We start from the raw sequence: 109,967 nt of genomic DNA on the forward strand, positions 1-109,967 counted from the left end.
TCGTACTCTGTGTGTTAAGTAGTTGAATAGTGTGAATTATTGTCATATACTATTTTGTGTTGCATCGAGAGATAGCGGTATACGACAGTTAGGTTAGTCTATAATATACCCACTTGCCTACCTTTTTAAATTTGGTATACCTACACTGGCTACACTATACCTACATATTTGCATACATTACCTTTATGCCTAATACTTTGTCTTGTACATACAACGATCCAAAAAATGGCTAATTATTTTAATCACGGTTCATAAGAAGGTTTAGTCATAGGTAGATACTACAGAGCTGAGTAAGTTGTGTTTTTTAAAACAATTTTGATATTGAAGCCACCTCATGATTAAGGAAGGTAGATAGGTGTGTAAAATAATATTTAGTTCATTTTTATTTATTTGTTCTTTAGCAACATATAATTAAACATACCCAGTTGTAGGCCTCAACGAGTGGAATTAAATTCTTCCAGGAATAAGTCTCGTTTTTTGCTTATAATGTTATGAGTTTATGACACTTAGTTTACGTTAAACAAGTTTGGCTGAAGGCCAGACAAATATTTCTAAATTTAAATACTAGATACCACTATACCAGACGAACCCGAGCGATATTGGTTTCAAGTAAGTACATATTTTTTGTTCCGACCGTAGGTATAACATGTTTGTTTCGTACGCTTTTGTTGTGATCATTTTCTTATGCCATGTCGCGGGACAAGAAAACGACAACATACCACTTTCCATTGGTAGGTATTTAGCAAATTAATATTATGTGTACCATAATACTAGGGTATATTATGTTTGAAAAACAATGTTAAACTCATTTCTATCATTTATACACAGTGGGATTCTTTGACAAAGAAAACACCATTGAACAACAGATGTTCGAATTGTCTATCCAAAAAGTGAACATTGACCCAAAATTTGCGAACGTCTATTTAAAAGCCGAAATTAAAATAATCGATTCTACAGATACTTATATGACTGGCCTGAAAGGTAAGTACATGGAAAATATATGGCTATTCTAAAATCTTAGTTTTAATTAAGGTAATTTGCACCAAAATTAACCCAAAATACATACACATTAATTAATGTCTTAATAATTTGCACCAAAATTAAAAATTATTTTTCTTTCGATAGAACGTAAGTACATATTTCGATAGTTGAGTATAACTGCAGTGTTGGGAAAAGATAACCAAAAAATTATCTGGATAAGATAACAGATAATTCATTGCATATCTACGAAATAATCGAATACATGGATGATAGATAAATGGTGTAAATTACAAACAATATTTTCGGCTATCAGTGGTGGTGAAAATTGCATATCTTTATTTTGGTCTTAAATTACAAACTCCAAACTTATCATGTGGTTACTGGTTTTTGCCTTTATGTAAAAAATAATAATACATTTTCATGTTAGGTACCTATAGGTATTACATCAGAAAAGTATTATAAATAATTGTATTACCGAAATGATGTGTAAACTTTTCATTGTATAAACTTTAAGTACAACATACAAATAATATAAACAAGCCTATAACCTTACTTACCTATAGGTTATTGTAGGTACCTACTTAACACGTGTAACAGTTGACAGAACGGTCTTGGATTATAATCAATATATTATGTGCCATGTGTAAAGTTTGGCCTTAGGGATTCCGGATTTTAGGTCTTATTATTGAGACCACATAATGTTTTCGTCTGGACATAACTGCCTCTATAACTTTTCATTTAAATTAGGTAAAAAAAATCAAAGCCCTGGCCTAGATTTAATACGAATTTTTGAAAATATATATGTAATTATACTATCAACATAATTAATAACTCAGTACTTAACTATGTAGGTAGCTAATTATACCTCTTGATAGTATAGGTACCTAGTGATATCAAAGATAATACAATATTTGAAAATATATATACCTACCCTATGAGGCTATGTCCTATTGTTATAAATTATACTATAAATGTATAAACGTGCACTGGTCACTATATTATACTGAATTTTAAACATTTAAAATAATAGTACTACCTATGTAATTTGTGTACTGGGTGACAGGAAGTTAAAGGCAATAGTTTCCACATCCAGTCTTATTTAGTAATATATTATGTTAAGTGTTTTGACTTCATCGTTACAAAAATTATTCCAGGCCATACATGTATGTATATGGAAGCTGGAAGCTAAGGTTAAATAACTATTAGCTTGTGCATGCCTACCCAAATTGTCCAAAAGATATCACCACACATAAAATTACTGGCTTGTGTCATAAATCGTTATAAATAACGTTTTAAAATTGGCACATTTGAATTTCCAATGTCATCAAAATTTGAATTTCAATCGCCTATAAAACATATATGTGACTTATTGACGTTAAACATTTGTTACATTTTCAGTACCTACTTAATAAAACTTAGGAGGAATCTTGTATTACATTTTTAAGTCAAAGTACAAACTAAATCCAATTTGTTACCAGAAAACTCCCTACATCTCTGAAAAATGTCAAGTACCTACTTTCACCGCTCCACTCAGAATTTAAAATTGAAAAATATTCGTAAATGGATTTTTACCTTTGTTTTACATAATTATATAACTATTATAGGTAATTATTTTAATTTTCAGTATGTGAAACTATGGAATCTGGAATCGGCGCGGTTTTTGGACCGTCCCATCTTGAATCATCAAACATAGTGCAATCACTTTGCGAAACTATGGAAGTTCCACGAATAGAAACCAGTTGGGAAAATACACCTGTTGAAAATTTCAATTTTTATTTCAATCCTCACCCTGAACCAACATTGCTAGCAAAAGTAAAGCAACAACATAAACAAATTTAAATTACATAATATGCTATTAAATACGATTTTGAAAAAAATTAACCAATTTTTATCATTAAAGGGTTATACGGCTATAGTTCATGATATGGACTGGAAGTCATTTACGTTACTCTATCAGCGACCAGAATGTCTTCAGAGATTACAAGATTTGATCCAAGATTACTCAGGAAGAACAAAACCTAATGATAAACAGGCAGCAGCTATCTCTATTATACAATTACCCGAAGGCAATAATTTTAGGTGAGTTTTCATATAACATAAGCATTAGAACGCTTAAGATTTTCTAATGTTAATTACTTGAATGTTATAGACCGATTTTAAAAGACATTAAGAAGTCTTTAGAAGGTCACATTGTACTTGACTGTGATGCAGACTTAATTTTAACTGTATTAAAACAAGCAAAAGAAGTTAACTTGTTGGATGACTATCATAGTTTTATCATTACCTCGTTGGTGAGGAATAATCTTATATGTTTCATTAGTGTAATTAATTTACTGCAAAACTATAAGATGATTTTTGGTTGTAGGATGCACATACGGTAGATTTTAGTGGTATTGTCCAGAACTTGCGTACAAATATAACAACTGTCCGGTTGATTGATCCATTAAGCCCATTTGTGGAGAATATCGTGAGGGATTTGAATTTTGTGCAACAAAGAATGAACTTAAATATGGAACCTTTGAAAGCTGATAAGCTTACAGTTAATGCCATACTCATATATGACGCAGTAAATGTGTATGCTAAAGCATTAAAAGGCCTAGGTATGACAAATAAAATCATCACTGAACCACTACAATGTACGAACTCGCCATTTATTCCCTGGTCCAATGGATTTAAGCTTATAAATTTCATGAGAGTAGTACGTGCAATTTCTCTCATATTCAGTAGGTAGTCATTGTATAACGTGTTGATGCTGTTTCAGATTGAAACAGAAGGCCTGACTGGTCGGTTACGTTTTGACAACAAAACTGGTCATCGATCATACTTTACACTAGAAATGGTAGAATTGGTCGATACTGGTTTCAAAAAAATTGGCTTGTGGGATCCAGAGAGAGGCATGACTTATACAAGAACCAGCCTTGAAATGCTTCGTGATTTATACGCTGGTAGTAAGAACAAAACATTTATTGTTTCAACAAAAATTGTAAGTAAAAACGATTAGGTAGGTATATATTATATTGTATACATTGTCAACATATTAAATATTATGTTTAGATGAATATGTTTTTGTTCATACTATTAGTTTTATTATAATAAATTACAGAGTTTTCATATATTTACATTGATAGACAGAGCCGTATTTGATGTTAAAAGAAGGCCACGGTAGACTAGAAGGTAATGACAAATATGAAGGATACGTGGTGGATCTTATACAAATGATTGCTAAGGAAATCAACATAACTTATGAATTTCGTTTAAGAAGTGATGGAAATGGAAAACGTGACAAAAAGACTAACAAATGGAATGGGATTATCGGCGAAGTACAAGAAATGGTAACACATTTTTTCTATAGGATATTCTACATTATTTCTTTTTATTCGCTACATTATATTATATTATAATAAATTTATAATTATTATACAAATATATAATAGCACTAAGAAATTTAATATTTTACAATGATGTATTATTCTGTAATCTGTCTGTCTGCTTTCCTTATTTTGTATTAAATACCCAATAACAGTTGGGTATCATACTAACTTGCTATAACATTGCTTTATTAAAATAGTACCAATATTTTTAGTAAAATTAATTTTAAAATACACGGTTTTAAACTTTAATGATAGTTAGACCCCAAGCTTGATAGTGATCTAACGTTTAACGTATTCACAGAGAGCTGACTTAGGAGTCTGTGATTTAACAATTACTCACGAAAGAAGGTCTGCTGTGGATTTTACCATGCCTTTTATGAACTTGGGTAAGTTGAATACTTTTAAGTTTAAACTATCCTGTAGAAATGCTTATATATTTCATGTAGGTATCAGCATATTGTTCAGTAAACCAGAAGAACCGCAAACCAATCTTTTTTCATTCACCCAGCCACTTTCCTTTCAAGTATGGATATTTACCGCAACCGCTTATTTAGGCCTGTCTCTGGTACTATTTTTTTTGGCCAGGTAACTCAAAATTCTATGTTATATTTACTCAAATATAATAGTTACATTATTTAATTGTTTATAGGATTACACCTAACGAATGGCAGAACCCTCACCCGTGCAATCCTCATCCAGTAGAATTAGAAAACTCCCTATCATTGCTTAACTGCTTATGGTTTTCAATGGGTTCCATTCTCTGTCAAGGTAGCGATATTCTGCCTAGGTAAATCTTACTTGCGATTTAAAAACAGTATTCATAAAAATAATAAATTGGTGTCACTTGTAAAATTTCAGAGCCTTTCCAACCAGACTATGTGCTGCTATGTGGTGGTTCTTTGCTCTTATTATGACTCAGTCTTACACTGCCAACTGGACAGCATTTTTAACATCTAATCGAATGGAAACCACTATAAAGAATGTAGATGATCTAGACAAAAAGGGAGGCACCGATGGCATCAAGTATGGATGTGTAACTGATCAATCTACAGCCAGTTTCTTTCAAGTAGGTGCAAGATGCTGTTTTATGACAATGTCCGTAAACAACTCAAAAAGGGTCAAATTATTTTCAAAATTTTATCGTGTATAGAAAATGCTAATACAAACATTCAGTGAAATTTTAAGTATCTACAGTCATACGTTTTTTTTAATTACAACAAAATAAGAAAATCGTTACATGAGATATCGAGTGAATATCAAATGTTGTAAAAATATAAATTTCAGACGCTCATAAAAATTTGATTTAAGTTTCTTGTAGACATTTTTTTTTTTGATAATGGTAGAAAAACTTATGAGTAATCTTATATTACATGTTCAAATCTTAGATTTAAAAAGAAAAAATTGTATGAATTCTCAACTCAAAATAATTTGCTAATTTTCGTGATTTTTCCGTATTTTGTCAAGATTTGAACTTTAAATGCTTATAAATAAAAACTGTGACTAAGGATTTTTAATTTTTTTTTATCTGCCTTTGAAACAATAACCTAGGAGCCTTCTATTAAATTTTCAAGCTTTTTTACTAAACAGATAAAATTTTATTGATATTTATGGAAAAAAAAACTAAAAAAAATGGAAATTTACAATGTCCGTAAACAGCTCAAAATAAGTCAAAATATTTGGAAAATGTTATGGTGTATAGGAAATGCAATTATAAACATTCAGTCAAAATTTCATGTCCCTACGGTCATTTGTTTTAGAGTTACACAAAAACCAAAATCGATTTTCTCAAAAACAGATTTTGCGTAAAAATTCCCGTTTTCCCTTAATTTTCCTTTTGTTTTTGGGGAAATTTTTACTTTTGACCCCTCCCCCCCCCCCCCCAAAGTACTAACTAGATTCACTTTCCTATCATAAACGTTACTATTGAAGAAAATCCAAGCACTTTTACTGTCCTAAAAGGTGATGACAGACACAAAAAATAAATAAATTAAAAATAAAATTAAAAAAAAAAAAAAAAAAAAACACACACATCATTGTAAAATCAATACATTTATCGCTTCGCTCAGAATCTAAAAGTTTGTCGTAAATCCAGAATAATTTTTATGAGGGTCTGAAGTCAAAATGTTGACAAAATTCATCTATAACACGAAAATTGGCAAATTATTTTGAGCTAGAAATCATAAAAAAATGTCTATTAATATCTATGATTTGAAATATCCATACAAGATACCCTTTAAATTTTTCCACATTTAACAAAAACAAAAAGTTTACCAGAAAGTCAAAACAATTTTTGACGAGCATTTGAAATTAAACCTTCGATATTCACCAGTAAATTAACAAATTCTCACACAACAATTTTCTTATTTTATTGTTAATCAAAAACTATTTTCTGTAGGTACTTAAATATTCTTAAAATGTTTATATTATCTTTTTCCCTACACAGTAAAATTTTCAAGATATTTTGACTCGTTTTGAGTTATTCATAGACATTTTTAATTTTTAGTTTTTTTATTCTATAAATGCCAATAAAATTGTATTTGTTATGTAAAAAAGCTTGAAAATTTAATACAAAGTTCTTCATAGGTTGATATAATAGCATTTGAAATATATTAAAGATCCATATGCATTTTGTTTTATGCATCATATTGTGTTTAAAGTTTACATTTTTACAAAATTCATCAAATTTAATTCAAAATGTATAAAATGTTCAACCTTTATAGCTAAGGGTTGAAAATTTAAAACAACGATTCTCATAATTAATATTTTATACAGTAAACAAAAAAATCTAAAAATATGTAAACACAGTTATATTTACAGACATTATAAGCTCAAATTTGGACGAAATTACATATTAAAACGAACAATAACAATTTTAGCTATTTAGTTGTAATTTAAAAATATTATTCGTGGCCCGTGGGTATATCATAAGTAAGTACTATATTGTGTAATTTTTTTGGCAAAAATGAATTTAATTTACTTTTGTACTAATGCCTAATATTAAAATAAATTACTTTAATCACAATACTTAATACTTATTAATACTTAATATCATAGACTGACAGACCGTTTTCTCTCAGAATCGTTTTTCGTATACAATGATTTTATACCATTAAAATTTAGATTTAACACCGTCCATTACAGTGACTCACTTGTAACCAACTGTACAGCAGACTGAGCAGTACGACACCCACATATCGCTTTTTTTTATTTTTTTAATACTGAAAATCAAAAATCATAAATTGTATTAAATATTTTTTGAAAAGTTTCAAAATACCCAATGTGTAAATCTAATTTAAAAAAAAATCTCATGTTAAAAACGTTTAGGTATTTAAGTCAAGTATATTTTTTATAGTTTTTTAAAATATAAATATTATTTATACTAAATTAATTTGAATCTTGATAAGTTTTTTCTAAATATTATTTTTTGGAATTTTCAGACATATCTAAGTAAATATTAAATCATTCATCCATATAATTTTCGTAATTTTTTTTCTTACGTAGGTATAATTTTTACCAATAATTGTAATTGGCGTCATGAACGGAGCGAAAGAATATATTGTATTTTTAATGATGTTTTTTTTTCTGTCTGTCATCAACATTCATTTGGGGTAGTAATAAAAAAATACTCTGATTTTCGAGATCAGCGTTTTTCTTGACAAGTAATTTAAGTAATTTTATAGTACATAATTTTATTTTAGCTTATATTTTCTATAAAGTTATGTCAAAATATGTTTTGGAATACAATTTTTTTAAATCTCAATAGGCAACATAATATCTTTTAAGCGTTTAAAAAAAATATAGACTGCAGTCTCCAATTATTATTGTTAAAATTATGATCCGTCATTATTATTTATTAATCCAGATAATCAGATATAATAAATCGTTAATATTCTATTTACTTCGGTTATTATCGAGTAGGTACTGATTATTTGAAACTTTTTAATTTGTTAATAGTTTGATTGCATATTTAAAAATAAATGCATAATATGTAATAAATCATTATAATATTTTTAAAAGCATATTTTGAAGGTCTTTTCATTTTAATGACATTCCTTAATCCTTATTAATGACGTTATTTTATTTTAGAACTCTGATGTAAATTTATACCAAAAGATGTGGAGTGTTATGGAACTAAATGGCGATTCTGTGATGGTATCTGATAACAAACAGGGGGTGGATCGTGTGAAGAAGGAGAGAAATCATTATGCTTTCTTTATGGAATCGAGTTCTATTGAGTACGAAGTGCAAAGAAATTGTGATCTTACTGAAGTGGGTTATTGGCTGGATAACAAGGCCTATGGTATTGCGATGCCATTCAGTTGAGTATATGAATCACTTTTATGTCATTGATATCAAATATAATTTTTTAATTTATTATAGACGCACCTCACAGAACACTCGTAAACATGGCTGTGTTAAAGCTTTCAGAGTCAGGAGCGTTGATGAACCTTAAAAATAGATGGTGGTCAGTATCAGACGATAAAAGGTGTAAGGTTGGTACAACATTTTTAACTACGATAATGTACATAATCAAATATATTGTTTTAATGTTTTACCTATATAATTTGACTTTGTAAATTTTTTGCATCTTACATTTTTTAAACAAATATGTATGGTGGGGGGGGAGTGGGGGGAGCTGAAGCTTTACTATAATAATACTGAATACGCTTAAAAAAAATTTAGGAAAAGTTTGGGGAGCAATTGCCAGCTTTGTCCCTAAAGCCCCCCCCCCCCTATCTGCGCCTATAGTCCCGTCTTATATGTACCTACCACTAAACATCTCATGACCTTAGATTGGAATACGGTTTGATGTGTAAGCTAGGTGGAGTACATATTAGTACACATTTTGATCAAATATCAGTTTTTTAATACATTTGGTTTGAAAATATGCGCTATATCACATTATCGCTTATATTTTTTTAAACAGCAACCCTTATGTTTGGTATCAGATATGGACAGTTGTTTTTTTCCAAGTCATTTTGATCCATTGACCGTGTTCCTAAGCCTAAAATTGACCGAAATACAGGCTTACAGGTTTTTGAAATTTGAAAATAATTCGATTTTTCTGAAAACCTGACACATTTAAACATTTATATTCAGTGATTTTTTTTATATGGATTTGAACATTTGTATTAGGAAATAAAATGTAAATTACTTTCTAACATATCATTTTTATGTAACGTAATTTTTTTTATCTTATAAAATGTTCAGGGTTTCTGAAATTTGGCAGCCACGCATACGGATAATAATTTGTCGAATGGTGGTGTGTTTAGAAAATAATGAGGGAAATTATGAACATTTTATAATATGAAAAATAAACGTACTTAAAAATAATATATTACAAAGTAATTTTCATTTTAATATTTTATAATCAACATTTTTAAATCCATGTATAAAATTCCTGATTACAATTGTGCCATGTTTTAAAAATAATAAAAAAAATTGAATTCTCTGCAAATTTAAAAAAATCTGTAAGCCTCTATTTAAGTCAGTTTTAGGTTTAGAAAGATGGTCAGTGGATTAAAAAAACTAAGAAAAAAATTATCTTTCCATATTTTTAGTAACAAGAAAAAAGGATGCTGTTCAAAAACACTCAAGTAGTATATTGCGCATGCTTAACAAAAGGACTTAAAATTGAATTTTTTTCAAAATGTGGACTAATGGATCTATAGCTATCAAACTATCACACCAAATCATATTTCAATCTAAGGTCGTTGGGTTCAGATATTTAGTGATACGCATAGACGTGATACAAGATGGGACATATACTAGCTGTGTAGGTATTTCAGTATTTGTATATTAATAATAATAAATAGCAATACATAATTGTATTGTTATTGAAACTGAATGGATTCATTTTAATATTTTAGGATTTAAAAAAAGACTCAGCTGAACTTGATGTCAATGAAGTTGGTGGTATGTTCGTAATTTTAATACTTGGCTGTCTGATAGCATTTTTATTCTCTATACTCGAATTTTTATGGAATATAAGAAAAGTGGCCGTTGAAGAAAAGGTAAATTAAATATACTTAATAATTATATAACACGAGTTATTATAGTTATGGGAACTGTAATATGTTTTATTACAAATATTTTATAACTTGTTAAAAATATTAAGATAAATTGGAACATATACAAATTACAAATGTTTATTATTATGATATAACACCTAGATAGTATACAACATTTAATTTCATGATCCATCATACACGTTTATGAACCGTGAAATTATAATAAAGTTAATTCAAGTTGGATTATACAAATTGTGTTTTCAAATGATGTATTGTACATAGTAATAATATAATATTAATTAAATCATACATAATATTCAGTAGGTAGTAACGCATTACAATACAAGGATAGCTGTGTAAAATATTTAAATATGTACCTAGGTATATAATATTATATTTAACGGTCATTAACTCTTGATTAAACATATTCAGTCAGTATTCAGTGTGTTTTCTTTTTTAAATCTATTTTTATATTTTAACAACCATTAAGTAAATTTAATATAAAACGAAAAAGAGATTTTAACAATGCAATTGTGATAATAATACCTATTGTTAATATTATATTACAAATTTTCAACCAAAATATTTTACCTATCTATATGAATCTATTCAAATATAGTTGAATAATCAATTCCTACTTAAATAGTTAATTTTAATTGTAGTTAACACTATGGGAAGCATTCATGGTGGAGTTGAAATTCGTGCTCAAGTGTCACGGAACATCCAAACCAGTGAGACATGTAGAAGACAGTTCATCGGATATAACTACTAAATAATTACTATAATATATAATATAATATTATTGTATTATTATAATTTATTTATTTATATTATTATACCTAGTTATTCTCTTTCGTTAATCGAATCGATTTTTTTTTGCTTTAGGCAATCTACCTTACCTACCTTTACCTACCTATAATATGATAATACTCTATTTGTATTTTTACATTATGGTTGCGTGCGGTATTATAGTCATAGGAAATAGTTAGTTACTTAGTTATAGGTACATAGCCGGCAGAATCGGTTCTGCCGCATTTAAAATTGGATCGTTATTTTGGTATACCTCCGAAGACCGACCATTATGTAAACAACGACGCGTGTTAAATTCGACGACAGTTAGGAAAAAAAAATAAAAAACTTTCATCTCGACACTGCCGATGCGACGATGGTCATTATAATATTTGTTTGGCCCGACTTCCAAAGACAACAATATAAAGGTCGTGCTCGCGTGCTAAATAAGCCGCACAGTCGCCGTCGCCGTCGTCGCGTTTATTATTATTTTCCAGACGCGCGTATAACCTTTAACCCGGCTGCCAAAGATCGGTATCGTGTCTACAACACACACGATAGGTGGTGGGAAAAAAATAATAATAATATATACGTCGTGGCGTGCAATAAATACGCGCTGCTGCGGATTGCCTCCTCAATAATCGTAGATAGGTCATTGCGGTTGTTTCGAATCGGGATAGACACTGGCTGGCAGCCCATTACGATTTGCGTGCGCAATCTAAATATAGGTTTTCAGCGGTTTAGCGAGTGTCTCGTGAAAACGTACTATATAATATAATGTACGGAATTAATAATCCCGTATAATATCATTATGTACCTACTACATGTGAGAGCAGCCGCTATTATATCCGTTCATTAATTCCACGCGCGACATGCAATCCGCAGCTACTGCAGTGGTCCTGTTCCTGTTGTCCGGTTTCGCGGTCTGTGCGGCGGAAGATGTGGGACGCATCACCATCGGTCAGTCATCGATTGAGTATATGTACCTATAATCAAATTATTTTAGTTGTATTATTTTTTTTTTTTTATCGTACTAGCTATTCAAGTATTACCTATACTATATTATATAATTATTGTATCGTTACCCGTAATGTCGTTTTAAAAAAACGTGTCCGTGTCATCATTATTATTGTGTGCTCCAGTGGGTCTGTTTCCGTCCGAAGATTCGGTAGAACAAATGGCCTTTGAACTGGCCATACATAAAGTCAACTTGGATCCGACACTTTCGAACGACGTCAAACTCGAAGGCCGAGTAGAAATCGTCGACATCAACGACGGTTATCAGACTAGCAAAATAGGTAAGCGACCATTCCGACCGCAGAGATAATAATACAACTTAATATGACACATATTATAAGGTAGAATCTTGCACGTCGCATATAATAATATATTGTGTTGGGTTAGGTGTACCATTGACGTCCAGAAAAAAAAATTATAATTTGTTCAGTATTTTATCGATGTACTGTCTTGCAACCTATAGGGATCTTTACCTTTGTTAATTGTAGATAATATCATAATGTAAGTATCGATTCTTTTATGTTTTCGTTATACGTCGCATTATCATCATCACTGCACAGTATGCGAATCTCTCGAGTCTGGCGTTGGAGCTATTTTCGGTCCCGCAGGCTACGAGTCATCGGTCATAGTCCAATCGATATGCGATTCTATGGAAATCCCTCACATCGAAACCCATTGGAAAATGAACCCTAGACAACAACCAAACTATTACATAAACGTTTATCCGGATCCGGTGGTCCTCAGTCGTGGGTATACGGCCATCGTCCGCGACATGGATTGGACATCCTTTACTTTGCTATACCAGCGAGATGAAGGACTGTTAAGGTTGCAGCATTTAATCCAAGATTATTCTGGACTGACCAAATTATCGGATACTGAATTATCGGCTATTACTATTATAAAGTTATCAGAAAATAACGATTATCGGTAGGCAATCAGAAAAATTCATTAACGCATCATTTGGCGTTTGAATTAATTTCTGGACAAAACGATTTTTCAGACCTATGCTCAAAGAGGTCAAAAAATCTCTGGAGAGTCATATTGTCTTGGATTGTGATGCAGATATCATATTAACTGTATTGGGGCAAGCTGAAGATGTAGGCCTAATGGACGATTACCACAGTTTTATTATTACTTCTCTGGTTAGTTGAAAAAAAATTTGATGTTGTTGCATTTAAAAGCTTATTAACCATTATTTTACTTGAATAATTTATAGAAGTTTATGATATTTTAATAGTTTGATTTAGTTTGTTTTAGAAACATAATTTGTAATTTTTTATAAGTACTTAATATTTACTAAATTTGTTACTTAATAACAGTGTACATTGTTTTTAAAATATACGTTTTAAAATTTAAATTAGGTATACATATTTAACTATTTTAGATTTATTTTGTTTGCATAATATATAGGTAGTTTTATATTTATTTTACTGTATACGTTAGTGCATAATATTAGCTAGTCCTAGTTCATATACGATATAAATATTAGTTGGTTATGTATATAATATATACTATAGATTATTTTTTTTGAAGTAGGGTCATTGGACCCCCCTTCTATCATGCCGTCCCGTCTTGTATACTTGTACCCCCATATTACCTATTGTATACATTTTTACAGATTGTATATATTCTTGTCTTCTAATAAAAAAAAATAAAATTATTTTACCAAGTTATATATTCAAAATACATTTAACTTAACTTTGGAGGATAGATAACTTTTTTATCACTTTTCTGATAAATATAATTTTTTTTTTCAAATATGTATTTCATATTTATGAATTATGATGCGTTATTTCTTATTTATACATCGTCTTCAGGATGCACACACTATAGATTATGGTCACTTACAATTTAAACGTACCAATATCACTGCAGTGAAATTAATAGATCCGTCAAGTCCAACAGTGACTAGTATAATGGCAGATCTTGAATTCGTTCAACAGAGAATGAATTTGAATATGGAAGTATTTCGAGCAGAGACAATTACAGTAATATACTATTATTATTTATGGTTAAACAAATTATAACAAAATTTGTTTATCCCTTCGTATTTCTAAACACAATCAGGTTAACGCGTTATTGATGTTTGATGCGGTCAATGTGTACGCTAAAGCGTTGCGTGGTATTGGTGGCACAAAGGCTATCAAGGCCGAACCGAACAGTTGTGAAAATCGATCGATTACTGGATGGTCCAGTGGATTTAGTCTTATCAACTTCATGAGAGTCGTAAGTCACTATTAGATATCACAAAAATTGCATGTCCGATACGATAAATTTGATCAGGAAAAAACAATTTTAAATTCTTAACGATGTGATGAATGTATTGGTTTACTATGATTTTGAAGCAATAAAAATACTTCAATAATCAATTTTAATGGTGGCTTCTGATAGAAAATTGGATCTAATTGGTACTTTGGGAGATTAAAAGTAAAATATTTCCAGTCTTTATCAAATCAGTCAAGAAAAACCATAAACAACTGCAGAGACTTAAAACTTTCAAAATATTTTTTTGCACTTTTGAAATTTTTAATTTTTTTCGATTAAATATGATTCAATTTTTGTTTGTAAGTTAAAAAGCTTGGAAATTGAATACAATGTTTCTCATGAGTTGTTCTTACAGTACCTATTCGAAAAATATCAAAAATACATAGATTTTTTATAGGTATTTAAATTTATAACTTAGACTGAATTGGATATTCTAACAAATAATAACGATGTTAGTAGTAGAATACAAATTATATTTGTTGTAATTCAAAAAATATTAATCAAAGAAACTTGAAACTCTTTACCATTAAGTTTATTATTATTTTCTATACACAATGAAATTTCAAAAATATTTAGACTAATTTTATAATACCTATTCATAAAATATTATACTAAGTACCTTTTCACTCAGTTCTAGGGTACGCGGTATTAACAATGATATAATATTATGATGTATACTATTATAATAATTAATAGGTAGGTATAACTAATAAATAATAAAATGTAAAATATTGTACATGCGATTTTCTTGTACAAAAATAGTTCATAACAACATTCTATTAATAGAAAAAAAAATTACTAATTTTAATTTAAATACTAAATAAAAATGTTTCTATAAAAATAGTCTGACCCAGTACACACCTTCTTCGTTCAGAATCGTTTTTTTATGGAATGATTTATCATTGAATTCAAATTTAACACATCTTTTACAGTGATTTACTCAATGACCTATAGTACCTAGTACACACTCAAAAACCCCGATTCTATTCTATACAGTAGAGCGACCTTCCGAGACTTTTTATTGTATTTGTATACATCATTTTTTTTAAATCTAAAAAAAAACATTTTAAGTTAACTTTATTATATTTTGGAGCATACATATTTATGATATCGAAGTGGTACAGGGAGTAATATATCCACTGCATAATATATTGTTTAGGTTCGATACAGTTCAGCCGCTTTTATCTATAAGTTACAAAATAAAATTATTTTAACAAATTGTAATATTTGTATTTACTATATTTTGGTACAGTTAATATGAAAAAAAACAATTGATAAACGGTACGACTGTACGAGATTGGATTTGTTACTAATATTTTATTATTATGATGACGGATATGTATTAGATGTTACAAAACATACCTACTACCTAGTCATTGCAACAACTAGATAAAATTCGGTGTTTAGGTAGAAACCGATGGTCTCACAGGCAAATTACGATTCGACCAAGATTCTGGGTATAGGAGTTATTTCACATTGGAAATGGTTGAGTTGACAAATACGGGGTTCAAGAAGATCGGTGTTTGGGATCCGCAAAAAGAAATGTCGTACACGAGAACTAGGAATCAAATGCTGGACGATCTGGTGAACGCAAACATGAACAAAACTTTCATTGTCGCATCAAAAATTGTTAGTTACGGGTATTATACCGGTAGTCGTACGGGAATGAAATATTTAATTGATAACGTTGTATTTACATAGACGGAGCCGTACATGATGTTGAAAGAAGATCATAAAAATCGCGTTGGCAATGACAAGTACGAGGGATACGTGGTTGATTTAATACATATGATTTCGGAAGAGATCAACATCACGTACGAGTTCAAATTGCGGAACGATGGTAACGGAAAAAAAGACAAGAAAACTGGTAAATGGGACGGACTTATCGGAGAAGTTCATGAACTGGTAATTATTATGATGTATAATGTAAAATTATATACATCAGTACTAATGTTACTTGAGTATTTAAGTAAATGTATATACAGTGTGTTCGCCAATTTAGGGAACACTAAATTTCTCGGCCGGATTATTTTGGAATAAATCGATTTTTTTTTACAAGCTGGTGGGTATATAAATACACATTTATAGATACATTTCAAAATTTTTATAATTTTGGTCTGCGCATGCGTAGTAAAAACTTATTTTTTTTAATAGCAACACCTATTTTGAACACCATATTTGGATAGGCCTACTTTTTTAAAGTAATTTTGATGAATCAACTATGGTTCTAAATTCAAAATTGACTGAATAAGAGCTATGCCAATTTTAATAAATTATACATTTTTTTTATTATTTTAAAAAAATTATAAAATCATTTATAATTAATTCTTATTGGTTATTTTTGAATATTTGTACGTATTTTTTTGACTAACAGTACAAAATGATTTATTAAAAATCAATTAGGTACAAGTTAACAACAGTTGTTTTATAATTACACAATTAATTAAATAAATTATTCAAAGTTTGCTCCGTGACTGTCGACGCATAATTGAAAACGTTGTAGACATCCTCTATTGGTTGCTGACATTATTTGATTTTCAGTAAGATTATTACACGTAACCACGATTTTATTTTTTAAATCTGCTAGATTTACTGGTGGATCTGCATAGACCATTGTTTTAAAATGTCCCCATAAAAAAAATCAAGTGGAGTCATATCTGGAGATCTTGCTGGCCATTCAATGGGGCCATGAGTGCCAAACCACTTTCCCTCATATACCCGATTTAAATGATCTCGAACAATATGAGCATTATGAGCAGGAGCTCCGTCGTGCTGAAAATAGATGGTTTGACGTGTAGCTAATGGTAAATTTTCTAACATCAATGGTAAAACATTTGTTAAAAATGCTAAATATCACCTTGCGTTTAAGTTTTCTTCGTAGAAATACGGACCTAATAACTTTCCATCAATAAGTCCACACCAAACATTTGTACCCCACACAGTTTGGTGATGACTATCCACTACCCAATGGGGATTGACATCTGACCATAAACGATTGTTTTGCTTATTAATAACTCTATTGTTCGTGAATATAGATTCATCAGTCCATAATATCTGATTTAAAAATAACGGTTGTGTATCGATTTGAACTAGTAACCAAGCAATAAAATTTAACCTTCTTTCTGGATCTGCAGATCGTAAATGTTGAACTAATTCAGGTTTGTAAGGATGAAATCGTGTTTTTTTTAAATTGTATGCACAAGGCCGAACGAGATTCCAACTTCTCTACCAACATGCCTAACCGAAGATCGTGGATTCAATCTAATGTATGCTAAAACTTGAAGTTCCACATCTTCATTAATATTATTTCATCTAATTTGTTGGTAACGGACTACTTTTACAGAAAATGCTTCATGGGTAATCAATAATTTTTCTATTTTAATAAACAATGTGTGTGGTGGATGGTACCGACCTGGGTATTGTTCCGCATACATTTTTTCTGACTGACGAGAATTTCTATTGCATCTACCATAAATTAAAAGCATTTGCACTTTTTCTTGGTTGTTCATTTTAACCTAACTACTCGCACTATGACAACCGAAACAAAAATGATTCACTTAATCTACATTTTAGAGTATAAAATTAATAATCAAAACGGTTAATCTAACTATAAATAATTACGAATTAATAGGTAGGTATAATTTATGACTTATCGATATTATATATCTAATAATAGTGCATATTCATGTGCAATAAATGCATATTATTATTGTTATGACTTATGATTATCTAGTATTAAATTATCTGAATAACCATGCTAATTAACATTATCTTATTATTTCAAACCTCGATAACTTTATATTTTATAAAATAACTGTTGTCCACTAGGTAGTAGGTAGTACCTAATCGTTTCTTTATAAATAATTTTGTACCCGTATTATGTTGGTCTTGTTTATAACACTTATATAAAAAAAATACGTACAAATATTCAAAAAATAACCAATAAGAATTAATTATAAATGATTTTATAATTTTTTTAAAAATAAAAAAAATGTATAATTTATTAAAATTGGCATGGCTCTTATTCAGTAAATTTTGAATTTAGAACCATAGTTGATTCATCAAAATTACTTTAAAAAAGTAGGCCTATCCGAATATGGTGATCAAAATAGGTGTTGCTATTAAAAAAAATAAGTTTTTACTGCGTATGCGCAGACCAAAATGATAAAAATGTTGAAATGTATCTATAAATGTGTATACCCACCAGCTTGTAAAAAAAAAAAATCGATTTATTCCAAAATAATCCAGCCGAGAAATTTAGTGTTCCTTAAATTGGTGAACATGTAAATACGTTTATTATAGGCAAGTAATATATTATATGACATGAATACATAATATGTATAATGTATAATATAACATATTATGTAAGTAGGTATGTATATTTATTCATATTTATTGGTTGTACGGAAATGGGTCCTATAACATAATTACTAGTGAATAGTGATGGGTTGAACTGTTTGAATTTCGAACCGAACCAAATAACATTTATATATATTTAACAAAATAATATAATATAACAAAAGTAATTGCCGTGTACGCCAAAGGCGTATTTACGATTTAGGCACCCTAGGTACACACATTTTGGCACTCCTTTTTTTCTCAGTTTCCTATTACTCATTGTCACAAAAATCTTTTAAAAATAAAAACCTGTGTACAAAAATCGAAACCGAAACCGAAATTTTTTCAATCGGTTTCAAGCCCTGTAAAAGTGATAACCCAAAATGTATATTTTCCCCTTATTGCATATATGCTTCCACTAATTTAGGGAACACTTTTATTTTACCAATACCACTCCATTTATTCCTAATAAAAAAGTCAACCATTATAATCAAATAAAACAAATTATAATTTTAGATTTTAGCCTTGTTTTATGATAATATAATAAAATACATTATTTATAGAAATATATATAGAAATGTAAAAGATATTATAAGAAAGATACAGGTTATCACTTATTAGTTATCACTAATATAATTTCTCAACAAATCCAATAAAATAAAATAATAAATAATTTTATATAACCTCTAGCGACAGCGCCCCTTCGAGGACTCAGAATTTGGCGCCCCGGGACAATTGCCTCCCCCCCCCCCTAAATACGCCACGTAAAGGTTTGGCGTTTATAATTAACAGATATATTTCGGTTTCCTATTCCCAAACCGTCAAACGAGTAGATTATTGATACCGGCTGTAAAAGCTTATTTAAATTCTCCTTTGGTGACCACAATAACGAGTACTGCACAAAAAGATAATTAAACAAGTTCCAACAGAATTAACACTATACAATTCTAAGGTTACTTAACTCTCGAACGACTGACCGCGATAACGAGTACTGGATGTTCAAGGGTGAGATATCTTTAACCTATAGACAACGTTTTACTATTTCTCAACTGACCACGATAACGAGTACTGCCAGTACTGGATGAGAAAGTAAGTATATAACGGGGTCTTGACTACTTTAAAAGTGTTTTTCCGCCACAAACGTCTCTGTACGCACACGTGAGATAGAATACTCTAAACCTAACCATACAGGAGTAAAAAAAAACAAGTAACTCTTTGTTAAAAATAAACTAAAATATAATAAAAAGATATTCCAAAAAAACCAACAATTAAAAAAGTAAAAAGACCGGTCGTTAGCTACGATACCTTAAGAAAAATCGAACAGCCCCGCTCCCGTCGTAGACGTCACCTTATGTAGTCGTTGACATTTTTTTGACCAGCATTCATTGACGTCTGCTTCGTATGTAATCATAATTTGTTATTTTAATACTTTATATTAAATGTTTTTTTTTTTTAAGTCATGTATATATAAGCAACATAATTCAAATATAATGTAATTGTAAAATATATTTGATTCCCTACTATGTAATGCATTCACCAAAAAAATATTCAGTGTGTATTTTAAATATAATGTATTTGAGATTTAAGTGGCATTTTAAGTAAATATGCTAATGTTTTTTTGTTTCAAGAGAGCCGACTTAGCTGTTTGCGATCTGACCATCACACACGACAGGAGGACGGCAGTTGATTTTACGACTCCTTTCATGAATTTGGGTAAAGCTATATAATTATTATATTATTATATATTTATTGCATATTAATATATATTATATGAAATGTTCGCTTAGCTAATAAATAATTTTAAATTGTACCAACCATTGCGATTTTCGTGTTGCAACCAATAATGATGATTATTGAATAATGTAATCGACTTGAAATAATAGGAATCAGCATCTTGTTCAGTAAACCAAAAGAACCAGAAACAAATTTGTTTTCTTTCACTCAACCCTTATCGTTTCATGTGTGGATATATACTGCGACTGCATACTTGGGTCTATCAATTATTCTCTATATATTAGCTAGGTTAGTATGTACACACATATTATGAAAACATTTTTATTGTTCAAAACTTTGTGTAAAAACTATTATTATTATTTTTTTTTTTAGGATTACTCCTAACGAGTGGCAAAATCCTCATCCGTGTGCATCGGAGCCTGAAGAACTCGAGAACTCGTTGTCTTTAATAAATTGTTTATGGTTTTCTTTGGGGTCTATATTATGCCAGGGGAGTGAAGTATTGCCAAGGTAAATAATATTATGTAAATATCCAAGGAACACATTATATGTACACAATATGGACTCCCGGCGATCTCCCTTGCATAATTATTATATAGTACCTACTATATTTTACCAACATATAGGCAATGCTTGAATTGAGAAAAAATTAGAAGGGGGATGCAAAGCGTACCTGAATATTGAAATATCTTATTCATTTGGATATAGTTATAAGGGGTACGCATAAATATTTTCTACTAAGAAATGGGACTACGACCTCCAACGTCACCCCCTCAATTCAAGCACTGCATAATATAGGTAATAAATAATAATTAAAATCTACCATAATATTTAAATGTGTACAAGCTATAAAATATAATCTTAAAAAAAATACAATCTTTTGGAAATAAATGTATTGATTAGACCTCCCTGCCTCCTCCAAACAAAAAAGTCTAGGTTGCGCTATTGAATTACTCATAAAGGTTTATAATATTTTCTTGTATAATATAATAAAACTAGATATGAATTTTTCCTTTTTTTTTTCTAGCGCAGGCTCTATCATTGGCTCCAATATAATTTCCCCGTATCTCATGATCATAATACAATATTCTAATACATTTCCAAAAGTAAAATTTCAACCACACGGCGTTTTAGATAGGCAATTTAACTACATCATCATTAAAACAATTTGGAAAATATTCAAACCCTTTTTCGCCGATGAATAATCATATACAATTTTAATTCTGTGTTACAAATGTGACTATATGGCTGCAATAATAATGTTCTAGAGCTTTTTCAACAAGAGTGTGCGCGTCGATGTGGTGGTTTTTTGCATTAATCGTAACGCAGTCATACACTGCTAATTGGACCGCATTTTTAACATCGAGTCGAAAGGAGTCTGCGATCAAAAGAGTTGAGGATTTAGACAAACAGTCGACCATAAAATATGGATGCGTTAGAGGGCAATCGACTGCCGGGTTTTTTGAGGTTATATCAAATTTGTTATACATTTACTAGTTACTATTCATTTCTTTAGATTTTGTATTAATGTTTTTGATTTAGAACTCTGACGTGAACCTTTATCAGAAAATGTATAGCGTAATGGAAACATACGGTGACACGGTTATGATGTATGACAATAAACAGGGTGTAGACCGAGTGAAAAAAGAAAGAGAAGCCTACGCTTTTTTTATGGAGTCCAGTACAATTGAGTATGAAGTCCAGAGAAATTGTGATTTGACAGAAGTAGGAACCTGGTTGGATAACAAAGCATATGGAATCGCAATGCCTTTTAGTGAGTTTCTACCCAATTAATTTTAAACTGAAGTAAGCTTAAAACTATTTTTGTTATAAAATAATAATCATCATAATTGAACCAAATATCTGTTGCTTTAATTATTAACTCCCTAACTTTTCATTGCATAAATGTTACTACTTAAATATGTGACCATTACACCATACTTTGATTTATCGTTTATATAAACTTATTATAGTAATATAGTGACACATTGTTTTAATTAAAATATGTAATAGCCTGACGTTGAATTAAATCTTAATTTAAAAAATGAATTACAGTAAATATTATACTTTTTGATTTAGTGATGCCATTTATCTATGATTATACAATATACATTTTCAGATGCTCCACATAGAACGGCAGTCAGTATGGCGTTATTAAAACTTTCCGAATCTGGGAAGCTAATGGAACTAAAAGACAAATGGTGGTCGGTATCTGAAGACAAAATGTGTCCAGTAATACTTTTTATTAAATTAATTATAATGTTGAAAAATATTAATATAAATTGGTAATGTTTCAGATACCTAAAAAAGATTCTGCAGAGCTAGACGTAAATGAAGTGGGAGGGATGTTTGTCATTCTTATTTTGGGTTGTATGTTAGGATTTCTATTCTCACTATTGGAATTCTTATGGAACATTCGAAAAGTGGCAGTCGCAGAAAAAGTAATATCAATAACATTATTTTTATAATAGTTAAACGTGTTCATTTCTTTTATTTATCATTTAAAATTGAAATTTTTATAAATTTTTTTTTTTCATAATAATATTTTTGTTGAATTTTCTTATATAGACAATTTGTAATTTTTGAGATCAATAATTAACATTTTAATAGATACCTACCTAGTACCTACATAGTTTTATAGATATTGATCATGTGCAACTATTATAACTATTGTTGTTAACACTGTATTGCTAATAACTCCATAAAAATAGTCATACTTGTATAAGCGCTTCCGTGGTGTCATTTAACTGTTTATAATGGGGAGGGGAGGGTCAAAAGTTTTGAAAACTGATAAAATCCACTCACGAGGTAATTTCCAATTATCTCAACACAGTTGCTATTTTATATGTATTGTCATAGTCCCAAATAAAATAATATATTATATAGTGCCAGCATCAATTTTGACATTTTAAATTTTTAACTTAGCCAAACAAATTAAATTACAATAATACTTTGTTGTTAAATTATAAATGTTTACATTTATACTGTTTATACCTAATATTCGTTTAATTTTTTCTGTATTTGATATTTTAATATGATCGTCGTCATATCTGTCGTCTGTGATACAGGGCGAGGCGAGTACATTTTAATCATTACTATTTGATGGACTTAGGTTCAGGGGTTCTCAATGATAACAAAATTATATTAAAATATATTATTATTTATTATAATAATCTTTTTGCAGTTATCGCCTTGGGACGCATTCAAGCTGGAGCTGAAATTTGTGCTTAAATGCCACCATTCGACTAAACCAGTCAGACACACTACATATTCGGATGAACCGTCTTCAGAAGACTAAATTTCTAAATTTCATATTTATATATATATATTATATTATAATATGTCAATATCATAATAATATATAAAGAGTAGTTATAATAAAAATAATATTATTAATTGTTTAATTGTTTAATGTATAAATTAATGATATTTTTATTTTTATTATCAAAAAAATTATACTTTATGCGTGCAAACAATTTTTTGTGAACCTATAAACTATTTTTGTTGACTATATATACATTCAATATTATTTCCTATTCTGTTTATTTGCAAAATTATTTAGTACAACTGTTGAATTTTAAATATAGGTATATTTAACGTAAATATGCATCAACTTATTCTATATTTCTATGCCCCTATCGCATTTTGTTTTCTAACTTAGAAAAATAGTCAGTGATTAGTACTAATTCATACGATGTTGAATTAACAAGTTTGACCGTAATTGGATATTCGTGCGTAAAATAACGATATTAGTTATTTTTATTGCAACCCAAATTTTCATTTTCTATACTCAATACATTTTCCAAAATATTTAGACTGAATTTCAGCTGTTTATAGTCATTAAAAAAAAAATCTTGAAAATGTAATAAAATAATACCAAAAAAAAAAAATACCAAATAATAATTGTTCTTGTACCAATTAAAAATATTAAAAATACATAAGTAAGATATTTCTTATAGACAAGTTAAAATGTTTACGAAATTGAATATAAATATATATAATAAAAATAATAAAATGTAGGTATTCTATTCTTATTACATCCATGAATATTGGCTGACGGCAGACCGTATCCGCTCAGAATTGTTTTTCGGATGTAATTATTTGTAATTGAATTCAAATTTAACACTTCCATTACAGTTACCTATAGACAATTGCAAACAAGGTACATTGTAGGACATCCAATACTTCAGGACATAGTCAATTACTTCATCTGGGGTATTTTTGATATTCCGACTAGAAATTATAAAGAAATAAATACGTAACTCGCCGCCACCGAGTGTCCACAAACTACCGTTTTAGACTTTAGCGCGACGACTGCAGTGCGCATGACGGTTGGCCCGATGCCCGAAAATCGTCGAAAACTTGTGTCTAATGAATAGGAGTAAATAGCTGATGAGCGTGTGTATGCGGTAGCGGCTAAAATCGTCTAAAATTATCGCCTCGTGTGTCCCTGGCTCTTTCGCTGGAGGAGTGTAGGAGGAAATAAATATCTTTCGTTTTTGTTCAGTGTGCAGTGTGCTTCCGAGTTCCGACCCACATGGTATAGAAATGTGTGCGTTCGTCGTCACGCTGTGTTCGTCGTTCGTGGTGTTACTACTTCTCGTGGGAGCTTCCGAAGACGACATTATTAAGCCGTCGGCAAGCAACAAGGTCGTAAAAATCGGTTAGTCTTATTCTGTATAGTAATATTATATCGTTTCCGTATTACAGTTGGATATTGACGTATTGTAATAGGTGCACCTATTGCGTATTGTTTGATAATCGACGATTTTTCGTTTCGGTATTGCGTGTTTGTCTTCGAAAACTGTATACCTATATATTTAGTTAATACTTAAACTATATATTATAGCCATATAGGTAAAACGTTTTGTTTTTTGTTATAGTTGCGTTGTTCAACGAGAACGATGATTCCGCCAATCAGTTGGCGTACAACGTGAGCGCAAAAATCGTTAACATTATGGACACGGTGTTGCCTAAAAACAAAATCGTCCCAAGATCCGAGTACGTCGTGAACGACATGTATAACGTGACACGTGTTGGTAAGATAATAGATAAATAAATAAAATGACAACTCCGTTATTTATGTTAATATATATAATGTATATACAGTGAGTTGATTCCCGAGATTTGCCTTACCTATGCATAAATATATTCCCGAGTAGGGGTGTAAATTGGGGAAGGGGTTGGCAGGTGTGCGACAGCATCTTTTAACTCTTAAACTTAACTTATAGATATTTATAATTGGACTTCCATTAATGCACCGATACACTGTCATAATTAATTTATATAATAATATTATAGATTCTCATATTATAGTTATATATTACATGAATATATTAACTACTTAATAGTTTTATGTTTTTTGTTGTTTTAATCAATCATAATAACAAGTCATATAATATTATCTGACCTGCAGCTGTTGTGGTTTATTGTTTATACCTACTAATATCTAGTGCAATTACCTAGATTGCCTAATAATTACCATTTCTTATTATTTTATTGGTAGTTCCGCACACAGAACGATAACTTAAAAATGAAATTAACGAATTTAAGTGTATTTTTTAAAACTATTTGCTTTCTTTTCTAAATAATAGTGAAATCGTTTTATCTGGAGGTTGATTAAGTTGCTTATATATGTATGATATAATATAAGGAACTTAAGTTATTTAAACTAACTTTTAATTTATTATACTGCCATGATAATACAAAAAAAAAGGTTTTACTTTTTTGATTTAGTTATTGATTTAGTTAATGTTGTCCCTCATAAATACTTTTTTCCTTGGTTTCCGGTGTTTTATAACACAATGGAAATCAATTATTATATAAGTACCTCTTAATTGCCCCGGAATCAATTTACCTGTTTCGATTTTGGTAAACAAGTACCCGGGAATTAATGGTATGCAGCCAATATATAATAGTATATACCTACTGTTAATGTACTACAATAAATAATATATACATTAAATACCAATATATGGAAATATAATGTATTATAAATAAAGTCTTGATCGCTTAAATCTATTATAAACGATCACATTTTCCAAAAAAGGATAAATAAAATACTTTTAATTAAAACTGTTTAATACAAATATCTATTTAATAATTAAAAATGGAACGAAATCAAAATGTATCCCACAAATTCAATTTTCATTTTGTTTGTTTGTTTTCTTGATTATATGTGCTATGAATAAACACGTGGATTTTTATGGTATCTACCTATAAAAGTATGTGACTCGTTGAAACTTGGAATCGCAGCGTTTATTGACGGAACAGACGACGAAGACATTGCAAATGTGGTCAGATCCATTAGCACCCGAACACAAATACCATTCATCGAAACGCATTGGAAAACATTCAACCGACCCCCTGATCCTTACGCCATCAATATTTATCCCGATCCGTCTCTCTTGGCGAAGGCAAGTATATATGTTATACATCCGAAATCGATAATTATAATTATTATACACATATTATATACAGATATGATACACATACGAATGTACGATCAGTGTTGGTCATCAACCCTCAAAGCTGTCAACGGCTGGATCGCATCCTTCTCGTGTTCCTTTTTTTAACCCTGAAGGAAAAAAATGATTATCATAATATATTGTCTGCAGAATTTCTAGACATGCCTATAAGAATAGGAGTGAAATCACACCCCTCCTTCATGGCTTCATGATTTAATTTTTTTATTTATTTATTTACTAAGGTAAACGCCAAAGATGGCTTCAGTAAGAACTATAATATACATATGTAATAACATAACAGAATACAATAACATATGACATTCATTCTACAGTATTAAATAATAATAAGATTAGTTAAAATTCAATTAAAACTTTTAATAGGTATATAAGAATTTTGAAAACAGTTAGTTCATAAAATATGGTGGATACTTACAAATGAAAAAAATCAAGTCCGGATTCATTTCCCATCCTCAAAATTTTTTCTAAGGGGTTATTACCCATAGGCCATAATTAGTATTTTATATTTGTATAAGACCACCGATACTAACGATTCTAAATATGTTTAAAGGCTATACGAGATATAATATTGGACATGGATTGGGACTCTTTCACTGCTATCTATGAAAGTCCAGAAAGTTTGATTAGACTCAAAGCCCTGTTAATGCATTTCGATTACGGGCACAAGGCTCCGGGAAAATCTATTAAAATCGTTCAAATTCCACCTACAGACGATTTTCGGTAATCCTTTAGATTTAGGCATGATGGTCTCATAATATCTCATTTATGCATCAATGATGTATTTACAAATATCGATAATAATAATAATAATAATAATAATACATTACAGGCCGTTGTTCAAGGAATTGAAGTTGTCTGGTGAAAAACACATTATATTGGACTATGAAGTAGAACACATCATGCACATACTGGGACAAGCCGAGGAAGTGCACTTCATGGGAGATTACCAGAGCTTTGTTATCACAAATTTAGTGAGCGAGATTGATATGTTACAATAAATAACGCAACTTTTATTACATATATTATTATTATTACTCGCTGTCGTGGCACATCATCGGTTCATGCCTCATAAGTCATAATAATAATAATATAATTGTACTCGTTTCAGGACGCGCACACGTTAAGTTTCAGCGAGTTTCATAAATCGATGGCCAACATTACGTTGATCCGGTTAATCAACCCGGAAAGTCAGCACGTCAAAAACGCTGTCGAGGAAATCGTGTTCAACGAACAGAAAAGCGGACGGATCAGTGTTTTATCGCCGAATACGATGAAAGTAAGCATGCATGCGTATAATTGATTAGTACAACCTGCCGATAGTTTTTTAAACATGTTAAGTATACTATTTCTAAGTTTAAACATCAAAATACTTTTATTATCAAATATTTAAACAAGTCAACATTTTTTGAACATTTTATGAAGTATAGGAAATGATAAAATAAACATTTTGTGTAAATTTAAAGTATCTACAGTTATTAATTTTTGAATAACAATAAAATAAGCAAATCGTTACCTGAGAATTTGTTAATTTACAATATCTAACTTCAAACGCTCGTCAAAATTAAATTTAACTTTCCAGTAAACTTTTTTTTATGTTAAATATTGGAAAACTTAAGGGTAGTCTTTTAATAAATTTCAAAATCTTAGATATTTATTAAAAATATTGTGTGCATTTCTAACTCAAAATAAAGTAATTTTCGTGATTTAGTCAAAATGGTAACTTTAGCCACTCATGACAAATTATTGTGAATTTACCGTCAACTTTTTTACTAACTTCCACTTATAAAAGCTTATGATGAATTTGTACTAAAGTTTCAAGTTCTTTCGACTCAGCGAAAAATGTTAAACAAAATCAGTTTAAAAAATCAAAACTTTCTTATGCCTATAAAAAGCTCAAGAAGGAATCGAAATATTTTTAAAATGTTGTGGTGTATAGAAAATGCTAATATAAACATTCGGTAAAAATATGGTCATGTACTACGGTTATATTTTTAGAGTTACATCAAAAACCAAAATCAATTTTGTCAAAAACTGGTTTTGCGTAGAAATTTTAATTTTGTTTTTTTTTTTATGGTTTTGAAACTACAGGGAATTTTCAATTTTTATCTCTCAAAAGAATCAACTAGACTCACTTTCCTCCAGAAATGATACTGAAGTAGAAAATCGAAACATTATTTCGACTATACTTATCGTTTTATAATCGCTCCTTTAAAAATCTAAATTTTTTTATCTGGTAATTATTATTATTAGTTTGTAGTGTTTATACATTTATGAGGTATTACAATAATAATTTAAAATAAATTAAACATTTTGTAATTAGGTATCTAGGTACTTAATGAACAAAAAATCATTTTTTTTGTTAAATCTTTGAACAAAGTAGGTATGTATTTTTTTTTATTATACCATCTCAATTAGTTATCTTATCTTTATTTAAATTACGATTTAGTTTACTATTTAGTTTATTTAGGTTTACTCAACATCTTAAAGAATTTGTTACAAACATAAATAAAACATAATAATTATTCGTAATTTTATAAAACTTACTGGAAAACTCTGAAAAATGAATAAACACTGTTATAGTGGTTTTCTATATCCATACAGAATTACTGCATGCATGCATTATCTACTATTTATCTAACTAAAATTTCCGCTTAAAATTTAAAATATGTGAACAGAATTATAATAATAATATTATAACTAATTTCTGAATCAATACAAAAATCATAATAACCGGTAGGTACTCAAGAGTCAAGATGGACATTGAAAATACACAAATTAAATTTTCTAATTTTTTACACAAAATATACCTATATTATATATCATATTATAAATCTAGACATAGACATGCATATACTTTATACTAATAGCAATAAATTATTGTTTTATTTTTCATAAACAGACAAAAACCGCGTTGATGTACGATGCGGTGAACTTTTTCGCAACATCGCTCCATGGTTTGGTGGCAACCCAAACGATGGGGCCCATGAGAATTGCCTGCGGCGACATAAAACCGTGGGTGCACGGATACAGTCTAATCAACTACATGCGAGTGGTAAGATAAGATTGTATTCAGAGGTGGGTCCAGGGTTAGGGTAGCATTACACACAGGCACAGGCTAAGATATAATGGACTGGAAACGAGCAGCTTATCAGTAGCCTCGAAAGTATGTATAAGAGGCAAATGCGGGAGGTCGCAATCATAATTGACAGTTTACAGCGCCATATGTATAAAACACGAACTGAGATATAAAATGTGACACTAAATAAAACCACTGGTAGTGCTGAAAACATTCAATTATGAGTTTTGATGATAACAGAGGAACCTTTTGCGGGCCGTCCCCCGTCACCCGCCCACCATGTCGTTACCAGTCCATTATATCTTAGTCCGTGCACACAGGTAATATGTTTATTTACGAAACTGTCGAAACTATCATCTAAGAACACAGGCCATTATGTATAAAATATATTCAGGTATTATATAGCTACAATTTGTTTGTAGAAAAAATAAATATTATAAATCAAAAATTAAATTAATTTTCTATTGAATAATAAAGATAACCGATAGGTACTCTATTATTTTAGAGACCTTAAAAGAGGCCAATTTCATCAAGAAATATTAACTGATGATCTCCTGAAGATACCCCTTCCCCCTAAAACCGCCACTGCAGAATGTATTATTTGATCGAAATACTCTCGTGGATGTTAATGCTGTATTATAATTTATAATATATTAATGGATATATATTGTGATGATTGGTTCTTCTGCAGATGGAGGTAAACGGATTGACCGGAAAAATGAGATTCGACGCAGAAACAGGAAACAGGAATTACTTTAAATTAGACGTGGTCCGAGTGCAAGAGAGCAAGAAGCACCGTTTGGGATCTTGGGATCCGGAGCTGAATATGACGCTGACGAGATCGGTGTCGGAAATCAACTCAGAATTCGCACAGTCGATTACGAACAAGACGTTCATCGTCGTCGGAAAATTAGTGAGTATATCAAACGTACTATACCTATACCTAGTTTGTGCACTAAGTATATATTAGTGTACATAAGTATACATATACTATATAACAATGTTATGTAAGTACGGTCCCCTAGCCAAAAATTCTGAACAAAAAATAATCGTTTCTAAATAAAATTAGGTTCAACCATATCTTATGAGATGCAACGCCACGGAAAAAGGAATGGACAAAGACGAAGAATGTTTCGAAGGATTTGCGTACGACTTGGTCGAGGAGATGGCCAAATACAATGGATTTAAATTTAAGTTTACTACCAACCAAGATTACGGCATTATGAATCACAAGACCGGCAAGTGGAATGGTATGATCGGAGAGTTGCAGTCCATGGTGAGCTATATAAACATAATATTATATGCTATTATGTAATACGTTGCATGTCTAACATGTACATATTGTACCCACAATTGACAAACACGAATATAAAATAATGCCGATATACGATATTTACGATATAATAGCTGGTGTAACTATAGTGGTTTTAGAGGTAAATATTCTCACGAATTTTTTTTAGTTTTTAACAAAAAGTGATAACATTGGGAACCTTTCTGTTATCAGTGAACTAAAGTAGATACTTATTTATGGTGTTCTCATTTTTAATTTAAATAAATGTATTACATACTTTTCACAAATCATGAGTTTTGTTTAATAAAAACGTATAAAATTAAGATTTGTGAGAGGTCCCATAGTTAGTACCTAGGTAGGTATTACAATTAATTATTGGTTAATAAGAAATAACAGTTATTTAGAATTCGATGACTTACACTTATAAAGTGTATATGACTCAATATAACTAAACAATAATTATCAAGGCTAAATTAATGGTGAGCGTTAAACTGATTGTACTTTTAAAACCCTCTTAACTATGAAGAAAAAAAAATTTAACTACCGAATATTCTCGCAAAAGATTATTACTGTAATTTAAATATATACTATGTTCGGAGGTGCTAAAGTTTAAAATGTGGTCGAGCAATTTAAAACGTATGTAGAGATACCCTAATATACTTTTAATCATAAACATGGCTTAAATATATTCATGCTCATAACAAAGTTATGATGTAAATAAAATGTGGCCTATTGGCCGCATTTTTCAAAAAAGTGGTCAAGCCATGGCCCGACATTAACATGGAGATCGGCTCTACTGACTAGGTGGGTAACCTATACTTAGTTATACTTAGGTCCATTCAAATATAATTACCATCGATCATGTATACATTTTCCATAAACAAGAAAAAATTAGAAATCTTTACGTAGCCTATAAGATAATATTTTTTTTATACTTGAAAAACACTTCAAAATAATTCTAATTACAATCTAGATTCTATAGGTAACTCCACTTCGAGGATTCATGTCTGATTATGGTGACACTTGCCTAAACGCATATAAAGTGCAAGGGCCTACGAGGTGGCCATGTTTACCACCCCCATACTATATACAATATACTACATAATATTATATATAGGTGTGAGCAGGGACGGATCCGTGTGGGAGGCTAGGGGCCCAGGCCCCCAGACATATTTTTTTATAAATATAAAAATATTATTTATTAAATAACAAATAAACAAAATCTTAACTTCTTTTCACATTGTCGCTTTATATATTAAATTATCAATAATTTATTTATCACATTGATTACCTATACCTACCTACTATTATGACAACATTTTTAAATTAAGAGTAAAGTATAATATTTTATTATAATTGTATTTGTGTTGTAACAAAATTATCTTTGCTCTGGATCCGTGCCTGGGTGTGATCAATCTAACGTAAGACACTCATTATTTCAACAAAAAAACAAAAGTTTTTGAAAATATTATTCTCACATAATTTTAAGTCGTTAAAAACAAAATTTTCCTAAAAAAAGACATATCAACTAAAAATATAAATGTTTTCCAAAAAGTTATTTTAAACGACTTAAAATAATGTAAAATAAACATTTTCAAAAACGATTGTGTTTATTGAAATAATGAGTTTCTTTCGTTAAATCTTAAATGGATCACCCCATATATAAAGGGTGATTCACCAAACATGCTCACACCTTTGACCTTTATGTTCTTTAATAATGAAACTGTTCAAAATTGGATTTTTAGAATTTTTAAATATATGAAGGCCATAATTTCACTACTTAAAGAGTGTCCTGTGGAGATACAAACTTCGGTTTTTCATATAAAAACCATACAGTGGATAATTTTTCCGAAAAATTAGACATACCAGAATCAAAATTTGTACGAGTAGTTTTTGAGTTAACTTTGTGTTTAAGGGATAAAAGGCTATGGTAATGAGTTTATAGGATATGGTGGCTTTAATGATTTGAACATTTAGTCATTAATATTAATCTATCAACATTAATATTTTGTAAAAACGGACCAAATAGTATAATAAATACTAGTTCCAATATTACGTCTATTTTATATTTTTGTAAAATCATTTTTAAGGACTATTATCTTTAGTATAAACATTTTAATAACTAAAAAATTACTCATTCAAATTTTAAACTAGGTACATCAAAATAGTATAAAAAAAAATTATTCACTTATTATTTTACAGTAAAAAAGAAGGGTTCTTATTTGAAAAAGTTAGTATCGCCACAGGACACTCCTTGAGTAATACAAAACTTATACAAGAATTTAAAAATAATGTCGTTGAGTAAATTTAAAAACTCCAAAAATCATTACTTGAATAAATTAATTATTGAAGAAAAAAATGGGGGTGAGCTTTCTTGGTGAATCACCCTGTATATATATTTATATATAGCGAATGGCTATTTTCGATTTTTCACAATTTTCGTTGGTTATATGGGACGTTGCAGCGGGCGGATCTAGGGATCTGCGACCTTACGATCACTTTTGATCGGCGGAACGCGGTAGACTTCACGACGCCGTTCATGACGCTGGGCATAAGCATACTGTACGCGAAACCGGAGAAGAAGAAACCGCAGCTATTCTGGTTCCTGAACCCGTTGTCTTTCAGCGTCTGGATGTACACCGCGACCGCGTACCTGGGCGTGTCTTTGTTCTTGTTCATGTTGGCCAGGTAAGTGAGGAACAAAAATAGAGTTGTACTTAACAGTTGCAGGCGGAAACCGCGCCGCTGGCCTTAACGAGTCATAAACGGTCATAGTCCGCCATCGTGTAACCCGTCCGCCACTGACGTATATCGCGACACAGTGTGTACAAAACCCATATTATGTACCCTTGTATATACATATATATATATAATGTATTATGTATATAATAGAATGTAACGTAATAAATAATATGCCGGATTAAAAAATAATACCCAATAATTGTATATTCATAGGCGAAAATTGTTTAATATTTCATCTCGGTGGAAGGGGGGAGAGGAATATTTTACGTTCAAACCTCAAAAGCGATAAATCAAAGTGATGTAACCTGAAGGATAAAACATGCAGCCTTTGCATTGGGTGTTACTTGTTTTGTAGGCAAAAAGTGGTTTAAATAGTTTTAATTTAGTGTTTGGGTTAGTTGATTCTAGAGACTTACTTTATGCATTACTTAATTGATTCCAAAGTCCATTTGGGGGACGTATGAATTTATTCCCAGCACACATATAGTTGATTCCCAAATTTCAGCATATGAGCGTTACTTGAGAAACATCTCAGAGAGGTTGGCTGACAAGTCTCCAAAATTTTTTTTTGTTATTAAATGTTGTCATATTATTATAATTTGTTTAAAAGTAGGTAAGTTAAACTTTTTTGATTTAGTTATTAAATGTTGTCAATCTTCTTCATAGTTGGCTTTTTTTCATGTACTAGGGGACTATTCAGTGGAGGATAAAAATTTAAAAGTATAGTTTTTCAAAAATTAGTATCTGCCAATTAGGGTTAGACAATGCTTACGAGTTCGAAATATCGCGTAGTATAAATGTATAATTAAGTTGTATGACTAAACAGGAACCCTTATTTCATTCGAAATTCAAATAGGTAGGTTATATTTTTCATTAAGCTGGTCTAAACCGCTCTGGCTCGGCGGGGATGTTTCGATTTAAATTTTACCTTTTTCATAAGTGTGTCCTAGGTCCGCAGCCAAAAATTTTAAGAAACAGAACCAGCGATCGACTATTATATAGTAGTATAGTTCAAATGTTCAATTACATAAGTAATTTTTATTTTTTACAAAAATGACTGTGCAGGCAATGGTAGGGAAATCGCATTTTATTTTAACTTGGATAATATCTAAGCACGACTACAACGCATTTACGGACAAAAGTGTGAATAGTAAACTGATGCACAATTTAGTTCCATAAAAGATCAGTATTTAACACGTAAATACTAGAAATTAGAAAAATTAGAACACTCAACAAAACTTAAAATGTGTACAAATGGGGGTGCCTATACCTAAGCCAAGTTAATAAAATAAATAATTGAATAACCAAATATTTTTGGGGTGTAATCCAGTTCACTTCATCTTGGTGCATGCAGAGTAACTCAGAGGAACTGGAACTCATTCAGGATACGTTAAAAATATGAAACTTTTTCTAGGGACGCATACAGGACATTAAATAATCGTTATTTTGGGACACACTCAGGAAACTGCCTACTCGGTGGCTGCTACTAAGCAATTAGTCATCAAACCCCTTCTTACTTTCGCGGGGTGCAAAATACCAATATCCGACCCGATTTTCGTCTATGAATATAATAATATTAAATAAATATAGTTATTATTATTTCGCTTGATAGTCATCGATTTAGGCGGATTGAGTTGAGTTTTTTTTTTTCCATAACACCGCCGAACACAATAGTATTTTCTGTAGATGACTAACATCCCGTGTAAATATATATATATATACCTGTAATAATATATTATATGCGAGGTCCGGGAAAATATATATATGCCTATTATAATGATTGCGGGGGACGCCGTGGAATACTATACCGTGGGTATATAGGCTCGTATATAGGTACCTACCACAGTTGGCCCAGACCGTTGTGGAACTGTTTTCAGAATGACACCGTTCGAATGGGAACTCCCGCACCCGGTCAAGCCCGGAGACGACACGATGGAGAATTCGATGACGCTGCTCAACTGCCTGTGGTTTTCCATCGGTTCCGTGCTGTGTGCCGGATGCGAAGTCCTACCCAAGTGAGCGCAAACCTAAATTTTCCGACGACTGCACGTGTGATATACTGCACTATAATATACATAATTATTAATTATATACACACACATATATATATATATATATTATATTTCACAATTTGTTTAACATATTATTAAGTCTTGAATATTTGTATAATATAGGTATATAATGTATTATACAGAGTGGCAGGTCGTGATTCCTCGATTTCCGTAGTGAAATTATAGAAAACACGATTGTCCACCAAGCTGTATACAATGTGTTGGTTGGTTAGGAAGTCAGTGTCCCAGTGTATTTAAAAATCATAAAACATTTAAGACATATTTTTATAAATCATGATTAAAGGGTGGCCATTAGAGAATATCACATTAAAATATTCACAATACATCATGAACTAATAGTAGTCTTTCCAATCACCTAATTAACATACTGCATATATATATATATATATATAATTGTGCGCTTTTGCAGTGTTTGTCAGTTTGTGTGTGTACTTTTGCGCTTAGAGTTTTCATCGTTTTTATCACCCGCTGCTACATCAGTGGTATATTTATAAAATATAAGACTTTCCTCTTTAATAGCGGAATAGATACCTATAATATAATATTATACACTACAGTCACATAATATGATATGTAGCTATAGTTAGGTTCTGTTTTATTTAGAAATATAAATTATTTCCATAAATAATAAACAACACTTTGAAGTAGATACTTATATATAATATGACAATATAAAATTAAAGTTAATTTGTAATTTCAGTTAAATATAAAAATAATATTTCATTGAACATTAAAATATAGTTGTTTGGGTCCTTTCGGCCAGACGGTCGAATAGACACGAAAAACATAAGCCTGATATATAGTATACTCGTACATTATATATAAGACATCGGTACCTATTACCCATAATACAAATATGATAATAAAACTATCAGAGATGATATTATGATTATAAAAAAATATTCTGTCGAGTGTCGGCGTAATAAACTAATAAGTAATAGGTACACATCATGATGATCATACATAATTTATAGTACTCTGTCTGCTGTATAACATGTCATTTTCGCCCCACCCCACTCCATATAAATAAATATGCCACTGACCGAGCTATACGTTAATATGCTATATTTAAATTCGTAGTGTTACCTTAGAATCTATACGCATAATAATATACATAATACATACTTTTGGCGTATTGTGCAAAAACGCGCAGTGCGCAACCCTATACCTGTTCATAATATGTAGGTACCTAATAGGTACTTATATAATATTATATAATATTACGGCGACTATGGTCTATTATATGATACGGCGCTGAGGCTGCAGCAGTGTGTGCCCGCACACGAAAACCAGCGGCGCACCCGTTTGAATGACGTAGTTATCTATCCCCGTTGATTGTTTGCAGAATCACACCCAACGAATGGAACGATCCACAGCCGTGGAAAGACGGTAACAACGACCTTGAGACTAGGCTTAATGTGGCTAATCTGATATGGTTCAGTTGCGGCACCATGTTGCAACAGGGTTCCGATGTATCACCTCAGTAAGGCAACAACACGCGAACCTAACGCAGTGTTTATATATATGTACCTATACAGTGCGAGGCTGGGCATTAACGAGTTAAAAAGTAGAAGTTAACTTATAAAGTTAATTTTATATTGACTTTTTAGCTTAACTAGGTAGTTACTTTTGGGTTACCCGTAATTTAACTGCTAACTTGATTGCTTTTAAGTTATCGTGAAATCAATGAATTCATTTTTCATTTTAATAGAAGTTAATAAAATGTATTTTGTTTCTATATTCATTTTATTTATTACATTTCAATCGATTTCATTTTCATGTCAACAAATATTTTATGTACTGTTTGGTGTGAAATGTGAATTGTTTTATTTAAGTGACGAAAAACTTAAATTAAGTACTATATAAAAATACTGTATAAACACTATGTATACTTATAATTTTAAGTTGCTAAAAGAACAAAGTTGGCTAGTTATATAAAAAAAATTCAGTAAACCTTTTTTTTTTCAATATGTATATTAACTTTTAAATTTTTCTTATTAATTATTAATTAATGCATATTAACCTAACTTAACTGAATTGAAAAAAATCATTAACTTGCCCAGCTTTGACCGACATACATGTCGAACGTCAATATCTAGAATTTTTCATTATTATCTCGAACTAAATTGAAATCCCCTAGAAACTACCATTACACTAAAATAGCATTACTGCAATGAGACTAAATATAAATAATACTAATATCCCCCACTTATTTCTGTTCCCTTTAAGATTCGACATGATGAGAGTTTATTTTATTCATATTATTATATTTTATATCATCTATGTAGAATATACAAATATACTAATATTATATTAGTATTATATTAGTAACATTATATACGTTTATATATAGTAATATATAGCTATGTATGATACAACAATAATTTCATAATAAAATTACAAAACAAATCACCCTGTATAGTTGTGACGCAAAAGCTAAAAGCGTGCCTAACTATCATCTTTTAACATATTTTAACATTTTAATCCACACATGCAGTTCGCATGGAGTAGGTTTAGGTTTAGCAAATTCAGAAAGTTTTAATGGTTTTACATATTCTTATAAGACAAGTCGATAGTAATAATAATATTATGTACCTACATCGTATAATGATATTATATTATTTTCCAATATCATTAAGTACGGGTTTCACTTTATTTAATCTTTATAAAACGGGATGTATAAATCAGTGTGAAAAAAAAGTGAGCATGTGGATACCACGCTGTACAGTAGTCAGTAGGTGTCGAGTGGGTTGCTGTAATGGATATGTTAAATTTTAAAACATGATTCCTAGTGAAGAATTTGAAGAATACAGAGAATTTTCAATTTTGACCTCTCACAAGTACCAACTAGATCCAATGTTTTATCAGAAACTACCACCAAAGTTGAAAATCGAAGCATTTGTTCTACTGATTTCTATGTACACAAAGAAAAAAATGACCATAGTAAAATCAATACATTCATTGCTCCGCTCAGAATCTAAATGTTAGTTATAATACCTATAACTCTTGGCTAAATGTCTTAAATTATACGCAACTCACCATCTTCGCGTCATATGCATATACCTATATATTATTATTTTTATGTCGGCGAAATGTTTTTTCTCAACAATGTTAATAATATTGTCGTTTGTATTTTATACGATGATATTATTATCGGGTTATTATAAACTATCTATAATAAGTAATAACTTTATAACCTATATAAGGTGATCCATTTAACGTAAAATACTCATTATTTCAAAAATGACTAACTTTTTGAAAATATTTGTTTACTTAATATCAAGTAAGTCATTAAAAAACAACATTCTTCTAAAAAACAATTGTTATCACTAACATTTTTTAATGACAACATACATTTTTAAATCTATATCCCTCAGCAGACTATTTGTTTGAGTCAAGTTAAAAATCGAATTTTGTACGTGTAGTTTATGTTTTATAAGTTATAAGTATTTTAAGTCTAGATGAGAGGAGTGGACTGTTACAGGAGTACCCTTCAAAATGTTGGTCCCAGTAGTGTGGTTGTATAGACACAAATTTTCATTATAGGGGGATATATTTTAATTATATCTATAAGAGAAATAGCTGGGTATTTACTGGTATTTATTTATTTATTTTTTATTGGGGTGCCGTGCTAATATTATATACAAAAAAAAAGTTCACGGAGGGGATCCATCCTCCATATCCCCCACCCCGTGTAATATGCCCATGGTTGGTTCACTACTTTACTCATCAAAACTTCAAACATAATAGCCACATAGGTATCTACTTAATAGTTATAACTGATAACTACGTACTAATTTCTGAAATTTAACTTTGATAGATCAAAATACTACAAATAATATTCTGCTTAGGAAAACGAAATTAAAAATATAAGTTATCATTTCAAAAGTGAAAAAACTTAAAAAATTACAGCGATGAAAAATAGTAAAACATACATTTTTCAAAAATTTTGTTTTATAATGACTTAAAATTATATGCAAGAAATGTTTTTAAAAACGTTAGTGTTATCTGAAATGATGACCGGTGAGTGTCTTCCGTTTAACAGATCACCCCGTGTAATATTAAAATTATTATTATTATTTAACAATTAGTAATTAGTATACTCTAATTACCTATACTGCAACCTGCATGTAGCAGTACAATATAACACCATGAAATGTTTCGTAAGTCGTAACCACTGTGCTGTGTATAGGGCAGTGTCCACGCGTTTAGTGGCAGGGATGTGGTGGTTTTTCGCGCTGATCATGACATCGTCGTACACCGCCAACCTGACCGCGTCTATTACCAGCGGACGTCTGGACACTCCAATCAAGAACGTCGATGACTTGTCGAAAGACTCGAACATCGAGTACGGCTGTTACAAAGAAGGATCGACGGCCAGTTTTTTCCAGGTCTGCCGCAGTGATCTATAATATTATGTGCTCATGCCGCATAAATGTATTATTGTTATAATTGTAATAACTAAGAACTGCCTAATAAAAATGTATTTTACTTAGCGTACCTAATCTATAAAAGTGTAGGTTATTACCAAGTACTAGGTAGGTACTTTTAGCCATAACCACAATTAATTATATACCTACCTACTCAATTTTTATCACATTACTTACTCGTTACTAAGTACTCAGCTACTTACATACTCTTGTTAGTTGTTACTTACTTACTTGTTTACCTTATTACTTACTTACTTATTATTAATGTACGATGTACTTACTCCTTTATTGCTCCATTATTTACTACTTTACTTACTTACTCGATAGGTACATGCATTATTACTTACCTACTCGATCAATTACATAGGTATCTACTTAACTAACATACAGTGCGTTTTATTAGCTATAGGTACGCTTCTCCCAGTTCTAACCTATATTGGTAGCCGTCTGTATTTAGTATCTACTATTACATATTATTACCTATTTAGTCCACATTCGGCTTCAACACATTCTACGGCTTCAATATTTTTGTTTAATCAGAACCAAATGATAGAATCATAAATTAGTTTTTGATTATTTTAAGAAAATATTTATAGTATTTACTTCCAGTTGATAGTAAAATGCTCTAATATTGTTATTATTAAACAAATAATTAACTACAGAATAGATCTAACCACATCAACTAATATAAACAAAATTATATGGATATCACATGAAAATTGTAAAATAAAAAATTATTCGGATTTCGGGTTAACCAGAATGTTTTATTTGGGTTTTGGTTAATTTGGGTGTTTTGAAAATATACACTATTCCCCGTAAGTTTACCCACTTTTTGTTTTTTGAGCACGCAGAGTATGGTGAAAACGTTGTCATAATACAGTACACTATAGTTTTACAGTTTCAAGTCGCAAAACACTACGATGTATACCTAGTGAACTGTATTGTATCAAAACAACGTTTTCACCATACTCTGCGTGCTTAAAAATAAAAGTGGGTAATAAATAAATAAAAGTGGGAATAGACTAATAGAGTATAGAATCATTCGAGTTGTATGGGTTTTGGGTGTTTGATTTTTAAATGGTTTTTAAGGGTGTTACGGGTTCTGGTTAATTCGGGTGTAAAAACCTTAATATAAAACAAGTAGGTACTTAATAAAAAACAATTACTGTATTATTATTTATTACTCTACTATGTACATCAAACTAATTTTCAAACTAATCAAAAACATTGAGTTACTTGTTTATAATTGAATAATAATTTCAGTTTGAATAAGTTTAAAAAAAATCTAAAATTTATTTGATGAGCGTGCGGATAGTGGTGGGCGGTGGTAGGTATAGACAATTTCTAGGTCTCACCCAAAACAAATGTTCTATACACGCCACCATCTATTCATAATAATAAAGCGGCTATTGTAATGACAACGTGCTATATATTGTGCAGAAATCGAACTTGAGTTTGTACCAGAGGATGTGGAGCGTAATGGAAGCGTCTAACCCGACCGTGTTCACGAAGAGCAATCAGGAGGGCGTTGACCGGGTACTCAAGGGTAAAGGCCGGTACGCGTTCCTCATGGAATCGTCGAGCATCGAATACCAGACGGAACGCAACTGCAACCTGATGGAAATCGGCAACACACTCGACTCCAAAGGGTACGGCATAGCAATGCCGATGAGTGAGTAGCATATTATAGCCTTTAAAAAAATGTTATAGCGTTCTATAGGTGCAGTAAATACAGGAGCACAGGTGCACGCCCCGTCCTCCATACAGTTCCCCTACGCTCCGTAGTACCTATGTACATACATCATTTTATATTCATATCACACCCAGGGACAGATTGGGCTATCGGGAAATTGGAAAATTCCTACGGGCTGCGTACTCATGACTAACGAGTTAGTTATACTGATGACTAACGGTGTCGCGGCTAAAGTCTGATGTGGCAACGTCTACTTTTAGACCGTTTTTATCTCATAGGTTTTAAAACCTAATACTGTTATTGTGAATATAATGTAGTAATTATTATCATGCGCAAGAAAACAATGATCTCAATCAGGTAACTTACTAATATAATAAGTATTATAATAATTATTATTATTCCGTTCGAAATCCCAATTCGTCCCAGCATACCTATCTATATAGGTTTATTTTCTGTAACCAATGTCCAATGACAACCCTACGTAATATGTATATATACAAACCAACAAATATTCGATTTTCGTGAGCCAAAAGTGCCCAAAAAAAAGCCAACATTTAGGGGTTGAATTCCGGAATAAAAGTAGCCCATATAACCATGATAGGATTGTAAGGGACACAGCAAAAAATTAGATCAAAATTAGACCGGCACAAAAATTTCATTCATATGATGTATACTTAGGGAATAATGTAGTATAAGATATAGATCAAAGTTATAAACTATATAGCCCGATATAGGCAGTAGCCAGTAAGTAGGTATATTTCAATAAGTAGGTCTACGTATACGACAATATTGGATTAATTTAATAAACAATAGTATGAAACAATGAAGTATATATGGATATATTATATATGTACCTATAACGTAATCAGTTATTTTTCTTTTAAGATTCCCCGTATCGTACGCTGATTAGCGAATCGGTGTTGAGATTACAAGAATCCGGATTCATGCGAGAGCTCAAAGACAAATGGTGGAAAGTCCAAGGAGACAATAAATGCGAGGTGAGTATTTGTATAGCAAACGACGAAGATTGAAAAACGTATTGTGTTGTCTACTTGTCTCTATTTTAGATTATGAGTGAAGAATGTATGTTTGGTTTTACCAAGATGAGTTTTTTATATTTGTGTCTGTCATCACTTTTTGGTACAGTGAAACTGTATAAATGCTTCAAATTTCTTCAACAGCATAATATTTTCTGGGAGAAAAGTGAATCTAGTTGATGCTTGGGTGGGTCAAAAGTTAAAAATTTCCAATAGTTCTCAAAAACGTCAAGAAAAACAAACTAAAAGTTAAGAAAAACTGAGATTTTTATGCAAAACCAATTTTTGAAAAAATTGATTTTGTTTTTTATTATAACTCTAAAACAAATATCTGAATATAGATAAAATTTTCACTGAATGATTATATTAGCAGTTTATATGCACCATAACATTTTCGAAATATTGCGGCTCTTTTTGAGCTATTTATTATAGGCATAAGAACATTTTGAGATTTATTAATTTTCTTTTAACTATTGTCGATATACAAATTTTGACAAACATTTTGAATCAAGTAAGTAATTGAAATGAAAAAAATCTGAATTTTGAAAACTTCAAGAATTTGTGTTAAATAATAAAAATGTAACTAAGTAATAATGAGTAAGTAGGTAATTTAGCTAGCTTTAATATAAAATATTAATGAGAGATTTGTTATCAAACCCAAACGGTTAACCACTTGAATCCATAGAAACGTCGGTGTGAACAGTCTCAAAATTTCTATTTTCTAACTTTTCTCCTAAACTATGATAGCTAGAAAGTTGGCTGATAACACATTAAAAAGGGATTATCAAGTAAATACTAAATGTGGAATCAAATTATTTAATTTTTCACAGATAAAAAAAAAAGAGTTTTTCTTTACTAGATTTTCATTTAGCGAGGTAGATTTACGAAAACGGAGAACGGATTTTGTTGTTTGGGATCTTGTTAGATTCACATTGGCTAGGATAAGTGCAGTGAAGATTTCCAGAACTTTATCTCCAATAGTTAGTTCACTACAAGCTGTAAAGCTGAAAAATATCAAAAAACGCCCAATAAAATTTGTTTTAATTTTTTTTTAATGTTCTGTAGTGAATTAACTATTAAAGATAAAGTTCTGAAAATCTTCACTGCACTTCTCTCTGATTTTTTTGTGGGGCTGTTCACACCAACATTTTTCTGGATTCAAATTGTTATACCACTGGGTGTAATATCAGTTAATAAATTTCTAAAAATTAAAATCAAGAAAGTTTACATGCCGATCCCTGACTTGGCAAGCGTTTTTTTATAAGTACTTAAATTTCAAATGTTGACAAAATGCATTAAAATCTAGAAAATTATCAATTATTGTAATTAAAAGATTATAAAATGTTAAATTGTTATTGCTAAGGATAGAAAATTTAAAACAAAGATTCCAATAAATAGTCCATACAGTAACAAAAAATCTAAAAAGTATATAAACAGTAAACACAGTTATTTTTACAGACATTTTAAATTAAAATTTAGACGTAATTACATATTAAAACCAAGAATTACGATTTTAGTTATTTTGTTGTTATTTAAAAATAATTTGTGGATATATGAAACTTTTAGAGTAATCGTCGCCGTTCATGCAAAGCACACCAAGTACAAACACATGATTTTTGAGAATCAGCTTTGGCAATTTTTTTAAACTTTTAATGTTTGCCAAATGTAACCAAATTTTGTTTTTACTTGTTTCAATTTATTTTCTTTTAAGCAAAGAAGTTCTTTTTGAATGGTTGTAAATAATATGACACTGTGCAATTTATAATTCTTATTAAAGTTAAAATATAAATTACAGTCGAGTCTCGATAACTTGAAGTTGAAGGGGGATAAAAATTCACTTCGAGGTACCTATGTATTTTTCAAAATATCTAACTAATTTATAGGGGGAAATTTTCTAGGGGAATAAGACACAATTCGAGTTGTCAAATTTATAGAGTTATCGGTTTTGAGTAGGACTTAGTGATTCAGTGGCATAGCTAGGAATTTAGTATGAGGAGGGGGGGCTAAATATACAAATACAATAATATGTCTTTTATTTAGACTTTTTATTTTTTTATTAATCTTGATAGCATTCTAAGGTTATAGCCCCCTTAACCCTCCTGGCTACGCCACTGGAACTATTTATGAGAAACCTTATTTAAAATTTTCAATCATTAACTATCTATATAAACTAATCATTTTATAATTTTTCAACCTACAAAATTTTTCGTGATTTTATAGAATTTTGTCAACATTTGAACTTTCAAACAAAAATTGTACTTGTGTATCTTTAATATTTTTGAACTGCTGTTATAACAACTTACGAGGAACCTTGTATTAAATTAACAAGCTTTTAGACACAGATAAAACTTTTTGTTGATATTTATAGAAAAGAAATTTAAAATTTCAATCGACTATAAATAACTCAAAAAGATTCAAAATATTTTAAAAGAATTTTGTCTTTAGTATAAATATATATACAATATATAGATTGTCAGATAAAATTTACTATTATAGGAAAATGGCAAGCGTAACAAAAACTACATGTCTACATTATAGTTAAGCTTAACATTTTACATTGTTCGTCTTTAAATTTGAACATAAATTCACAATAATTTTTTATGAGTCAAAATCACGATATTTTGCAATTTATTTTATAATCAAAAATATATTTATTTTTTAAACAAAATTGTTTTTTATTTTAATTATTTTTTTGTCTTAATTATATATAATAATTTTTTATAAATATTTATAACCAATGATAAAACCTGATTATTTTAATTTTAACTGTCCAATAATGATTAAAATAATAATATTATTTTATAGATTAAAAATGAAATTAATACATCTTGCATGTTAGTTTAACTATATTCTATGAATTGGGAGACGGAGTGACCGAGCGGACTACAGCGTCGGTTCGAATCTCGACCCTGGGGCTCCTCTCTCTGGGCAGGCAACTGTCAGAAACCTACGGGTGCCCAATTCGAAATTCTGCCAAAACTAAACACATGTGTTAACCCAACTTACAGTACCCTCCCCCACAGTTGAAAAACCACCAATGGCCTATGTTGCTGCCGGTTAAACAAAAAAAAAAAATAATAAAATTCTATGAAAACCAATTCTACCAACGATTCATAATTTTTTATTTTCTCAATTTAGGAAGAAGACGAAAGCGACGAACTCGGCTTTACGAAAATCGGTGGCGTTTTTGTGGTACTGGTTCTCGGATGTTTAATTGCGTTTATGTTTTCCATATTGGAGTTTTTGTGGAACATCCGGAAAGTGGCCATCGAAGAAGAGGTAAGGTAATGCAAAGCCGCATTTAAGTAGGTACCTTTGTGGCGGAAGACTTTATAATATATAATATTTTTAAGTTTTTTCTAAAAAAACATTATTTTATAAGCCCCCAAACCCCACACACACACCCCTCGGCCCTCATTGTATGTAGAAACAGATATGAGATAGTTGTTCATATTTCATATAATATACCATACGCATCTAAGTCCGTTGTTTGGAATAATTGTAATACATTAACATTGGTAAAGTTCTGTAAAATGCAAAATATTAGAGTTTACCGCGCTGGAAAACAGAACAAAAAGTTCGATTTGAAAATATTTCCGGATTCAATTTTTTCAGTCCAAAAATAAAAAAATACAAATTATTCAATTTATATCTTTTTTTTAATATATTGAAAAAAATCTACAACCCATACATTTTTTTTTTTTGTACAATGAGTAGGTTTGATAAGTGACAGATAAAAAAAGGTTAACATGAAATCATGAGATTAGGGAGGATACCCAGTAATAACACCCTATAAAGTGACAGTTAAACAATGATATTTTTTAAAATTTGAAAGGTGTTACCTTGTAGCAATACATCCAGCACTTATTCTGCTCGCCTACAAAAGAACCAGATCTCTACACCATTGTCTTTTAAGTCTACGGCGTGGGTTATCGGGGAGTGTGTTCGTTGATAATTTAGAGATTAGTGGATTTGTGGATTGGTGTGTTGTTGAAGTTTATTGTGAAATCTGGTGTAATATGTTAAAATTTGAAGATTTGGTAAAGATTTTGGACTTTAAGATTTTTGTGGAGATTGTTATTGGTTAAGTACAAGGGGGCAGATGAAACTAGGCGAAGGCATATTGACTGAAAGGTATGGATTGTACGAGTGTTGGAAGGTTTAGCAGCAACCCATAAATTCGTACCTATAAAACTAAAATTCAAATATAATATATGATATAATTTTCTAATACTTATGCTTATGCAATATTCAATATTGTATCTATTTGATTATTTTGTCCTTATACTGCAATTATAAATTACAATTTACTGTGTAATGTACCTATAATATATATAGTCGTATATATAGGTTTATATTAATTATCTCATCGATGTAATTTAAAGAGAGACGAGGATTATAAATAGGAAGATAATTTCGGATAAATGTTCATCCATTTTAGTAACTCTCAATGTCAACTGTTACCTAAGCAGTGTCGACCTGGCCCAGGCGGCTAGGAGGCGATCGCCTCCGAGGCCCCGACCCGTATTTTTCAAGAAATAAATGAAATTATTTACCAACATTTACCTACTATATATATATAGCCCAGTGGTATGCGTTTAGATCCATTAAATAATTTTATAATAATAATATAATATACATTTTATTATTTTAATGATACTAAAATCAGAATATCTTAGTCCGTGGTAATAATAATATATCTAATCTAATATATAAATGTGAAAATGAAAACCTTTGAGTGATATGTTCTCGGAAACTACTGAACCGATCGTTATGGTTTTTTTTTTAAATTGAAAAGCTCATTGCGGAGAAGGTTTAAGGCTTTTGATCGATTCTCTAACTTTAAAAACAAAAGAGTTATCAATTATCATAAATAATGACCAGTTACGTAGACTGGGTGGGTGAGGTTCGCGGTACGGCAACGGACGGCGGCTAGACGTGGCCGCCCAAACTTCCCCTTCCATATCACCGTTGCGCGACGTGATAGTTCATAATATCGTTATTCGTTGCTAATGGAAAACTATAATATTATAATTATTTAATTATTATATTATAACTTAAATCAATACCATAGATTAAATATATAAAATAATATAATCTATGTTAATACAAAAAAAAACGCAATTTCTCGCATATTCTATAGAAATTCACCGCATTATAGTGAACGAAGGACGGACCGACCGACATTTTAAGAGAAGCTTCGTAAAAGTCGGAACGCTGCTTAATGTTTGTGCATCGACTATCGATGACTTGTCGAATATTCAAGATGCCTGCATTTAAATAGTAAACAGTACTAATAATAAGTAAATTACTAATAATAACTTACTTTTAATTTAATTTAATTTCTATAATTTTTAAATTTTTATTCGTTTCTTTTAATTATTAAAATTTATCACAATGAAAAGGAAAATTAATTTAGGTCGTTCATCGAATATAATAAAACGTCAACGTTTACTTAGATTAAGTCAAAATAACAATGGCTCGCCAGATAACTGCAATATTAACAGCGATAATAATGATGATAATATAAATAATATATCTGTTACCAATAGTGTTTTTTTTTTTTTTAATGAAAACAATATTAATAACAACGAAAATTTAGATGAACCACAAGTTCCATGGCGTCGCCGTGAAATGTCGGCATTTACTTATGATAAATTAATAGATTATAAAAATAATTCTCACGTTATCATTGGAAATATGAATTTAAAATGTAATTATTGCAGTGCATTGAAATGTTCCAAAGAGCCTGCAGGTTTTTGTTGTTCAGGAGGAAAAGTTGTTTTGGAAGACATTGCTGATCCACCTGAACCATTAAAGTCTCTTAAATTTTTCTCACAATAATTCAAAACATTTTTTTGACACGATACGTGTTTATAATTCGGCTTTTCAAATGACATCGTTTGGTGCAACAGAAATTAGACATGGAAATTTCATGCCAACATTTAAAGTTCAAGGTCAAGTCTATCATTTGGCTGGTTCTTTATTACCCACTGGTACTGAAGAACCAAAGTTTTTACAGATATATTTTATGGGTGACTCAGAGAATGTAGTGAAAAGGCGTTTGTCTATTGCTCCCAATACAGATAAACAAATATTATATGATTTGCAATATATGTTGCATAGAAAAAATTCGTACATTCGTAGTTTTAAGAGTGCACTCGATTTGATGCCGTCCAATCTAGATGAATTTAAGATTGTTATTAGGGCCGACAGAAAACCACAAGCAGAGCATCGTGGTCGATATAATACTCCTCAAACTGATGAAGTAGCCATATTAATTGTCGGCCAAGAATTTTTAAAGAGAGATATTGTATTAAGAGCTCGAGATGATACATTAACCTTATTGAAGCTGAAATTCTTACCGGCTCAGCGAGTGGTCAAATGGTATATATCCCAAGAATACCAATGATAACAAACGAGTACCCCTTCGAATTTAAACGTGTCCAATTTCCAGTTAAACTTTGTTTTGCTATGTCAATTAATAAGGCACAAGGACAGACAATGAAAGTTGCAGGAATTTACAACAGCGATCCATGCTTCACTCACGGACAATTTTATGTTGCCTGCTCCCGTGTAAGCTCAGAAAAAAACTTATACATTTATGCCCCTGGTGAAAAAACTAATAATATAGTTTATAAAGAAATATTGGTTAATCGGTAGTTATGTAGTATTTTTCCAAAATAATAAAAATTACTTTTCAAAAAACGTAGTTTTTTTAAGTTTAGTATCCTAACCTTATGTCTTATCGATAATTATGTATTTAAGAAGGTAAATGGTAATACATGGCTTTATTTCATTTGTCACGAATTTGTTTCCGGGCAACGCCGGGTAATTGATCTACCTATATACACTTACAATAAGTTGGTTATTTTTTTCTACACTACAAATTCCCTAGAAATAATTTATATGGCAAAACAACGTTTGCCGGGTCAGCTAGTTATATTATAATTTTGGAATCTATGATTATGTTTAAATACGTATACTGTGATGTTTGATCGCAAGATATATAATGTACATAACTTATTAAGTAGTTATTTTAAATTCTTATATTTAGATTTAGATTTATTACCCATCATACTTTTAATTTTTATATGGAACAATACTATTTGTGAATTGTTATTTGTAGGCTATTTAGGTATAAGAAATAGTAATCAAATATAATTATTGTATAACAAAATTGTGAATTGGATAATTTGTAGGTACCTAATTTCGGACTTTTTGTCTATCACTGACTGTAAAAAATGAGTTCGGACTCTTTCAAATCACTTTTTGACCGATAGCCAATGAGCTACAAGACAATATACCTCATCTGCCCGGTTTGGTCCGGACCGGATCAGAGTGAATGTGTAAATTATATTTTTGCTCTCGTTTCAGATAACACCGAAAGAAGCATTGATTTTAGAATGGAAATTCGCGATGAAATGTGACGGAGGAGTCAAGCCACTAAGGCGGCGGCATCATATCGATACCGGAACGAACAATTCTGACACAAGCTAAACTCTGAAGAGATGACTATTGACTACGACCGACGACGTTTAGTATACTTGTTGGTAAACTATTTTTTTTCGACCCCGTCGGTGATAACGAAATACAAACTTCAGTTGAAAGATATTCAATAGGAATACAGTTAAATACATATGGGTAAGATCGACGAGCAAATTCAGAGTACGGCTCGGTAAACGAACATTAAATTAAAATTCTAACGATGAATAATTATTATAACTTTGACGTATTATATGAATCTGACATTTTTTTGTTTCAATAATAAATGCGGTTAATTGTTTTACTATTAGTTATACAAGTTGGATTTTTAATCAACCAACACCGAAATATACATTTGATAATATTTTCTCAAACATTGTATGCGGTATATGTACTAAAAACATCTTAAGCATAAAGAGGCGTATACAAGGGGGATGACCCCCAGGTCAGATCCCCCCATAGACCTTTTTAAAAAAAAATTATAAAATAGTGTTCTTAGAGTTGGTGCGTTACAAGGAAACATAAAAAAAAATTAAATAAACTGTGTACCACCTAACCTAATTTTAATTCAGGGCCGTCATTTCAACTTTTTGGAAGGTAGGTACCTATGCTAACAACCACAGGTAGGTAGGCCAAAAAAAAGTTTAACAGACCAATAAATATATTGTAATACAATAATTATTACAAAAATTGTTTTTTCTCGCCACTCTTTAAATTTAGAATCCTTATATTTTCCATGTAATCATTTAATATTCTAATATATTATGAATATAGTGTAGGTACCTAATAATACTAAATTTGTACTTAAATTATTTAAACTCAAATTTAAATATTTATAGACACGCTATTGAACCTAATTATATATTACCTATATTTTGTTATTTATTCTTTTAATGTGCAGGTTAAAATTGTTCTGCTCCCCCCCCCCCCCCCCTATACAAAATGTATGTATACGCCACTTTGAGCATGCAGGATATATTTATATACCTGAACAAATTAGATACACATGTGTTTATACCATTTATAAATTGAAAACCTAACTTTCGATTTTCCGTTGTAACAGAATGTCTACAATAAGTACTGTCCGGTACAGGGTATTTTTGTGTCAAACAATTTATTATTTATACAGAAGGTACATAAATTTACATAACATATGTATACAACTAATAACTCATTAAATATCAATTTGAAATGTTTCTTATCAATAGCTGACCATAGTGGCCCATTCCGTTCTGAAAACCTTAGAAGCACTTACAAAAATTAACCAATATTTTCCATTTAACAATATTATATAACATTTTTTTTTTAAATTTAAATATGAGATTTTAATAAAGGAAGTCAGACAATGGAGGGTTCAACAATAATATAATAATTGAATTCTACATAATAATATATTGAATATTTATATTATTATTTACACATAAAATGTAATTCATACGTCAAGTTATTTTAATTTTGATTCATACATTTTTCTAATAAATCACAAAACTGAATCGTCATATTTACACTTACACAATAAATTTAAAAATATATAAAAAATATATAATTCCTAACACATACATAGTATACATAAAAAAATTTTGTTTGAGCTTAAGGTAGTTTATGATCAAATATTTGAGCACCGTTTTAAATGTTATGTTTAATTGTTCCATGATTTAAAAAATAAAATTGTTAACATATAATTTATGTTAATGTATAAATTAAGACTACAAAAGTATATACCATGGTAACTTTAATATACTCAGTATAAAACCAAGTAAACATGTATGGTAAACATTTAATTTTGTAGAAATGGAATTTTTGAAATGAACGATTGTTGACAATGAAGTATAGGATAAGAAAATTTTGGGGCAAGAATGTCTTGGGAAAAGTTGAAAACAACATAATTATACAAATCTTAAATACTAACAAAAAAGGTAATAATAAAATAATTAATTTAAAAAAATTTAAAATTGAGTTTTAAAACATAATTATTATAATAATATAATATAGCTATCGATACTGATGGCTTAAAATCGAAACAAAATTTTTCGAGTTTCGAAAAGTGTTTACCAGGTATCGATAGGCTGTTGGACGCTACCTGGGCGCCGACGATAGACTTAACATCGACGTTTTATTTTTTCTGCTTGGCTGAACTGACATTGGTGGCGATGGAAACGTATGGTCATCTGATGACATTTCCTAAAATTAGAAATTACCAAATTCAGTACTTAGGAATATTGTAAAATATTATAGTTACTCTGATAATATTTTACCAATATGAGAGTAATTGATACTATATTTATGTTATTGTTTAACATTATTATATGATTATCAAATCAATCTTATTTTGTATTTTATAAATAAATTGAGAGTAAAAACACATTACTGATGATGCAAAAATGATGCAAAAGTTTAAGCAAAACGAACATTCATGTAAATTGTACTATACATAAAAATGTTTAAAATGATAAAACCAAAGAAAAATGTGTGAACATAAAAATTAAATAAAAATATGCATTAACTGCAATATATGAAATTCAATAAAAGCCAAAAATGAACATATACAAAATAGGAAACGGTTTACCAGAATTTATAATTATTAAAAATGAGTCATTAATTTTAATATTATTTTAAAACAAATTAACCTGATGTTAATATTATTCTAAAACTAATTAATCTGATATGGTGTCCCAAAAACTATATTTCATGATTTGCAATAGTAATTTAGAAGCTTTATAATATAAATAATAACCAACTCAACCACTGAAAATAATAAAATTAGTATTTTTTAGTAATTGTTGATAGTTTATAACAATTGATATAATTTGTTTTGTTGTTTAAATAGATTATTTCGATGAATAAATAAATAATTACAAATAAAATATTTCTGTTCAAAAATTATAAATTTAAATAATGCCTGATATAACATACATTAGATTTAAATACATCCTTCCTGTACAGTAGCGTATCTAGGATTTTTTCAAGGGGGAAGGTGTACAATTTTTAGTAGACATTCAGTATACACATATTATTTTTGTATTATTATATACATGTTGTATTGTGTACAAAATTTGGTCTTCGTGGGGGGGGGGGGGGGGGGGACTACAGTAATATAGTAACATTTAATTCTGTTTGTATAACATAAACAATTATATTTTTAAAAGAAAAAGCAACATTAACAAAGCCTTACCAAAATTAAAAAAATGTACAAGATTATGTTGTACAGTATTAAAAATTGGATATAGCCCATGCTAATTTATCAGAACATAATATGGTAATGACTAAATAATAAAAGTTCTATAACACGACATACATGCATACATTCAACCATAAAAGGTCTTTACGACATATATGGACATTGCAGGTTAATCGACACAGTAAGCTGGTTCAACAAGTAAAGCGAATTGTCAAGTACCTTATTTATTTTATTGAGATCCAATAAGGTAAGATTTTTAATTAAATTTTTTATAAAGCAAAAGACTACACATGTTATCTTCTCCAAATGATCGCCGACTGAAAATTTAACTAGACATTCGCAATTTAGAATTGCGTTTGACATGTTTCTTGACTTTCGTTAGTGAACAACTATGTCTACTGTTATGCTCTTTTAATGGGCTCACATTTAAATTGGTGCACGATGCTAAGTGCATATTGGCTAATTGTGTGGACGGTGTTAGGGCGTGCGTACCCAGCCCTCCATTGTTAGTCAAGCTAAGAACAGGACTCATCATTGTAGACACTGCTCGTTTTAACTTGCTGGGAGTTTTATTAAAGCTCAATGCTCGTCCAACTTTAATGCGTGTTCTGCTTGCAAATCTGTAAAACAAACGAAATTGTTAATATTATACATATTAATATCAATTTCATACAATCAACATTTATTATTCCTAATAATATTTTACTTGAAAGCTTTCCCAAGAGTACCAGTAGTAATTTCACTTGTATCGATGTCCAATTGCTGAGAATCCAATGATACTAATATATTGCCCTAAATTTAATAAAACAAATATTGAATAAATTTCTTTCAACGTTTCTCTCCAAACCACTCGCATACTCACAGAACACACGGTGTTGGCCACTTGTTGCGATATATTTTTTAAGAATATATTTTTATAATTAGCAATGCTATTACTACCAGTCATAGTAAACGTATACAATCGTTCTTTAAAGTCATGATTGTCAATAATCATTAACGAAAATGTATTACGACAGTCTGGAATAAGAATAATTTAATCAATACATTGAATAAAGAGCCTTTTCTTCATATCTTATACATTTTTTGTATAAATTAATTAATTCAAAATTATCATTAGCATAATAATAGCATTTTATTATTATTATTATTCATATTAATATCAATGACATTAAAGGAAATGTTTACATTTATTCATATACATATACACTGTGATAATATTATTTTGTTAACATTGCCTGTTTTGTAAATGGCGGGGTCGATTACGATGATAAGAAGGAGACAGCTATCTAGTTGTTATACATGTCAATGATTATTATAATTTATATCATATAGGTACTATTTGTATCGTTGTTTTGGAGGATATTTACCAATTTATTATAATAGGTTTGAACAAAACAAAAAAAATTTAAAATTTAAAAAAAAACATAATTGTAAAATCAATACATTCATTACTATATTATAATACTATAGCTATTATTGTAGAATTAATAATATAATAGACAAAAATTAATATAACTGACATTTTTAAATAAATAAATTAGATTTTTTTTCTTAAACTTTAATATTATGAGTTAATGACTAACTATGATCAACATTTAAAATAATTTAATCCTTTAATTTTTTTTGATTTTTTTTTTTCGTGGCTTTTTTTCATACATTATAATAGTGTATGAAATAAAATAAAAATATAAAAAATATATATCAGAATATGACTGATATGTCACATTTTCCGATAGCAATCAATTCACCGATGGGTAGCATACTACATGAGTACCTATCTTTTTTAAATATACAACAAGATAATAACCATTTGGTCACTCTGTCTTAAATTTTAATGATATATTTTATTGAGGTGTTATTTTGACAATTTTAATTTTAAAGTGAGTTATAAAATGTTTTAAATTTTTATATTTCACAAGATTATAACTTGCTATAAATTGAATCACAAAAAAAATATTCAACAGAATAAAGACAATTGTGTGACCTTTATATTATTTGGCAATAGGTCTAAGGTATTTTCTGATATTAAAACTAGTGTGGATGTTGCATTCTCTTAAATTTATTTATTTAATTTAATTTAATATATATATGAATACTGGGCCCCACTGAGATGACTTGTGTGGGGGCATAAATGATAATAATCATCCGCATGGGGCAGTTACATATTATAATATATACATAAAGATTGAATGACAATCAATCACTAAAAAGTAGCAGTTTTTCATTATAACATATATTATATAGGAGTTTATTTACCTTCAGTCTCTTTAATATCTATAACTTGTTTAATTATATTTAACGGCATCAATTTGATATGTTTATATGATTTGGCACCGCCATTTAATTTATGTGAACCCGAATTTAGTTCTTTTGGACTTTTTCCATTAAAAGATTTTCTTTTTTTACAAACCTATGGAACAAAAATCATCATATTACATTTTTATTTACTCTATGCAGAATTAATATATAATTCTTACTTCAACAACGTCTGAAAAAACAAATATTGTTAGATGATCCCCACGACCACTAAGGTTATCACTTAGCTCAACTACATCACATTTTGTGATAAAACTTCGATGTGAAGAAACTAAATGAGGCTAAAAACAAAATATGACAGTTGTTAAAGTACGCATTCTTAGTATTGAAGTAATAAAAAACACAATTATACACAAATCAAAGATTCATAAAAATGTAATAAATGGTATACTCACAGGACAATTATCGATATCATTAAATATATCAAAAAGTACAACTTGACCTTCAGTCTTTCTTTTGTCTTCATTTATATGAGTCATTACTTCTCGTATACTGGCTAGGGCTGATACAAGAGCTTGGTGATCAGGGTTATTCTTGTCAGAATGTTTCAATATGTCTATAAAAATATTTAATTATTGAACTTAAGTGCGAGGTTCTAATGCTCTAGGTTAAAACTAAAAAACGGATTTTTAAGTTCTTAAAAGTTTAAAATATGCAGATAATATGCTCTAAAAAAACCTTAAAATATTCTCTAAATATTCCTAATTTGTAAATATGCAAATAATATGATTTTTTTTTTTCTTAAATAGTTTAATTAAAACAATAAATAACTGTTATGGGCCATTCCTTTGGTAAAAACAGGTAAATTATTTAAATACAAAAAATTTTAAATAGTTTATACACAGGAATATAAATATAATAAAATTATATATAAAAAACAAAATAGTTAAATAAAAATAATGAACAACTTGTATGCACCAGTATCAGATCCAGAGGGGGCAAAGGGGGGCATTTGTCCCACCCAATGTGTTTCCCTTTGTTTTGCACTATGTTTAGCCAATTTTTGTACTTTGAACTTTTGCCCCCCTCCCAAAAAAAAAATTAAGCCCTGGTATGCACCATTCTTTAGTAAAAGATAAATTATTATATTTATTTATTTATTTATTATAAAATCGTTCTCACCACGTTATCAGTTGTCAAATACGATAATCTATGGTACAATCGCGGACTGAGTATGACCAACATTACCAATTTAATTAAAACCAAGTGGATAATTCAATTTTTTTATTTTTAACATTCTTTAATCAAATTTTTTTTTTCTTAGAAAAATCACAACTCGAGAAAATAATAAAATATGCTTTTTTATGAACAATAATTGAATATATTCGAAAATATGACAAATAGGCTAAATATTCTATTATGTCCAAAATATTCTAGAATATGCAAAATAAATGTTTTCCTACAAACTCTATGATGGATAAATCGTTCACATTTTTCATCCTCGTTAAGCTGCATAAAGCCAATAAAAATATGTAAAAACCTAAAGATCCACGCTCTAGTTATAACAAACAATTTGAACCATTCCACATGACTCACCATTTAACAAGAGGCTAACGCTGGGTAAGCGTTGCACAGGTCGAATGAGAAGTTCTTGTAGACTCTGTCGACAACATTCGGGTCTTGTCTGACCGACCTTGAGGAAAGCATGAAAACGAGGTTTTGTTTGATCACACTGCAATAACATCTCTCTTGTTTTTTCAAAAAAATTCACAAACGGTGGATAAGCTTTCACTAATTCACTGGACTACAACATAATTAAAATATTAAAAAATGTATTTTGATTGCAAAATCCAGTGTCAAATGTGTGGTATTACATATTTGAGAAAAACACTGCCTATACTACTATCTTCTTGCCATGATGTAGCAAGGCATTTGAGCTCTTCTAACATTTCTTGATGCACTTGATAAATAGGTAAAACATTTCCAAAAATAATTTTAATTTCAGTATTATTAAGCAAACAGTCTTCTTTGTCTATCATTTCTTCTAATGGTTCTTTGTACACCTATGAAAAAAATAAAAACTGAATAATTAGGTGAATGAAGGATAGAAAATAACTGTGGTACAATGAAAATTGAAAAAATATATATATATATTATGAATTATGAATTAAGAAAAAGTTCTCACAGTAATTATTGTCTTTAACACTCCCACATAGTTAATCTCAGTCTGTAATAATTCAGAGAAAACTTGATATCGTGGACTAAATGGTTTATCTTTTATAACTATATCTGGATCTGGAAAAGATACATTCAATCTAAATTCAAACACACTGTTATTATAATATTATCATTACAAAACACTAACCTTTTGGGAGTTTAAAAGGTGATGGATGATCTGGGCTGTTTGTGAAATTTAAAAATGATCCACACGACAACCTTAGGCCGTCAAGGGTGTTGGCAGCTGATGACCGTCGTTTTGACGGCCCTGAACTATTGGTTGGTGATGTTTCTCCAATAGTTGCTACAGGTGTTGGACTAGGCCTTAGCAAAGAACCCAAACGGTCTAAATGCCTTTTTCTTTTGCGTGCACGAGAAGAAGAACTTAGTGTCAACGTAGATGACATTACACGAGCAGAGGTAGGTGTGTTGGTCACATTTAACTAAACCAATTGAAGTTGCATAAGTATAAAACAAATTACATATTGAGAAATATTAAAATTAGTTCTTACATTGGTTACTAAATATTCTTTTGTTAAGGCGCAACTCTGATATTGCACAGATGTCCAGAACCATGCTTCTTTCAGAATTTCAGCATTATTTTTCTTGACAGGAGGAATCGAATCTAATGAAGATTCATTAACAACCTAAAATAAATAAAATGTTATAAATAACACATTGAATATGCTGACTATCAAAAATAGATTTTATTATTATTGGAGAACGTTTTTTTTTTTTATTTATTAATTATAGAACAAAATAAAGTTAAATACTTTTAAAAATAATTAAGTTTTTATATTTTTTATTTATCTTTAATATTTGAAGTTTTTTTAAACTTTTATCTCAAAATTGAACTAACAAAATGTTCTCTTTTTGCCTCCTACAATGAACTCAAATACACACACGCATTTCAAATTTTCAACCATAAATATTTTATACAGAATTAATGATTTTTAAAGACAACTTTGTTATGGATACAACATACAATATATCTCTGTTATTAGGTATTATTTTTAACAAAATTTGAATTTTCATAATTGTTTAAATAAATGTAATTTAAAACATTTTTATTATTTTTTTAAATTTGTATACATTTATGTTAATGATGCGCCTTCCGTCTTTGGCCCCAATAACAATTTTTATTGTCAAAAAAAATAATAATGATCATAATTCAAATTTACCGTTTTGGGTAGAAAAAACCAATAACCTAAAAAATTCAATTCAGAAAAATGGATTTAAGTTCCCCCAAACTTTTAAAAATACGCCTATAGTAATTATTGATTTAATAAATAGGCTAGGGACACCGCTGTCTTAATGATAGGCATATGCAAACAAGTGTTAACGATTTACAGGATTTTATAGAATGATTTTTAATAATAATAATTGTGAAAAACACAATTTGTTTCTCAATTATAATATCAGATATCAGATATTTACAAAATATTAAAAGAAAAACGGTTAGCAAATAAAAATGTTTTAATGAAAAACTACATAAAATGTTAATTTGTGTATGTCATATAATATACATCTATTCAGAAAGAATTAATTTTAATTTTGTGTTAAACTGAATTAATATAAACTAAATTTGTAAAGTATCAATCCATAGAAATAAACATGAAAACCATCAATAATATCATATCTAATAAATATGAAAAAGCGGCCTAATTTTTATCTGGAGATAAATTTTGGTTGAGATTGTAAGTTACCTAAGTGAATTGTGTTTTAACCAATTCTTGAAGGAAATCATCTTATGTGATTTTCCATTAAATAGCTAATAGCAAATACCAAATATTTAATGTGCCATATATTATATATAATACACAAATTAAATATATGACTATAGTTAATTAATACTTAAAATGTATAGTTAACATTGTGGTTAATAGCTAGCTAAAAATTATAAATAATGTTAATGATATAAAAATTAAGCATTTATGATAGCGATGCAATGTTAAGCTTATATATTATGTTAGTAATAAACAGAGCTATGAATCCAATTGTAGTAATTCAAATATTTGCAATTTGAAAACCAAGGGAAATAAAATAAAAATTTAGTAAATTAATATAATTTAATATTTATACACAATGTCATAATATGTTTAGAATAAATGTATGAAATACTGTTCATTATGTCTTTTTTTTTTCCAGCGTCAAATCATAAAAATAAATTAACAATCAATTAATAGAGAATATTCAATAAGTTTTAATTTTTATATTTTTTTTTTTTTAAATTGTATTGTATTTTTAAATATTGAAAGGATAAAAAAAATAGAACCAGACATATTTAAATTCTTTCCCAATATCACCTTTTTAAGGTTTAAGTACATTCAAAAATATCAATTTAATTTTTATTGGACATTTCAACGTTACATTACACAATTGCATGACTAGTGGCCACTTAACTACTCATTATTCATTATTCATTATAAACATTCAAATTACAAATAACAAAACATAAGATAATCGTAGTTTTCATGATTGTAGAAGAATTATCAAGTATTTTTAACCATAAATAATTTAGATATCAAGATAAAATAAAAAGTAGTTATTATGGATGAAGTTAGTTCATAGGATCCATCGGTCATTTTTGAATCAATAGGATCAACAGATATTGTTTTTAGTTGCTAATGATTTATCAGTACTGGCTTATATAGTCAAATTAGTTATAATCGTTTTTTTCTTACCAGAAGTGCAACTTTAACCAAATTGTATCAGATAAAGATCAATCATTTTATTTTGTGCATCATGCGTGTATATTTAAAATTTATAATTATTAGCTGCTTATAGAACTTAGGAAATCCAAATATCCAAATATTGTTAGTTAATTAATTTAAACAAATAAAAAATGAATATAAATAAGTTTCATTTCTAAAAAACACTTATTTATTATTTTATTATGTATCTATCTGGTCGATTTTCCAATCTTTAGTTACATAATATATTATTATTTACTGTTTATGTGTTACTTGTTTAATACCAGAAAAATATACCATTACAAAATATTATTAGGTTTTGTTCCATATATAAAAAAATTGAGGTGTCTTCAGACATTATGATAAATTAATATTAGTTTAGTTATAATATAAAGAGAGCAGAACCATAAATATTTTAAGCTTATTATAGAAACAAACTAGGCAATATTCAATCAAGATGTATAACAAACAAATCGTATTCAATTTAAACCCATTAATTATGAATTTATGATTATAGATAAGGTAAGGTTTAATTTTTTTTAGTTAAATTATAAATATCAAAGAAAATATTACTATTTTACTTAATACATTTTTCATTTAGTTTATACTTGTATACAAATGTACTTAATTTTTAATATTCTTTTAATAAATGTCAAAAATATGTACCAAAGTTTGATCGGTTTGATCCAAACGTGCTGACATAGGATTAGGATGTTTAAACAAAAACTCATCGCAATCCATGTCTAAAAATTGAAGGCGAATCTTCTTGGTTTCATGAGACACATTTCCACCATCTACCACACTCAGTGATCTTTTTAACCCCCCATTTCGAGTATTAGGACTTGAATCCTCTTTATCAAATGCTTGAATTAGATTTTTAGGAGCCAAAACACCTCGTAAACACGGTGCTGTATTTGGATCTCGATCGCCTAAAGGACTAGAACCTTCCTTTGTAACCTGACATGCAAACAGAAAAAACATTACACCAACACACAAACATGTTTAAAAAAAAAATTAGCCTTGCCCTGTAAAACTAAAAATAAATAAGCAAAAATTTGTTAGTAAATCCCATCATTAATTTGCATGTATTCATAATATACGTGGTCTATGCACAATATTAAGGTTAGTAGTCTTGTGTACAGCAAAAGCAAAATTATAAATAAAAATTCAAACATTTAAGACAAAATCATAAAAGTTAAGTTGTGCTTTACATAAAATTTAGAATCTGTCTACTCTCATTGAAGTTTACTATTGTTAATAGGAGGTATAAATGTAGACATAATATTTGTAAAGAATTTAAGTAATTTAAATCTGTATATTATTTTGTTGTCTTAACAGTTTAATACAACACAAGTACATAAATTACAATTTCCCAATGCAAAATAAAAATATTCAAATAATATTTACCAGATGAGTGCATTCTGAATCATTTTCATCCTCTATAGGAGTCCCTCCATTTTGTAACAAAACGTCAACCATATGTGATCGTTCTTCTTCCGTGAACCCTGAAAAACATATTTTGGCTCCATGGAATGGTTTTAGCTTATGTTCTGAAAACTAAATATTTTGATATTTATGACATTTTCCATAAAAGTATAGACAAATTTCATCAAAAAGTGTTTTGCTATGATAAATTTTAATACTTACAAATGATGAATTGATTGCTTTGAATTCCATTTCATCGCGTCTCTCCCACGCTGCATGTAGCCACGAAGATCCAATAACTGGAATTTCATGTAAATATGCATATTGGGATTTAGCACTACATGCATAACCAGACACTAAATGAGTAGTTTTGTAATTAATACTTTCTCGAAAACTACCACCCATCCAACGGATCAAACTCAGAAGACGTGCCTGAATAATATATAAAATATAAATTATTTGATTACATTGATAAATCTTATTACAAATACCATTTCATCTCTCTTTTGAATCCCTGTGACACTGACAATGGCGCCAACAAGTGCATTGCAATAACGATGGCGATTAATGCCCTGTAAACCATTAGGACTTTCAGCCAATTCCAACAAAGCTGGACGCCCAAGAATTCTAAATGAAATGTTGAATGAATAATTGTTTTTGAATATATTTAAAACGACAAATAAAATATAATATTTTAATTTGGCATACTTGAAACATGGACGTTTGACTGCAAGTTCTTCAAACAGGGTGGTGACCAAGATATCATTTTTTTCCAATAAATTTACATCTGATAGATTTTCTAAGTATTTAATTGATACATTTAATTTCTATAAACAAAAATTGTATTGTTATTTATTTATAATACACAGCGTAAGGAAATATAAGTGAGACAACTAAAACTATTTTACCTTAATAGCTAATAATACATCTGAATCAGAAGAATATATTTTTTCCAAATAAATATTAAAATTTGACAACTCGGATTCCAAACTTGAAACACCTGAAAAAAGTTTTAATTTTATATTATCAAACTGTAAAATAACTAATATAAAATCACAATTTATTATTTTAACTTCAACAAATTTATTTGTTTATCAACCTTATGTTATTTGTATTACTTGCATTTGATTTAGGTGGGTAGACGACTTATAACAGTGGCGCATTACATTTTTCTAAAAAATAAGAATGTATACTTATTTTAGTACTTGTGTTTGCGCCACCATTAGGTACACTTAAGTACGTATGTAATTCCCGCCAAAATATAAAAAAACAACATGATATTGTGATTTGCACCACACCTAAATATTAATTTTGGTAATCTGTACCCTGACAGAAAATAAAATGGTATAATATATTATAATATGTGCCACACTTTCAATTTCCATTATTGAAAGTTACCTCATAAATTTTCAGAGCTCACATCAGTCATAGCGCATTAAACTTGAATATATAATATGAACTATTTATTAAGAATTAAAAACATTTTTAAAAAAAAAAAACGGAAAAAAATCATAAAATCGTTACATAACAACAACTAAAACGGAATTATACAATAACAAAATCATATTCAATAACATACAATGACAACTTAATATATCATTAAAAATTTAAACTATTATAAAATCAAAATATTACGATAATAAAATTTAGTTTTATTTGTAGAAATGAATTTGGTGACATTGAAGTGATTCATTTTTATTTTAAAATATTATATTATGTTAAATTTGAATTAAATGTAACAAAAAAAATTTAGATATGACATCAAAATAAAATGCATTCCATGGAGGTATAATAAATTTCAGAAAATATATATAGAGCGACCAAGTTAAGATGATGATCAGTTAACATACGACCAAACTGGTTTTAGACTGTTATCTGGTCATTATTTTAACTTGGACGCACTATAGATATTTTTGTTTTGGTGCAAATTACATATGCCTTTATTTTTAATATCTAAATCAGAATTGATACTACAAATCAAAAATTATTGGAGGGAGGTAATAAACTATTTAGTTTTATTATCTTTACTGATAATAATAATAATATATAATAATATAATATTCCAACTATACAGAACTTCAAAATTATACCGTCAAAAACTTTAAAGTACATTGCATTTTTTTGATATTGAAATAAAATATGGTAATTAATATTTAAATGACAATAATTATAATTGTATAATGAGTAGTAAGTAAGTATTATAGTGTAATGAACACTATTCTGCAATATAATAATACTCATTGGATAATAAACACTATGTTTTTAAAAACCTATTATAAAAACATTAGATCCATTGATTACACTATTATTAAAAAATAATACTAAGAGATCACTTATATTTTATATAAGTCATCATCTCGTTTACTTATTATAGAATTTATCTACCCTATTAAATATTGTATTATCTTAAAACAATTTATTCAATAATTTCTGATATTTTTCCTACTCAACTCGGGACAGAAAAATGTTATAATTTATCATATAACATTGATTAGTTTTTCAAACAAATAACTGGTACTATAAAAAAATGTCTGAATACTTTTTTTTTTTAATATTAACTATGTTTATGTTTTTTCAATAAGTAATAAGCAACATTTTTTTAATAATTACGTTATAATATTTAATAAGTAAAATAATTGTTATAATTTAATTTATAAGTTAAAATAATAAAATATAAGACATATTAGTAGGTATTATTATTTAAAATTAAAATCAAAAACAAAAATTATCAATAGATACTTGAGTATTTGCATATCAACAATTGCATAAATATAATTAAAATAATATCAATCTTGAAAAGTATATTATTTTAATTGTTTTTTGGCAATTGGGTAATTGGGTAGTATTTGATGGAGTAGGACATTTTATTTTTGTTAATTTTTTCAGGAAATTTTACCCTACCAATAAAATTTGAATTTATAAAATAAATTGTATTCACAATTTTTTTTATATTTTTAAATTGATATAAAATCAACTTAAGTGGGATTTTATATTATATTTTCAAGCTTTTAGATAGAATCTAAAAAGATGTTTTGAAACAAAACATCCCATATGCCTTATAAATAGCTTAAAATTAGTGTTAATATTTTGAAAAAATTGTTTTGTATTGAAAACTATAATTTTAGTATAGTCCAATTTGATAATTGTTAGGTATGTAAATGTGTATACCTTTTAAGAAAGTACCAACCTATACTCTGTCTCAAAGTAGAATCTACCGGCGACCTATTGCTATCCAGCGACGTACATCTCCCACATAATCTAGGAAGTGACATAGGTAGTGACCAGGAAGGGGAAAAAAGTGCGCAGAACTGGCATATTCTACTTTTACACGGAGTATACTTATTGCAGTAAATACACTACAAAGCTGAGTACATTTTTCAATTGGCTTCATACCTTGAAATAATCTTTAAAATGTAACAATATCAGTAGAGACTTAGTTTTCAAGTAGTTTATTTGCCTACACAATATTTGATTTAATATTATATATACTTATACTATTTAAATTAATATCACTTATACAGAGGCTCCAATAAATATTAGTCTCAATTAGTTATGGGTTCAATACACCAATGACCTATTTTAATAATATGCTTGTAACTCATAAAACCATTATAAAATCAAAATCTCAGTTAAACAATAAATTTCCAAGTTTCATATCAAAAAAAAAATAAATAATTGAATACCCATAACCTATATCAAAATTACTTACCTTCAACAAGATTAAACATTTTGTTATCCATTCTTCTGATAAAATAAATAAATACCTACTTGAATAAAAATTTTTTTTTAAAGTAACACATTTACACATACAACCAAGTTGTTTAGGCCTTTGTAAAGACCATTTTTAAAGAAAAAAGTAATAAGATCTGTATCAAAAGAAAATTGCTTGACAACTAGGTACATCTAAGTTGTAATGTATATACATGCTAATCACAAAACAATTTTATCAGTAGACTGGAACAGTAATATTCATTATTTTATAAATCAACAGATTTGTTTATTTTAGTGATGAAAGAAAATAACATACCTAATTAAATTACTGTATTTTTTTTTATTTGCACACCAACAATTAAAATAGGTATGTAAGGATTCATTATTATGATTTTCTCATGCCGGGAAGCAAAACAATCTCTAAACATTTAATAAATCAATAGTGAGCTAATGTGCCCCATTTAGACATGATTGGTACATTAAATTAATCAATTTATTTAATGTGCAACTCAGCATAAGCATGGTAAATATTTATTTAGTGACTATGTTTACCAATATATCTTCATTAAATTACAATTAAACTAATTATTAATTATACCAGAACATAATTAACTTAACACATTTGTGGATCTCTATTTTTCAAAGAAACTGGGTATGAATAAGTTATAGAATTCCCTAAATATTATATATATATAGTATATTAATATGAATTCATTGCATCAGTAGATATTCTTAAAAAATAAATTGTTTTTTAATAACCTAGGAGGTACTTACTTACACACATTTTATAAAATACCTACTTAGAACCTATTTTTACAAAAAACTATTTATCTATATTTTTTATTCAGGTAGGCAAATAGATAGGGGTACCTAAATGTGATATGTATTTGATGTGTACCTATGCAATAATTCTTTCCCTGTCAACATTTGTATGTTAAGTAATAAATATTGAGCAAAAAAAGGAATGCACCAATTGGTTTTAGAATTTTTTTGTAAACTTTATTGAGTTTATATTTCTCTGATTGATGCATGTGAAAAAATTTAACATTTTAGCAAACTGCGTTTTTGGTACAAGATAGTGTTTTATTGGAAAAAACTTTCACTGTAGAATAGTCAAGATTTTTTTATTTAAAAGATTAGACTTGACTTTTTTCAAGTCAGATCAAAGCTTGAATTTACATTTTATTTTAATTAGTGCTAGAAAAATGTAATTGAAAATAACAAATATTGTGTTGTGCATTATTTAAATGCATATTTTAGCTTCTATAATTATAATTTTTGTAATCAGGCTTTAATTCGACCAGCAAAATGCTCTTCTTTAAAAAAAAAAATTCTAACAATTCAACAATTCTACAGGTTGTGAGTTTTTTTCAGTAATACATATTTTTGTACTAAAAATGCACCCGTTTAGACACCCTTAATAATCCATCTCCTCTTTTTAAAAGTAATAAGGTATTAGATATATTATTTCCCGAGAATGGAGAAAAGATAAAATTTAATTTATTCATATAAAACATCGTTGATATAATTTCCAAGGATAAAATAATAAATAAAATATTGAATAAAATGCAATCATTCTATAAACACAAAGAACTTAACAAATAATAATTGCAAAATTAAAACTTTGCCACTACAGATAAGAAATTCCTAGAAAGTTACTAGTCATAATTTTTGGAATTTAGACACCAATATTTTAACTTTAATTCTACAATACCTATGTACCTATTTAATACCTACTATTATCATTAGCTTTATTAAAAAAAAATGCTTACAACTTTATTAATAGTAATTAGATACCTACAATTTACAAAAAGTATTTTTACCCATACAATGTATAATGATTAAGTGAATTAACTAAGAGGACGCCACACCCACATGTGTTGTCTACATTTTACAAACTTACAACATGGCAAACTTTACGGTAACTATAATCCATTTAACTGTTATTTTTAAAACTAGAGTGAATTAACCCATTAATTATGATGAAATTAAAAGGTAAGATTATTATCTAGAGCAAGAGAAGCGCTCTTGGAGGATTTTATTGATATTATTATTTTTAATTAAGTTACCTATGATAATTTTAAGACATACAAAAAATTTACGTTTTCAAAAAGGTCTTAACTTGCTTCTTAATAATCTTACCTTTAAATTTTATAACAGGTCAATTCACTCTAATTTTAAAATGTACAGAGTAAAATATGGTATTGTGAACGTAAATTTGCCATAGGTACACTTTTGTAAGACGGATACAATACATACAGTTGTGGCACTATGGTGTCCTCTTAATAATTATTAGTGACGGGCAACAACATAATTTTGTCTATCAATATCATTTCTGTTTATGAATAATCAATATAAATAAATAAATAAATACAAATATTGAATTAATAATTACTAATTCAAAAATTTGCTATACTTAGCTAATTGAAGCTAAGAAAAAAAACTAATTCCCGAAATATAATACAAAATTGATGTTGAAAATTTATCCCAATATCAATAACGTATTGAATTTTTGGTATTGTTGCTCATCACTATTAATTATATATTCCTACTCAATTAGTACTCATAATCGAATAAGCAACATCAAATTCCAAGCAATTTCAACCATGAAGTATATCATGCTTCTAATTACATATTATTACCTACATTATTAACGTTATTATTATTATTAAAAGTTAACAAAGTAAAAATGTCCTAATGTCTAGTAATAAGTATAAAAATAATATGAAAATTAATAATGCGATTACAGCAAAATGTATCACAGTATCCCGAGAAGTGTTAGAAAACTGAAATTAAACAAAATATTAGGAACAATACTTCTAAGTTAATCAGCTATTACCGAGGCTATAATTGTTGTTTCAACCTGACATTTCATGGCCAAATACCAATACTTATATTATTTTTGTCAAAATGTTTGTAGTTTTTTTTTTTTTAAAGTAGGTAGGTAGGTATGAAGCACCTAATAGTATTAATTCATAGCACATTTTATGATAAATTAAAGATATACAAATCATTCTTATTTACATCTATAATTTATTCTTTTTCAAAGAATTAAAACCTAATAAATAACACCTCGAAACACTATTCTATATCAGCATAGGTAGGTACCTACCTAATATAAAAGACAAATTATTCAAATTGTTGTATATTGTATTTTATTTGCCTAGTCCTTTTAAAATAGGTAGGTTGTAGGTAAATAAACATTTAATAGTTATTGATTTCCCACCAGAATCTAAATTACCTCTTTGGTAAAATATAAATTCTTACCTATACCTACCGATTCCTATTTTTGTATAGATAGCTGAAAGTACAAATTAGATAATTAGGTAATTTTCTTTTTTAAATATATTATCATTTATTATTTTTGTTGGATGGATGGTTAAAATATTAAGAAAAAACTCAATTCATGCCAAATTTTTCACACTAGAATAAACATGAAAAAAACAATAAACAATTATTTTGGTAGGTGCCTAAAAATAATAATTTTTATAAACACGTTTATTATGTAGGTACCTATAGGGACATTTTATGGCCTACACATACACAAACAATTTGTTTTTAACTTGCTCTAATTCACATTTAGTACTAAATGATAATTTTTATTAAAAATGTTCTATACTTCTATGTAGGTAATACTTTTAAATATGGCTAATGACAAAACTGTAAAGGTATCTCCCGGGTATCCTTTAATTTAAGTTGGGACACAATACACATACATTGAAAAGAAATATTTTCTTCTGTTTATGTGTCATTTATATGTCATATGTCACCTCGTATGACACTAAAATAGTAGCTCTTTAGACTTAAATGAAATGTACCTATTCTATAAATAATAAGCAACACCGAGTGTCCAGCTCACATGTTTTTTCATTCTGTTTGACAAGTGGAAAAATATAAATTGGCAAATTTCCAACAATCACACGAGGGGATACAGTTTAACACATGACCTACGAATAGTATCTTCAACTTAGCCTAGTTATCGAAGGTACGAATACGACCAAAATAGATTGAACGTTTAATTTAATTTTTATTTCATACATTTCCGTTTTTCTTTTTTTAATGAATAGTGAAACTTAAAAGAACAATGTACCTATCGCCGATGTATAACAATAAATTAACATTTAAAAACAAATTCAAAAATATTAATAAGAAGTGTTAATTAATTATAAACAGTCAGTAGTTGTTATCGTGCGATTGGTCACAACAAATTGACGTCCATCTCCTAATGTTCGCTTGACAGTTGTGAGAGAGAACTGAACAGTTTTTAGTACCTATTCATTAGGTTATGTCTCCCGACAACCTTATCTACACTGTAATGCATTAGACTTGAACTGCGACAATAGATAAACACAATTTGCCGTAATTACGACGATTGTCTTAAGGGATCTACCGATCGAAACGCGTTAACGCGCGTACACTCACTTTGCGTTTTCACAAGTTCCTCCTCGAGATCACAGTTATTGTTGTTCTGGATGTTCTGTCCGGTTCCGTTCGCTGCCGACATCGTGGGGTGTAATTGGGGATTATTGTCATGCGAGCATTTCAGAGACCGCGCCGAAAAAAACGAAAGATACGAGGAGCAAAAAAATAGTACGACCGAACGAAGAAACTGTTAACTGACGAAAGTACGAAACAACTAACAAGTAACGAGTAAAAAAAAAACGTATACCGATTACCGAACTGGGGAATTAATAATAATAATAATAATATTAACGAACAGAAAAGTACACGCGCACGCACGCACCGAACGCTCTCTCGCTCCCACACCGCCAACTATATTATAGTATTGTATATTGCATTTATTATTATTATTATTATTATTGAGCGAGTCTCGAATCTGCGCGCGCACCCACACGGCAACTGTGGCGAGGTGAACAATAATAATAGAAAAACGGTTGGGATCATAATTCGTGATATTGTTATTTCAATGTTAATCGCCATGGTTAGGACGCAGTAGAACGGCAGAACAGGTGAAACGCTGCCGGCCGACCGTTCCCATTGGTCCAGTGGACCCATGTTTTTATTATCTATTGGTGGACCGGAGCTCTTATATTATCATTTATCTATGAGCTCGCCGCTCGGCACGATGCACGTAGTTCCCCGTGGGTGCGTTCGAAAACTCAACTCTGTAGTTAACTCTTTAACCCCCAAAAAAATAGGTAGGTTGTTTTAACTCCACTGATAATAATGCTTATCTACGAAGATAACAAAATCAACTCTACTCTAACTATTCATATTCGCACGCACCCCGCCATAGACATATTAACTCTATGATCTCCGTCGACCCGTCGTGGCCAACCAACATAGACCTTAATACATTATACTTAGTATCACGGTTGGGTATTTACTATTTACATACGTGCTCATCCCTTCTATGTAAAGCCATGGTGCTCAGCACGGTTGTAGATATACCTTAAAGGCTTAAACCGTGGTGGTCAGTAAATATGTAACAGAGATGCGGCATAGATATAATCATGATATAATAAATAATAATAGATGGATAGATAAGATAGATAATAATCTTAGACCGAGGATATAATCATGGATAGGTCATTTAAACAGTAAACAAACATCCATGTGCAGTCGCAAAGTATTGACATTTAATCTATTCTGTGGTATTCATATCAATACACCTTGGCATCCGCGTATGTAGAAGCGTTCTCGAATTTTATTACCCAAGTAATGCCATTGTTACCAGTAGTAACCATACTGATACCATACCATACCATGACTACAACTACAACAGGCTCAGCTACGTGCTATCATGAACTAAGATAGATATCCGTCTAATAATTGTTATCAAATAAATATTATTTGCCGTTTGAATTTTGAATCATTCGATTATATCACAGATTTCTTTATTATACAGTATAATATAGTAAAGTATAGAGGTATGGATTATTTGAAATTTTTAAATTTCTATATTGACCATAAAGTAATTACTCTTTGATATTGACATACAGGGCCCTAGATGGGGGGGGGGGAGGGAGTCGAGGATTTATCGCCTGGCGTATAATTTTCGTGGGCGTATTTTTAAGGTTTGAAATTTGAAAATGGACTTTAAAACAAAAGTCAAAACTAGGTACAATTAATATTTTACAGAAAATGTGTATTATTGGGTATGCGGATAAAATAATTTTATTTTTAATTGATGTAAGTAATAACTAATAACATTGATTTAAAAATTAAAAAGGACAATTAATATGAAATGCGCAGTGCCGTGGAAATACCCGTCCGCAACTATCAGCGGGAGTTTACATGTCTTGCCCAAAGTAAATCCGGCGAGTGCGTGCGATTTCTATTCTGACCGTGCTGTTCCAATTGCGTCCGATGCGGGGAAGTACAAGCTTTAGTTTTATCTTTCGACGCATCGGACGCATTTACTTTGGACACGGCGTTAGTCTATCATAGATTAATGTACTCTCCGATTAGTGACATAATAAAGTATTGTAAATAACATCGTTTTCTTGCATATAATATATTATGTAGATAATTATTTAAAACTTAATCTTAAAAAAGGCACTATAAATTGTAATTCATTGTTATGTAATTTTAAATTAACAACTACATATTTTTCCAAATAGGTGCTGCATAAAATTATGTACTACATAATTTAGTACTTAGGTACTACTGATTTAATTGTTTTCAGATTATTTATTAAATTACATGTTAGTAGGTTTATAAAAGTCTTTATATTTAACAAATGCCTTTTTATAAACTGATCTTTTTTATAAATATCACCATGGCCACTAGATAAATGAAAAAGAACACAAAATGGAATATAATTTGTTATTTGTGTTTGCTTTTTAAATACAAGTATACAACTAGGTATTCATTTTCTTGATTAATTTGATAGTACAAAAGTACAACATAATTAAATAATTAAAACAAAAATACTATCCTATTGATATGTAGCCCAAGTCAGATTGAGAATTATGTTTTACATTTTTATTAAAATAATTTAAAAGAAAATGTATATTCTATTTGGTTAGTTTTTTATCTAATTTATTTTTATAGTTCAAGATATCAAATACACAACTGGGTTGTTATTATTTTGGAAAATTTATAAAATGTAGAATATAGAATGTAATTATTTTAGAATATACATTTAATCCATAAGTTATAATCCATGATAAAGTAAATTTCTTTATCATGTTATAGACATGAACTACTACGGTATAGTAGCTGTAAGCTGTGGACGCTGTAGTAGAACAATGGGGAAGTAGTTCATGATTATCATTTATTTATCATCGTCGTCGTCGTCCATGATAAAAGTCGTTATGAAATCAAGGTCGGATTCATAATAATTTTCGTAATAACCGCTATTTTGTTGGCGGTCATTTAAAATTTTTTTTCTAAATTCTAAATTTGAAGATTTGATTATTATTCTAATCGATAAAACACTAAAAATTAAAATAGTGATGTCAGTTCAATATGGAGTGGATCTAGGGAAGGCCTTAGCCCCTTACTAACTTGTTTAGTTCCCCAAGATGTTTATAAGTAATAAGTTATAACTTTTAACAAATAAAATTGGATTTTGAATAACTACATTATTGAAAAAAAGGGGGTGAGCATGCTTTATGAATCATATAATGTATTTCATAATTTTGATAAAAATATGTTATTTTCAACTTCGTTATATTCTCACCATAGATGCTGTCTAAATATTATATATATTTTGTCATGGATGCTGTAAAATAAACATCATATTGTAGTTAACACTTACTACTTGACGTCATATTTAAAATATTGACGATATCTTGCATTGTGGGGTTAAATATTGGAGTAAATTAACATATGCCTTTAAATATTGAAAGGAATTAACCAAGTCTCAAAAGTTGGGCCGATCCAGTGGCGTCATTTGAAGGGTGACCGTGACTAGGTGAGCATTTTCCTTTGTCTGATTGTAAAAAAATGTCCAGTAGTTGGGCTGGTTGTTAATGTCTTGATGGAATATCTAATTTTGAGGAAATATAATACTTTGTTTGTTCATTTATAGACCCTGATACTATGACATTTAAAAAATAAATCGATATTACTCTCAAATCCATCCATGATATCGAAAAATCCTCTGTAATAGAAGGTATACTTATTTAAATCATTTTAATTTTTCAATTACGTTTTAGCAATTCTGTTTCATATTCTTGTTGAATTGGTTTGACCCCTTCTAGAAAAATATAAAATAAAGGTTCTGAATTAGGTAACATAATTATTTAGCACCTTCATGTCTTTTTGCTTTAAAATTAGACTGCTCTTGTCCCAGAGACGATTCAAGTTAAGTAAGATGGGAATTTAATGAATCAAAATAAAAAGTTAAGAGAAAATTAGCTTGCGAACGAAGCATTATGTTTTTTTTTTTGTTCAGTTATAATATAGGCTGGTCTAAAGTTTGCTCACTCCTTTTAAAAACTAAAATTACGCCTCTAAGAGGATCGCCACTCTCAAAACCACTAATGGGTAATAATAGGTAATAACTAATAAGTGAAAGAAATATTCTTGATATTACATTTTTGGAACTAATAAGCCACTCAGCAGGTGGTAAATTTAAAATGACATAATATTTATTAATTATTATTAATTAAGAGTAACTATAAATTATAATAACCATAATACTATTATATAACAATCTGTATGTAAATACATAAAAACATAATGCAATAGTACACAATGTCATACTCACATTTCACATATTATACCGCTAAATTGTATGGTCATCTACATAAATCTAATGAACTGGGAAAACCTTACATTAAAATAAAACTTTTCATAATATTAATATAAAAGTTAAAAATATTAGAACAATATTAACAACAATAATTGTTAAAAAATATTAAGAAGAACTTTTATTTAAAATATATTTAAACATCTTACAATAATTTTTTAATTAGTTTAAAATAACACAAATAACAGGAAAAACTTAACTATAGGTAGTATTCAACAAAAAGTGGAACTTAGTAAAATAAACTAAAAATAATTAAACGCTAATCATACTATGTAAATACAAAAATTAATTTTATTCCATACATGACAAAAAGAACAAATACCAATAAGTATATTATAATTTTTGTTATGTCAAAGGTTTAAAAGCTAATACTATACATTTATCTATATAATTATAATATTTAATTTTAGTCACTGAAAATGTGTAAGTTACAATGAAGTAAAATTAAGTATTTTAAATTAAAAATCAGTAAATTATTTAATTGCTGAATTTATATAAGAAAGACTAGAAATGTATCTTATTATAAAATATTATAATGTAATATCTGGGGGCGTACTGAAGAGGGTTTTATTGGGGGGCTAAAGTTGGTACTTTGGCCAACTCTAAAAATTGATCTGGTAAATTTTGTTTTTGTTATCTTATATGAGCCATTTCATCGTTACGCTGCTAAAATGTTTTTATAATATAAGAAAATAACAAATTCAAGTTGTAATACTAATTATGAAAGAATACTCATTAACATTAATTAGATATAAAAAAAAGGAGTGGGTACTGGTCTGCTGTACAGTAGGTATAGTAGGTAGGGTTGATTATAAACCCCGTACGCTAGGTTCACCCATGTCAGTATCTACATGACTACACGTATATATAATTCTTGTGTAATTTAACAAACTAATATTAGTAATTATTATAATTATTTAAAAATATTGTGTACTTACTGTAATTATTAAAAAGATAAAGTTTAGTGAGTGTTGATTAATGTATGTAAAAGCTAAAAACTTACTAGTATATCAAACAACTTAATTATTAATCCACAAAATAATTTAGTAGGTTTTATACATGATTACCCAAAGTATAATTATGGTATAATTTTAGTTTATTAAATATTAATTTTATGTATGAAAATTGAGAATTTTTTTGAATTGTAAATATCAACAATACAATATATTATACTATTTTTTTGATAGTAAAAAATATTATATAACGGGGGTGGCAAACCTATAGCACATATTTTTATTTCATTGTTAAATCTTGTATTCAATGTAAAATGGTCTAAACTCTTTTTTGCCCCATTTTTCCATACGATAGCAGTTACACCACCAGAGGCATAGCAGGGTGGTAGTTGACCCCCCCCCCCCCCAATTGATATTTTTTCCCATAGTAAATGTATTATTTATACATGAAAACTGTAAAAAACTTGGTTTAATTAATACTTAACCCCCCCTCCCCTGTTTCATAATCCTGGCTACGCCACTGTACAGTATTTTAAATACCTAAATACTTTTGTAATATAATTTAATATAATTAATATGAACATAGAACAAATACTGGAACTAAACATTTCAACGTATAAACACTTACTACCACCCTACAAACTATCAAAAAAGCGATGAAGACTTAAAATATTTTTTTTTTAATAAATACATTGATATTGTTGAACTAAAATGACAAAACATCAACAAAGGAATTTAAACCTTATGTTTAACAGTATTTTATATTCTATGAGATTGAATTATTACAAAAACTATATTTACTTAACCATATAGAGGCTTACCAATATATACTACTGATATTTCCGTGTTACCATAAACAGCTGACACAGAAGGATATAATTTAGTTTTAGGTAAATTTTTAAAAGCTATACCTAAAAATTCATTGCATTTTTCAAAGTGCAAAATCCCATTTTCAGAATCTAGTATTAATTGTAATTTTTCACCGATTTGATATTTAGGAGCATTGTTTAACAATGGGTAGCTTCCATGTGATACTCCATTGTGTAACAAAATGTTATCGATTAAGTTCCAACCCCAACTATGCTGGTCAATACCCAACAGAGGTAAGTAACCACTACAATGCACTGGAGCTTCTTTTGTTGACACTCCAACCATTGCAACTGTACCTATAAAAATAATAATTGATATTTGCAATAATTTCTAATTTCTAATTTGCAATAACATTTTACGAATTTAATATGTTTTTACCTAGTGGTCCAGTCCATGTAATTTCCCATACGTGTTTACCACTGTTATAACCAATTTTAGTTCTTGCCATATCTGTACTTTGGGCGACTGGATTGCGATGTAATGTGAAACCATTTTGTTTGACGACAATGTGCATGGAACAATCGTCTGGATTCCATGAATGATATAAGGCGCGTAACTTAGCCTTATGGTTGTGGAGTTGTGACAAAAGTTCAGACTTAAGTAGCTCTTTGGGTATCTTACGGCGACACATTAATTTCCATGGCTCTGCTCTGCCATTGTTAATTACTCGATACCAATTTTGACAGACCAACATGCAGCTAAACAAGTCCGACAACTCCAAGTTTGAAAATATTATATCCAACACTAGGTCGGGTAAGTATTGTGGTGCGTGACAAACGTCCATCATAAATGTCTGCAAATGTTAATCACGAAAACGGATGCATTTTTTCCAAATTATACCACTATTTAGTGGGATTAATGTATATACTATGTACAAATGTATATTTTGACGTATATTATTATAACTATCAATGAGTGGTAGAGTCAAAGAATGTAAAACACTAAAACGTATTATTCTACATGAAAAAATAAACACATTTTGTCATGTTATTCTGTATTTATTTTGAAATTGTTTAAATTTATAACAAAATATGATAAATTAATTGACAATAATGATTACTACAAATTTAAAATTTGATACTGTTATCAAATTTGTATCATGAGCATGATTTTTTTATTGTTATCAGTAGTTATATGATCATGGAGTAATATCACCGAACGCATTAAATCTCTATTATTTGAAATAGGAGTGGTAGTCTTCCTCGGCTTTTCATTGGTCCTTGATACTTTAATATTACTATATATATTATTAACTCATAAAACGCGCGATAAATATAAGCCAATCAAAGGACGAGGATGACTCCTACCCTATTCTGCGTTGACTAAACGAAATTCAGCTTGTTGTGATCATACCTTGTTATTTGGAAAACCATGGCTTTAGAATTTAGATTTTAGATATTCACAATTTAGCCATGGTACTTTAAGATTATATCTTTGATAATCCGTAATCGTGATTCTGTATTTCTGTGTTTACAGTTAAGTTGAGTAGTTTGTCTATGCTTAATAACACTGATCACTAGAATAGTGAATACTGAATACATCAAATTATTATACAAAATAATACAATTAACATTTTTCTTGTCTAGACATTAAATATATCTCATTCAGTTTTCAATTTAAAACGGTTCCGGGTTCGTGCATGATTGAAGACATGACTGACTCAGCTGCGAATTCTAGACAAATTCGGTGATTGAATAAATTTGATGTTGATTACACTATTTCGTCCTGTCGACTTTTACTTCGATTGAGATTACAACTTTCAGTGACCAAATTGTTGAAAATGCTTTCCACAAACTTGTATAACAACATCGACTTATCCAGAAAACGTGAACAACAAATTGATACGTTAAAAGTTTTTAATGAAAAGTAAGCAAACGTGATGATTCTAGAATGTCAGCTGCATGTAATACTATAACATACATGTAAATTAGTGTTACAGAAATTAGTTTTGATAAAGAATACTCTGTTGAATTTCCTACAAAAGCTGGGAATTTGAGTCTGGTCATTGAATTGGGATCAAAATTTCCTTTCGAGAAGCCCACTATGAAAATATGTCCTCGAATTACCCATAAATGGGTGGAAACTACTGGTGAAATTGTTCTAGCTCCAGGATTGATGAATGTAAGAATTGTCCATCATGTTATCCCATTCGTACATTAATTTTCTATTTTGGTATTTTTACAGTACACTATTCACTCTGATTTAGGAAGGGTAGTACAGGTCATAAGAAGAGAGTTTGAATTAGACCAATCACTTACACTGGCAAATGGTGGTAATAATAATGGGTAATTTATATTCAACTAAATCCAAACTAAACTAAAATTTTAGTCATAGATTTCTTAAAGTTTTTCAGGGAATATCGTCATTGGTTCTTCCAAAAATGCAATCACCTCTCTCAGTAATGTAAGTTCAAACATATTTTATCAACAACTTTTAATTATTTAAACTTTGTTTTCCTTTAGGATGTAGAATTTTTTAGTCTCGCGAAATTAACGTCAGCTGAATTACTACGTTTAAATAATAATGTTGATTGCCTAGATGAATTTATTTCAGAATTACCATCAATTGAAGCATCTAATAAAAACATTGAAAATACCATCACAAAAATAATGGACTTAGCAAGTAAAAACACATATACCTATTTGATATTTATGATTTTGAAAAAAAATTATTAGGTATTTAATATTTTTAGATTCAAACATGTCTAAGGAAGAACCAATAAATAATTTAAGATTAGAAATATCAAAACAATTAGAAACAATAGAAACTTATCAAAAATCATATGCTGGACTCTCGACAAAGTATGTTAAGTTATCAGAGAAATATTCTCCACAATCAATTTCGGTAAAGCATCAAATACCTACGTTTAAGTATGATAAATGGCAATTGTTCAACAAACGTATAGTAATAATAACCCTTCCAGGATAATTTAAAAAAAGCTGCGTTGAAATGTGATGAGGAAAGTGAACGAATAGCAGAACAGTTTTTAAATGGCGATATAGATTGTGATAAATTTCTACAAGTGTATGTGAAATCAAGAACTGTAAGTTTAAACACTTAAGTTTTTTTTTTTTTTTTTTTTTCGGAAAATCATTTATTAATTTTATTTTTATTTAATTCAGGTGTCTTATACAAGGAAGGCAAAAGAAGACAGACTGAACTATCAGTTAAAGCAATTGAAAGAGGCTGGGTTTTAAATATTGTTAATTTTATAAGTTTATAACTGAAAAATGTTATCAATTTTATTATATTTGTGTGCATTTGGTGCAATATCAAATTTGGTTAACCCAATTTTGTCAATTCTTTATTGTATCTATATCATTCCGTGTTATGTTGAAGCCTTTAAAAAGCTTAATACTCGTGAAATGACTATGTGATTTAATCTGTCTTTTAAAAGGCTTGTTCAATTGATTTTTCTATTAATATATTTTTATTTATACACTACTGTTTAATATTCTGACCTATACCCAGTGGCGCCAAATACCTAATTTATGTGCCATACTATATTTTTAAGATTTGGAGGGGGGCATTGTAGGGTACTGCATGGGATCCCACCGTGAATCCAGAATTTACGTTGAAATGTAAAAATAAATGATTAAACATTACATTTTATAGGTGCTTGTGAAATTAAAATAGCGGGAAGATAGGGGCTCCTCGATTGTACGATGTCATACTATATTTTAAACACTTCGGTGCCACTGCCTAACCCTATCATACAAAAAAAAAATTTAATATTCTTAAATTCAAAAAAAAAAAAAATACCATGACATCTAAAATGTTCTCGGTCGGGTGGTGCTGCTGAGTGCCTGCCCACAAATGTTAAATTCTGTTACTTTATATTATTATATATCCTATTTGCTCATTGTACATAATGTTGTATAGATTGTAAATTACTTAAATAAATAAAAAAACATTCTAAAATAATAACTTCCAGATATGAAACCATGGTCATGTCTTTACCGTGATTGTAAGTGGTCATATCAATTATCAGGTCTAAATAATTAAAACTCCGCAATATTACTATAATAGATCAGTTCATGTTATGACCAATATATAATGCATTATGATTACACAGAAAAAAAAAAATTACATGCTTCCAACAAGTGTAACTTTAGATAATAACTATAAGTGACCATGAGGAGAGGTTACACTGAACTAAATACATATCTGTAAATGTATATAGTTTGGTGAGAGGTTACCGTTTTTTTAAAACTTCTGATTAAATGGAAAAAAGGTAATATATCAAACTACATCATGAATAATAATAGAATATTTAATGTGTGCCAAGTATTTTTATCTATATTTAACACTCATAACAATTAAGACAAAAACACCAACATCATCATTCATCACTAAAAAAAAAAGATTTTCGTTATTTAATTCATGAAAAATCATAAATATTACACAAGAAAAAAACCAATTCAGAACATACATAGTAACTTTATTAAGACATTAACATTAAACAAAACATATTTTTACAGTAGTGACACAGCACTCTAACATTTTGTATTCTAATAATACACGTGATTGAGGTATTTTTAAATTGGAATGAAATAAGCGTCTAGTGTAAATGTAAAACATAGCTAAAATCACTGTTATTTGATGTCAAATGCTTCTCAAAGATTAATAGGTGCAGATAATTTACATTTAATTTAAGTAAGACTGACAAGGTTCTGAATTGATTAAATAGTTGAACTAGCAACTGTTTATTCACTCTTTGACTTCGGTGGTGCTGGTGGAAGTGGTCGAGGAATGTTCAAAGTGACTTTCACGGAATCATAGATAAACCATTGTAAAGCTGTCAAGGTACCGATCATAATAATTCTTGGGCCTAAACCTTTCCACAAACCACCAAAACCAATTTTTTTCAACACATCAACGGAAGAGGCACCTTTTTCTTGGTTCAATTTTGATACTAATGTATCAGCTGGATGAGATACAATGGCACAGAAAACTCCTGCAATATAGCCAGCAGCAAATGTTACAATCAATTGTTCTCCTTTACTGCAATCGGCCCTTGGCTTGGGTACAACATGAGCATAAATTAATTCAACTGTTCTTTCAAAACACGCAAACTTCATCATGGTATAAGGAATTTGTCTCATCCATAAAGGTACTAAGCTCTTGAAGAAAGCAGATGCGCCTTCTTGTTTTAACATTTTGGGAACCGCTTCACGCATAGTATTTGCAAAACCTGGTGTAGTTTGGATTTTGACTTTGATTGATTCTAAAGGAACAAGACCAATGTCGGCAAAAAGTTCAGCAGATGCAGAGGCAGCGAGGTAAAGAGATGTACGCCAGTAATACGCATTTTCTTCTCCCAATAAGTCGGCATACAAAATTTTGAAATATTCGTACAAACCAAATTTACCAAGACCTTGAATGGAATAACCCATGGCAGTCGGAGCCCAGCCCTTAGCCAATCCTCTAACACCTTCGTCGGCCATGGTGACTTTAAAACCATTGATGAGGTTCTTGTATTTGGCAGGGTTCACCTGAAGACGACATTTTACCAAATCTAAAGGTGTGACCATTGTATGTGTAAGACCACATGAGACAATACCACCGAGCCCGCACAGGGCAAAGTATTTAGGTGACCCAAACTCGCAGCTATCTTCATTAACTGCGGCTGCAGCGATCGTCCTACCTGCAATCCAAAATACTCAAATAAATAAAAAAACAAATTTATAACATTGACTATTATAAACGATAGTCGAGTGGAAGTTTGAATTGCGCTTCGATCCTATAGATATCGGTCATAATGAGTAAAAGTTCAAATGTACCTGGAACGAGATGAGCTGGGAACTGAGGCACATTTTCCAAGGCATTCTGTTGGTCAACGGGTTTTTTGAGCTGATGGAACGGAGAATACATAGTGATCAGTTTGATATTGCGTCTAGTGTAAAAGGTCGGCAAAGAAGATTTTGACAGCAGCGACCACGCGAAAATAAAGGAGTTGCCGGACGCCGTAAAATAGGCTAAGTGAATCTCGATTCCCGATTCTAGAACTTTGCCGTGGTGAAAACTGAAAAGAAAAAATGTCAGACCATCAGCTGCATTTCCCAGGTTGGCCAAAGAAACAAATGTGAATAGACTTTATAGACATAACATATTATTATTACTCTGTGGGATAGACTGGATTACCTCCCTCCAAATAAATAATAATATCAATTATCAATTGTATTTTATATTCTTATCAATTTCGGACAAGTGCTTATCAATCAAATTAAAAAAGACGTTTTGATAACGATTCCCTCGATTTCGTTTTAGGCAATAGGCATAGAGATAGAATAATACATGTCATAATATTATAATATAAAAGATTAATAAACAACTTAACTTTTACTTACCATATTTTATATTATTCGTTTAAGATAATTGTTCAGTCTTCTGGGGTATTAGCTAATAGGTATATACTACAATTTTGAGAAAAATGTCGGACTCTAACGTCTCAAATGACGAGGATGAAGTGAGTTTACATACACCATTTATATTTTAGATTATAAGTAAAGCAAACAATACTAGGCAATTCCATTAATATTTTATTTGCCCGCCCTGTAAATTACTTATTTAATGGTATTATAAATTAAATTACTCAAAAAATATATACTTTTTAACCGTATTTTGTATTTATAAGTGAATTATAGTTTATTATAGAGATGTTCAAACTATTCGATTTTCAAACTGAACCAAACAGTTAATTCCAAATAATCGAACTGAACCATAAACTATATAACTTATAGTTCGGTTTGATAATCAAACCAGAGAAATAAAAGTAAAAGTCAGTTCTATAAGGTTTCTATTAGTTATCACTAATCTAAAATCTTTACTCGATAATTCTGTGGTGGTTAAATGATAAATAAATATTAAATAAAATAATATCCAATTTTGACCTTTCTAATGTTCGGTTCGAGTTCGATAAAACATTTGAAGAGTTCGGTTCGATTAAAAGTGTGTTCGGGTTTGTTAATTTAGAGAAAAGTTCAGTTCGATCTTAAATATTATTGTTTGTAACATCTCTAGTTTATTGTAAAACTACACAACTTATTCATTTGAAATTGGTAGTTAAATTATTAGATTCAGTTGTTCCCACTTCACCTACCTCATCATATTATTTATACATTGTGTATTGATATTATACATTTAAATACAAAAATAAATACTTGCATTAAAAAAATATTCTTGGACAAGTTTGATTTATAGGAATGTAGTATGTAGAAATATGTTAAGTTACTTACAAATAAATTCATCGTTATGTAGTTAAACATATATAATTATATATAGTATGTCCTTGATGTAAAATCTTAATAGTAAAAATAATTTGTTTTATACAGAGTCGTAGTTTGACCAATGGCATTCTTCAATCACAAATTGAATGTCTGGACAATACTACAGTATTAACGGACAATTTTACACTTTTTGATGTGCTAAACAAATTTAAAGATCAAGTAAGAATTATGGCTGCAAGAGTGAGTCAGTTATATCAATGTATGAACCTTGTTAAAAATCCAACTGATCCATCCACACACCAAGAAGTATTGAAAGTTAAAAAAAACATTATTAATGGCATTACCCATTTATTGAAAGAGACAAAACCTTTAAGTAATTATAAAAACATCTTAAATGCTTATGCTTATAATTTTATATGTACCTTCCCTAATTTAGTATTTTTTTAAAGATTATCCTAATTTCCAATCTCTAAGTTCAGTAAAACTTCTAAAAACTTATGAAAAAGTATCTTCAGAATGTAAACTACTTCTGAATAACATCAAACAAGATAATGTTAATATTACTAAACATACTGATCGGTAATTTAATTATTTTATACCTAATATTATATTTATGTACAGTGCTTTTAAATAAAATTATCATATATAGGTTCAACAATTTATCAATATTTATGAAGGATTTCCAACAAGAGATAGAAAAAATTGAAGCTCAAAATACTATAAGTACAGAAATGGAAACTGAGGTTGCTCGAGAATTTAAGGAGTGCAAATCTGATATGGTAAATAAATTTTTATCACCATTAACTTAATATCTCAGATTTTATAATTAATTATTATCACAGACTAATATATCTATTCTAAATCAAGGAAAAAAATCCCCTTACCAAAAAATATTAAACATTGCTCTAATTATTCATTTAATTTTACATTTAACAAAATTTAATGCATTTTTTCCAAATTATACCACTATTTTGTGGGATTAAAGTATATACTATATACAAATGTATATTATGATGTATATTGTTATAACTATCAAAGAATGTAAAACGTATTATTCTGCATGACAAAATAAATTAATTTTGTCATGTTATTCTGTATTTATTTTGTAAAAATTATTTAAATTTTTAACACTTCACATTTTGTACAATAAATTAATAGACAATAATGGTTACTACAAATTTAAAATTTGGTACTGTTATCAAATTTTTATCATGAGCATTATTTTTTTTAATAATAAAATAAAAAAAAATACACATTTATGTAAAATCAATACATTCATCGCTCCACTCAAAATCTAAAATAGTATATGTCATTCAAAAATAACTAGTTATATCACAATCAACATTTAAAGAAAATAGAAATCATAAAACAAAATATTCTATACATAAATATATAATGTCACACAATAAAATAAAATTTATATTTGATAATTTTTTTTCGGGATTTTATTTTGGGGCTTTTTTTCTGAATATCATTTATTCTATATTTTCTGTGACAATATACAGTATGTTTTCTTGTTAAAGTACCTAACACAAAATATTTCTGTCTAATGAACTCAGCTTGAACTGGAGAAGCTGAAAATATTGAAATACAATTTTTTTTACAATATGTAAATGTTTAGTCGTAATGTTTATGCACAGTGCAACTTGAATTTTTTTTAACTTATTTTGACCATTGACTCTAAAACTAAAGAATGATTAAAATAACTCAAAATCGCTTCAAAATGTAGTCAATCATAAGATCACCAAAAATTCAATAATTTAAATGAAAATGTAATTTATCATTTAGTAAATTTTGGTTTAAATGTTTAGGGCATGGTTAAAAGGTGAAAATTACTTTAAAAAAAAATGGTTTACCTTTCAAATATTATAATATAAACTTCTGACTGACTAACAATATTTATTTTTATTTTTAGTATTCATTGTTATCACAAGTGGATCCTTCATCTACACTGAAAGAAATTTTAAGTGTAAGTTTATAAAAGATAAAACATAATTTGACATTGATACTTAATAATACCATATATATTTACAATCATAAATAATATTAATAAATAAATATGCATTGATATGTTTAAAGTTACTAGTGGAGTGTAATGATGAAGATGAAGAAGATTGCTGGGTGGACCTTACAAATATGCCTCATTTAGTCTTGCAATGTCATAAGCTGAAAAAACAGGGATTTGTCTTACAAAATGAACAAAAAAAATTTCTTTTTAAATTAAATATTTAAATAATAATTGCAGTTTATTTAACTGCAATAAACATTTTGTTTAAGTTGAAAAGTAAATATCTTATTTTTTATCAAAATGAAATAGTATGTTATTTTATATAAATTGATACAATTGTACCTATATACAAGTTTCTTATTATCATATTTTAGTATTTTACCATACATCCCTCTGCCAGTATAAACTTGTAATTAAAGAAAGGTTAGTATTTTTTATTTTATAAATGTAAAAAAAAAATAATGAAATAAATGTACAACATAATAATCCGTGTAAACTAAACAAACTGTTTATTTACTTCTAAGAATATTTTACATACAATAAATTATTATAATATATTATATTACAGAAATGTTTTAATTTGAGTGCATATACTATATGTCTATATACATTATACCATTGATTTTAGAATATACTTTATATTCTAAAATCAATGATTATACATATGTATCAATCTTTATTTTATAGACAAAATATACACTATTATAAATAGCATTTATTTTAAATGTTGTATTTGTTTAATTTTTGGAATTCAATGATAATGTATTATGTGTAATTTAGTATACTATATACTTTAAGATTTTGTGCAGGGTTTTTTTTTTGTCTGTCATCACCTTTTGGAGCATTAAAAATGCTTAGATTTTCATCTTTTTTATCTTTTCTGGGAGGAAAATGAATGTATGTAATAACCTAACCGTAATTGGTTTAATTTACATTTGAGAGTAGAGGTTAGGTTGTTGTAATACCTAATAATTTGTCTGAGGAGAGTTCGGTGTGCGGCCAACAAATTCTTGTGTGGCATTTTTGTGTTTGCAGACGTGAGTAGGGATTGAAAACGAGTTTGCACAGGATCTTTAAGTATGAGAGACGAATTCATTTGATGCTGCTGATTGAACAAGTAGGTACCTACATATTTTATAATTCTATTTTTGATATTTTCTTTAAAATTAAACTGTTGGCCAATCATGTATGTCGACTGTCTTATCGTTTATTGTTATAAATAATTATATTAAATTTAGGTACTCAATTCTATATAAATTATAACTTATAAGAAATATTAAGATGACGCCACACCCGCATGTGTTATCTCCGTCGTACAAACGCGTAACCTACCAAATTTACGCTCAGAAATTCAAGTCTTATGCCGTTAGCTTAAAAATCAGAGTGAATCAACCTATTATAAAACTTGAAGTAAGAACGTTATCTGTGTTTTGTTGGAAGTTTTTTTACGATAATTGAGTTTTTAAGTATACGCGTGTATAATAAATGTAAATTAAAAATGCTCACGACTCACTTAAAAACTGAATTATCGTAAAAAAACATCCAACAAAACACAGATAATGTTATTGCCATCAAGTTCCATAATAGGTTGATTCAATCTGATTTTTAAGCTAACGGCATAAAACTTGAATTTCTGAGCGTACATTACGCGTTAGTAAAACGGAGACAACACACGCGGGTGTGGCGTCCTCTTAATAAAGTGACTAATAAGTAATGAGTATTGAGTAACGATTAACGTCGATACTCGATAACTATCACAAATTGGCAATATAATACTCTACACATTAAAAAATTTATATCTTAATTTCAATTATTTACATATCTGTGTAAATTATTGGAACTAGAAAGGAACGAAAATTGTTGTTATTTTTTCCTAGAAAAAAAGAACTTTCTTTTTTTATAAAAAGGAAGTCGTTTGTTCCAAACACTGAAACTTACGCACACAAAAATATTAATTGAATGAGTATTTTTAAAAGGTATATATTACATGTACATAATATTTTATGGTAGAATGTTGCGTATATATTTTCCAGATTAAGTTTTTGTGTAGTGTGCACCATCTGACCAGATATAAAATAATAGAAACTGCGTTTTCTGTTTGGATCGTGTATTCGTATATAGATGAAGTAAGACCGTTTTTCCCGTTGATCCAAATATCCAAATACAGCAATGCATTTGGGATACGACCGAAAACTTAGGGTGCAATAGCGAAAAATATGTAACAGAATTGAATTAAACTACCTACCTATCAATTTTGTTGGACGGTTGTTAAAAAGGTAGATTGGTAGGTATATCAGTATATGAGTAATTTTCAAAAACCACCAGAGTTCACACCGGGGGTGGATAGGCCCATAGGGAAAAAGGGATTTTCCCTGTGGGCCCCTGTCTATGTTTATGTTGGGGGGCCCACTCGGGTCTACACATTGTTTTTTTGCAGAATACAATATTCACCAAATAGGAAAAGTTTAAATTTGAAACTATTCATTTTTTTTGTATAAATTATTATTACTTACTGTTCTTTTTAACAATATAATAATACCATGACAAGTCAAGAATTTTCTTACGGATCTTTAACATAGTATATTTTAAATTTTTATCGTTAATCGAAGACCGATATATCCTCGTAAGTTTCCCTAACACCTCCCACCCACCTATATTTTGTTTTTGCAAAATTTTTGCCCGATATTTAGTACGGAATTTGTACAATTTTTTTTTTGAAGTTATACGAGAATTTGTGTAGGGGGGGGCTATAGAAACGTTTCACCACCTCTTTTTTAAAAATACTTATTTATGTGAAACTTATATACAGATATTTAGTACGGAATTTGAACGACCTTATGCGAAATTTTTCAAAAATCCCTTACAGCCAAAAAAAGCATTTTCCTAATAATATTATGTCGTTTCCCCCAACTCCACCTAACTAAAAATACGTTTTCGCACGAAACATTTTATTTATAAGTAAATGTTACCCATAAATTGATATCTAATGCGAGCGAAGTGACCAAATTTTTCTTCAGTTTGGGGCCCATCAAATATTTCCCTGTAATATAAATACTACCTATCCACCCCTGGTTCACACCAACGGCCAACGCTTCATCGAACACTTCAAAAACTGTTTTACGGTTTGTTGGGCACTGTTGGAATGGCCCCACTCTGTTTAATACTTTAAAGGATATCATAAAACTAAAAAAGGTGGACAAGTGGATGTCGCTCTGTTGTACAGTAGGGTACAAATGGGTGGTGGGTCACTATATAATAGATGGTATTAAATTTGAATTCAATGATATAATTGCATACGAAAATCGATTCTGAGCGCGGTGACGGTTTGTCAGTGTAGATATTTTATATTGTATTTATATTGTTATTACTTATTATGAATACGGTACCCAGTAAGTTGAACTTATAATATTATAAAATTACTTACAACAAAAAACTAAAATCTTTATTCTTGGTTATTTAATATCCAATTATGTTTTTATATTTTGGTTACAGAATAACCTATTTACTCCAGAACGTTGTTTTAAATTGTCAATCCATAGCTATTGTTAACTTCTTCCCTCGGACAGGAACAACTATTTATCAGAAAAAAATAACCGATTTAAACAACAAAAACAACTTTATTAATTACTTGCAACATTTAAGCGCCAGGTCAGCCTCGCAAAAACAGCGCAGGTCATCACTCGCTTCACTCAATTTTAAAAACAACATTTTAAACATTTTAAAAATATTTAACTAAAAAATCGTTATTAAATTTGAAATTTGATAAATTATATAAAAAAATCGAACTTTAAATACTTATAAAAGAAAATTGTGCCTATGTATTTTTAATATTTTTCAACTACTATTGTAACAATATATCAGAAACCTTGTATTAAATTCACGCTTTTTGACCCAACAAATAAAATTGTATTGTAATTTATAGAAAAAAAAAACTAAAAAAATTGAAATGTCCGTAAACAGCTTGAAAACAATCAAAATATTTTGAAAATGTTATCAAATACGACAGGAATTGAAAATATAAACATTCAGTGAAATTTTCATGTAGGTATTTACAGTTATTCGTTTGAATTACAACTACATAACAAAATCGCTATACATGAAAAATCGAGTGAATATCCAATCTTGTAAAAATATGTACTTCAAACGCTCATAAAAATTTAATTTGATTTGCTTTTAGAAATTTTTTTTTTTTTGATGAAGGTAGACAAACTTATGAGGAATCTTGTATTACATTTTCAAATCTTAGATTTAAATAGAAAAATTTTTATGAATTTCTAACTCAAATATTATTAAATAATTTCAATTTTAATAGTTTTAATAATTCACAAGGCAACAAATTTCCGACTACAACATTTTGGCACCCGGGAGTCGGGACAGTACTGTAATAGCCAGCCCCCCCCTAAATGCGGCCCTGGTCTCATTGAATAGTTAATGTTAAAATGTAAGACCCACGCCATATTTATTAGATAACGATATGCTTTAAATTTAACTATCTAAGTATTGATTTTACAATGATGACTTGTGTTTATTTGTTGTGTCTATCACCATCCGCTAGGAGTTAATCTTTTTTTTAACTTCGGATTTTTACAAAAACGTTTATCATTATTTCTACTACAACCCAATAATACACCAATTAACTTAAAATTAAAAAAAAATAAGAGTTGTGATGTCTTTACTCTTTACTCTTTTAAGTTTAACGATTTTTTTTTTAAATGCTTACTGCCCGACGGTGCCCGTAGGTGTTGCACGAATATCTATCGTGGCCCGTAGGCCGTAGCTTAATTTTATTAGTTCAGTGTCTGTAGATCTTAAATCGTGGTAGTTACAACCAACTGGAAAAAAATATTTTGAAATATTGCCTACACTGTAATTATTATTATCATAATATTAGTTTTGGAAAGATAACAATTTTAAATTATTTAATATTTTTCATGAAAACCGGCAAAGTTGAAAGTTGACACAAGCTACAAATCATTAATTATCAATAATTATTACAATATTATTTAAAAAAATCTAAATTATTAAGTTACCTACATTAAACATATCTGTTTCATATTCTTAATTAAAATAATAAATGCTTACCATACTATTTATTTGATATGGCAGAAGAAGTCATTATACTTAAGGATCTTAAACTAGTCCCAGATAAATATTACGATTACTCACAAACTTTACGAAATTCCAAAACTCCGATAGTCATAGATAATGGTAGCTATATTAATCATACTAATTTATAATTAATTAGAACTTATTTGATTGTAAAAAACACCCGTTTATTTTATCAGGTTCGTTTACTTGTAAAGCTGGTTGGGCAACGTCTAGTGTTCCAAATCTCATATTTAAAAATATTTTAGCTCGTCCAAGAAAAGAACGAGGAAAAAAAGTAACAAATTTATAATTCATGTTGAGTACAGGTTTTTAATTTATTTAAAATGTTTGTTTAGGATGGCGAGACATTAATAGGGAATGATATAGCAAACATAGAAGCTGTCAGATTTCAGTTAAAATCACAATTTGATCGTAATGTAATTACACAATTTAATGTCCAAGAACAGATTTTTGATTACACTTTTTCACATTTGGGCATTGACAGTAATGGTAGCATAAACCATCCAATAATAATAACAGAACCAGTTGCCAATCCTAATTATTCTCGGCTACGTAAATATTTTAACTGCTAGACATTGTGTTTATGTTACATTAATATTATTGTTTTTCAGTAATGTCAGAACTATTGTTTGAATGCTACCATGTGCCTGGCATTTGTTATGGAATAGACGGTCTATTCAGTTACCAACATAATGGCCATAATGATAAAACAGGACTAGTTGTGAATTGTGGCCATCACACAACACATATTATACCTGTAATAAATGGTACTCCTGATTTAATTAATAGTCGTCGAATTGATGTCGGTGGATATCATATTACTTATTACTTACACAAACTTCTACAACTTAAATATCCAGCACATTATAATGCTATTACTCCAAGCCGAGCCGAGGTATTTTATAACAATGTGTATTATAATTAAACATGATTACTTTAATTTTGATTGACTATTATTAAAATTATATTTAAGGAGTTGCTTTATGAACACGGATTTTTGGCGGTTCATTATACTGATGCATTAAAACAATGGTCAGATCCAGAGTATTATGATCACAATGTAAAAAGAATACAACTTCCTTATTCTATGGCTGTTCTTTTAACACCAGATCAACAACGAGACAAAAGGAGAGAAATGGCTAAAAAACTAGTGGAGATGAATGCTAGAAAAAGAGACGAAAAAGTAATAATAATGGCTGGTTTATGTAACTAATAATTATAATTATAAATTTAAGATATAATCAAAAATTTGGAAATGTTGTTCAGTTAGCAGAAGACGAAGAACAACTTCATCAATTATTAATGATCCGAGAGATGATTGAAGATGGAGAACCGATCGAAGAAGTTAGAGTAAGTATTCAAGTCATCAATATTTAATAACAACATTTTTTTTTTATTGTATAGAGTTCATGTGTACAGTTCTGTGTCTGCTATCTGTGTTATTAATGCCGCTTGGCCGTATGCCGTGCATTTTGGTGCCATGGTGATAGTAGGTCGTATGGTGGTAGAACGGGGACAAAACTACAATTTAGGGGAATTTTCTGAAAAATGCCATCTGGGCACAAATATTGACAACTGTGGAATATTTTATAATTTATAGTAAATACAGAAGCAAGTACAAAATGATCAACATATGTTTGAATGAAGAAAATATCTTAAATTATGAAGTTTTAATTTGATGAGTCAAGTTAATAATTTACCAAGATAAATGCCTAAATAGTTGAAAAAGTTTTGTATATGGGAGTGGAAAAGTGTCAAAATGTTTAGGGAAATTATTTGAACCAACATTTATCAAACACCCGAGCTACATCAAGAATTACACTTGTACGAAAGAAATTTTTATTCTAATAAATAGGTATTATAACATAGCTGATTAAATATTTTGGCAATTGTGTCATTTGTGAGTTTTGAACTTCAAATTTTCTGGTGTTGTATATGACATACCAGGAAAATAATTAGCTACTAGTATCTTGGTTTTAGGCTAACAAAAAAATTGATTTTACCCTGTGACCTACCTGAAGTAATTTTGCATAACAAATTTATGGTTTTTTCAAATTTAACTTGCCTTAGCAAGCAAGTGACCCTACGTAATATAAAACTATGTTTGATCACATCTGTCCCAGTAGTCCACATACATCACAAATACCTTTGTTTCTATAACCAAATTAAATGGTATATTTATTACATGTTTAATCTTTTATACTTTCAGGAAGTATTACGATCTCATGGATTAAAAAATGAAAAGGATTTAAGAAAATTAATTACTGATCTTCAAACTAGAATTGATAGGGCAAAATCAAAAATTGCAGCTGCTTCTCTTAATGCTTCCAATGTTGAAGAACACGTAACGGAGGAGCCTAAATTAAGACTTTTTAAAAACAAAATTCAATTACCAAAAGAGGAATCTATATCAAAAATTTGGCTCAAAGATATATATAAAAAAAGGCAAGATATAATAGATAAAAAAACGGTTAGAAAACAGCGTAGACAAGATATGGCTAAGAGAGGAACAGCTGCATCCTTAGAGCGAATGCGACTAATTAGTCAGCTAGCAAGAAAAGATAAAAGAGATGATGATTTTGGTAGCAGAGATGAAGACTGGGATGTTTACAAAGTTATAAATAAAGTATGTTCATTGTTCACTTTATTCTGTTTAAAATAATTTTCTGTGTTATGCTAATTTTTAGTCTGTACTAGATTTACGATTTTAGTTTATTTTTAACTGATACAAATTATCATTGGATTGACTCCTTTTTAGTCATGTTCCTACAAGATGAATTATTTAAGTATATTAAAATTAATTCCATTTTGTTCTAAAATATCATCTTGTTGCTAAACATGAATTTCAAGTTAAGTAAAAATGTTAGAGTGGTAAGTTGATAATAAACAAAAAAATTTTCTTAATAATTAGGAATTATATTAATATTATTCTGGAAGTATTTTTGCAGTATCATCAAATACAAATAACACACACAATCCAGTTTTGTTTTGTCAAAATCTATGACATCCCATGATTTTAAATTTAGAGATTCGGCCATCCTTCTGATTTAATAAAAATATTATTTAAAAACAAAACACTGACACAATTTCATGAATAATTATCTCAACCTTTATATTAACCAAACTAAGTAAACCCATAGACATAGAATATATGGGTAGCATACTAAATAAGTGATAATTAATTAAAAAAATTATATTACTATAACTTTATTATAGTAATATAATAAATATGTGAAAAAATTATATAAATTGACTTTGAATATAAAAAAATGTTTAAATGTAAATTTTAGGAAGGTGGCGACACTGACAGCGAGGAGGAACAAGAAAAAATCTCAGAGCTTGAGGAAGTTTTACGATTTTATGATCCAACATTTGTTAGCTCTAACACCAATGAGGAACAAAATCCAAAAGAAGCTCATCAATTACATTTTGGTATAGAGCGCATGAGATGTACAGAAGTACTTTTCCAACCATCAATAATTGGTTGTGGTCAAGGTGGAATAACTGATACTATAGAATTCATTTTGAAAAAATATAATGTCCAAACAGCTAATGATATAGCAGAAAATGTTTTCTTAACTGGTGGTCCAACTAAATTGCCCGATTTCAAGCAACGAGTATATAGAGAACTCCGGGAAATGAGACCATTAGAATCTAATATTAATGTAAAATTATCCGACTCCCCTTTTCTAGATGCTTGGTCTGGTGCAAGAGAATTTGCTAATAAGCAAGATTTTCATAAATATTTGTTAACACCTGAAATGTATGCAGAAATGGGTGGTGATTATTTTATTGAAAACTCTTGTTCCAATATGTATTGTCCACTTCCTGAAGCTGTTCAAGAACCTGAGGGGTTAAGTGAACAAAATATAGAAATTTAATTATTTTTAAAATATTAAGATTAGTATGTGATATATGTACATAATTTATTTATTATCAACTATAGTTAATAATTGTATATAAATTTAGAATTAATCATAAATTAATCATCACCTACTTAATACTTATTATATTAAAATAAGTGTAGTTATATTTATGTCACTTTATTTGATTATATTATTCAATAATTTATAATTTTACATTATGAATGCTACACAATTATAAATCTAATATAGAGTTTAATATAGACATATCATGAAGTTTTTACACATAATACACAATTTTAATAAGATATTAATCGGCTACTTTTAAAAAGTCTCGACAAATACTGTTAAACTGTCCAATTTTTAGATGCGTCTCATCTGCTTAATATGTTGACTCTGCCTCAAGGCTCAAACACACTACATAGCAAATTTTCATTCAGAAAAACTAATTTAAAAAAAAAAAACTTTTTCTCATATAAATACAAGTGAAGTAACAACTAACCTAACCCCTAAACAGGGGTGGATTGGCATATTTTTTCAGCCCGGGAAATATGGATCGAACCAGCTCTGCTCGCAAATGTAAATCTCCCCCCCCCCCCCCCCCAAAATGGTCATCATTTTACTCAAATTTCAAAATTTGTTTAGTTTCACCCCTAAATTAGTAAAATATATAATAGGTACCTATAATTAAAGCTACAACAGTTTTGGGTTAGTCAGATAAGGTGGTATTGATTTTACAATGATGTATGTTTTTTTTTAATTTTATTTTTGTGTCTGTCATCTGCACCTTTTTTGGACAGTAAAAGTGCTTGGATTTTCTTCAACAGTAACTTTTCTGATAAAGTGAACCTAGTTGGTACTTTGGGGGGTCAAAAGTAAAACTTTCCCAGTAGCGACATGAAAAACAAAAGAAAAATTATGGAAGAACGGGAATTTTTACGCAAAATCTGTTTTCGAGAAAATCGATTTTGGTTTTTGGTGCAACTCTAATACAAATGACCGTAGGTACGTGAAATTTTGACTGAATGTTTATATTAGCATTTTCTATACACCATAACATTTTCCAAATATTTTGACTTATTTTGAGCTGTTTACGGACATTGTCAGTTTCCATTTTTTTTAGTTTTTTTTTCTAAAAATATCAATAAAATTTTATTTGTTAGTTAAAAAAGCTTGAAAATTTAATAGAAGGCTCCTATAGGTTATTGTTTCAAAGGCAGATGAAAAAAATTAAAAATCTTTTGTCACAGTTTTTATTTATAAGCATTTAAAGTTCAAATCTTGATAAAATACCAAAAAATCACGACAATTAGCAAATTATTTTGTGTTGAGAATTCATAAAAATGTTTCTTTTTAAATCTAAGATTTGAAAATGTAATACAAGATTATCAATAAGTTTGTCTACCTTTATCAAAAATAAAATATCTACAAGAAAGTCAAATTAAATTTTTATGAGCGTTTGAAATTCATATTTTTACAACATTTGATATTTACTCGATTTCTTATGATGTAACGATTTTGCTATTTTGTTGTTATTCAAAAACGAATAACTGTAGATACATGAAAATTTTAAATTCTAAACTGAGGGTCGCCAATAGTTTATTTTTTTAATTTAAAAACCTAACCAACACCGCCAATATTGTTCTGTGGTAATGCATACACATTGTAATGCTATAATAAAATATGGGTCGCCAAAATTGTTGGTGACATTATAGCAATAGTATATCCACAATGTTTTTTGGGGTGGGAAGGCTAAATATTAATTTTTCTGAAAATGTTGTTATTATTGAACAATTTTCGGCGAATAGTCCGGGATACGACTCTATTATAGAGGATAGTGGGCTAAAAAGTTTGAGAATTGCTGGATTATATAACGCATACGTAGGTCTATCATGTATATTCAATATTCATCTATGTGACTATGTATACCTACTGTATTACTAAAATCTACCATCTATACAATACGGACAAGCCCGAATTAAGGGGGGGGGGCACGGTCCCGGGACCCATCTTTATCCCCAAAATATATATTTTTTAACGCGTCCAATACAGTTTTCAAAAGTGGGTCAGTGGATATCGCTCTGGTCAGTGGCGTCCGCATGGGGTGGGGGGCTAACGGGCTGAAGCCCCCCCACCCATTTCCCGTATTATTATTACTTTAAAAATATAAATATTTATCAAGTTTCAACTGTCAACCATAGTAAGCAAGACGTACATTTCATATACGTCTTACCATAATGAATTCATTTTTGAAAAATATTGTACTTGCATACCAATTTTCCTAAAATGATCTGTAATTTTTCGGTAAAAGTATGAACTAAACTTGTATGAAAGACTTTGTATTAAACTGTCTAGCCTTAGTTATACACATTTAATATTTTATAAGTTTTGAACTATATAAATTAACTGTGGCTTTGACGAAATCTGAACTTTAAATGCTTATAAAAAATAACCATGATTTCTATGTTAATATTTTAACTATAATGAAAACTTACGTATTACATTTTTAAGCTTTTTGACCGAATAATTTTTTATTGACATTTATAGAAAAAAAAAAGTGAGGACGGTAAACTAAGCTTACCAAACAATTTTAATTTTTTTTTCTCCAATTATTTTAAAAAGCACTGAGCATTTTCAATTTTGACCTCTAAAAGTACAATTTGCTTCCAAAACATACATCAGGCATCGAAGTTTATGATCAGGGCATTTTTCTACCAGAAAAGTTGAGAAGTTACAACAATTTTAAAATACCACAAATAAACGTCTGAAATTATTAGACTGGACAAAATGAAAATAATATTGTAACTAATTTTCAAGCCTCCCCCATTGAAAAATCCTGCGTACGCCACTGGGTCTGGTGTACAGTAGGTTACAAGTGGATCACTGTAATGGATGGTGTTAAATAAAATTTGAATTCAATGATATAATATCATTATATAAGAAAAACGGTTCTGAGCGAAAACGGTCAGTCAGTCTATAGGTTAGGTTAGGTTATAAGTACTACTAAGTACTATATTATTGTGAATAAAGTAATTTATATACCTATTTACGTGGAACTTTGTTTTAAATTTTCAATTCTTAGCTATGAAAGTTGAACATTTTATAAATTTTTAACTACAGAATAATCATTAAATTTTAAATTGGATAAATGTTGTCAACATTTGAACTTTAAATGCTTGTAAAAAAAATTGTGTGTTTGTATTTTAATATTTTTCAACTGCTATTGTAACAATATATGAGCAAGGCTCCTAGGAGCCTTGCATTAAATTGTCACGCTTTTTTACCCAACAAATACAATTTTATTGATATTTATAGAAAAAAAACTAAAAACATTAAAAATTGACAATGTCCGTAAACAGCTCAAAAAGAGTCAAAATATTTTCAAAATTTTATGGTGTATAGAAAATAAAAATATAAACATTCAGTAAAATGTTCATGTATTTACAGTCATTCGTTTTTGAATAACAACAAAATAACAAAACCGCTACATGAGAAATCGAGTGAATATCCAATATTGTAAAAATATAAACTTCAAATACTTATAAAAATTTAATTTGATTTGCTTGTAGACTTTTTTTTTTTGATAAAAGTAGACAAACTTATGAATAACTTTGTATTACATTTTCAAATCTTAGATTTAAGATTTAAGAATTCTCAACTTAAAATAGTTTGCTAATTTTCGTGATTTTTCCGTATTTTGTCAAGATTTGAACTTTAAATGCTTATAAAAAAAAAATTGTGACTAAGGATTTTTAATATTTTTCAAATGTTATTGTAATATTATAATAAGAGCCCTGTATTAAATTGTCAAGCTTTTTTACCCAACAAACAATGTTTTATTAACATCCATAGAAAAGAAGACTGATAAAATTGGAAACAGAAAAGGTTCCTATAAACAGTTTAAAACAAATCAAAATATTTTGAAAATTTTATCGTGTAGGTATAGAAAATGCAAATATAAACGACCAGTGAATATTTCATGTATATACGTTCATTTTTTAGAGTTACACCAAAAACCAAAATGTTCACCAAATGTCTATATTTTATCATTTAATATGCATACCTTTTTTTAAAATTTTGACCGAGTTATTTATAGACATTTTAAAATTAGGAATAGTATACCTTAGCGGTAGAGGGTGAGCAGGGTATTGTGTATTATATCCATTTAATATATTACGTATAGACATTATAGACGTATATAGTACTGTATATATTAAAATGGGGCGCTATTAGCCTGGGCCAAGGCCCAAGGCTCAGTTAGCCCAGGCCGTAGTTTAAATATTAAATTATGATTTTTTTTTTTTGTAATTTTGTTTTTAACAGTAACCAATTGTTTAGGAATACAGTTTGGGGGGTCTGTGGCCCTTAGGCCCCCCGGAGCTGCTCCTAATTTAGATTATACATCAACATTTTCAAAAACCTTAAATGCTTAGCTTTACAATTAACGAGACAAAAGGTAGTTCTCATAAAATAAAATATGTTTGCATCACTACAAGACGCTCTGGGGGTTTCTGTCTTACGCCAAGATGACCCTTGCTAATGAGTCGTGACACTCCGTTTTCCGCCAAAGGTTATACTTCGATTTACCCAAAAAAAAATTAAAATAGGTAATATTTAAGATTTTTTTTGAGAACTTATTATATCTCGTATTATTATTATTTCATCACGGCTGGAACCCGTTAACGATCGTGTTACTGCGCGGACGCTGACGAAAGATCCAGTCGGTCAATACCGCGATAACATTAGCGAAAAATTATAGTAAATATAAGTAAATACGTAATTATTTATATAAGTATTTATAATTACTAATATAAATTATTGTACCTCATAAGTTAATGAAGTTCGCCACGCCACTGTATGACATAATATTATATATATAAATATTGAATAATACTATAATATGATTATAGACTATAAGGACTATATACGAGGGGAGGTGAGGCGCGTATAATATAATATCGTAAATCGTAATCATTACTATTTGATAGATTTAGGATCCGGAGTTCACAAAAAAATGAAAAAATATATATTAAATAATTTATTAATTTATTTTGGAAGAAATCGAAGCATAACCTTCGGCGGAAAATGGACATAGTGATTACGTCGACTCTTCACTTTGACGGAAAACGGTTACGCCCAAAGAAATAATCCAACCCACACGAAGCCCTATAGCCTAGTGCAGGGGTCGGTAATTAATTTATATGGCGGGCCAGATATTTAAAAAAAAAAATTTCGAGGGCCAAAAAAATCTTAAACATAATTTTATCATTAATGTATTTTTTTTTTTTTTTTTTTTATTGAACTTAAGCCCGGCGAGTATGGCCATTAGCTGTTGTAGGGGTTATGAAGTGTGGTAGGGGTAAGGTTGGTACGGTAGATTTTACGATTGTTTTTAACGGTTGTTACGTTAGGTAGCAAACACATGTATGTGTGGCAAGGTTTTTTAACTACTATGAACCCGGGTGGTCACCCATCCGGGAGCTAGTAGCTGTGGCCGTTACTTACTCCGCAGCCAACGCGCCACACCAAGCTACATTTAATGTATTTATTTTTGTATTAAAAACACATTTTAAGACAAAATATTTAATATTTAATTATTTATAAAGTAATACATTATTACTGCGGCACGTTCAACAACAACACAGATAATGATAAACCGTTATTATTGTCTCAGCGCCTCATAAAATCGATTTCAATATTAGTTTAATTTTTGTTATGAAGGCTGGGGGGAGTGATGCATAGGATATATAAGAAAATTAAAAAAATTTTTGGCGGTCCATTTTTTTTCCTTCCGCGGGCCACGTATTGCCGACCCCTGGCCTAGTGTCATAAAGTATGATATTTTTCACAAATTTAAAATTTTTATTTATAATATTATTATTACAAATTGTATAATATTATATAATGACCGATTTGTATGAAACGTTTGTTTAGCTGAATCAGCTCACGTTGCATATTGTTGACGTAATGATGATGAAGGTACTCGTACGATGTACTACAGTCTAATGTCTACAATGCATTTATATATACCTAATGTATTATATAAGGCAATGTATTATATAGATCTGTCTATAGCAATAAATAATGACGTATTTTATATAAGTACTTACTATTCAAAGAAATAATCCAACACAAATATTTGTGTATTTTCTAAACAGAGACTTAATACGCGCATTTACCTTTATGGAGCCTTGAGGCAATATTTCTTAAACGCCCTCTTTTAAGAATAACTGTTAACTATGATATTATGGTATGAACGGGTGGTTATTATAAAACGCAAATATTGTCAATACAAACATATTATATACTTAGGTAAGTTAGTTGTAAAATTAAATGAAAAATTATAATTTTTTACGTGAATTTTGTTTTGCAAATATATACCTATTTATCAGTGCCGTATTTAGACATTTTGCGCCCCGGTGCAAAAAAAAATTGGCACCCCTAAAATCCGGTGAAAAAAATTGCTCCCCCCTAAGGGACCTACCAACGGAAAATATGAGAGATAGATCCTCATTAACCTATTATATTTTGAGCAAAGAACAGAATATTGTTTTACAATATGTGCTTTTTTTTAAAAAATATTTTTTAGTAATATTGCTTGATCCTCTCTCCGGAAAGATACATTTGAATTTATGTCACTTAAACCTTGCTTATAACTCATCATATAAGTTGTTTTTTAACATATTTAAGTAGGTACTTCATGAATAAATAAAATAAAATTATATAAAACTATGAAAATTAATATTTTTTATTTTTTTGTATATAAAGTATTTTATAAAAATAATGTAACTATATTATATAATATTAAAATTTTTCTTCTACTCTGTAGTGTTGCAAATTCTTGAATTACTTGGTTTAAGGGTTTACATATTTTAAACTATTTTTTTGCACATTTTGATTAGGTTAGGTTAAATCTGATTATACATAGGTAGTTATAACTTATATTGTAACTTGTAAGTATAATTTATGTTGTATAGGAATACGTCATATAGTGTACCTATATTTACTTTCAACTGTTAAGGTTTTTTCACCAATTAGGTCTTGAATTTTTTTTACATTTGTTAACAATATTAAGTTGTTTTTTGTGTTTTAACAAAGTTTTTTTATGATTTTGACTACTACTTAGCTTTTTTCCACCGGCCTACTGTAAAATGGCACGCCGCACAACGATATCAAAATACGCCGTATTGCCCATATTATTATAATTTATAAATAACTCATGTCTATTGACATAATCACAACACATTTGGGAACTGTTATTAGGTATATTAATAATTATCGATCGCTGATAGCTATATTACTATAAATACATTGGTTGCTTAAATAATAGCATAATACTACAGCATAATACTATATATTATATAAATATATAATACCATTATACTAAATTATATTATATAATACTGTTATTAAAATAATTAAAATTATAAAATTTTAATAATTCACAAGTAAACAAATTTCTGATCACAAAATGTTGGTGTTTAGTTGCACCCAGCGCCCCCCCCCCCCCTAAATGCGACCCTGCTATTTATAATGTCACCAAAATTCATACCTATCTATGGTATCTATGGTAAGTGCAGATTCCATAGATAGAACGTTGACCTATTAAGACAATCATCAGTCATTCTCGACCTCAAATAAGACTTATAATCGTCTTCAGTGGTTCAGTGCTGGAAATGATCTCTTGGCTGTATTCATGAATAGACGTTGGACAACATACATTCATCACTCATATCTACGTAAGGAATCAATTCTTGTAGTTTTCAGTCCTGATCATTTTAAAAATATATATTTTATATAGTTTTAGGTATTTTGTTTGTGTTAAACTCATTAAATAACTTCTGAATTGTATACACTCGTTAGAAAATGAAAAACAATTTTATTTATGTTTTGAAGTAGGTGTTTCTGCTATTTTGTTAGCTTCTGATGGTGATAGTTTTATTATTTGAAATAAAATATTAAATTTAGTCTGTTTGGTCATGATAATAATATACAATTTTTAGTGATGATGATATAAAATAATTATTTTACAATGTTTTAAGATTATTTAATTTATAGTGTCATACTGACGCCCTCTCAAACCTCCTTACTCCCCCCCCCCCCCTAAATACGTCAATGTTTCTATAATGTGTTTAATTAATCAATTGTATACATTTATCATATTGGGAATGTATAAGGATCATCACAGTCCTAAATACAATTTGATAATTAAAAATTGAGATGTGTTAATATTAAATTTAAATTATTAATTTAGTGAATAATAAAAAATAAATAACAATATTAATATATTTTATGTTTATTATATTTAAATAACGAATTGATCAAAGTTGAGTCATACAGAGTTGGTCCATTTAACGGGCAACGAAATGCACGGGATCAGCTAGTATTGTTATATAAATAAATTATAAGATCATTAATTGTTTTATTTTAATATCATTTATACCTATGCGTTTCATAGTTTATGTATTGGAGCTCAGTGAGACAACATTATTGAACAACTATTATTAATGGTATCTAAAACCAAGTTTAAGTTAATCAAACTTTTATTCGACAGTTGAAATGCCAGATATGTTTGTTAAAAAAAGTTAATTATTTTCAATATTATAGGGAAAATAAAAATGATATGTCACAGTCACACGCTATACCCCGGTCTCTCCTGCTTTGTTTACAAATTAGTAATGACAGTAAATAAAATAATGTTTACCATCATACTTGTTTATTTTTTAAATTATCAACTTATATAGGTAGATTTATGAATATTTTTTATAAGACCATAATTACGGCGAATCAAATATTGAACTAATAGTTAATTTTAAATTGATTGACAATCATTTTCAATCGATTTGGTCTATATTATGTAGTCTATATTATGTCTAATTAAATTATTGTTTCGTTAGGTTAGGTTAGACGAATAAGAGACGAATAAGCAAGCGGTAAAATAATTGCACAATTTGGAGAGCATCTGATACATGATTAACGCGGGTGAGTGGTGCACAATATTGCACAATAACGACGTTGATGGCTGGACGATCTCGAATTTACGCCTGGAGTAAAAGGCGATCCGTAACAGTGCCCGCGATGACACATTACTTATTAGATATAGTCATATAGAGCTCATATTCCCATGAAAATCGGATTTTCCATGGGATAGTGTAGTCTTATTATCCCCGGGGAACGTATATTAACACATTATTAGTTGGTTGTTAGTTTATTGCTGTAGTTTCTAGAAGCAGTCGAAACTGTAGTGTGTTCTGCGTTACGACGTTATTTGATTTATCTATTTACCGTATATCGTATCATTGATTAACTATAGATAATAATTTTTCATATACCAAAAGTCAATTTGTTTTAAACATAAAATGTATGTTTTTGTATATTTTGTTTATTGTTTATTCTTATCTGAAAAATTATTTAAGAGGTAAGCACTTATAAAATGACTACAATAATACGTTTTAGAATAATTGATATTCATATTTTACATGCCTACCTACACAAAAAGATTTAAAATATTATTTGTTGTATTATATGCGATCATATTATTGATCAGGTAGGTATGGGATACAGGTAATAATCTCATAGATTGAAATTCATTATTTTTTATAGAAATTTAAAGAATTTGTTTAAGACGTTATTTTCACATTTTATAACTATTTTATAATTATTATTTAAATTTTTTTATTTAAGTTATTTGTTACTTCGTTAGGTTAGGCTTTTGGGTTATTTTAGGTTCGTTTCGACACACACTGATGGGGAAACTTTTCAATCCTTAGCCAGTGGCGTGACATATGCAACTTGGTGACTATAGGGCCTGGAGATGGAGGCACCCTTAAACACAGAAATTAAATTATTAAATAGTGATGCTGGAAAGAGTCTGATGCTAGAGTTAATAAAATAAAATATTTAAAACAATAACATTGTATACCAATAATTAACTTTTTGAGCATTCGTTTGATTAAAACAAATACAAGTAATACTATACTATTGTATTAATCACTACGCTCAGAATCAATATCATAAATTGTAAATTAATTATTAATGCATATACATACTAATTATTAATTATAAGTTAAATAATGATTACATTTTCATACTTTTAAATTATATTTTTAGATTCTGAGCGGAGCGATGAATGTATTGATTTTACAATGATGTGTGCTTTAATTTATTATTTTTATTTTTGTTATTTGTGTCTGATTACAAAATACACGATACGTAGTCGAAATTATGCTTCGATTTTCAACTTCAGTATCTTGTCCGATGGGAAAGTGAATCTAGTTTCAGGGGCGGTCCCCCCCCCCCTAGAACCACCTCTGAGTTGGTGCATTCGGGAGATCAAAATTCCCAAATAGTGTTCAAAAGCACTGAGAAAAACAAAAAAAAAAATCGATTTTGGTTTTTGGTGTAACTCTAAAACAAATGATCTTAAATACTTGAAACTTTCACTGAATGTTTATATTAGCATTTTATATACACGATAAAATTATCAAAATACTTGGATTTGATTTGAACTGTTTACGGACATTTTCAGTTTCCAATATTTTTAGTTTTTCTTTCTATGAATATTAATACAATTTTATTATTTTGGTAAAAAAAGCTTGAAAATGTAATACAAGGCACTTAATATATTTTTACAATGACATTTAAAAAATATTAAAAATCTATTCACAATTTTTTTTTATGAGCATTTAAAGTTCAAATTTTGACAATAGGCGTAAAAATCACGAAAATATGCAAATTATTGAAGTAATACTTCTTTCTTGAGGTGTGGGTGAAAAAAAAATCGTAACGAAAAATGAAACGACACGTTTGTTTATTTATTTATTTTGCAAGTCATGCATGGCGGCGGCGGCGTGCACGTTTATTTTTATTGTATTGATTTTTTTCACACTCCCGAATTTACTTATAATTTCACGGGTCCCAATACTTATGAAAGAAGTTTTACTTCCCCAGAGTGTAATGGTGGGCTCACACACTCGTTTTTTTTTTGAGTTGGGAATTCATAAACATTTTTCTTTTTAAATCTAAGATTTTAAAATGTAATACAAGATTCCTTATAAGGTTATCTACCTTTATCAAAAAAAAAATTTCAATAAGAAAGTTAAATTAAATTTTTATGAGTATTTGAAGTTAAAAATTTTACAACATTGGATATTTTTTCGATTTCTCATGTAGCGGTTTTTTTGTTTGGTTGTAATTCAAAAACGAATAACTATGTAGACACTTGAGATTTATATCATGTGTATTTTATCAATTCTTATACTTGATAAAATGTTCAAAATATTTTGACTTGTTTTGAGCTGTTTACGGATATTTTCAAATTTCAATGTTTTTAGTTTTTTTTTCTATAAATATCAATAACATTTTATTTATTGCGCCAAAAAGCGTCAACATTTAATACAAGACTCCTGATATACTGCTTAAATAGCAGTTGAAAAATATTAAAAATACATATCCACAATTATTTTTTATAAGCATTTTAAGTTTGTTTTTTGACAACAATAATCAAATTTAAAATGTAAAAATGATTTTGTGGTTAAACATTTTAAAAATGTTTAAATTTTATAGTTAAAGATTAAAAACTTACAACAAAGTTCCACGTAAGTAGGTTATTCTGTAACCAAAAAATATAAAACACCGTTATTTTTATAGTTATTTTATGTTCAAATTTGGAGGAAATGACATATAAATAACCATGAATAACGATTTTGTTGTAATTGTATAATCATAGAAGCAATTTCAGTTTTTAACTTGAAGGGGCTTAACATATTATATTGGAATAGACCCGTAGGGGCTCTGCCCCCCACACCCTCTATTCAAATACCACAATCATATTTTTCTCACCTATTTTCCTACATTTAAAATATTATAATATACATCTATTTATCAATAAAACTAAAAGTATTTGTATCAAAACAAATAACAACATTTAGGTATTTATATGTTATATAATCTAACATCATGTTGGTGCACAGGCACGCGTTTCCATGTTTAAGTTTTAGACAACAATTTCTTCAAACAACGTTTACTGTATTAGGTACCTATGTAGATTAGATAATTAATGAAAGATTTAATACTTTAATTTAAATACAAATCAAAATGAGTCCAACATCAAACTAACTTATAACTAGAGCACGAATTTGTATATGCACTAAAAAATTTCAAAACATACCATACTATAAAATGCAGTCAAAATCGTAAAAATGTGCAACAAACCAACAAATATGCAAAAAAAACATTGAATCGTGTATAAATGGTAAAAAACTAAAAATGTAATAGTTTATAAATGTTTGACTAAAAAATAATTTGAAACAAATTAAATAACTTATACATATAATTATAGGTAGGTATCTACTTAATACCTAGACAAACAATTTTTTAAAGAATTTTCACTCGACTTATGTATGGTAACGTTTTTTTTTTCATGAGTGAAAAAAAATTGAAAATTGAATATAATATTCCTCATAAGCTTTTCTTTTACCCCTATGGCCCTATAGCAAAAAGGCGGCGGTGGCTACGACGGAAACAATACCTGCAAACCGCTATAATATAAATATATACAACACAGTACACACACGTGCGTCGATAACACGTGTTACCTGCAGCAATACGATTGAGTCGCGAATTGATATTATGTGACTCCCGGACGTAGGTCTTGTTACGCGTCACGTGGGCACGCGGCAAGGTACGTGACTCGCGGTAAACCGATTGCGGGGCAGTCCACGTGTTGGTGCATTCGAAACGTTTCCCGTCACACAGCACGACGTGTGACTATGCTTCTGTACATTTTTACATTGGTGACGTACGATATATTCATAAGCGTGCGCACGGGGTAGTCATGGTAGCCACTTGACTACACTGCAAACTTCCCCCCTTCAATATTCAATTATATTATGGAATCTAGGAAAAAAAATCCCCAAAGCTATACCTAACCGTACTGTTGGGTACAGCTGTCAAAAATAATAATTAATAATAATAAAAATATATAAAATTTGAATGATCATTTTTATATTATTATTATATTGATAAATAGGTACATATTATATTATATTATATTGCTACCTATATAAATATTTATTTATTTATTTATAAACGGATAGGTTACCCTTTGGTAATAAAAATTAAAAGCACAGTAAGTTGAATCTCAATTTGATAAATATTATACTGCAATTAAATACCTAATATTATATTATAAACTAGCTGATCCCGTGCACTTCGTTGCCCGTTAAATGTACCAACTCTATATGACTCAAACTTTGTTCAATTCGTTATTTAATATTCGGTGTATGGTGTTCGAAATGTATCTTATCTTTCTGTTTCTGGAATAAAAATTCTGATTCGCAGCAGTATATTGTCAGGTAGGCAATTTACCTGTGGTAGGTCGCGGACCCAGTGCTGTTTGTACGTAAGTGTAGGATTTAACTCTAAATTATCGAAGTTATACCAAGTTAATTTTGATATTATAATATAATTCGAATTGATGCCAGCTTGTACCTGATCCGCCCGAATAACCAATGGCAACCAATAATAAATAATTACTAATTTCTACTGTAGAGTGTAACCAATGGCAACTATTAATAAATAAAAATAAAATTTCCAATTTCCATCTTGAACCTCAATCTCCCTGTTTGAGCAGCTATTTAAAATGCGAATTTCGAAAAATCCTTTCTTAGTGCGCCTATACATAGTAATAAGTACATTTACTGAAAATTTCATATCCATAGCTTCAGCAGTTCCGGCTAGGCGATGATAAATCACCCAGGACAAGTCTTTTTATATATATAGATTAGTTAATATTTTTAAAATTAATCGTATTCCTGTTTATGAATCCTAACATCTTAAATGATTTTTTTACTAAAGTATTAATATGTAATATACCTATTACAATTTTTAATTTTATAATGAAAATCATAACTAATAACATTATCTAGACGAAAAAAAGTAATAACACCGCAATTATTTATATTTAGTGGGATGTAATTTCGACGACTATATAAGTAACAAATTTGTTTAGATTTTTCTGTAAAATTAAAGTATCATTTAATAGTCAATCATATTATATAGCCCACCTCAAAAATTATTTCTATATACGCATCTGGAGTGAATTGACTTCTTATATAATTTAAAATTCAGATTATTATCTATAGGCAATCTCATGGGCTTAATATTATATTTTGATTTTATTTCCGGGGATTTTTTTTCCGATTACCATATTATAATAGTCGATCATTTTATTTTTATTTATAAAATACTTTTTACCACGGTAAATGTAGTTAAATGAGGTTAACCCATCCGAATTAGTTTTTATAACTTACGCTTGGATAATAATATAATATATATATATATGTATGTATGTGTGTTGATGTATTATGTAATTTCTGCGCACGCTTATGAATAGATTTATACATAACTCGTGCCCCAGTGGCATGCCCAAAAGGCAGGCCTGGTAGGCACTGCCCCAAAGGGCTTCCGCAGTAGAAGGGAGTAGTGGTAGTTGCCCCTTTGGCTTTTTCTGGGTCAACTGATCGTTTTTGACTTCGTTAATCTGAACAATTAAGTATTTTTAAATTCTGAACTGAGCGATGAATGTATTGATTTTACAATGATGTGTGTTTTTTATTTTGTTTGTTTGTGTCTGTGTACACGTTAAGTAGTTGAAATAATGCTTCGATTTTCAACTTCAGTATCTTGTTTGATGGGAAAGTAAATCTAGTTGGTGCATTAGGGAGGTCAACATTTAAAATTCTCAGTAGGTTCAAAAGTCCCGGAATTTCAGTTTTCACCAAATAAATATTATGAAAATTAAATATTTTTTTACATGCAGAGTGATTTTTATTACACTCGATTATAAACGTCAGAACTAAGGTCTAAGAATGTTATTTTATACATTTATATTATGACATGTATTAGTGAGGTCAA

General features: G+C 29.2%; 8 protein-coding genes and 1 long non-coding RNA gene across 14 annotated transcripts; 5 read left to right on the forward strand and 4 right to left on the reverse strand.

The window, feature by feature from the left end:
• The first annotated feature begins 574 nt into the window (after positions 1-574).
• On the forward strand, positions 575-11,223 carry LOC132948523 (glutamate receptor ionotropic, kainate 2-like). The gene is made up of 16 exons (XM_061019029.1): positions 575-731; positions 829-981; positions 2,606-2,793; positions 2,882-3,060; positions 3,131-3,272; positions 3,347-3,679; positions 3,743-3,964; positions 4,110-4,313; positions 4,654-4,738; positions 4,799-4,937; positions 5,002-5,139; positions 5,211-5,418; positions 8,439-8,670; positions 8,733-8,845; positions 10,223-10,366; positions 11,026-11,223. The coding sequence occupies exons 1-16, from the start codon at positions 647-649 to the stop codon at positions 11,137-11,139; spliced, it is 2,679 nt and encodes an 892-aa protein (XP_060875012.1). The 5' UTR covers positions 575-646; the 3' UTR covers positions 11,140-11,223.
• Positions 11,224-11,646: 423 nt separating this feature from the next.
• Positions 11,647-51,127, forward strand: LOC132949110 (uncharacterized). Its single transcript, XM_061019892.1, has 34 exons — positions 11,647-12,112; positions 12,295-12,450; positions 12,730-13,096; positions 13,170-13,311; positions 13,987-14,157; positions 14,237-14,395; positions 15,842-16,063; positions 16,136-16,339; positions 20,401-20,485; positions 20,656-20,794; positions 20,879-21,016; positions 21,775-21,973; positions 22,049-22,280; positions 22,626-22,738; positions 22,804-22,947; positions 23,691-23,788; positions 24,168-24,174; positions 24,983-25,169; positions 25,390-25,545; positions 26,732-26,922; positions 27,542-27,711; positions 27,821-27,962; positions 28,100-28,267; positions 29,891-30,043; positions 30,759-30,980; positions 31,137-31,343; positions 33,823-34,046; positions 35,978-36,115; positions 37,518-37,655; positions 40,365-40,563; positions 42,043-42,274; positions 43,181-43,293; positions 46,471-46,611; positions 50,710-51,127. Exons 1-34 carry the CDS (start codon positions 12,025-12,027, stop codon positions 50,830-50,832), a joined length of 5,568 nt encoding a protein of 1,855 aa, XP_060875875.1. The 5' UTR covers positions 11,647-12,024; the 3' UTR covers positions 50,833-51,127.
• An 843-nt stretch (positions 51,128-51,970) lies between these two features.
• On the reverse strand, positions 51,971-71,178 carry LOC132948522 (protein ECT2-like). Of its 3 annotated transcripts, none has more exons than XR_009665030.1 (19): positions 70,720-71,178; positions 63,495-63,586; positions 63,295-63,413; positions 63,078-63,213; positions 62,809-63,018; positions 62,569-62,718; positions 61,828-62,118; positions 58,981-59,115; positions 58,617-58,911; positions 58,437-58,546; positions 58,126-58,314; positions 57,848-58,055; positions 56,707-56,867; positions 56,473-56,592; positions 56,252-56,405; positions 54,858-55,012; positions 54,702-54,787; positions 54,215-54,615; positions 51,971-52,998 (listed from the first exon to the last, which is right to left on the reverse strand). XR_009665030.1 is itself a non-coding variant. In XM_061019027.1 (19 exons), the coding sequence occupies exons 1-19, from the start codon at positions 70,799-70,801 to the stop codon at positions 52,894-52,896; spliced, it is 2,994 nt and encodes a 997-aa protein (XP_060875010.1). In that variant the 5' UTR covers positions 70,802-71,175; the 3' UTR covers positions 51,973-52,893. The 3 variants fall into 3 exon arrangements, 2 of the variants coding, with proteins under 2 accessions (XP_060875010.1, XP_060875011.1); XM_061019027.1 differs by having other exon boundaries at positions 51,973-52,998; positions 54,420-54,615; positions 70,720-71,175; XM_061019028.1 differs by lacking the exon at positions 61,828-62,118 and having other exon boundaries at positions 51,975-52,998; positions 54,420-54,615; positions 70,720-71,171.
• A 3,936-nt stretch (positions 71,179-75,114) lies between these two features.
• On the reverse strand, positions 75,115-77,915 carry LOC132948078 (F-box/SPRY domain-containing protein 1-like). Its single transcript, XM_061018373.1, has 2 exons — positions 77,221-77,915; positions 75,115-77,138 (listed from the first exon to the last, which is right to left on the reverse strand). Exons 1-2 carry the CDS (start codon positions 77,627-77,629, stop codon positions 76,774-76,776), a joined length of 774 nt encoding a protein of 257 aa, XP_060874356.1. The 5' UTR covers positions 77,630-77,915; the 3' UTR covers positions 75,115-76,773.
• Positions 77,916-78,161: 246 nt separating this feature from the next.
• On the forward strand, positions 78,162-80,283 carry LOC132948077 (vacuolar protein sorting-associated protein 37A). Of its 4 annotated transcripts, none has more exons than XM_061018371.1 (9): positions 78,162-78,317; positions 78,429-78,708; positions 78,774-78,963; positions 79,027-79,127; positions 79,188-79,245; positions 79,305-79,464; positions 79,535-79,686; positions 79,766-79,885; positions 79,965-80,283. In XM_061018371.1, exons 2-9 carry the CDS (start codon positions 78,623-78,625, stop codon positions 80,037-80,039), a joined length of 942 nt encoding a protein of 313 aa, XP_060874354.1. In that variant the 5' UTR covers positions 78,162-78,317; positions 78,429-78,622; the 3' UTR covers positions 80,040-80,283. The 4 variants fall into 4 exon arrangements, 3 of the variants coding, with proteins under 3 accessions (XP_060874354.1, XP_060874353.1, XP_060874355.1); XM_061018372.1 differs by having other exon boundaries at positions 78,198-78,322; XR_009664993.1 differs by having other exon boundaries at positions 78,177-78,708; positions 79,535-79,712; positions 79,965-79,993.
• Positions 80,284-81,262: 979 nt separating this feature from the next.
• Positions 81,263-82,853, reverse strand: LOC132948075 (solute carrier family 25 member 3-like). Its single transcript, XM_061018369.1, has 2 exons — positions 82,626-82,853; positions 81,263-82,489 (listed from the first exon to the last, which is right to left on the reverse strand). The coding sequence occupies exons 1-2, from the start codon at positions 82,714-82,716 to the stop codon at positions 81,549-81,551; spliced, it is 1,032 nt and encodes a 343-aa protein (XP_060874352.1). The 5' UTR covers positions 82,717-82,853; the 3' UTR covers positions 81,263-81,548.
• A 234-nt stretch (positions 82,854-83,087) lies between these two features.
• On the forward strand, positions 83,088-86,639 carry LOC132948079 (uncharacterized). Its single transcript, XM_061018375.1, has 6 exons — positions 83,088-83,311; positions 84,177-84,444; positions 84,521-84,650; positions 84,721-84,850; positions 85,987-86,040; positions 86,151-86,639. The coding sequence occupies exons 1-6, from the start codon at positions 83,276-83,278 to the stop codon at positions 86,301-86,303; spliced, it is 771 nt and encodes a 256-aa protein (XP_060874358.1). The 5' UTR covers positions 83,088-83,275; the 3' UTR covers positions 86,304-86,639.
• On the reverse strand, positions 86,067-87,545 carry LOC132948080 (uncharacterized). The gene is made up of 2 exons (XR_009664994.1): positions 87,045-87,545; positions 86,067-86,237 (listed from the first exon to the last, which is right to left on the reverse strand). It is a non-coding gene; the product is annotated as an uncharacterized LOC132948080 (long non-coding RNA).
• A 3,455-nt stretch (positions 87,546-91,000) lies between these two features.
• On the forward strand, positions 91,001-95,409 carry LOC132948599 (actin-related protein 5). Its single transcript, XM_061019138.1, has 8 exons — positions 91,001-91,287; positions 91,365-91,462; positions 91,524-91,740; positions 91,800-92,083; positions 92,162-92,371; positions 92,455-92,538; positions 93,398-93,814; positions 94,479-95,409. The coding sequence occupies exons 1-8, from the start codon at positions 91,179-91,181 to the stop codon at positions 95,067-95,069; spliced, it is 2,010 nt and encodes a 669-aa protein (XP_060875121.1). The 5' UTR covers positions 91,001-91,178; the 3' UTR covers positions 95,070-95,409.
• The last annotated feature ends 14,558 nt before the right edge of the window (positions 95,410-109,967 follow it).

Source organism: Metopolophium dirhodum, chromosome 7 (assembly GCF_019925205.1).
Source record: "Metopolophium dirhodum isolate CAU chromosome 7, ASM1992520v1, whole genome shotgun sequence".
NCBI lineage: Eukaryota > Metazoa > Arthropoda > Insecta > Hemiptera > Aphididae > Metopolophium > Metopolophium dirhodum.

Excerpts from the sequence above, each read along its gene's own strand:
- LOC132948523 (XM_061019029.1), top strand. The coding sequence starts at position 647 with ATGTTTGTTTCGTACGCTTTTGTTGTGATCATTTTCTTATGCCATGTC. Across the intron at positions 3,061-3,130 it reads CCCGAAGGCAATAATTTTAG|ACCGATTTTAAAAGACATTA; the intron begins GTGAGTTTTCAT and ends TGAATGTTATAG. Across the intron at positions 10,367-11,025 it reads AAGTGGCCGTTGAAGAAAAG|TTAACACTATGGGAAGCATT; the intron begins GTAAATTAAATA and ends TTTTAATTGTAG.
- LOC132949110 (XM_061019892.1), top strand. The coding sequence starts at position 12,025 with ATGCAATCCGCAGCTACTGCAGTGGTCCTGTTCCTGTTGTCCGGTTTC. Across the intron at positions 13,097-13,169 it reads TCAGAAAATAACGATTATCG|ACCTATGCTCAAAGAGGTCA; the intron begins GTAGGCAATCAG and ends ACGATTTTTCAG. Across the intron at positions 22,739-22,803 it reads CTGAAGACAAAATGTGTCCA|ATACCTAAAAAAGATTCTGC; the intron begins GTAATACTTTTT and ends GTAATGTTTCAG.
- LOC132948522 (XM_061019027.1), bottom strand. The coding sequence starts at position 70,801 with ATGTCGGCAGCGAACGGAACCGGACAGAACATCCAGAACAACAATAAC. Across the intron at positions 62,719-62,808 it reads AAGCAATCAATTCATCATTT|TTTTCAGAACATAAGCTAAA; the intron begins GTAAGTATTAAA and ends CAAAATATTTAG. Across the intron at positions 59,116-61,827 it reads ATCAAACCGATCAAACTTTG|GTTGTTAATGAATCTTCATT; the intron begins GTACATATTTTT and ends TATTTATTTTAG.
- LOC132948078 (XM_061018373.1), bottom strand. The coding sequence starts at position 77,629 with ATGATGGACGTTTGTCACGCACCACAATACTTACCCGACCTAGTGTTG. Across the intron at positions 77,139-77,220 it reads TACATGGACTGGACCACTAG|GTACAGTTGCAATGGTTGGA; the intron begins GTAAAAACATAT and ends TTATTTTTATAG.
- LOC132948077 (XM_061018371.1), top strand. The coding sequence starts at position 78,623 with ATGCTTTCCACAAACTTGTATAACAACATCGACTTATCCAGAAAACGT. Across the intron at positions 78,709-78,773 it reads TTAAAAGTTTTTAATGAAAA|TGTTACAGAAATTAGTTTTG; the intron begins GTAAGCAAACGT and ends CATGTAAATTAG. Across the intron at positions 78,964-79,026 it reads TAGCTCCAGGATTGATGAAT|TACACTATTCACTCTGATTT; the intron begins GTAAGAATTGTC and ends GTATTTTTACAG.
- LOC132948075 (XM_061018369.1), bottom strand. The coding sequence starts at position 82,716 with ATGTATTCTCCGTTCCATCAGCTCAAAAAACCCGTTGACCAACAGAAT. Across the intron at positions 82,490-82,625 it reads CCCAGCTCATCTCGTTCCAG|GTAGGACGATCGCTGCAGCC; the intron begins GTACATTTGAAC and ends TTTGGATTGCAG.
- LOC132948079 (XM_061018375.1), top strand. The coding sequence starts at position 83,276 with ATGTCGGACTCTAACGTCTCAAATGACGAGGATGAA. Across the intron at positions 84,445-84,520 it reads GAAAGAGACAAAACCTTTAA|ATTATCCTAATTTCCAATCT; the intron begins GTAATTATAAAA and ends ATTTTTTTAAAG. Across the intron at positions 84,851-85,986 it reads AGGAGTGCAAATCTGATATG|TATTCATTGTTATCACAAGT; the intron begins GTAAATAAATTT and ends TTTTATTTTTAG.
- LOC132948599 (XM_061019138.1), top strand. The coding sequence starts at position 91,179 with ATGGCAGAAGAAGTCATTATACTTAAGGATCTTAAACTAGTCCCAGAT. Across the intron at positions 92,372-92,454 it reads CTAGAAAAAGAGACGAAAAA|TTAGCAGAAGACGAAGAACA; the intron begins GTAATAATAATG and ends AATGTTGTTCAG. Across the intron at positions 93,815-94,478 it reads TTTACAAAGTTATAAATAAA|GAAGGTGGCGACACTGACAG; the intron begins GTATGTTCATTG and ends TGTAAATTTTAG.